The following is a 144,179-nucleotide window of genomic DNA, read 5'->3' as shown; positions in this document are numbered from 1 at the left end:
TCTGGCTCTTCCTGTTTTATACTCATTTATGCTCTATTCTGTCCCTTTCATTTCTCTGCTGCTCAAGACCGCAATTCACAAATAGTTCTGCAACATTACCATTTGCTTGCAAAATAATAATGGTTCCAACCTTTCCTCATAAACTCAGATGCAGCTCAGAATTCAATGAAGGTGTCATCAGATTAAGTAAAATCAAAATTGCTATGCATGGATCTTAAAAGCAATTATTGAAGTCCCTTCATCTGAAGGAAGTAATTTCTCTAAAGGTTATTTAGCAGTCATTGTCCAAATACAGGAACTCACAACATTTCTCATGCCTTTTATTACAATGGTTTATCCCCTGTCAAGGGGGATAAAATCTTAAGAACAAAATAGCACTATAGCATCTTATGATTTGATTTTTAACTCTGCTAGCATCTCTGTGTTTGCTTATGCATAAATAACAAAATTGTTCTCTGCAGTTTCATGTGGGAACCCCCGCTGGCACCTTATGTTTCTCAAGCTGTAGGAAAAAATTGTGACCTTCTTGTCCTCAACCATACAACCAAGGGAGCTGCAGCTAAGACCTTTATTGGTCTTAAAGAATCCTTAACGTTACAAAGCTAGGCAGTGTAGGTCCAGACCAAACAACCCTTTCAAAACCCAACAGATTTAAGTGTCAGAATAAAGTCACTTCAAGTTCCTGGTGATATTCAAAAATTTCCACAAGACTGGATGAAAACTACCCACTTCTCTGACATGCCCCAGTACTTGTAGTCATGTACAGTCCAGACCAGAGGCTTCTAGAAAAGATGAAAAGTCGAAACAATTTTCAATGTGGCTGGAGAAATTTATGTGGTTACCAGGCTGTTGGTAAGCCAAGTGCCAAGAAGCATGTCTGTGAGGAAATAAAACTCAGTGAACAACTCAGGGCACTACCTAATGGGCATCCTTTCCTCTTGATGGCTCAAGAATAGCATAGTGTTCGCAGTCTCTTTGGAGAAGAAAAGTACAAATGCTGACTCTTACTTGAGCTCCAGGAAACTAGACAGTATTATGAAGACTTCCAGAAAAACACCACTAGTGATGGTCCACTCTGGGATCAATACAATATCAAACCAAACTGCACAGATGGGAGAAAAAACTTGGCTCCATGTTTTCTGTCCCCAAGAGCAAGACAGCAACATGATAGAAATAATGGAGACACATGATTAGTCATATTAATAGAGTGAAACGGGTCTTCCCAGAGTCCCAACAGAAGGATTTTTTAAAAGACTGGATAAACAGTATTTCCTGTGTTGCAGCAGTAATTATTGGGAATGGAGGGAAGTGGAGCACTAAGGAAGGAGGTGGTTTAAAAATAGGAATATGTAAATGAGACAAATATAACACAGACATTACCTCAGCAAATCACAAACAAATTGACCTACAATGACAGAAAAAGTGCAAAGAAATAGCTTTCCAATTGATAGAAATTGCAGCAAGAAGCAAAAAGAATTGGAAATATTTATTTTAGAAAAAACACTTAATTGACATTGCAGAAAACTAGTGGAAGGAATTGCATGTCTAGAATGTTAAAAAAATTGCTTTTAACTTGGTTAAGAGAAATAAAACAGGTATAACACAAGTGGAACAATTACAGCATGTGCCACAGGAGCCATTGCTCACCTTAGACACTTTAAACTACAGTCCAGAGTGCGCGCACACACACACACACACACAATGACTGAACGTTAGTTATATCACCTATTAATTGGTTTGATTTTCTTTTTTAGCTATTTTTTCCATGTTTGACACATACAAGAAAATTGAATGCTGTAAACCAACAAGAAGAGTACCTATATAGACAATAAGGCTTGTTTTATGCTGCTATTCTGAAATTGGCATCTTCAATCTTAATGCTACCTGATGCTGCTGGATGCTGTCTGTTCTGTTCCTATCCCATCTGTTCATCCCTTCAGACTGCTAAATGGTATTTCCCTGGGTTTGTTTGGGTTTTGGTTTGGGGTTTTTTTGGTTTTGTTGTGTTTTTTGGGGGGGTTTTTTGGGGTTTTTTTGTTGTTTTTTTGGGTTTTTTGTTTTGTTTTGTTTTGTTTTGTTTTGTTTTTGGGGTTTTTTTTGTGGGGGGTGGTGGTGTTAAGATTTCTGTAAATGTTAACACACTTTATTTTGTGTTAAAAGGTAACTGAGAAAAAGTTGGGGTTTTCTCCCTAAAGTTTCATTGTATACATTCCCACTTGGAAATCTTCAAGGTCAAACAGTTTTAATTGTTCTAGCTCTTTCTGACTCCTAAGAGTCTTTGTGAAGGTTCAGGGATTAGTGACAGTGACAGTGATAAAAGGGAGACAGTTCTTCTATTGCATATGAGGATGGTTTTAGGCAGCTTCATTTGAGAGGACCAGTCAAAAGAGAAGGAACAAGAATGGGTATTGTCATTCTTTGAGAAAAGTTTTATATGGTCAAAAAGCTACAATTAGGGCAGAGAATTTCTTTTTTGGTCAAATAAATACAGACCAGATAGAAGTTCTGTATACAAAAAATAGACAAGAAGGAATAGGTACAATTAATATGTTGTCTAGCTCAGAGTATAGGAAGGTGTAATAAGGGAAGTTAATATGTTACATAAAAGTTTATGGCAGGCTTGGCAAAGAGCAAAATAACTTCCATTTAATGTTTTAAGAAAAAAAAAATGAAATCGAGATGGGCACCTGTTTAATGAATGCCTCTTTCTATTCCATTAGGAGCAATCTTTATAAAATAATTTGCTACTTTGTATCTGGAAAAAGGCAAGATGAGGTACTTGCAGTATTTTCCTGACAAAGATGAAAAGGCTGGCAGAAGAAGAAGCACACTAATCTTATAGCAGATACACACTTGAGACAACAAGGCCAAGTAACTTTTTCCCAAGTCATGAAGTGAATTTTCTGTGGAATGTTCTAGAGAGTTAATTTTATACAGAAAATAAGTTCTAGCAGAGGCCAGAGAAAATGTCTGATGCCTGGAAGATCTGCAACATTGTCCACACTTGAGTCGGAGCAAACAGAATGACAGATGGTGGCTTAATTTGATAGCAATCTCAGGCAAAATAGTGGAAAATCAAATAATCAATTGTAGGAGATTCAGCCGACAGAAAATGAGCCATCTTGCATCTACCATGGCAACACATCTGCCACTGCTGTTCTTTAATCTGCCTAAATGCTCAGTGAAGGTTTTTTGCTTTGCAGGCAAGGAGATACAGCTAATCTCAAAGGCTAAGGTCTTTGTGGTGTTACCCCCAGCTTGCTGTATTCTCCATGTTCCTTTCTCCCTTTCTTCCATTTTCCAGAGTCAATGCTCTTTAGATTTAGCTGGAGAAACAGCTTATCCATTGAACTTGGAAAACAAGTTTTGCCAGATGGTGGATTTAATTAGTGAGTGGCAGAAGGTAAACTTCAAGTCTTGAATGGTGGTGGTAAATTGTGCTTGGCTCTTCTTTGTAAAGTCACAAGTGAAAAATTAGTGTTCTAAGATATCTTCAAAGTGCTGGCTATGTGTTGGAATATTTCTTCTAAGATTATAGGAAAAATGTTACCTGACATCTAAAAAATCATCATCAGCTGCAGTTGCTAGAGCTCCAGTGCACAGCAGCTTGCTTGTAACCTAAGCAATGAGCTAAAACATGAAACAGACTCAAATACAGAGTAAGTTTGCATGAGAGCAGCAGAAGACTGTTAACAAGACACAGTGCATTTGAGAAATCAGCAGAAAGCAGAAATGCACAGCAGAATCCTCACTGAGGTAATCCCCAAGCTGTGAAAATTCAATCATAGAAGAAACACTCTTTTGACCTAACTACAAATTCAAATACATTCTGCACCAATCTTACAGTATGAGCTTTATGGCACCCAGGGATCCAGTTGAGTTTTGAAGACCAATCATTCTGATCACATAAAAGAAAGAACATCATGTTGTTAGTCAGAGGGGTGTGTGTATATGTGTGCACATGTGTGTGTGTATGTGTATGTACATGTTTATGTAAAAGACTGTTTGCAAGACCTGATGGAACATCTTGAGCTTCTTAGCTTTTGAGAAAGAAATGTTTCTTCAGGAAGTTTTGAGATACCAAAAGGTATGACATGAGTGTGTCACAGCATGAGTCAGACATTGAGTGGAAAATGGGCTAGCAAGGATTTTCGTACTATAAATTGGTTTAAAAAACAGAGTGAATAAGTAGAAAACGAATCTTACATGGATAGGACTGGAAGAGACTGCAAATAGTCATGGCACAGAGGTGTCCCTGTTCTCTTTTCTAAAGAGCTTGTGTAACCCAGTCTGGAAGAGATGATGATGCCCAGTGCAGCCATCTGCTCAAAACAGCAGCAGCAAGGAGGTCAGATCATGTGGCTTGGGTTTTTTCTCCAAACCAATCCTGAAAGCTCCAAGAACACAGACCCCACTGCCTCTCTTAGCAACCTGCTCTACTCTGGATTGTCCCTACAGGGAAAAGGGCTTCCCTTTGGATATAATGTGGACTCCTTCTGTTTCAGCTTAGACGCGCACTCTCTCATCCTGCTGCCTTGCACTGTTGCAGAAAGCACGGCTCCATCTACTCAGTGACCTGCCCAGAGGCAAAAGGGGCTCTCAGGTGCCCTCCCTTCTCCAGCGAGGAGCAGTCCTCTCTGTCAGGCTCCCCTTGCCAGGCTCACTCTACCTACTCAACTTCTTCTTCAGATTTTGTTATTCCATAAAAAGCCAAAAAGATTCTCCCATTAATTTCAGAGATTTATAATTTAAAATGGACTACTGTTGATCTGATGGTATTAGGAGAGAGATATTGTGTTCATTGCTTACACAAACCTGTAACAGCTCCATTGGTCAGACAATATCAGTAAGGAAATAATAATTTCCATTTCAGCATGCTGACAATTATTGGTCTTGGTATCTTGTAAAAAACCGTTTTATAATTAAAAAGATTGGGCTGCTACCAGCTGTGGATAGAGGCAGTTTTGGCTGGACAGGACATAAATTCATCAAAGTTTTTCAGAGTAATGAGTAAGATTTATTTTCTAATTTGGGAAGTTGATCAGTTAATCTAGGCCAAGTACTGCTGAGAAGAAGAAAACCTCAGTAAAACAAAACAAACAATCAAAAACAACCACCACCACTACCAGCCTATGTGTGATTATTCTAAGATTGTACAATAATTTCACCTGAACACAATGGGGTCTCATTGTATTCATAAATACAATATTTGTGAGTATTCTGTTCATCTACTCTGTTAATTTACTCTATTATTCATTCTTTTACTCTGTGGTCTAACAAGAAAAGCACTGAAGTTAAGGTGCTTGGAGATGCAAAACCCTTGGCCTGGCAACTTAGACTTAAATGCCATGCAAGACATGCATTATATTAAAACAACTCGAGAAAATTTCTTTTTAAGACTACCTACTCATCAAAGCAATTGTTTCAAACATACATTTAATAGTAAATAGGAATTTTATAGTAGATACTAAATCAAATAGATCTCCATTTCTGGACAATAGAAAGTGAAAATACATTGTTCTGAATATGTATAATTTTCTCCAAGACCCACATGCATATCTCTTACTCTGATATATCAATTTCCTCCTTCACCTCTCCTTTTTTATGCTCAAGCCAAAACACTGGTCCCAATGTAAGTTGCTTCTTAAAAATTTACTTCAGATTAAAGTAATTGATAATTGTAACCATCTTTTATTTTTGATGTGTTGGAAACAACAGAAACATCACAACAGAGATATTACGTTCCCAGAATACATCTTCTGAAATGAGAATCAGATTCACCCAGAATGAATACACCCATGATAGATGCAGTGCACATTGTGCTCAGAGAAAGCAGTTCTCTTCCACTGTGAAAGGGGCCTTATTAACTAATTACACAGTAATAACCAGAACATGCTGATCCCAGGGAGTAATGACCAGAAGGGTGTGATTTTGTCTCTGCACACCTTGACCCAGCAGGCCCTGAGTCATTCATCCTCAGGAAACTGCATTATTTTTATTGGCAAATTAAACTGCAGATGAGAGCAGAGCCTGCAGGTGTATGGGCAGCTTAATTTTATTGGCTACTGTGGAAATAGCTGTGTGTACAGCAAACGGAATGAATGCCCTGTATGTCAAATATTGTGTATGTCAAATGTTATGTATGTCAGATTAATTGAGAATAATCCCCAGACATTCTAGTTGCTTGATAATCACTACAGATTTTCCAGTAGTAACACAACTGATTTCATTTCACACCACTGTACTTATTACAGTCTTTTTTTTTTTTTTAATAACAGTGGTCTATATGAAACCTGAAATCTCTGGTGCTTACTGATTTCAAAATAGTAATTGCAGTCATTCACAAAATTAAAAAAACTTTGAAGAGAGAAAGAGCAAAAAAGGAAGTAGCTGAATTTTTTCTGCTGCCAGCAGGACTTGCTTTCACAGAGAGGAGTGTCTCCCATTAATTAACAGCAAATAGAACCATGATCCCAAAGTTCCTGGAGAGCTGTGGAATGGCAAGTCCTTGCAGTCAACAGCCTCTTTCCTGAGGGAAGAAAGCATTAGGGAAGGGCACAGCTGAATTCAGCTTTCCTGCTGAATATGTTTCTCCTTCAACATGATTTTCCACAACACAAAATATAATAGAACTGCTTTGTTAAATCTCAGCTAGACTAAGTAATTTCTTACAACATGGTCTTCCAAGACAAAATAAAAGGAGTTGAACATATTCCCAGACTTGAAATACATTGCTAGTGCTATTACATCTAAAACTAGAGCTAATGACTTGTTTTGTGACAAGTAGTTTTAGCGTGTGGTTTCTTCAGCTCTGCATTTTTCAGCAGCAGTTATTCCTGGAGGTTTAACCAAGACATAGACTGCTACAGGCAGCAATGGCTTGGTCACATTTGTCAGCACAGTGGGACACACACCATTGTGGTAACTTTTCAGACAAACACAAGTGGAACATATGCTCTGGACTTGTGCTGTTTTTGGAAACAATCATCTTATCATTTATAAAAGAAACAGTATCAAAGCATTGAACACGCCTACTTGAGAAAGGCAGAATGATAAAAATGGGAAAGCTGCTACTCCCTAATCTAGCATAGAAATATGAAAATGAACAATTCTATGGTGACGTTCAGCCAAGGTGCTCCAAGGGGTTTAATTAAATATATCTTGAAGTTTTTACTTGTCCAACATTTGTAATTTTAGAAAACAATCTTTTATATTCACACATTAAGTTTGATTTTATCTGAGTAGACTGTAGATTCAAAAGCTAGTAGTATTTTTCCCATCATTATGTTATCCCAGTCCCTAACAATCATTCATTGACATAATTTAATTTCCTGTGAATAAAAGACAAAAGCAATATTTCAAGCCATAATTTTACAAATGAGATAGCACGGTCCAGAAAGAATTAAAAAATGGACAAGAAGAGCCTGGGGACATCAACTTGATCACAGGATCTGCTTCCTGCTTGCCTGGCCTGTTTCCTTGCCTGCTGCAGGGTGTGAACGTACAAAGAAAGAGGCTTGGTGTCTTGGTTTTGGTTTCGGTTGTTTTTTTGTGTTTTGGGGGTTTTTTTGTTTTTTGGGGTTTTTTTTGTTTTTGGTTTGGTTTGGGTTTTTTGTTTTGGTTTGGTTTTTTTTTTTGTGGGTTTTTTTTGTATGTGCTATAACCACAGAATGGTTTGGGTTGGAAGCAGTCGTAGAAATGATGTAGTTCCAACCCATCTGGCGTGGTATTTGTTTTAATACCAATCCTTGGGCTTAAAGAAAAGTGTGCTATATTCTTCACAGTAAGGCTCATGTTCAGCCCACACCTCCCTCTTCTACAGGGGTACTCAAGTGAAAATTCCCTGTGTGCCTCAAGAACCTGTCCCAGAAGCATTATCTTGCCTGGAGCATGGAATTTTCTGGATGATAGAGAAGTCCCTCAAGCAGAAAGCCCATGATTACTCTGGCAGTGACTTTATCAATGAAGATGAAGATTTTTGAATTCTGATATGAAATTTAATTGCTCAACTTGTATGTCATTGTTTTTGAGACATGTTAGCTGCACAGGCTTCTCACAGCATTCATATTAAGACAGAGGAAAAAGGAGTTGTGAGAACCTATACTAGACATGACAGAAATAAGGATCAATAGAGATGTTCCTTTACTGGAAAAACAAAATAAAAACTTCCTGACCAAAACATGAACACAATGCTGTACTTACTTTGCTAGCCTGGTTTGAGCTGCTTAAAATACTGGTGAGACAAAAAAGATGAATTTCGATCCCTAAGTGTTTCCTAACACTGGTACAAAACTACTAATGTCTCCGTAGGTCTTGTCTAGGTAAAAGCTCCACCAGCTGGTCTCTGCCCATAGGTTTTGAATTTCCAAGATCTTTGGTTTCTGCCAAAAGGAAAGGATGGAAAACTACTTGTCATCTCTACAGAAGCATGGCATAAATGTCTTGCTTCCCATCCCTCAGGATGCACAGTGGGAGGGAGGGAACAAAGTGGGGAAAATAGAGCCTGGGTGACTCACTAGTATACAGACCTACATAAACAGAAGTGTCTGTCTAACCAGGATCAAGAAAGTTTTCCCTCTGTGCATGGAGACTTTTAAGTCCTCACTTATGGTCTGTTACACACCTTGGTATTACAGGGTGGCAGATGGCGGGTCAGGCACAGCACTCCAGAGAGATGCAGGTACTCTTTATCTCCCATGCTATGGACAGAGATTCAGCAGACCAAGAACAGTCTTCTGCATTTTTGTTGGGAGAGGGCAGATCTAAGTTTCAGTAAGGCCATTTCTTGAGTTTGTTGGGTCTACGCAAAAATCACTATAATTTTACCTTAGAAACAAGAGGAGAAACCTGACAGCATAACTGTCAGGCAGGACTAATCACTCTATGTGTGCCACACAGAGCTGTTAGAGTAGCTAGGATTTGCCTGATACAGTTGTGCCTGAGTAAGAGATTATTTATATACCTGTTGCAATGGCAACACAGAAAGACATAAAGCGTTATCAGCTGTGCTTATTTTGAGTCAGAATGAGTTTTCTTCAGGGATGCTGATCTGATGAAGAATTGTGGGGCCATTGAGGTGTAGTGGATTAACTGGGGCAGATGCCAGGCCCCCACCAAAGCTGCTCACTCACCCCCCTCTGCAGCTGGACATGGGAGAGAAAATTTAATGAAGGGTGCATGGGTTGGGATAATGACTGGGAGAGATCACTCACCAAATGCCATCAGAAGCAAAAGAGGCTCAGCTTAGAGTGTGAAGTCAAAATGAGAGCAGGATAGTGAGAAGTAAAATGAACGCTTAAAAACAGCTTCCCCACCCTATTCCCTCCTTCCCAGTTCTACCTCCTACCCCAGCAGTGCGAGAAGACAGGGAACAGGGGTTGTGGTCAGTTCATCACCTGGGGCCCCTCTCCCTGCTGAGGAAGGTGAGTCGTTCCCCTGCTGCACTCTAGGGTTCTCCATTAACTTCTCCAGTGTGAGTCTATCCCATGGGCAACAGCTCCCTGCAAACTACTGCAATGTGAGTCCATCCCACAGGCAGCACCTCCCTCAAACTGCTGCACTGGGTCATTCTTCCATAGGTGCAGTCCTTCAGGGACAGCCTGCTCCAAAATGGGAGCTGGGCTTGTCTCTCCACGGGTCTCCCACAGGCTCACAGCCTCCTCCAGGTATCCACCTGCTTGGTGTGGGTCTCCTCTAAGGCCGGCAGGTAGATGTCTGCATCCCCAGGACCCTGAACATCTCATCACCCAGACCAACACAGCTGGATCAGCACTGGAACCAGGATCAGCATCCCATCAGCTGGATCACCACTGGAACCAGGATCAGCATCCCATCAGCTTGATCAGTGCTGGAACCAGGATCAGCATCCCATCAGCTGGATCAATGCTGGAACCAGGATCAGCATCCCATCAGCTGGATCAGTGCTGGAACCAGGATAAACATCCCATCAGCAGGATTGGTGCTGGAACCAGGACTGGCAAAGACTTCCCCATGGATGGAGGAATGTGGAAGGGGATGACAGCTGGTCTGTAAGCCAGACAGAGTTAGTTGAAGAAGAGAGGCTGGTAAGAGCCACCTTTGCCCCTGAAAGGAGCTCTACCAAGGCCATCGACACAGAAACCAAGAGGAAGGAAAGATAAATGGGGGGATTGCAGTTGGATGTTGGTGGAAAACAGTGATGGAGACTCCCCTGCGCCAATGAACATTACGTTGATTTATTGGAGCCAATGAAAAGGTACAAACTTTGTGAGAAGGTATAAAAAGACAGCATGCTGTTAAAATAAACAGAAAGAACCCTTCTGAAATGCATGGTGTACTTCTGTGTGTTGTGACTGTCTCAACAGCAACAGAGGAGCTTGAAGAGTTCATCCAGGATCTGCTCCAAGTGCTGAGATCTGGTGGGGCTGAGGACCTGCTGGGCTGCAGCCTTGAGCACCTGGAGCAGATCAAAATATGGCAACTGGAGATACAGGAAAAGGCCCAGGGCATCATCAAGGGCCTGGATGAGGCCAAAGCCAAGGTGGATGGAGCTGTCAGAAACTGCAGGAAAGGTGGGAAGGGAATGAGGAGCACAAGGATGGCACCCATCCACCAGCATTTCACTGTGGCCCCAACATTTCACTACAGCCCCAAAATCACAGTGCTCTTGGACAGAGAACTTGCAGGTCTTTATCAGCAGCTTTCTCTGGAGTTCTTGTGGCCACAGAATGGGGACCCCAGGATCCCTGAAGACCACCATGGACCCCCCATCAGCATCAAACCCCTCCACTGCCTACAGAATGGTGACCCTGGTGATCTCCTGTATCCCCTCTGCACTACCAAAACCGGGCAAAGCTAATACATTCCACCCCTCGCCTCTGTGAGTTATTAAAACCCACAGTCATCACTTAAGCGTCACTTAAACAACAAAAACAATTAAACTAAACAAAAGGAAAAAATTCTTACGCCAAAACCAAAATAACATCACAACACAGAACAAAAAAATTAACTATTTACACAAAATCCATCCTTTGACCCTGTACCATAATAACAACAAAAATTCCACCATCATTTCACTCTATAACTCTATTCAGTACTTGTTCTGTCTGTTACTTCTCCCAGTTAGCACCCTTATCTTTAAATTCTCATGCTTGCCTGCATTCTCCACCAAGAAAACTGTCGTGGGTTGTTGGTTTTGCACGGCCTGCTTTTGTTAGAGGAAGGACCACAGAGGTGGCTCCTGTGAGAAGCTGCCAGAAGCTTCCACCATGTCTGGCAGGGCCAGTCCCTGGTGGCTCTGAGGATGGATGTGCCACAGGCCAGGGCTGGGCCAATTAGAGATGGTGGCTACACCTCTGTGATAACATATTTAAGAAGAAACCAAAACAAGTTTGTGGCACAGTTTTAATTCTAGAAGCCAGAGAAGAGGAGGAGGTGAGAACTTGTGAGGAGAACAACATGGAGACGCCAAAGTTAGTGGAGAAGTAGGGGGAGGAGGTGCTCCAGGCACTAGAGCCCAGATTCCTCTGGAGGCTGGCCATGACCAGGGTGAGCAGCTGAGCCCCTGCAGTCCTTGGAGGCTCTGGGATTGCAAAGATCCATGTGCAGCCCATGGAGGATGTGCCCCTACTGGAGGAGGCTGCGAGTGGAAGAAAAGCTTGGGTGACAAACTGATCAAAATCCCCACCCCTGTCTCCCTAAGCTGTTGGTAAGATGGAAGGAGGGTCTGGGGAGAAAAAGGTCATTTTTAAGGACTTATTTTACTTGTCATTATTCTGCTCTGATTTTGTTAGTAATAAATACACTTAATATCTCTTAAGTCATGCCTGTCTTGCCTTTGGAGTGTTTTCTCCCTTATCTCAGCATATGAACCCCTCATTAAACTTTCTTTGCTCTGCCCAGCTGTAACAGGAGAGGGTGAGTGAGCAGCTTTCATGGGTGCCTGGTGTTGGGCCAGTGTCAAATCATGGCACCTGGGCAGATGCCAGAACCCCACCAAAGACAATCTCTCATTCCCCACTGCAGATGGACAGGGAAAAGAAAATTTAACAAAGGGTTCATGAGTTAAGGACCAAGAGAGATCATTCATCAAATACCATCACAAAATAGGCTCAACTTAGAGATATGAAGTGAATTTTCCACAAATAAAATCAGAGCAGGATAACGAAAAGTAAAATAAACCCTTACAAACAGCTTCCCCACCCTACTCCCTCCTTCCCAGCTGTACCTCCTACCCCAGCAGTGCAAGAAGAGAGGGAATGGGAGTTGTGGTCAGTTCATCACCCAGGGCTTCTCTCACTGCTGAGGGAGAGGAATTACTCCCTGCTGCACCACGGGGTCCCTCCCATGAACTTCTCCAGTGTGAGTCCCTCCCATGGGCAACAGCAACCCTCAGACTGCTGGGTCACTATTCCATGGGGTGTGGTCCTTCAGGGACAGGCCGCTTCTCCTGGGAGCAGGGCCCTCACAGGCTCCTCTCAGGCACCCAGCTGCTCTGCTGAGGCTCCTCCAGGGGCTGCAGGGGCATCTCTGCATTCCTGTGCACCTCCCTGTGCTGCAGGAGCACAGCTGCCTCACCAGGGCTGCACCAGGGGCTGCAGGGGAATCTCTGCTCTGGGCCTGGAGCAGCTCCTGCCCCTCCTCCTTCACTGATCTTTGTGTCTGCAGGGCTTTTCTCCTCACATCTTCTCACCTCGCTCTGCTCTTGCTGAAATTAAAACTGTGCAACATTTTGGTTTGATTTCTTCTTAAATACATCTCACAGAATCATTACTGCTATACCACTCTTTGTGATTGGCCCAGCCTTGGTCAGTGGAATGTCCATCTTTGGACCCACCACGAGTTGGCTCTGCTGGACATGGTGGAAGCTTCTGGCAACTTTTCACAGAAGGCACCTCTCTGCTTCCCCCTTCCTCCCCATCCCCACTCCCCATCAAAACAAGGCTGTGCAAAACCAATACATGAAGAAATGCAGCTGGATTTGATCTGACATGGTCAGGTAAGGTAGTATTTCCTCAGTGTATCAACGTGTTAATCTCTCTGGTAGCCAATTTTCTTCTGTGTTATTTGAAAATTCTCAGATTATGTTTTTCCTGCAAAATGCTGTCTCAAGACTTGCAAGTAAAAGGCCAACTATCTGATTTGTCCTTTACTAGGTGATAGATCTGCTACTGGGGTTTAATTTTCAGCCAAAAATAAGGGGCAAACTTCTGATCACGGCTAGATTGTCTTAGCATAATATATTAATTATATAATTTTAAAATGGCTATGTATTTTTGGGCTAGATCAAACAATGTACGGTTTCACAGAAGTTTAGAGCTCAGAAGGTGCATAAGGGCTCCCTTTGCCACCTGCTGAAACCCAACCACCCGTGAAGGCAAGCCATCTCTGCCACAGACAGGAGTGGAACAAGAATGGTTGGCTGACATCTCCGCCTTACAGAGACAAGGACACCAAGTCTGGCAAGTGAGGATGCTGGCAGCTGGAACAAAGCACCAAAACACTGATGTTCAGCCATCGCTTTGCCTCGCTAAATCAAGACTGGTACTTTTCTGGAAGATAAATCATACAGAGATCAATGGATGGAGAAGCTTTATAACATGTGGCATATGGGTCAGACTAAGTAACTAAGGGTGTCTTCCAGCATTTATATTGATTAATCAGCTGACCAGAGGAGTGAATGACAGATCCTGCATTCAATGAGAGCCAGAAGCAGGAACCAAGGCCAGCAGGACATATGAACTCATCACCTTCTACTGTGCAAATCCCTGCCCCTTAAATAAATAAAACCATAACATATTGTACAGTAATGTACACAGGATCCTAATTTTGCCCCTGTGTGGTAGGGCTTTTTTCCTTAGGAAAGTCTCTGTTTCTCTCCATGCTTCTTGTTTGTTTATTTGTTTTATTATGAGACAAAGGATAGGAGCAGTACGCGACTTTCTTTTGTAGCTCATGATTTTATATCCTACATCTGAAAATGAAATGTAGCATGAAATTTCCTTTTTGTAGTAATGTGAAATTGGATCAAGTAAAAGCAATTTCTGTACTCTTAGCAGGGAGAGCCCCTTAAAAAAGGCTGAAAAGGCCTCCATCCAGTTTAAAAAAAAATAACCATCAGATTTGGATCATGTCTCACAGTGATTTTATTACCATCTGATATATGGCTGATATTGAATTACAGATGGATCACCATATCAAGCCACAAAACTATGATATTTTCCTTTTTGCTCTAATGTATTGTTCAAATTCTTTCTATCTCTGACTCAATAAAATGCATCAGACTCTACGCAGCTGCAGCTAAAAGAACTTCCACCATAAAACATTGGTTCTGTTTGCAACAGCTAGGACAATGGTTTTTATTTGTGTTCAGTGATTCATGTTAATAAAAAAGTTCTCAAGAACTACAGGCCTTCAATGCTTGGATTAATTTTTTTTATTAATTATTCTCCCATTTGATTATGATAGTACAGTTCAGGAATCTCTGGGAAAAGTGTCATATTATGGCAATTACTGTTATTCACCCTCAGGCTAGCAGAGCAGATCAGCTGCCTGGGAAGCTGCAGCAAAGTAAGGCAGAAATATCACAGCCTCTCACCCAGTGGCTTCCCCTTGCACTTGGTCCTGCTGTGTGAGCTGGGTGACAAAACAGGAGCTGTCACAGCACTGCCCAGCTCCCCCACACATCTGCCTGGCAGCACCATGCAGCAGCATATGTTCTGCCACAGCCCACAAGGTACAAAACAGCCCCGGGGTACAAGAAGAGAAGCTCTTGAAAGAGCTTCTGATAAGATGCTATTTACCAAACCCATCCAAAAAAAAAAAAAAAAACACAGCAAACCAGACCTCATCAAATAAAACAGCTCTGAGACTAAACTGATCCCTAGAAGTCCTCCAAAATACCCTCCTCACAGTGAATATTAAATAGCACTAATACACACAAGTTGGCAGAATAAGTGAAGTGTGGGTTCCGCCGTGCATCCGTAATGCTGGCAGCCTGTGCATGGGGAAAACAAGCCCACTCAGAGAGCTACTCTCTTCTTTGCATTTCACATTGCCATGCAGAGTACCTAGCAATTCTGCTGAGCCCCTGTGGTTTGAGTAAATAAACAGTTCCAGTTTGTAATTAGTATGAAGCAGAATGATAAAATATAATGAAAAATGAGACCTTCACCAGGCCATAAATAATTGTTTCTGACACAGCACCGAAGAGCGATTTGTCCGTGTGTAAGAACAATGCAGGACAAACAGCAAACTATGAGAGCTTTTATGCATGAATAAATTAAAATTATCTGGTTGGAAATTACACACACACTCATAGTATACACAGAGATTTCACTGACAAAATTGCTGTTCCTCTGAAGCCATAGTGGTGGAATCACCAAACTCAGAGAAGTACTCAGATGCTTGGCTTCAGCTGCTCAGGCAGCCTTACCACAGGAAAGGGATTTGCAACCAGTAGCAGCTTAAGCAGGTGCAGAATGAGCTCCCAGACAGCAAATCTGCTGTTAATTTTGAGGAAGTCTGTTTCCATGGTTTCTACAAAAATATTCCAGGTAACATCAAGCCACTTGCTCATCCTGTTTCAGTGATATTCCCTCTCCTGATGACAATGGAGCAACAAAAATCCTTGCCCTGGCATCCATGCCTTTCAACTGGAGATTGTCCATTCTGTGTCAGGGAGCCACAGGCTGAGCTCCTTGCACTCTGCCCCTTTGCGGAAGACGTGGGTGATGGTGCCCAGGTCACTATGGCTTGCCTGGTGTCCACAAGCTCCAGGAATGGCTCAAGGCATCACTGGAGCTCTAAAACTTCCCAGTCGCCACTCCAGGATGCAGATTCCCTCCTCACCTGCCGTGACAGCACTTTGTGTCCCTGCTGTCAGCTGTAAGGATCCTATGGACCCCAAGGGCCTGCCCAGATCCCCATAGCACCAGGAAACCTCCCCTAGAAGGGTGTGAGCACACAGCACCTGCCTGAGTGCCCAAGCCACCAGCTGTGGGCTCCCCTGGAACACTACTTTGTAAGGATAATGAAATACTCCTGAGGGTGGGGAGAAGGTGAACGTAGCCATGCTTAGAGGTGTGGTTGGAGCTCACATCTGCTCAGTAATGGTCTTACCTTTTCCAGGGCTTAACATTAAACAATATTATTACAAAAGAAAAACAAATTACAAATATTAATACAAATAGAAAAATAATCTGAATTTAACTTTTCTCTTTTCTTTTTTTCTTTTTTTTTGTTTTGTTTTGATTTGATTTGTTTACAATGAAAGCAATTTCTCCACAGTACAAATTAGTGTGGAATTAATGTGGATTACAGTAAGAACACATCAAAATGGGTGGCTGTGAGAGTGTGAAACACTCACACTCACACACCTGTGAGAGTGTGAAACATCCTGGAGCATTTAGCCATTGGAAACTATTGGCAAATGGCAGTGGAATGTTCTTTTGAAATATAGTATGGGTAAACTAAACAGAAAGAAGAATTTTTAAGGTGTGTGTTTGGCACCACAGCAAAAGGTGCAAACTGCCAGTGATAGTGTCAGGCTGGAAGTGGGAGGACAGGTGAAAGCCAAAAGAGTCTTTGGAGAAGTCCCTCAGCCTGGACAACAGGCAAGATGACATGCAGAAGTGGGCTTGGTAGGCATGTGAATAGGAAAACAAGAAGTGTCAGACAGGGATAGTGGGAGAGCACATTTGATAGCTCGAGAAGGTTTGATTTCTATTTGCGCATCTGCAGGCAGGCAGAGCTCCGTCTGAAGCTTGCTCTGTTTTTCATGGTGCTGGTGCTGGGTGGCATGAAAGAATGGTGCTTTTATCCTTCTTGTCTCTGCAAGAGGTTCATTCCCATCATCACATGTGATTCAGCCTCAGTTTCACAGCTTTTTATTAAGGCCACCAGAACTGTAGCCATTAATAGAACTCAAAACTCAAAATGGTTCAAGCCTAAATGAAGTAAAACGCTTTTCTGCAACTACATTTTTGTCTCTGACATACTACAGAATGATTGATACCTGGCTGAAGCACCATGGAAACCCTTCAAATACTACACTGATGGGGGTTCTGTAAAACCCCTTGTTCTGTATAAAATCTGTACCATTCTGTTTAGAAATGCATACATGGAAGTGAGAGGTTAATACTATGCATTAAAGCCTCTGCAGGGGCACACTGTGAATTGCTTTATGTAGTGCCTTCTGAAGTCTGTTCTTTGGTGTAAATCTAAATTTGGTGAAAAAAAAACCAATCTCTGTTCAGATCATATGGGAAGTATTGTTTAATGTCATTAATATTATAAAAGAATAATTTACAAGCCCACTGTTTCTTATACAAAGCAGTCCAACTCGGTAGACTCAAGGGCTTTTTGAAATATCCTTGCAACCAGATCACTGGAAGAGCCTGCTGGTGTCTCATAGCACTGTCCCCACAGCCTGCTTTGGCCCAGCACTGGGCACCACATGGATTTTGCTGCATTGGTGTCCACAAAGAATTGGGGTGTTCAGTGGGACCAGCAAAACCTGGGGCTTTGTAACAAGGCAGAAAGCTCAGCCATGGTCTCTAGGGCTTAAAAGCATCAGCAGCAGAGAGTATATGCATTCATGCATGACTAGTGCGTGAGAGACTAAACATCCATGAACAATGCATTATTTTGTAGAATAAACAAGTAACATTGGGTGCATTTTCTGCCTGGATAGTCAGGGAAGCCTTGGTTTTTCACTGTGAGTGATGGCCCTGATCGTGTTCCTCACCACCAGCATGACTGCTGCACGTTCTGAGTAGAAAGAGGGAATTACACCTTAGGAGTTCCAAGCATACACACCTTAGCTCCTGGGTAATGAAAGGCTGCCCTCAAGGACAAGGCAATTATTGCTCTCACAGGGCCTGAATGCACAGGATATCTGCAAACTGGAAAGAGTGACAAAAATGTTCCTAACAAATCAGACTGGTTTGATTTTGCTTATGGACAATGACAAAACTGTCCAGAAAACCTAATTTAACACACCAATTCCTGCTGTTTCAAGACACAAGAGTCCAACACACACATGGAAGTGTGGTGCATCCCTGCAGAAGATTCTGATATTACAGATCCACATGCTTCTCATTTAGGGAGGTGGCAGGTTGTGAAATGGGCAGCTCTTAATAATCCTTGGTCACAATTTCTATGCAGATTTTTGTAAAGGATCCCTAAACAATGTGTCATGGCTACCATTAGCGATGGTCCTGTGGACATCTGTGATTATAGATAATTATTTGCCATAGTTATGAACAATTTACTGACCTTTTGGATTTCTTTATTAAGTTAGCTATGATTATTTTACTAGCGTACCCATGGTAAAGTGCTTAAAACCAAAAATGTAATGCAAAGTAAATACATTTATTTCTGAACTGTGTTTTTCAAACAAAAACAAAAATTCCCTACTGAAAGATAAAAATGTCAGTAGGAAGTACTGTTCTAAAAAAAAGGACAACTGCTGCCACTGACACATCACATCTACCTGCCTGCATGTACACAGACATGTCTGTTCAGTTTCAGGCTTTGGAATTGCCCAGAGACTTGTCTCCTTGCTGGGCCATTGCTCTCACTTTCTGTCTGACCCTGCTGGCATTTCCAAAAGAAATCTCCCTGACAGATGAACTAGTTTGGTCTTTCATCTTCTATTAACCAAAACTGATCACTAGAATACCCTGCTGCAACAGAGGAAGAAAGAGCTAGGCAGTGAGGAGCTGGAGACCTACTGACTGACCTGAGATTCTGGTACTGAATCAAATGCTTTCACAATATTTTTCCTCACAGTTAAGCTTTTCTTTTCATCCTCCTACCATGGACAAAAGAAACCCAAAACAAACCAAAAAAACCAAACCAAAAAGCAGGGTTGCATGCTGCCAATGCCACATGGGAAACTTCACAGCTTTCCTGTGTCTGCTTTCCACGCAGAGCAAGCAAAGCATACACAGCAGCAGCATGAGTAGTAGGAAAATGAACATGCTGCCTCATTCACCTTCCTTCATAGTCCTGGAAGTTGTAGGCGCTGCACCCCAGTTGACATTTTGCTCTCAGTCTGTAGTGGGTTATTTATGAAGTTTTCAGAATACATTCAAACAGTTAGTGCAGAAGCAAACAAAAAGAACATGCTCTTTTGGAACAGACCATACTCTTAGGCATTGCTGCATCACATTCTCCCAGAAACCCTTAATTCTCAAAAAATCCAACATTGTTTCAGTGTGTACACCATTCTGTCAAAATTACCAATTTTTCTCTTTTTTTCAGCAAAATTGTTTATTCAGTGTCATTTGCCTACCCTTGAAGAATATAACAGAAGAAGATGGCTAAAACTAGTTTTTTGCTGTTCCCAAGGACTGAGCTCCCACAGTTAATGCTACACCCACTGCACCCAGCAGGTCCCATGATCTACTGTGGGAGAAGTCTAAAATCCAGAATTCTGTTCCAGGCAAAGGCAACACACTGCTGGACATCAGACAGACAGTTAAACAAAAAGCTTTTTTGCAAAAATTTCCCACTTGGTGGATGTTATATTTTGGGCTATCACAGGTACTGTTGATGAGAGTTAGCATGTTTGAAGAGAAAGTTTTTCTAAGCAAAAAAACTTAACTTAAATAGAACTTTGTGGTTTCAAGAAGGAAGGCTGGAAAAAAGTGCACAGCAGATGGATACAGGAGGGTAATTTCAGTAATGATAATTTTGTGAAGATTCAGCCTGGAATAAAAGCCTTACAAAGTAGCATCTCCTGCTTTTCAGGGGTATTGGCAGGGCAATGGACAGTGGTACTCAGTTCAGGCAGGAATGCCAAGCCAGGGGGACTGTCATGATGACCAAGTGCCAGGCAGCAAGTGTCAAATTTAGAGAGACCCCAGGACATCCACCTTCTGCCAAGTCACTCTCAGGCCATAAACTCAGCAAACTCAGAGCATATTATGATAAACCAAGATTCATCCATAGGAAGATAACAGGAGAGACTGGGGACATCAGGAGCTCTCCAGTAATTGCAAATTGATGTGCTATTGCAGCTGTTTCTATTTCCTGCTGCTGTCTAAACCACCACAGAGGTTCAAGCAGGGCAAGACAAGGACACATGCACTGAAACTCCTTTGAATGCTCCAGCAGCAGCAGTGCATGTTTACCACTGCCCTGGTTCACCAGTCACTGTCTTGGCTGAAGCCAAAGAGAAACCTCCTGCCAGAACCCCAGAGAGCTACAGCACAAGTAATGACAGTACAAAACCTGTGTCTGCAGAGGCACAAACCTCATCCTTTTTCTCTGAGAGTTCCTCCCTTCACTTGTTCTGCCCCTCACACAGGACTGTGATGCTCCACCTTAAAACAAACCCAAACCATCCACTTCTGTGACCGAACGAGCTCTTCACAACTTGCCTCTTCAGATGCCCATAAATTGTCTTCCATATGAAAGTATAAATTTATCCATAACCAACACATTTATCCTCAGCTAATAATATGTTTCAGCTCAAAAAGCTTTTCTCCTCTCCTCAGCATTTACCACCCAGCATATTTATTATGAGATATTATATCTCCCCTGACCTTTGTTTGACCTGGCTAAAGGAGCTAAGCTCATCAGAGGAAATGTTGTAATTATTTTAAAATACAATTACCAGTTCTGCTAACAAGAGAGACTAGAGAGACTACAAAGTCAGGGACTGCAGTTGTAACAATTAAAATGGGAAGGTGCCTTAGAGGTTTTAGCTGGAGACAATCATTAATTTCCCAAATACGTGTTTCCTCATGAGACACAGAAATGAACAAATCTTCTACTAAGGATAAAGATAATTGACTTTACACTTCACAATATGAAACGTGTCCAGTATCCAGCCAGCCTCCAGCTGGAACAGCTCTTTGCACATATTCTGGTCTTTGCCAGCGTGGATCTCAGGAGGCGCCTCCAGCCTGGCACAGGCATTGCATGCATGAGCTGTAACAAGAGGCAGAATGCTGGCTGTGCCAGCAAAAGGAGCACTTTTTCATAGGTCATTAGTGAATTTGTTTTCCACTGACACAGACCCACTTGGCTTTATGTCCAGCTGAGTCTCTTTACAATCTTTTTTGAGATAAAAAAACAACCCCCGGGTTCTTCTCTTTATGCAAGTTGTGATTTTAAGACACTTATGTTTGTACTTTAAAGTGTCAGAAGTTGTACGGCAGCTAAAACTTAAATGGGAAATCTGACCCCACCCTGGGGAAGGAGCCTGTCGTTAAACCAGCAGCAGTCCATATGCCAAACACTCAATTTCCAAGAAAGAACAGCAGAAAAAAGTTCCTGATTTAAACAACAGTCTCCTCCAAGAAGTCAGTGGCTCAACTAACTGGACATGAAGCTATGCCTGGGACATGGCACTGGTCACCAGCACCTGGGAGGAGGCGCCCTGGAAGGGCACCCTGGAGACATTTGCCTCCTTGTTCAAATTAGAGTCCTGCAGAGGTGATGGGCACATTGCTAACACAAACTCACTCCAGCAAGAAGAATTAATCAGCTGCTGAACCCTCTGCCCTCTCTTTCTTACCATGCTTAAATCATGGTGAGTCTTAGAACATCTCTTTGTGTCCAAGAAATGTGTCATATACAGATAGATAATATGTGTCTGTGTGAAATCCTGTGGTGGGTTAAGCCCACCTGGCAACTAAGCACCACACAGCCACTCCCTACGCTCCACACCCCAGCCCCTCCCTGGTGGAATGGGAAGGAGAATCAAAAGTAAAATTTGTAAGCTGAGATAACTGAAAAAGAGAAAAATATAACAATAATAAAATGAGATAAAACTGAAGAAGAAAGCCAGTGATGCACAATAAATTGTTTACCACCTGCTGACTGATGCCAAACCCTGTCTCCAATACCTGAATGACCCGTTTTCAGGTAATTCCCAGTGTTTGTGTGCTGGCCACATCAGTCTGTGTATGGCACATCCCTTTGGCCAGGTCGGGTCAGCTCTCCTGGCCATGCTCCCCCAGCCTCTGAGCAATGCAGAGCTCAGGACACTGAAATGTCCGTGACACAGGATAAGCATTAATTAGCAACAATCAAAACACCACATGCCTCCATCATGATTCTCATACTGAGTCCAAAACACAGCACTGTACCAACTATAAAGAAAAATTATCCCAGTCAAAGCCAGAACAAACTTTCTTCTATAAATGCTACAGAAACTGCTTCCATTTGCATAAAGGAAGAAAAATATCTTTGCCCTGCAGTCTGATAAAGCTTGTAAAAGCTGTAGGAGATTACTTCTCTTCCTCATCTGTAGTTAGTTTTTCCCAAGCTGTTACATTTTCATCCATGAGCAAACATGCTAATGGAATACCACAGCTATTTGATGGCAAACCAGAGTTTACATCCTCCACGTGGCCTCATGGGCCTCTGGCCCAGTCCTGCTGCATCTCAGGGAGGCTACAAGAGAGGACACAGCTTAAAGCTCCGGGCAGAAGCTGGATGTGAGTAAATGGCTCCAGATGACAATTAGGATGTCTGCAGGAGGAGCTGAGCCACTTGAATCACACAGGAGCCTAGGACATCACCACAGAGCTGCCTCATTGATTACCTGCCCCTCTGCCTGCCCAGGCTGCACTCCAGGAAAGGAAGATAGGAAAAAAATAAAATAAAGGCTTGTGTACTCATGGATACTGCCTGCATTCATCTGTGTGGTAAGTGCTTCTCCCATTCCTCAGGATGATTTAAGCCTGGTCTCTCCTAGCTTTCCAGAGAGCATGATTCTTTTGGTTTATGGTGGCTGATCTATGAAGGAGATGCATATGTGCTCAGGAATAGTGCCTGTTCCAGTGCTGGAGCTCTGGACACAGCCTTGATGCCAGCCAGGGCTGAAGACACGGATTGGTTCTGAACACATGAAGGAGCACTTTGGTGCATGCCAAGGCATTGTGCAGGGTTTGAGGCAGACTGCAGGGAGTGGTGCCCATCCCCATGGCATCAGCTGCCTCCTTCATTGAAACTGCAATAGAATCAGAAATTCAAGCAACTTCATTACTTTCCTACCTGCTGCAGCCATGTAGTGACAGCTTTAATTAGTGTAGGTAATGCCACAAGAATAAAATCCTGACATAATGCAATGTCTCTTGGTGGTATATAAATGTCAAGACAATCATGGAAGAGAAGTGTTGCAGCAAAACAAATGCAGTATTTTCATTTACTGAGTGATAGATGAAGATGCAAATGTCACCACATGGCTGAAGGGGGCTGTGCAGAGAAGTGGAGGTGGCTCACTGTAGCATGCTGCCCAAGCTGATGTGCAGAATGTCCCTGGGAAGGGGACAGCCCAGGAAATTTGTACTAGAGCTGCCCAGAAGGACATGTCAGGACCAAGCTTTGGTCACTCATCATACACTCAATGAATAGTTTGGTTCGTAGGAGGCCTTAAAGATTATCTACTTCCAACCCTCTTGCCATGGGCAGGGAACCTTCCACCTGATCAGGTTTGTCAGAGCCCCATCCAGCATCATTTTGACATTTAGAGGGATGGAGCACCCATAGCTCCTCTGGGCAACCTGTTCCAGTGACTCATCAACCTCACAGTGAAGGATTTCTTCCTAATATCGAATCTAAATTAAGCTCCTTTGAGCTTAAAGCCATTCCCTTGAGTCCTGTCACTGCATGCCCTTGTAAAAAGTCCCTCTCCAGCTTTCCTGTAGATGACCCCCACAGATACTGCAAGTGCTCTACCGTCTCACCAGAGCCTTTTCTTCTCCAGGCTGGAAACCCCCAACTCTTTCAGCCTCTTTGGCCTGCATGATGTGGGATACGTGCCTGCAGCTCTTTCCTTACTGGATTAATCCTGCCTTCAGCTGATGTGATGTCTGTCTCGCCCATAGATCCTGCATAGGCAAAAGGAAACACAGGTCCTTGAGGAAGAGATGGGGAGAGAGAGACATAGAGAACCTTTTTCCCAAAGTCCTTCACACAGCGAGGATTTGGACTCCAAGGCACCTTGACAGGATAAGCCATGAGTAGTAACAGGATATGACCTGGACACAGGACTTCAGTTTGAAGATGATATGATTTTAAATTAAATTAGCCTTTATGTTCTGTTCAAATCACAGTCTAAATTCACTGACATTTTCAGAAGTCTCCAACAATATACACAGCACAATTAATGCATTAAAAATTCAAATGGCAAGTCAGAGATAAGCTAATAAATGGAGAAAATAAATTGTTTTCTAAAAGGGAACAAACTCTTTCTTTCTTTTGCCTGATTTTTACTGTTGGCATTGAATTCTACTTTCCATTTCAGGATTTCCAAATGTGGACCCAGGTTTCATCAGCATGTGTAGCTCCAACCACTGAACAGCACCAGGTCCCCAGTCATGATCTCAGCTGTGTGCAGCCTCCCAGCACCTCATCACAACAGGAGCAGCCCAAGTCTGCCAGACACAGCACAAGAACACGTGCAAGAGTTTCACATGCACCATTCACTGTGTGGCTGAGGATGATTCTCATTCCCTTCACTCCTGCTCAAAAAGAACCTAACAGCAGTAGGAAACACCAACCAAGACCTTGCAGCTGGAGGAGCCTGTAATTTTATGCAGCTCCTGAATCCCTGAGGAAATATCCTGGAGTAGCAAAAAGATTATGTGCCTTTTTATTCAGCCACAAAGGGATCTTATCTAAGGGAGGTGCTACACCAGAGGAATTCCCTCATGTGATGATGCCAAGAAAAATTTTGATATATTATTTAGAGAAAACGGGCTAAAGCTCCATATTATTCAAAGTGGATTCCTGTTAAAAGCAGGGTTTTCATAAGCAGGCAGCTTAGGCAAAAAAAATCAATGATTAAAAATGTCAGTTGATGGTCGTCATCTAAAAAATGACAGAAATGACCAGAAAACATGGTAATTTAGACATGTTAAAACAGGCTCTAGAAAAAAATCAATCAAACTGTTTTCTCTGTACACATTAATGACATCCTTTCCTTCAGCAAAGAATTTTTCCAGCAGTGCCACACATTGTGGGGAAATTGCAATACATGAATTTATTTTCCAAATAGGTGATCTAAAATAATATTAAAGCAGGACAGAGCCAATTTGTTACATTTCTTTCCTCTGAAGGATTGAAGTTAATTTTCCCTACTGTCAATATTTTAGTCTTTAATGCATCTATTTTCTTAAGATTTTTGTTTTCTTTTTAAATCAGATAAGCCCTTAGATAAGATAGCCTGATTTTTGCAGCTAATGCTGCTCCAGAAGGCAGGTCTCCTTTGCCCCTTTCCCTGTTTTTTGTAGGTTTCCTGTCATGAGCACCCTCCTGCAGCACCTGCCCATGAACATACCTGCAAGCTGTGGGTGAGAGACAGAAAAGTGATTAATGGAAACAGCTTCCCTGCAGTCCATGTGTAAAGGCAGACACCCTGCCAGACAGGAATACTGCTGCAGTTTTGCCCATTTCCAAAAAGCTGAATTTATCTGCAGACAGTCCTGTCCTCAGTAGAAAAGATCTTGTCAAGCTGATCACATCCCATGGAAGGTGAGGGCAGGCCACATTTGGGATGTGGCCATCACTCAGGAGCACGAGAGGTTGTGGAAAACCAGCAAAGCCACCACAGAGTGAGCAGAGCCTTGGAAGGAAGGAGCAGACTGCAGGGTGCAGCAGGGACCAAAGGGATTTTGCTGGAGGTGTTGTTTGTTTGTTTTTTCTTTTAAACCCTCATTTCTGTTCTGTCTCACTTTTAGGTTTTTCATCAATCTCTCATTTTGCTGTTCAGCCCTGGGGTTCAAAGCCTTTTGGTGCCCTTGGCAACTGTGGCAAGGGAAGGGTGCTGCAGCTGCCCTCACAGCTGGCACTGGCTGGAGCCCATCAGGAAAGGAACATCTCACCTGAGACCATTCCATTTTCATTCAAACTCAATGTGAACGACCTTAAGAAATAGAAAGAATGCAAAAGATTCTAAAAGCTCATGATTTGTGATATTACAGGCTGTGTGACTTGGAAAGGCATCTCTGGAGGTCACCTTGTCTAAACCCCCTGCTCAAGCAGGTCATCCAGGGCAGGTTGCTCAGAGCAACATCCACTCGAGTGGATGAAACTGAACCTCCTCAGGGATGGAGACTGCACACCCTCTCTGGGCTGCCCAAGGCATGAGGAAGGAGCTGGCAGGCGTGCTATCACCATCACAAGTATTTCAGTTTCAGCTTTTCCAACATGTGGCAATGTAGAAAGTAGTCTCTCTCTCAGCTCAGTCTTAGCACAACTATAAAAGTTGGTTTCCACCAACTTCAGATGTGTCCAGTCAAATATATTTCCCACTAAACTAGTGAATCAGAGAAACATCTAGCTTGGAAAAGCTCTTTAGGATCATCAAGTACAACCATAAGAGGCATGGATGAAAGACTACAAAGAACTAGAAAGTGCCTGTTGCTGTGAGCAATCCACAATTCCTCTGGTGTGAAGACATTTTCAGCAGCATTTGACACCTGTGCCAGAGCCCAGAGCAAGAAGGGAAGGCTGCCTTTTTCTGTGCAGGCTCTGCAGTGCCTGAGCACCTCATCCCGACCAGCTCAGACTCTGGTTGTAGATTTATTAGCAGAATATACACACAACACCCTGTCTTTTTGTTCAAGCTTGCTCTTTCCAAATATTAATGCCCCTGTGAGTTATCTTACAATGAGACTTCAATGCCAGCAAACCCTTGCCATGATACCAAGCACAGAGAAGCAGCTAGCAAGCTGACCTGCACTGTAGGGTGCCTTTCCACACCAGGGGCCAGCAGGAGCACAGGCACTGCTCCATTCCATTGCCACTGCTGGCAGTATCCTTGGTGGCTGCAGCGTCATTGTCCTCCCCAGTGACCCTGTGCCAGCAGTGGAATGAAGCCTGTGAGCTTCCCCACAGCACCCCACTGTCCCTGGTGCCACACAGAGCGCCCCATGGCGAACCACTGGCTGAGATTGCAGAGTTTGCTGCAGCAGCATTCTCCCATATACTGGGAAAGGCATCTGCCACTGCTCCCAGCAGGGGCCTGCCATGGTGCCCCATTCCCACCAGTGAGCTCAGCCCTTGGGAGCAGCTGCTCGGATGGCGCAGTCCGGGAGGTTTGCAGCCTGGATGTGAGTGCACAGTCTGGGCATGGCCCTGGCAATGTGCGCTGTGCAGTAAAGGCAAGCGCCCCAGATGATGAGTTTAGGTTAGTCTTTACTTCACTTTCCTCGGCTTTTTCAACTGCAGAGGAATGTTTGCAGGAAATACAGCAGGGCTTGACCCGTTCATCTCTCACCTCTGCTGGGGCCGTTCCAAATCAGCCCTACTGCACCCACTCAGTGTCATCACTCCCCTTCGGGGTTCATTTATTTCACTAATAACACTGTCCAACCACCTGGGTGCACCTGTGAGCCCCTTTAGGAGAACACCAGGCAGCAGCACCATCTCCTTGCTGTTTCACCACTCCTGGATGTGCAGGAGTATGCAACTCCTGATTTGAATAATAAAGCTGATGAGGTTTAGGTCTAAGTTTAAAGAGGGATCTTTTTTCTGTGTGACACAGAAGACAGCAGATGTCTTCTGCAAGGGACCCCTGCAAGACCTGGAAATACCAATTTCCCTGGGGCAGCTTCTGCTGTTTTGGCTAGCCAAGCACTCCCTTCCAGGGACTGGGGGATAGAGACTGGTGGGGAGCAGTGAAATCTAAGGCACTTTGCCTCTCTTCACAGGCCACTGAGGCTGAGGCAAGGCAGCACCTCCATTAGACCCCAATTCAGCCTCCAGCTGATGCCTTAAACTTTCCTGTGGTTTTACTTGCTCCCCTGATGTACCAGGATTATTTTAATTCCTTACCAGATGGGATGAAGAGTAAAAGTGGCAGGGGACAACACACAAAGAGACAAGGGACAGAAAGAATTTATGTCTCTTAATCTGAACATACCAGAACAATGCCTGGTACCTGGCCCTCAAGTTACTAGTGTACCTCTCCTGTTTCCCTCAGGGATGTTCTGTGGTATCCCTTTGAAGAAGGCTATTTGGATGTATGAAATATATCTGGATGTATTAAATATTAAAATTAAGGAAGCATTTGCCCAGTCCCTCCTCTCTTACACATCCACTAATTACAGGCTGACATCCAGAGCTGGGCTTGAGATCCTCTAGTATCTAAAACTTACAGTTTCAGTTTCCACATTTGCAAACCTGTTTCCACAAGTCTGTGCAGTAACTCACCTTTGTGGACCTTTATGAGCCCATATTTCTATGAAGAAAAATAAGAAAAATTATTTTTCTTATTGCTGCAGATATGTAACACTGCAACGTTTGCTTGGTTCTCTTACAAACACTTCTGAGCACGTGAAGGGAGTGAAATCACAGATAACTCTTCCAACTACTGGCGTTTATGAACTGAAAACCAAGTAGTCAAAATCACCTATCACCCCAAAGACAAATGAGGACTGAGAATGTAAAGAAGAGGGGGTGAGCCTCCCTTAGCAAGTATTCAGAGAGAAGCAGCCAGTTACCTTCACCAGGTGCCTGGGATGTTGTGCCCTGGGGCCAGGATCACTGCCCAGCTGTGGAGTCAGTGAGAGAAGAGCAGGTGAAATTCAGCAGTGAGAACTGGAAAGGAGTGAAACCAACACTGCAAAATTAGCCCTGTGGTCAGGAGATCACTTCAAGGTAGAAGGGAGCAGCTAAGAAAGCCATGAATATTCCATAAAACTTTGATTGCTTCCATGAGTCATTGTTACAGTGGATGCCATCCCTTCACGTCACCAGATGATGTTTTTGGTGCTTTGTCTGTAACTTGCATTACTGCAGGACAGTGCCTACCGCTATGAGGTGCTGAACCCCATATCCCTTCTCATGAGTAATCAGGAGAACAGTGTTTCCAGAGTTTTACATCCCGTGGTGCCCATCAGCACCCACATCCCCCCCAAACTCCATGCTTCCCCAAGTCTTAAGCTGGGATACTTTGATCTTGTGAAAGTGCACTAAGCTTCATGGGGCAATCACAGCCCTGCTCATATTACGTCACTGATCCTGTGATAAAAAGGTTTCCTTTTACTCCAAACACCACCCACAAATGAGGTACTCACAGGCATCATTGTCTGCCCAGCTGTGGACAGGTCTGCTCTCCATCCTGGTGATGGTTTCCAACAAAACAAGTCACTCTGTTTCTGTAAGCAGAGAGGCTGGCTTGTGAGGCTGGTTAATATGTCAAGAGGTGGAAAAACATGAGTTTGGTGAAGAAACCAACACCTGTGCACTCCAATAGTCTCCTCATGCATTTGGGGTGGCAGTGAATTCCTGAGCTCTATTCCATTAGTGTCAGGTGCTGACGGTGCTCCCAGGAAGGAAAAACTCAAGATGGCATATCAAGTGTAGGAAAAAGGCAAAACCTGCCTTTGGGGTGTTGATGCTGACCCTTTGGGTGTCTAAACACTACCCAAGGTATTTAAACTGTTTCAGAGCGCTCAGCCAAGACCTCAAACCCCTGAACACGTCACTTTTGGAAATGTTGCACTGAGTAGGATGCACCCTTGAAGGAGAGTCCAGGCAAAGCAGGCAGGAGGGCAAGGGGCCAGCAGGGCCCAGGGAGTTTGTCTGTCCTACCGTCTCCTCCACTGTCCATCTGGAAAGCTCCTTTGTCCAAAACTAAGCTGCTCTTTAAGCTTCAAAACCTCAGCTACTGAATCATTACTTTCAAAAGCCAAAAGGCTGGCTCTTTGTTAATGTGGAAAGAAACTTTTGAAAAGTGTTTGTTCCCCTAACTTGTTGGAGTTGCTCAAAACCTTGCCAGCACTGGGGATGGACAACTTCAGCATTTTTTCTCAGTTATCTTCATCTTGAAAACTGTTGTCTGGACAGCCTTGAAAACAACTTCCCAGAGAACATGTAAAAGCTGCTTATTTTATTTTGCAAATACATTGAAAACAAATGCTTCTGTTGCACTAAGAAGGAATATTTTTGTCTTTTTCTTTTTTAAGTGGATTTTTATTCTGAACGGTTTTATTTTGCATTTCATGGAAACAAAATGTTCTAAATAGTGGATTTGGAGTTAATATTTATCTCATTCTGTAAAGGAAATTTCACGCTTTGGGCTTCCTTTTAATTTTGCTGTGAAAACAAATAGCAACAATCTGTGGCTTTCCCAGGAAAAGGAGCATTGAATTTCAACCAGATCTGGTCAAAAAATCTCAATTGTTATAGTAGCAAGCATATGAACTGTGAAGTTTTCTCAGTATCTTTACAAACAGTGATTTCTTTTCCCCCCATTTTTCCTGAAATTAACAAAGATTAGTGAGCTAGCACAGGAGGCTAGGGAAGAGTCTAATTTGTTGCTTCTTAATGGTACAGATGTAAAACATTATCTAGATCCCTATTTGCAGCTAATAGCAAGATAACATACCCGAGAGACAAATCATAGGCTCTGTAAAGTGCACGATAGCTCTGAAACACAGCACCCCACAGCATTCAGCGAATAACAAAGGCTTGCAAAGGCATTATTAAGTTTATTGTTAGAGAGTAATGATGATGTGAATGGACACAGGACTATAAATAATATAATTTCAAGAAAGGCTGCCAAGAGAAAAAATTGAGACCAGCACCATTGTGGCACGAGGGCGGAAGTGAGCAGGGGTGAAGCCCTGCTGAGGGTGATCGAGGAGGGTCCTGGACCAGCTGCTCTGAAAGCTGCTGGGAGGGTGCTCAGCTCCTCCAGTGACCCTTACTTAAAGGGAAAAAACCAGTCTAAAATCCCATTTGTTTGCCTTCAGTTCTTGTTCCCAGGCTTTTGCCAGTGTTGCAGTTTCCCTGAGGGGGAACATTTCTTTTGCTGAAGTGTTGGCTGGAGTGGCGTGAGATGCCAGGGTGGAGGGGCCCCAGGCAAGCTGAGGTGGGTGGGTACCCAAAACCAGGCAGCACAGCTTCAGCAGCAAACCTTTCAGCTTTGATAAAAGGAAAAAATTGTGATTTTTTTTTTTGCATTTCCTGCTGAGAGCAGTCTCGTTTGCCAGACTAAAGCACTTTCCTCTCATGTTATCTTGTGGCAGAGCAGGAAACCTGCTTTGCTGATAATTCAGGAACACGCGCCTCTCCGCGTGTTCCATGCAGCACTTCTCCCTGGCCCTGCAATACTGTACACACAGCATGACAAATCCCAAGAAACAGTCATGTAATACCCTCATCTTTTTCTAGGGTTACTTGAGGACTTCCATTGTGAGCAACCTGGGAAACTGCCTTGAACAGCAGGATCCTGTAAGTCCCTTTAGCCACAAACGTCAGAGGAACGACCCCGTTGTAGGGCGTGGGTGGAGGTTGCACTGTCCCTTGTGCCTGCTCTCTTGGAGCAGGTTCACCCTCATCAAAAGAATGTTTGCATTGCAATACACCATTATTTGCCAGACACTACCACCCTGTGAGAGTCGCTGTATAATTAATTATGAAAAGGGCATTTAATAGGGGGAGGTGCAGATGGCCAAACCTGCTTTTTACTCAGTAACAGCTGACATGAAGGTTAAGGGAAACGATGAGTTTCTAATGGTGCTGTCAGATGGCAGGAAAAATAGTAACTTTTCTGGTAAGAGGAAAACTATGACTATTGGCCAAAAGTTGCTGTTTAAAACAAGTTTTACAAGACTTTTTCCAGCCATGGGCATAGACAAGGAACAAAGTTGCTGTTCTCCTGTGCATGGGAGAACAGCAACTGCTCCTCTCCAAAACTTGTTAATTTTAAAATGAGCTGATTTTTCTAGATAGTCTTATCTTTTCTTTTGTCTTTCATTGCACCAAGATCCTCTGGGGACTATTCCAGGGCCTGATTAAAAGCCAGAGTCCAAATTGAGCACACTCAGAGCACCCTTATCCCAAGCCCTGGCCCCCAGCAGATCCTTCCTTGCCTGGAGCTGCCCCAAGGGCAGCAGTGCTCACATTAGAACCCTGGCTCTGGCATCACACACATTTCCCATTTTGTAATCAGAGATATTTGTTTCCACCTGTCCAAAAGCAATCCATGGGAAGTAATACACATCTCCACTACTAAGGAGATGATCTACTATAGATCTTGCTCTGCCAGCACTTCATGAGCTTTGTCAGTTCTAACACTGTCCAAAATACAAATTGGTAAACCTTATGCTCTTCAGTCGTCTAAAATGCTCTCAGACTCTGAAAGCTGAACTTTCACTTACTTGCTGTCTCACTCTTCCCTCATTTTAAGTGGCCACAGGATTTTCAGGCACTACAGCTTTTAATAAGATGCACAGTAGCTTTTCCAGGACACGCAACAAGATGGTGACTTGGCCGAAGAGGTTTTAAATTATCCTTAAATGATCCTGTGGCATTTCTAGTCCCATGCCACTTAATATCACTGTAACATGTTTGCCTACCATCTTCTCCCCCTTTATCTTACACTCATACTTATGTGCACATGTTGAGGATTCTGTTAGGATCATGTGGAAGAAGAGGTATTTTTAAAAACTCTTGTTATAAGAAAAAATTTAATTTCTTTTCCCCACACAGGGAAAAGGGTGGAAAATACTGTATTTGTACATGACTGGGGGGAAAGAAAAACAGTGGAGGGACAACGTTTGTGGGAGAGACAACCCTGCCTGTGCTTTCTGGAGATGGTTCTTAGCTGCAGGGATTTTTTGTTTACTAGGGTTAGCAAATACCTCTGCAATCTTACTGTGAACACTCAAATAGCAATTCAAAAGAGCTCTCTTTTTGAATAATATCTTAGCCACAGCTCCATGTCATGCTTAAGGACCTCTAATGTTTTGTGATGCCTTAAAAATTAGTAACAGCAACAAAGCTGGCAGAAGGTGCTGGTGGGGGCTGGCTGGCATCCTGCCACCCAAAGCCTCACAGCTGAAGCAGCAATCAAACCCTGGGGCTCACACCACCCCAGCAAATCACACTTTGCAGAGGAATTAATGCTTATGCTAGACCACCAGCTTAACTCACCTAAGAGAACAGAGCAGCTTTCCTTCTCTGCAGTCCTCTGCAGCTTAGTGCCAGAAAACAGTTAAGAATTGACCTTTCCTCCTGTCATTTCAGTGCATTTGGGTGTTATCCCTCTGTGGATGAGGGATTTTGTGAGTGCACCATTTCCAGCCGCAGCCCCACCACTCCCCGGGTAATTGCGCAGGACGCCGACCTCCTCCTGCTGTGACACACGTAACCACATTCCCCAGCAGGGGTGGCAGTGCTGATTTATTCAGCAAGCCCAGTTATCTTTTTTCATTTCCCACCTTAAAGATTCTGCGTAACTAGTGGGACTCCAGCTATATTCATTTTTATTACTGGAGGCTTCACCTGCAGATAGTGGTGGTAATATTAGCACTTGCTTCCTCTTCTCTGGCCCCAGTAATTATGAAGATGAATGTCTGCTGCTGGGTTTGATTTGACAAAGTTCCCTTAAACTGTTAACCACTGTGTGAATATACAAAATTTGGAGTGATGAGTGGCAAGAAATTCACAGGAAAGCCGTTCTCTTCCTACCCTCTTCATTCATTAGATTTTTACAGAACTTGTTACATTAAATCTAGTTGTATGTGTATTGTTGTTATTATTAGATTATTTCCGATTATATTATTATTAGATAATTTCTAGATTTTAGTGCAACCCTTCCTAATCACTTGAAAGCCAAGTACTTTAAATATTTACTGCGTACTCAAAGATGAAAGAATACACTGTGGATCAGTAATCCTGGGATCCTTAGGCCACATTCTCACTAAATTAATACACGTTTAATAGTTCATGTTTAAGTAGCTAAAATTGCTCTGGGCAACTTCCACTTCCCCACACTTTCCCCATGCACCTGCCCCAGCTAAAGCATCATGCTGTGTATATTGTCTTGTACTAAAAACTGGGCTCCCTTTGGGGTAAAATTGTCAGGTACTGCCAAAATTTGTTATGTCAAAAGTGCTATTCTGTACACAGAAAGCCTTCAGATGTGTCCCTCTAATCCAGGGCTCAGCATCTCTGGGAGAAGATGTGAAATCTCTGCAAAGCAGGCTGAAGAGTCTGCCCATGTCACACGGCTCTGCACGGCCTCGAGCAGACTCGGAGAAGGGAATGGCAGCGTGGAGAGACCTGCATTGCACTGCACTTGCCAGCCTTCCCCTCCCACCTTCCCTGGGACTGCAGTGTGTCCTGCCTCCCATCTGCTGCTGGGTCCTGCTGGCCACACCCTGCTGCAGCCAAAAAGCCCTCTCAGGCCATGATGCCTGTTCTCTGACTTCCTCTGACCCTCAACTCTGAGCTCATGCTCCTCGAGGTGTTCCTGGAGGCCCACAGGTGCACACTTAAATCTGATTAAATTTGAAGATATATTTAAACAACACATGCACTTGTAGAGATCACCCCAAGGAGGATCCCACCCAAAGCAAGAGCCAGGAAGCATGACCTTGGTGGGTGGGTTTGCTGCCCCAGAACCAGCAGTGCCATGATATGGTGGTGCTGCTCCCTGGTCTCTCTACCCCTTTCAGTTCCACTGTGAAAACAGTCTATTGCAAAGTTAAAATCCCCATGGAAAAAAGATCTCGCGTTGTTGCTTTCTCAGAGGGATTGTTTTGCAATAAGTCACACAGCTTGTTCTGAAGAGATATACTCAGGAGCAATTTGGATAATTAAGCCGTGACCTCTCCGCTTTTGAAGTGAAGTTATCAGTGATCATACCCCTTTCCCAGTTTCTCTGCGACAGGTTACCTCCAGGTTTTTGTCATTACAATTTGATGATGCTTTTCTCAGACTGGATGAGTTTTGCAACTCCACATCCTAAGTGGTCCGAGGCTTTCTCTGTAACTTTGTCCCACTGGTGTACCAGTGATGACTTTCCTGCACAACGGAGGAAAAGTACTTTGGAAACTATAAATTGGCTTTTGTGAAGCTGTGGTTTATTTTATATTGATCTGCAGCTTCTTCTTCTTCTTGCTGCAGCAGTTAATATGTCCTAAAAACGCTGAACTGCTCTAATGAGAATATGGATATGGTGTTGCAGAATAATTTCACCATCCTTCAGTTTTATAGCTAGCAGATTTATGCAGTTGGCTTTTTTTATTTTTCTCCTTTTCCAGACCAAAGGTTGCCTGAAGAAGACAGGAATCTGAAAATGTTGGTATTAATCAATACAGCAGCAGAAAAATCAGCAATACCAGCCTGTAATCCTGAAGAAGTATTAGCACTACGATGAGAAGCATCCTCTGGTGGAACTGAGAGTTCCCATAGTGGTTCCACCATGCAGGACAGAAACTGAGTTTGTGCCATTTCAGTCCCAGATCTCAGCTCCTGCCTTCAGTTCCAAAGAAGTCCTGAGCCTTTCTCAGCCCCGTCCCCCACTACTGTATATGCACAGCCCACAGGACAAGCATCTATGATCTGAGAAGAGCCATGTCCAAGCCTGATGTCTTCCTTCTTGCCCCAGTGGGCACTGCAGTCAGGAAAATGCCCAGAGCTTTTCCTGGCTCTGTCAGGAAAATGCCCAATTCATCACCTTCATTGGAGTTTATTATTTTAATTTTTCAAACAGAGCAGTCATGTGATCTCCAAGTTGAAATAAAACTAGAGACAGAGAGAAGAACGTACCGTGCATCTGTGTTTTTTTCAGACAGGAGATGTGTGAGAGGCAGTTTAGAAACTGGCCAGAACACCAGAGGTGCTGGTGCTCAGCAGTGGCTCGCTAACACCATTCCCCAGCACCATCTCTGCCCGTGATGTCTGCTCTGCTATTCTGGTCTCAGTTCCCCTGCTGGCATGGCTCAGCAGAACACAGGCACACACACTACTACCTCCTCTCCTCCTCCTAAGTACAAGTCCTGGCAAGCAGGAAAACTGATGAAATTTGAGCAGTCTTCCTTGAGCAGAGGGAGCTACTTGTTTAGGATTAGTAGGGTGCCAGAAAGAGGAAAGCATGGGTGATGGGTTTGATTGCAACAAATGCAAGATGGAACTAAACAAAAATGAGAGGCAAGCCAGAGTGATTGATTAAAGTTTGTATTTTTAGGAATATTATTTGACATGACAGCCTTGCCTGCTATAGCATCACATAGCTTGTCTTGTTCTTTGGACAACTCTGAGTGACAGTGTTAATTGCTCATACAGCCAAATTTTCAAAATGGGTGGGGGAAATCTGATTTTCCAGGATATAGGCATCGGATCCAATTCATAGTCTTTATGCACTCATTGCTTAAACAGATGAGATTGAATTTGTATTACATTAATGTATACTTTCTTAAGTGGTATGAATGTGTTGCTTCTGTGGCTTGCCTTTGCTTTTTGGGTGGTAACATGTAAGATTGCTTTTCATGTTGTTTTTTGTTCAGTTTTTGCAAATTAATTCTCCTCCTGGCTGCAGTTTTTGGTCTTCTTGAAACAGGTTTTCTCTGCATTTAGAGAAGTTTTCAGTTCCCTTTTCTACTAGTTTCCAGCTAGAGAACCAAAGGGAATATTAAGGAATTTATTCAAGTAATAAAAGTAATTAGCATGGGCATCTACAAACAAATTTGATTCATTTAGAGAAATCAAAAGGGAAAATCCCTCAGTGTACTGTACTAAGGTGCCATAGCAGTATATTGCTTGACCTGCCTGTTCTTTAAGAGACTTGCCAGTTTTGTTGCTTGCCCCGAATCACCTTGCAGGTAGGTGCCTACACATGGGACAGACAGAAAGGAGGGGCAGTGAGTTGCTTACACATTTGAAAGCACATGTTATTAAAAGAAGAGCCATCCTCTGAAGGACAGTTCAAGTCTTGCCACTGATGGGCAAATGCATATTGCATGAACATCTCCTGCTCCTTCTTGACTTCATTCACAGCCTTGTGGCTTTTGCCATCCTTTCTGCTAAAGACATTATTCCCTGGAGCAGCTCTCTCACCCAGCTCCCTGAGCAGCATGGCTGGTTAGGTGTTTTTCTGGGACAAGAAAGATGTACTTCGAATCCTACTTGTCAGGGTTAGAAGCTGAACCTTTGCAAAAACTCTCTCTGCAAAGTCAATACAGGGAAAGAAACATCATCACAATTTTTCAAAGGAGCTGGGGCTGTGCCAATTCTATGTTGAAAACAACATAAACCTACATTCAAGGTGAGACCCTTTAGCAGCCAGGTGGGTGGACAACGGCTTATAGCCCTCACACAGGCACAGGTTTGAGAGAAGCATGATGATCTGCACTGCACCAAGGGCAGCATTTCTCACCCATGTAACAGCCCCAGGGGCAATGCCCAAAAGCACTACAGCAGCTGCAGTCTAATAATCTATCCAAGACTGACACAAATTAAACAGTTTTTCTCTGGATTACATGCTCAGGGGACAGTTTTAAGAACATGGAAATAAAAGTTCTATTTTTAGACTCTACTGCTCCCACAAATAAGTCATGTTCTGCTTGCTTCTGCAAGCCATTACACCAGTAAAATACAATCAGTAGAAAGTATCATGGGAGGCAGATGGAGAATCCAATCACCTTAAAGGCAAGGATTTCTCCCCTGCCCTTACTTCTTCCAAATGTGTACAAAAACATGTGAACCAGACACAGCAAGTTTTCATAACACAAACACAATAGCTACTTTTATCTTTGCTGGAGCCTCAAAACCTGATGTTATGTAAATACCTTGAGAAAAGTAATTCCTTCCCCATCCTGTTGTTCTCTGAAATTCTTTTGTTTAAAGCTGCCAAACACACTGTGGAATGGGTATGTTAAGATCCCCAGTCTCCAGAAGCCGATGGCTATGTGCAAAAGGAGGGTTCTGCTCTCAGAAGAATACTGCTGTACAGCAAAGAAATTATGTCCTGGCCAAGTCCCCTCCCAATTCCTGGGATCCCCAGCCTCCTCACTGGTGGGGTGGGATAGGAGCTGAAAAGGCCTTGGCTCTGAGCAAGTACTGCTAAGGATAAGGGAGACATCCCTGAGTTACCAACCCTGTGTTCAGCACAAATGCAAAACCCAGCCCCATACCAGCTACTGTGAACAAAACTAACTCTACCCAAACCCAAACCAGCACAACAGGCAAAATGGAAGACATACAAGGTACCACAAAACTTCCCAGATACGCCTGTAACTTTCTCCTCTTGTCAGAGGAAAACATAACCTTCCACATTTGTGTGAGTGAATTTCAGAGCTGCAAGATTGCTGTATTATCTCTGGGGGTTTGCCACTTACCTTCTAGTCCCCTTCACAGGGATGCTGGATTTTGACCACGCACATAAATTACTGAAGAGTTTCATTTCAGAGAAAAACATCAGGGGTTTTTTTATGAGTCAAAACATTTTTCTTCACATTTATCAACCTGCTTTCTGATGATACCGAAGAGAAAACGATTCTATGATACATTTATGCATGACCTTATGGCAGGTATGGAAGGATGACCCCACTACACACAGACATTTTCATCCCTTTGCAATCATCTACTTTATCATTCAGTAGGTGGTTAATGGAATTTGTCTTCATGTGTCATCTAGTACAATTTTCAGAGTGCAGCCACACGCTAACATCGATGATTAACATCTCAAATATGACCAGTTCTACAGCAGTTTTAATCAAAAGGTAAAAAATCTCTTCTCTAAGGACTACATATGCAGTCCATTATTTAACTTGATTGAAAAACAAGTCATTTTGAAAATGAATGTGATAATTATGTTTGAGATTGACCCAACAGAGACACCAGTGAAAAGAGAGAACATGCAGAATCCAGCTGTTAACTGATTTTTGAGCTTCATTATTTCTGTTTATCAAACCCATCCACATTCAGACAACACCTTGAGGTTTTGCCATGGGCTGATGTGCAATATGCTGGTGTGAACACAAGCTAAACTTTTACTTCTCCCAAAAGCAGAACAGAACACCTCAAAAAATGGTAACAGACAAATTAATAAACAAAACCTGCAATTTTAAACCTTTATTATATTGATTGTTTTTGCACATAGGAAGGACTTTGATGTTTAGTTTGCAGAGTTTACAGCACAGCTATGTTTTCTACATTTTTTTCCTTTTTTCACGGACAAAAAAATCAATAAAATATAAAGTGGAGTCCAGTGTGATAACATAGTAGAATCATCATCTTCTTCAGGACAAAGAGTAACAACTGTCCTTGTTTGTGACATGCTGTCAAACAGGGAATGATTTCAGTCCAAATAAACCTCAATCCCTGCAATGCCAACTATTGCAACTACTGCTCAGAGTATACCTTACCTATGAACCACACTTGTGCCCACAGAGAGGGAAATACTTAGGAGAGCTTTAATTTTTATTTTGCTTAATAAATGAATTTTAAAAGTGGATTCAAAGCTTGTTGCAATTATCTTGTGCGAACTCATGACATTTTCATAACAATACCAATATTTTAATACAATCTTTTGTCCTCAAGATACAAAAATTCATGTGTGACATACATATCTTGACTCCTGTTGCTACAGCATCATTGCTGTATATGGAGAGAGCCTGTTCTCCTTTTATCCCCAATTTTCAGCACCATGTGCTTTTGCTCTCTTGCATTAACACTGACACAAATTAGACACAGAACTCAAATGTACAGCACGTATGACAGTCTTCAAGTACTCTTCCACACGATCAAGTGTGATCCCCAAGTTGAAGAGAAACAAATATCCTCTTGCACAGACCTTAGCTTCTTATTCCTCACAACATCCCTGTGAGGTAGGAAGAAAAACATCCCCTTTTCCAGCAACAGGAGACAAGGCAGAGAACACAGCTGCTCATTCCACAAGGCAGTTAGTGGAGAACCAGAAAAGCTGGAAATCAGGAGTTCTTGGGTCCTAGTTCTTTGATTCAGAAACCAAGGTGCTAAACTCCCAGACATTAACAGGTCATTAGTCTTTTTATAGCCATGTAAAAATGACAACAATAGCTTCTGTGCGTGTACCAGCAAAGCAAAGTTCTATGGCAGAAGCAGTGTACACTTGATCCTGCCCTCAGACACTTCTCCTGCACTTCATAGATGTGTAAATGTTCATTGGAATTAACTAATCAGTCCTACAACTAATGTAGCATAGGTAATTGCAATAGAACAACATTTTCATTTATAGATTCCTTTAAGACTTGCCCATCTATTTAAATGTTTGTGTTCTTTGGTCTTTTTGGTTTTGTGGGGTTATTTTCCTCTGGGTAAGTTAACAGTAAGTGCCCTCCCTGTACAATAGTTTTTTATAATTCTTACTTACCCTAAAACCATCATCCATTTTGGGTACTCTATACAAGAGCTTTGAGTGAGGATGAACAACACACCTTCAGGGACTACATCCATTCCCTAAGAGTAGCTCTTCAGAAGGCAAAGACAGGCACCTTTTGCTGTGCACACCACCACAAGGGTCAGAACTGTCACTGACCCTTCCCACATGGATTAGGGAAGAGGCCTGCGGGCTGCTCTATTCAAAAGTGAAACTGTTTACAGTGAGCTAAAATAGTCAGGTTTTATTATATACAGATTTGTAATCTTCAAAACCTCTGTGAGCAGAACTTGAGTCTACCTCCACAGAAGAAAAAATGGTCAAACTTAACTCGTATGGAATGAGTGAGTAACACAGGCAATACATCTAAATAGCCTAAACAGAGAAAACGTGAAAATTAACATCCTGTGTTAAGATATCTTGGAGCACTATGATAAATGTAGTTTTAAGTCTTTCATGAAAATTACCTATCAACCAAATCACTTGTATACATTAGTCATGAAATTAGCACAGGTCTTTGTACAACACACTTCTTTCCCACAGGCCCAGCATCAGGTCTTGCCTATAGATTCAGGCTACTCAATGGCCTACTACCCACCAGCAGCCACGAATTCAAGTCACAGTTTAGTATCATGGGAATACTTTTGTACTGGCATAATGGTGTTTACAAAGGCATTTTGTTCATTTCTTTCTGGGATGAAGCGTAGTTTGTTATGGTATTGACAAGAGATTATCAAAGAACTGTTTAGGGTAAGTGCAACTATACAATATAATACCTCCAATTGAAGCAGTTTTACTGCTGTAAAACCCATGTATGGATCAAGACCAATTTTGTAGCTGTTTCCATGAAAGAGAAGCAATTCATATTTTAGTATGGAAAAATGCTGTACGAAGGCTAGTACAAGAGCTAAATACTGCACAATTTAGCTTGCCCAAGAAATGTGTTACATTCCTTCCATTACACACATTGACTATGATGAATCCCTTATTCACTTAGTATTAGAATGCTTTTTTATGTCATGTGCTAAACATGCTTATTACATGCATGATAGGCATTATATAAACTTCTTGTGTATCTACATTTTGTTTTTCAGTCACTTAATATGCTGTACTCCTGATGTCACACGTTATGTCAGGAATTATTTTAACTGAAGTGTTTTACATGTTCCTATTTATATAAATGAGAGAAACCATTATATTGGAGAGAACATTGTATTTTAGTAAATGTTGATTTCCAGTCAATTCATGCTCTGTGTAACAAAGACATATTGTACTGATTTGGTATGTGAGATCCAAAGCTGTCATATTATCTGTTTGCAAAAGTAACAAAATATAAAAATGATTTTATAATTAACAGGGAAAATAAGGCCTTCATCAAAATGACTCTGAGATAATGTCTTTTCATTTTGATTGTCTCAAGACATGATGAAATCGGGTTCCAAACTCTTTAGATTTTTCTGGTGCCTTGAGTGACAAGTGGTGCATATTGCTTTTACCCTTAACCATCTGTATTCCCTTCAGAAGACTCATTGAAGTGTCCAAACCTTCTCTTCCCCTGTTTCTCTATGAGGCACTGGGAAGACAGACCTGACTGTAGAAACTATATTCAGTTGCCTTTGACTGGGAGGTGAGAAGCATTATATCTGGAGAACAAGAGCAGTTCATGGGGGATAATTGTGCAGCTACCAGATGCCTGCATGAGGACAGACACTTCTTCATCTTCCTCCTTGATACTAGTCCCATTCTAGTTTGTATGACTGAAATATGAAGGGTCACAGTTGGACTTTGGGAGGTGTAGACCTCTCAGTACCAACAGACACACACTGTGGAAACAGCAGATATATTTAGGTCCCAATTATTTCCACTGGTTTAAACAATTTTGTTACAGACTGATGAAAAGGTTCAGGAAAAGGAATGTCCACACTCCCAATATCTCTCTACAGATACATATATTTGTTATAGACCACTCCAGAAAAGAAAGACCCACACCCTTAGAGGAGAATGGACGTGGTAAGTGCTATAGCTCCAGAGCAACAGATATCATCAAACGAAGAGGCAATCATAAGTTTTGCATGTTTTTTTTTTCTAATTCTGTGTAAAAACACCCTAGCATTTGGCAGAGAGACTACAAGGCATTTTTTTTTCCTTTTTTACAACAATCATTAACATTTCACTATAATATGATTCAAAACTTAGAGAATATATTCACCATTCCATTAAAGCCAGTAATGTTATGAAAGCAGAATACAATTAAACATATAGTCAAGCCTGAGTTTAACTATCTGGAAACTACTTAGAGAGCCCTTAAAAAAAAAAGAAAAAGAAAAAGAAAAAAAAAGTAACATTGCAAGACGGTCATCGATTTATTCCATTTGGAAACAAGCCTTCTTGCGAATTTAGCCCAGTCTGTAATTCGCAGTTAAATCTGCCTCATTGGTATTAGTTTTGGTGAAACCTAGCAAAAAGAACGGGAAAAAAAACAACAAACGTTGTCATACAGGTAAGATCTAGCAGTACCCACCATTCACTTCCACCTACTATAGATACTACAGTGTAGTAGATACTACAGTGGTATCTACTATTACCACTGAAGACTCAAGGCACTGTACTTATTTAACCTGCCATATTTGCAGTATATTAGAGATAAACACCACCACGACTAAATTTTCTGATGCAAGAATACAAGATATGTGTGGTGCCAGTACCCAGACTCTCCGCTTCATTTATTTTGAGATAGGTTATTGTGTAAGAATGCAAGCATATTAAACTTGGGCAGATGAACCTGTACTTGCCCCCTGCAGAGTCTTCTGTGCAGTAATGTCCATCTTTTGGAAGATGCATGCGAGCAGGGGATATGCAATGAAAGGTACACATACACAATAAACACTCTGCAAATATTGTATATGGATACATTTGATGGGATTGTCTGATGATGATATAATACAATATCAAATTTATATTTCCTATTTTTAAATGTCATTCTTCCATTCACATTCAATTTTATTTGCTCGATGATTATATAGTTAATTAATTCCAATTCTGCTTTTTTTTTAAAAAAACTTTCATTTTCCCATTCACAATAATTTTTGTGTAGGGACACATTTATGTACTCCATTATTTTAATTCATTTACTCACAAAATTCAATTAGAGATATTCTAAGATGTACAGCAGGCCAAAAATAAAACACAGTAAGCCTAAACAGGAAGGTAGATGAGGAAAGAAGGTGTAAATAGTAACAATACTTTCTATAGCAGCAGTGGTTAACATTTGCTTGAACTTTCACTCAGGTCTACACAAAACCTCTGAGGAATAGGTCTCCACAGAAGGTCCAAGCCTCTTTAATTACCTCCTGTTCCCAGCCTGATGCCCCAGGATGAAGATCAGAAATAACTCATGTGATCTTACTTTTTCAGGATGAAAAACAGTTCCGTGGATAATCTGGCCCCTAGTTGATAAATGTGCCCCATGGAAGCATCACCTACAGCATCCTCCTGCCTCCTTAACCCATCTTTTTCAGCTAAAAGTACTCAAGAAACTAACTCATGAAAGAATAATAGACAAGTGCCTTTTCAAGCATTAATGCCTCTTTCTTTTAGAGGTACAGGGATGTATTTTCTGTACCACTTAGATTTCTACGTGATCTTTCCTCCAGCCACCGTGTATCATCATTTATAACCTTATGAGACTAGCCACTGAGGAAAACTTAAGTTCATGAAGAATGTGTTTACTGTATCAAATGCTAATGAAATGTTTTCAGTGGATAGCAACAATTCATTTTTTTTTCAAAGTTGTGTGTGAACTAGGATAATAAACAGATGTAATATGTACAATGCATCAGCATTCCTATATTAGTTCCAGAAATGCTTCAACATTTCAGAGTCCAAGTAACTATGTGCCCCGCTTTATTTGGGCCTACTTGTGCCACAGACAGGGACAGCTCCATTCAAGTAGAGCTAAACATTGGAGGATGAAGATAGAAGCATTAAAATCTGTATTCAGCAAACAACAGCAAAGGCAATTACTGTAGAGATTTCTATTTTTTCTGATGTTGTTGATTTCAGTACCATCAAAACATCAAGTGTTTTACATTTGATGAGCATATTCCATTAAATGTGGTGTCTGCACATCTGACGCTAACAGCTGTCATTTGTGCGCACCACTATCCACTTCAGACGGGTCTGATGTGCCATAATGTCTGCTCAGGATAAGGAAGGTGGCAAGAGCCCAGCACCACTCACAACTGGACCCAAACACAACTTTTGCTCTAACTAAAATGTGATTAAATAAGCAGAAAAATGCCAATGAAACAAAACAGATGGTTTGTGCTTGGAAAACAAGCAATCAAGTCTGAAATGTAGAAAGCATTTCAGGACTCCCTGAGTCCACCAGAGACGTCAATCCAGTATCACTGTGTGCTAGGAAGACAGCATTTAGTAAGGGCTGAAGGGGCTTAATGCAGACCATATTCACAGTGCATAGCTTCAGAATTGCTACTTTCTATGGTACCTCCTAAGCAACACAGTCTTAATATTCTTTCACTTAGAGGAAGAACACCTGATCTTGGAAGTTTCAAATGCTTTGCTAATATTGGACAGGTAGGTGTTCCAGGAGGAGTCTGCCTGTGCAGGCCAGTATGTGGCCCCTCAACTGGTAAGAAGACACATGGGCTCTGGGGCTTGTTGCAGTCCGAGCCTGTTAAATCTCTGATTTCCAATCCCAAAGTACCCTTTTCAGCTACACAAACAGCCCTATGCTTATTTCATTGAATTTCCATGAAGCAAGCACTCCTTCAGGTTCTGATTCTGAATAAGGCTGAATCCTGTTAAGTTCCAAGTTAGTGTTCAAAAATTTAAAACAAGCCCTTAAAAAACAAAAAGCAAAAAAAAAGAAGTGCCTATTTGTTAAATTAATAAAAGTTGCTTATCTCTTATTAACACCTATTTTTCATTTCAGAAAAATGCAAACCACAATTCTAACGTCAAATATATATGTGTATATATATGATACAAAAATCTCTTAATGGTTTTTGCAGCAGTGGTGATTGATCAGGAAAAAAAAACCCCACAGCTTCCATGTAATAATCAACTCAATCTTGCAAAAGCCTCAAAAGAAAATGTTACTCAAAGGAAAATGTACTTCCACAATATAAAATCTATATCCTGTATCATTTTTAACTCAGTGGTTGAACTTGGACAGACAATTCCTTTTTAAACATACGCTAGACGTGGCAGATGCTTTTTCTATACACCACGTTAGCTTTGAACATTTTGAAAAAACAAGCTTAAAGATTAAGGGAAAAAAAAAAAAGTTGTGATGGGGATTTGTGATTTATCCTGATTATTTTTATAATTAAATATATCTGCAAAAGTATGTTCTGTCATGGTCTCATCAATGGTAAAAGGTAGTACAAGCCCAAATAGACTGCCTGCCAAGGTGGTCTATATGCTGGGCTACAGCAGATCTTATTTAAGCATGCAAGATAAGCCAACATTTTGTCTTCACAGCACAGTAAAATTGAGAGCGATTTGTTTATTTTTTACATGATGCCAGTCTATAATGAAGATTGTTGACTCTAAATCATGTTTCCTTTGACATTTTGTTTTGCAAATGTTCTGTAGGACATATTTTTCCAAGTAAGCAAGCAGGCTGTGAAATGGAACTATGTAGTCAAATGTGTCTTGAATAGGGCCATATAGACTATGAATTTCTCCTCTCCAAACAGGAGTAGTCTACATGGGCTAAGACAGTTACATATAAAGATATACCCATCTCTTAAAATCTCATTTCTGGAGAACTCAGGGAGACATTTGTTTTAGTTCAGATCATACATGGCATCTACTGAAAAAAAAGCTACTAGAAAAAGGGGTCAGTTCCTCATTTTCCCCTGATTAGCTCTGTTTCAAACTAGTAAAATATATGATCCTGCTTTTACTGTGGCAATACAGTATCACTAAAGCTCCTGTTACCGATATAAATAAACCCAAGACGTCTCTTTCAGTGAACATAAATAATCACAAGCACAACCATTACTCTTGCAAGAAAGCCTGAGGCAGAGTTTTGAAATGTGAAAAAAAAAAAGGACCAAGGAGGCTGCATTCTGAGTAACTGCCAAACACTATCCTCAAATTCCTATTTTCTGAAATTCAAAACTAAGCAAAGAACCTGTAGCTGTTTGCTATATATGTAATTCAGGCCATCAAGGGTCCAGTATTACACAACAGCAACCCAGTCTTGCTGTCAAAGATTTCCAGAGAAGATTTAGTAAGGATTTCATTGACAGCAGGACTGGGACACTGTGACCTGGAAACGTTCTTTACAGGATGTGGGGGCAGGGGAAAGGAAAGAAAGGGCTAGGGCACTTCCATGCCACAGGTTAATAAACAAATAATTGAGGTTCATGTCATGCGTTCAATCTGCAGTGCTGTAGGGACTGTGGGCACTTTTGTAAGGAGCCATAAGTAAATCACACCAACACCTGCACGTGCTCTGGCAGAGATACACACTTTGCAAACAAGCATTGCTTTGCAAGCATTTATGCAAGCTACTGCTTTCAAGGTAAGTACATGCAAATGTATAAACCAAGAAGCATCTACATTTTTCATGCCCACAGCTCGTGATTTCATGCATGACTGCAGCAGCCGAACAAAGCAGACTGTGCTGGAGTTTGCTTTCTGGAGAACCAGGAAATGATGCCTGTGAATTGTCCCTTCCTGACCTTAGAGAGACATCCCAGGGAGCCAGACAGTGAATTGTTCCAATACCTCTCATCAACTCCTAACTTCAGGCTACACTAAAGAGTTTAAGTTTTTATCACTTGTTTGAAACATTTCCAGGAAAGCACCAAAGAACGGTGGGTGGTGTTAATCTTTTCTTTGGACCTAATTGCCTTGCCCTGTCATACCTGCTGCAAAGCTTAATCTCATGGCCCAACAGTTTAATCTTATCACTTCTTTCTCTGAATTTTTTGCTTGCTTCTGCTTTCACTGCCTTGAGCACAGGCAGCTAGCCTTTACTTTGGGAAACACCCCTTAATTGAATAGATATCTCCGGGTCATCTCAACCAAAAAAAACCCAGGTCTTTTCAAACAAGCAGGTCTGGAACAAGTAAGGAGTGTTTCCAGTGACTTCTGCAAACAGAAGTCCTTTGCTGTAGTTCACATCTATTTAAATGCTTACTAAAACTTGCACTTTCAAATTCATCATGAAGTTACTCCCCAAATTAAATCCAAAAGAACAAAGCAAAGTGACTGACTGTGATAGATAAAAACATATAAAGATCATTTTTATATTTTACTTCTGGATGCTAGCAGCTTGACAGATCAGGCCAAGAAAAAGTAGTCCTGGCATTATCAAAGTTTTAAAAAATTTTCTACTAGATAATTTTTCTACTAGATAATAATTTTCTACTAGAACAAAGTCAGAAGCTGATTGAATCATTTCATTTCCACACAGAACTGCTGTATATGTGTCCTGGGGTGACATTATGATGCTTGTATCCCCATCCATATGTTCTGTGCCTTTAAGACTGTCTCTGAAGACTGAAAGTTTTGTTTGGGTTTCTCTTATCAGGGACACAGAGACAGGCAGTACATAGGGCTGTTTTCGCTCTTTTTGATTTTGGCTTTCTGCTTTGCTCGCTCTCTCTCTGCTCTCGCTTCTGCTTGCTTTTGCTTCTGCTTATTAGCTAGTTCTAGCTAAACAGTCCAAATACCTTCCTGGACTGTTTCTCCTTTCCTTCAACCATCTAGAACCTGCTCTGGACTGGGACCTGGGAGCACCGAGGATTTGCACCTTGTGGCTGCAGCAGCTGCCCAGCGCCGGAGGAACTGAGAACAGAGCGACCACCTCTGAGAGAGACTTTCTGATTTTGTCACCTTTTTCAGAGTGGTGTCACCCGGTATTGTTCATGTTGTGCGCTGGAAAGTGCTTTGCCTGTTAAATAAACAGGTTCTTTGCACTTATCTCCGAGGAATCCTTCCCGAACCAGTTGGGGGCAGGGGTCGTGTGGGTTTGCTTTCTGGAGGGGCCCTCCTTTGGAGATTCTCTACCAAATTTGCCCTAAACCAGGACAAAATATTGATGCCCATACTGGTGGCTTGCGAGAGTGGAAAAACCCTGTTTTGACTGCATTTTGGTTGCTATTACTCTGTGTTTGTTTAAAGCAGCTAATAGCCATGTTTTTTGAATTCATAATGTCTATTGGGGTGAAGGTTTGCATGCATTTCTTGTCCTTAGGGTTTTTTGAGATTTTAATACCTCTATGGTCCCTAGGTTTATTTTCTTATCCAGAAATAGCTTTGGTGTTGTCCCTAATACATAGTTTTTATATCAGAGGGGCAGTGACCAGAATAGCTATCCTGCTGAGCTTGGTGGCAATGATATGTAAAAAGTTTATAAACATGCTGGGGTCTGCTCCAGGTATGAATGTTTCATGGCTATGGTTATGCGTCCAGTTTGTTAGAGGAGGAGCAGCAGGGAATGAGGTTTTTCAGCCTCTGCTTTCCTTCTATGAATCGTTTGCATCACTAGTGAAGGATGTTCAGTTTCCCTTCAACGTTAAAGAAACCATCTTTCTGGTATTCAATCTGGTAACCTTCCTCTATACAGCCAGGTTGCTTCCACTTTAAATTAAGAAATAATAATGACTTCCCTAAAATATGACATGGAAAGCTAGGAACCTAGCATCGTTATGTTCAACAAAGTAATTCTGTAGCACCTTCCTGCACTCTGCAGTTGCCAGCTACGAGTCTTTAATCCAGCATCTTTTTCTCAGATAATTAAAGGTATTTTCAGCAGCTAACAGACCTTTATTTAAAATACCTAAGGAGAAACACACACAATCATATTTAGTTATCAGAAATACTCTCTTATGAACACAGGAAATAAATGAAATTTCACAGGTTCTTTGCTCAGGAAGTTTCCTTACTACCAAGAATATGCTCAAAATCTTAATAAAAAACCCTCGCACATACTAAATGCTCTGCAGTCTATCAATTAGGTGCCACAGCCATGCAATGAAACTCTGCAAAAAGGAGTATTTTGCTTCAAATACTCCTGAACTGTTTTTACAGCACAATTTTTACACTGTCATACTTGCTGCCCCTGCCAAAGGAGGGTTGAATTTCCCCAAAAGACTTCACAACACAGATAAAAAGATGCTGTATTTTGAAAATTTGAAATGCTGATGTAGGGACAGGCCAAGAAGAAACTATATTATCAAGCACACATGCATTCAGTTACACTCTAGAGTGCTACAGCTTTCCATGAATTATGTAGTTTTGTGTTTTCATTAAGAAAAACTTAAGAATTAATGTGAATGTCAAAAGGCAGGGGTTTTCTGGATTAATGCAGAGCATAAGTTCAATTTGTACAAGGCAGTCTTAGAGCAGTTCTTTGATTGCCACTACTAAAACAGAGGGGAAAACTGTAGTCACTCCTGTCAAGAACACTCACAACTCCACCTAAAGATAGCATGGAAAGTCAGCTACAGAGAGTTAGGTAAACTAGCTTATAGAGTGAAAAAATAAATATTTATCCATCTTTTAGAGATGAATCAATTCCCATCTTCAAAGCATAGAAATTTCCTTTCCACTTGTCTTTTTACTCTAATTTAAACTTTATCTAACTTTTTAAACTTTAATTTAACTTGATTTCTCCATCTCTCCTGGTTTTCCTAGCTTCTGATGCTTCCGACATCATCACACTATATTAGCTCCAAATTATCTTTTATTGTAAATCCCACACGTAATGTATTCAGTCCTCACGTATAAAGAAGAAACTTATTTCAACTACAAGCCTTCATGTGATAAGTATTTGTGGAGAATATTTGTTCTGACTCCAAACTGTACCGGTTTGTAAAATTACTTACTGCGAAGTCACAGCCAGTGCTTTTCTTGATATCGTCTACTGTCAGTCCTTCCCAGATTTCAATGAGGGTCAATCCCTTCTTCTTGTCCACATCAAACACTGCCTATTAAGTTTAAAAAGCACATAATTTTATTATTATTATTATTAAAAGAGAAAATGAGGATGTAAATGGAGTAACACTGAACTAAATGGTGTGCTGAAGTAGACAGTATTCCTTCAGTAACATAAAATGTTACTTTTCACTTTCATAACTGACTAATACAGGTTTCTGCTACATTTATTTGTACTGAGAAAGAGAATCTAGAATGTGTTAGAATATCTAGAATCTAGTATGTATTCTAGATATTCCAGAAAAAGTGGGGGAAAAGTGCAACTGTACATCACTGCAGAAAATGTGGACCATGTCTGCTGCTCCAATTTGAGAATGGGAGGTTCAAAGGAAAGGGCTGAGATGTTCTTTGCTGTAAGAATATGTCCACCAAGACACCACAAAAGAAACAGGGAAGAGAATGTTTTCCCAGTGTTTTATTTAATTTCATGGCCAGTAGAGAGATCATCTTTGGCTGACTATAAGTTTCTCCAACAGCTACTGCATACCCAATGCAAGTGCTAGAATTTTTAGAAGCTAGCAATGAAAGAAAAGATGCCCTGCAGAATTTTTAAAAGAAAAGTCTGAGAGGAACAGGCTGAAGGAGCAAAGGCTGTTCTGTCTGATGTCTTTATAAGATATGCACTCCACCTCTGAGAGTTCCAAGTGCATCAAATAAAAATACCTGTAAAACAATGTGCACTTTAATAGTGCCTACCAGAGGGACATGCACAGGTTGCAATCTAGTTGCCAGGGAAACCATAAGGTCTAAAGTAATTTTCCTTAAAAATAAAAGTTTAGTAGCAAACGACCAGCAAAGCTTCAACTTGAAATGAAAGTGAAGTCATACGCTTGTCACAGAAGTGTCCTGAAGCCTAGTGGTCCTTTGGGAACCACTAACCTTCATGGGACTGGAAAAAGACAGCTTCTTTAAGTTCTAAAAGAAACGCAGGGCATAAGGAACACTCCAGGATGCCAGTGTGGAAACGGAATTTGCAACACTATCCAAATGTTGTTGCACATTTATATTATTTCCTAAAAAAGCCACAAGATCTAGTAATTGATAAATATTAGAGACATTTCTACTTGTTTATTTTCTATTAGTCCTTTTTCCCTCTCATTTTCTTTGTACCTTACATTTGTACATGGCCAGTTGGTAGAAAAATAATTGAAAAAAAAGAAAACTTCCATATTTTAATAAATTTTCCTTTACTTCGTGAGGAAAAATCCTTTAGATGTAGCAATATCCCACCATGAGAAAGCAAATTCTTCATCAGCACCTTAGATGCATTGTACTTGACATGACAGATGGCTCACAGAGGGACTACTCTAAGTCCTTAAAAATGTAAACACCAAAAATAAAAGGAGAATGATTACAGCTAAAACCTTAAGTCACTTATCCTTTGCTGAAAAGATCCACTAATGTACTCTGAGCAGCAGCAGTATGAGATGCTCATATGTACTTCCACTTATACTTTCCAGAATAAACTGCTTCACAAATGGAATCAAGTAAGGACAAAAGAACTAAAGCTCTGCTACAGCCACAGGTTTCTCTCAAACAGTATGCAGTATACATGAAAGAAGTTGCAAATTGTCCAACCTGTGTGTGCTCCGCTGAAAAAAAAAAAAAAACAACAAACAAAACAAAAGGACAAAAACAAACTAAACAAAAACCTAACAAAAGCAAACAACAATGCACCTTTGCCTCCCAAGCTGTGATTACAGCTGTATTAGAAAACTGGCATGTCACAGCAAATTTTCAGAAATACTTTAGGGGAAAACAAGGAGATGAACACTTTTCATGCCTGTCACATGTGGCATCTTTGTTCTGAAGGCATCTTAGGGTACAGTTCAGTATGCCAGATGTCAAAACTTTAAAAGGAAAAATATGAGCCCCAAGACCTCTGTATCGGAACCCCAAGGCCATCTTTTCACTTAGGTGGCAACAGATACAGAATATATTCTTCAGTTTTGCTAAGCTTTGCTACTGTTACTAGGGATAGAGGAGGAAATTTTAAACAAGGAGTCAAGAAAAGTACTTTACCTTTTCTGTAATGATGCGGTCAACACATTGCTTCCCAGTAAGTGGTAAACTGCATTTTTCCAGGATTTTATGGACATTTCCCTGTGTTTAACAATACACATATACCAGTTTTTTAAAAAACTCAAATATGTTCATGAAAATCACAGCTGTCGCCATTCAGTGCTATTTAAATACTCAATGTGCTCAGAACACTCTTCAAATTCACTTCAATGGCTGACTAGTAAGAATCTTACTGTACCACTGAGTGGACTCCTGAGTTTAGAAGTCCTGCACACTGCTGCTTAATAATCTGCCCTTGCTGCTAAAATGAGATATATGGAACAAGAGATATATGGAACCTCATTATGTGAGGACAAAAATTGGGGAACAACACTATGGGCAACATATTTCCCTGTCTTATCCTTTATCACAAATGGTATGTGCAGGATCAGCCACACACAGAGGAACTTCAGATCCCCAGAGTTCAAGTGAAGAGTCATGCTGTCAAAACAGTAAATCCAGTTTACTTATCCATATTGTCTCTGGGAAAGTCCTTGGGTTTTTTTCCATTCTTCTTCTTCATTAAAAAAAAAATAGTTTAAAAAATGTCTCTTGATCATACTAAGTTAATGTAGGCTGCAAGAGCCATGAATGGATACAAGGTAGAAGGATCATTACTTTTCTGGTCAGTATTTGTAAGTGCTTTTCAGAAGTAGTAGCATTAAGTGCACACTTCTCTTATTACCCCATGCTTTTATCTTTTTGTCTAATTATCAATTTTCAGTTACGCACTTCAAAAGTCTCAGAGAATAACATGTCTCATTTAACCATTTAGAATCATCAGTTTACCTTAAGGCTTAATCAGGGGCCATCTCACAGCCAGTCTGACTCCTGGGTGATAACACAATGAGCAATCCATGTGCTTTTGAATTTATCTTTCTCTGTGAGGAACTGTTTCGTCATTCCAGTTACTTTCAATTGATCTACTTTTATATCCTGTCCATCTTGGGAATGTCCTTGTGGAATGTGCCTAAGAGCCAAGATGAATCTGTGCTATTTGTAATATCTTCATCAATATATCAGATACACTTTTCAGCCATGTGAAATGAAGTGTCTCTTCGTGGTAGCTGAGATTGAAAGGCATGGACTTATGGAGGTGAAAGCCTGAATGGCTCCTGTGGCCCCGAGAACTGATACATTTGAGCTTCTCAACACTTGAGCTGAACATTGTTGTATCACCAGCTAGCCTTAAAGATGAAATGCATTTCCTGATCTTTTCAAAGGTTAGACTCAATGATCTTGTAGACCTTTTTCAACCTAAATGATTCTGTGACTTTTGGAATACATCCATCAGGGCACTGTAAGAAGAGCAAATTAAATGGAACTGCATGATTTTTACCATCTGAATTTATTCAGATTTATTCAAGATTTGTTCAGATAAAGGAAAAGACTATTGTGTAGATACATAAAAGCTTAGGTGTTCCAGTCTGCTTTAAATAAAAAATTCTGTTGTTGAAGAACAAAAATGTCCTTAGTCTTCCACAACACGTTAAAATCAGAACTTTTCACAGAAAGGAATTTTCAATTCAGTGTTCTACATTTCAGTCATGCCCAAATCAAGTGCTTAAAACCAGTCTCCAATCTGTTTTTCTGAACAGTGTAGGCAACTCATTTCACAACATGGAACAATTACCAGCCCCTACATTACTGTGTTTTGCAAAACATGTCAATGATGGTATGGGGGTAAGGACTTGACTTCTAATTCTCTCAGGCAGCATTTAGCAAATTAGACATAAATGCATAGGGACTGTTTTGGCATTAACTAACAAGATTATATTATATTATTCTTTTCTTCATGGCTATGAAAGAAGAGGTAATTTACAAAAAAAATGCATTAAGAAAAACTAATGAATTTGACAAAAGGCCCATTTGCCAAGTGTCTCTCACTGGCCTAAGCATATAGAGCAAAAATTGAAATATCCTTCTGCAAATATGCCCTCTTGGTTCCTGATAATGCTGTAATGCACAGATTTTCTGAGGCAGAGACTATTTCCAGGCAGTGGTATTTAATTGCCATTGATGAACTCAACCTCATAAAATAGTTTAATCCTTTCTATATAGACTTAATTCCTTGAGATTTTTGCATCATTCTGCTATCATCCACAACTTTATTAGCTGGCTGTGGAAAGTGTTTCTTCTTGTTTAAACTAATTTCAGTCAGTTATCCCTACATTGTTTATGAGGCAGTGGCAATTCTGCATCCATCTACTCCATTCCTTCATCATTTTGTGTACTTGTCTGTTACCCATCCTCAACAGCAGTTCTTAAGCTGATGATTCTTCCACAATGCTTACTTCATGTTGTCTCATCTATCTTCTGTACATTTTAGTTTTCATCACATGTAATTTAAAATGTAATTAACTTGGGACTGAGCATATTTGTTTTTACTTGTAACATACTTCATATCAGAGTTTTAAAAGAGCAAAATTCCTTGAGTATTTATTTGAGTGGTTAAACAGTTACTAGTTCCACCATCATAATTTAATGTAAATTATATTCTGCCTGTGCTGCAAGGACTCAGCCTATTTCTATGTTTAAAAACTGCAACAGGTCTACTGAAAGGAAAAGAGCTATTAAACTCTTTAAAAACTTACTTTAATGTTTAACAAGTCATCATACTATCTAAAGAAAACAAACAACTAAACTTGGAAAGGATTAGAAGGTCCTTGACAAGATCATAAATCAGACAAAACTAGCACAAGAACTACCTCTTGCAGCACCTCTTGCACATGTCCAGTGAAGGCACTGCCCATAACCCATATCTTCCACCATATTTCCATTCATCAAATCTTGACTGCTGTTGATTTACAGGAAATTTTAATGACTGATGGTAGAGTTCTTATTTATTTGGAGAAAAAAATTACAGAAACGTCCCTTTACTAAAGAGCTAGCAGACACAAGAGACTGTCTCAGTACTTGCAAACTGTTCTTTCACTCAGTAGCACACTGGGCTTTGAGCAGGATGAAGGATTGTTCCTCTGATGTAGACATTCACGTGTAGTAAGTCTGATAAAATATTGGGTGTAAAGAATTGAAAAGCCATGTGTAGAAAATCAGCTCTGGAAGATGGAGTCACCCTCAACAAAAGGTTTCTGACTTTCAGAACTGGCTTCATGGGTGCTATATTTATTTGACCATTAAAAAAAAAGGGGGGGAAAAAAAAGGAAGAACACCTGAAAACTCTAACAGCAGTTTTGATCTCTAAACACTAGATTTCTATAGGACACAATCCTCACACTTGAGCAAGCAAGAAGCATCAATATGAAGACCCCAGAAAGAGGCTAGGTAATAGGAAAAAGTGCCATTTTAAAATAAGAATAAAATAAAAATATTGCATGTTGTTAATTTGGCAGTGCCTTAGCACAAAAGGCGAAGAAATGATTTATGAAAATCTGTAACTGCAGAAGTGCACGCCAGGCACACCATGCACAAAAGTGGACAAAGTAGGTATACATACACCAAAATAAATAATTCTATGCCTGACCTGCTCATAACAGTGAACCTATCTCTGTTTTCCGTCTTTTCCTGTTTCAGTACTCCTACAGACAAAACAAAAACAACCCAGCAAATAATTTCTAAACACTGTTTTGGAAAAATATTTTAGCAATAGTACTTTTAGGAGAAAAACAGGTTTGATTATACTGAGTGTGGATTCTAAGCCTTAACTAAATTCCACAGTAAGTAGACATATAGCATAAATATTTATTCAGATCACATGAATACCTAAAGTGTGTGTCTGAGCAAATGGATAACTCTCTATGTCACTACAGTTTTTGGGAGGCTGTGTGATAGTGATGCAAGCCATGAAGATGAATTCATTTAATATTTTCATTTACTCATATATGCATATGAACATGACAACTATCAGGTTAAACTCAGCCCTGTTACTCAAAATGTGCTCCTTGAGATTACAATTTAGTATAAATTGTGAAATTACAATATTTTTCAATATATATTTGTGTTTATTTTTAAGTGAAAATTATTTTTTAAAATCTCATTTAAAAAATACAAAACAGATCACACATTTACTCTCATATTTACATATTTACTACAGTTTACCATGCAAATTCTGACAAGAGATATTACTTTGGAAAATACAAAATTAATTCTTGTTGCAGACATATAATAACTTTGGAATAATAGAAACACAATAATTTAAAAAAAAAAGTAAAGATTTTTCTCTTTCAGTATATTTTTCTCCTGTGTTAGAAGTTTCAAATGCAAAGGTTCCTATGATATTTTGGAGGGACTTCCATCTATTGCATATACCTATATCAATGCCCTCACAAAGAAGTCTCTAGATTAACCTCTTACAAATGATGTAAGGTAGCCTGCATCTCATCATGCCAAAAAAATATATTCTATTAAGCTGTCAGCACCAATTTGACTGGCAACTTCAAAGGTAAATATCTTTCCATCATAACCATGGGAAATCTCATTTTTCAAACTATTCTGAGGTAAAGAGTAGAGTAGCAGCTACTATAGCTTTGGCAATGGCTATCCCCTTTAAATTTGCATGAAGTAGCTAAAAAAAAAAATGTGTGCAGCTTTTAAACTTGAAGTTAATATTTCATTTTTTCTCCCATGGTGAATGATTCACTTACTAGAGGAAAGGACCCATATTAACCTAGCCTCCAGTTGCATCACCATAATAACAGCAAAACTGTCAAATCCTCCCAAAGTAGCAGAATGGATATGTCCTTTTTTTCCTGTTTATTTTTTTGTCTTTTGTGCAGCACAAAACACTAATTTAGAAAGTGCCAGAGCCTTACCTTGGCTGAATGTTCCATGGTGACAACCACTTTGGTCTGCGCACTGGATACCAGGTCCATTGCACCCCCCATTCCTTTCACCATCTTACCCTAAAATGAAATTTTTAAAGGAAATGTAATATTATTGTTGGTTTTGGCTTTTTTTTTAAAGATAATATTGTGCCTGCAAGTGACAGCACAAGACAGTCAACATTTCCTGCATTGAAAGCCCACCTATTTCACAACCACAGTATTCAAACACCAACAGAGGGAAATGAGCTGTCTCATTCTTGGCTCTGTTTGATGCAAATAGGAGAAGAGTGATGAGCAGAATAAGGAGAGCTACTGCCATGGCTCTTTCCATGGGGTGTAACCAAAATCTGAGCAGTATCCTTGGCTTAGTGAATGAAAGCACTGACACTGAGGAGCAATGAATTTAGTTCCAATGGTTTTGTCCCATGAAAGCAAAGAGTTCATCTATCTGTTGATGGAAATGCTACTGCTTCCTCAAAAGAAATCTCCACTTATGAAATGCAGCAACAAGAACATCTGCACACTGCATATCCACCTCACAGTTTAGAAAGTCTCTTGCCACTTCAGAAACCCATGCTTTGTATCACTATATCAGCAGAAACCAATTGGGTTTGGTCTATTCCAGATGTCTGTAGAGGTAATTTCAGAGTATGGGTAAATACATAAATGTGGGTCAGTATTCACTTCTGTTTGTCCCGCAACATATGGAATGCTTTCAGCCTCTGGACTCATTCTTCTCTTAAAGTGGGATACAACTGCACATGCTATCCCAGCAGGTGTTTTGTGGTGTGGTGTTCAGCTATCTCTATTTTTACTTCCTGTAATGCTATTGCATTCAATCCTGCCTACTTCCATTACCTTAAACTGGATGCATCTGATCTTGGAAGGTAAAGAGGTCCAGACCTGACACACTACTGACAGGAGATGATCAGAAGTACAAAGCTCTGTGAGTATGAGCAGAGCAATCACTTTTGAACAAGCTCTAGACCCCAATAACTAAAGATGGCAACAACCTCACATGCCAACCCAGAGCTGCCAAGGAGGAAAGAAAGGGGACTGCAAGAGGGGCTAGTAGGAAACATGACGTAAGGAGGGCAACAAGGATGGTGAAGGGGCTTGAGAGGAAGCCATATGACGAATGGCTGAGATCAGGTCAGTCTGGAGAATAGGACGGGACACCACATTGCACTTACAACTGTCTTTATAGAGGAAGAGGAGGAGCAGGCACTGATCTCTTCTCTGTGGTGACCTGTGAAAGCATGTGAGGGAATGGCCTGAAGCTGCGTCAGGGGAGGATTAGGTTGGAGATCAGAAAAGGGCTTTCCACCTAGAGGGCAGTTTTCACCCAGGGCACTGGAGCAGACTCCCAAGGAAGTGGTCCCAGCACCAAGCCTGGCAGGATTGAAGAAGTGTTTGGGCAATGCTCTCAGGCATATGGTGTGACTCCTGGGGAGGGTGCTGTGCAGGGCCAGGAGTTGGACTTTGATGATCCTCGTGGATCCCTTCGAACTCATAATACTCTTATTCTGTGATTCTGTCAATTTTACAGATGAAAATTAATTAATTTCTGCCTCAAATGGTTTGCATTTTCTTTTGAGTGGTTAGATGGACAGTAATATAACATTTACTGTTACAGATATAAAACCTAAAAGTTTATGATTAAATGCCTGGAAAACTTCCTAGTGCAAAGCTCTTCTCTTGTGCTTCCTTTTATCAGCTATGTGATCCAACACCTTACAAGTATCAGCACCTAAGGTCCGTGATAAAAAACATATGGAAGAGACTTGTCTCAATAAACTCCCAGGCCAGCTACTTGTTAGTCTCTAGATCATTATGGTCTCTTATGTAATGAAGGCAGTTGTATTGGTTTGGCACAGCCTGGTTTTTGGTAGCAGGGAGTCCACAAAGACAGTTCCTTGCGAGAAGCTGCTGGAAGTTTCCACCATGTCCAGCAGAGCCAAGCCCTGATGGCTCTGAAGCTGGCCAAAACTGGGCCAATGGGAGAGGTTGGTAACACCTCTATGATTACATATTTAAGAAGAAAATCAAAACAAAGTCATAAGGTTTCAGCTTCTAGTCAGAGAAGAGAAGGAGGTAAGAACACATGAGGGAAACAACTTGGAAAAGACCAAGGTCTTTGAAGAAGGAGGAGGTGCCAAGATTCCTCTGCAGGCCGTGATGAGACCATGGCAAAGCGGCTGTGCCTCTGCAGCCTGTGGGGATCCACAAGGGACACAGAGATCCACCTCCAGCCCATGGGGATCCATAAGGGATGCAGAGATCCACCCCCAGCCCATGGAGATCCATAAGGGATGCAGAAATCCACCCCCAGCCCATGGGGATCCGTAAGGGACACAGAGATCCACCCAAGGCCAATGGAGATCCATAAGGGACGCAGAGATCCACCCTCAGCCCATGGAGATCCATAAGGGATGCAGAGACCCAGCTGCGGCCTGTGGGGATCCATGGGGGATGCAGAGATCCACCCGCAGCCCATGCGGATCCATAAGGGACGCAGAGATCCAGCTGCAGCCTGTGGGGATCCATAAGGGACGCAGAGATCCACCCACAGCCCGTGGGGATCTATGGGGGATGCAGAGATCCACCCCTAGCCCTTGGGGGAGGTGCCCATGCAGGAGCAGGTGGATGCCTGGAGGAGGCTGTGATCCAATGGGAGATCCAGCAGAGAGAAAGGCTCCAGCTTCCAGGCTGGAGCAGCCTGTCCTTGGAGGACAGCACCCCCTGGAAGAGTGACCCATGCCACAGCAGTTTTGGGACGAGTTTCTGCCCATGGGAGGGACTCACAGTGCAGCAGGTGTGGTTTGGCTGCTGTTTGTGGGAGTGAGCCCACGCTGGAGAAGTTTACAGAGAACTGCTCCCATGGGAGGGACTCCATGGCCTCACAGCGGAAGGATTCCTCTCCCAGAGCAGAGGAAGGAAGTCTTGGTGATGAACTGACCAAAATTCCCCTGCCCTGTATCCCTGCCAGTGGGAGGGAGGAAGGGGCTAGGGGAAAAGGTGTTTTAAGGGTTTATTTTGCTTCTCATTATCCTCCCCTGATTCTGTTAGTAATAAATTTCACTTTGCAACTAAAGTTGAGCCTGTTTTATCCTTGAAATATTTCTCCCAGTCCTTGTTTCACTCATGAAGCCTGTGATCATTTTTTTCCCTTTTCCCTCCTTTGCCTAGCTGTAGCAGGGGAAGGTGAACAAGCAGCTCTTGTGGGTGCCTGGTGCTGGGCCAGTGTCAAACCACAACAGCACTGTTTACACATACACACACAAATATTCCCATTTCCCTGCTGTTGGCATAGTGAAGAACAAATCACATCTCCCTAAATCTATAAACAAGCCCTTTGGCACTGTTCAGTCAGACTAATATATTTATCACATAAATTATCATTGCTACTAAATAGTTCTTTGCAAATAGAAATCTGGAAAGGATTTATCTCTATCCTTAACTTCCTGACACTGTTCAGATCATTTTCCATCCTGCCTGGAAAAACACAGCTCTCACAGAGACTGGAGTGACCTCCAACCTGCCTGCCAGAAACTCCATGACAAGATAATGCAGGATATTTGAAGATTACATATTATCTCCACAGTAACTCAGAATATGCTTGCATTGAGGATCAGACTATCAATACATCTATCCTGACAATGCCATTAGCTCATTTTCCAGGTCTTTTCGTTCTATTAACTACAAAAGACCTACAGTGACAAGTAAATACCTGAGGAACTAAGTGCTGATGAAGGTCAACAACAAATGTACTGCTGAAGAAACCGTCATACAGAACTGAGAGAAGAGACATTATCCCTTTGTGTGTGAAGAAAGAGGAAAATGCAAGCTGAAGAAAAGGACTTCAGGGTTTTAAATTGCTTCATCTGCTCCTCCTCTTTAGGAAAACAAATTCACCACTACAGGGTGGTGCCTAGTAAAGCAAATCGATTCAGCATTCAGCATTAAATGCAACTAACCAAGTAATTACATGCTTTTATTCTGAGGAAGATCCAAAGCAGAAGAGACTTACATTGCTCTCAGTGCACCTACCAAACCATCTGTCCTACATTACAGTCTGTCTTCAAGAACTGCTGAAACCAGGATGGGCATTGTATTTTTCCTTATCTCCTGTTAATGGACCCATCAATGCCTTTCTGCATGACTCAGAGATAACTCCCTCTGGGAGCCATTTCTGTTTAGTGGACCTACCACATGACTCATAGAATGATACCAGCCCATCGTGAGATGCTCTGCCCAGGGGGGAGGAGCGAAGCATCCCCACCTGGATATAATCTGGGGTTTGGGACACAACAAGCAGTCTTTCCACTGGATTTTCAGAGGAAGACTACATCCTTCTACAGGATCACTGCTCCAGCAGAACCACATTTGCCACTCCAGGAGGACTGCAGCCACCAATCCAACTGGACTGGTGGCTGGTACAACACCCTGACCAAGAGAGTGTCAGGTTGTATTCTGACTCTATCACTAGTTTTGCTTTTGTATTATTGCATGTATTTTGGTTTTGATTTCTTTTCCTTTTCCTAATAAATTGTATTTCTGACTTTCACTGCCTCTCACTGGTTTTGCTTTCAAACCAGAACACTACCATAATTTGCATTTCCCCCCATTTCTCCCCCACCACACTGGAAAAGGGGATACCCACACGCTAAATTTGAATTAAAATATTCGAGGCTAAAAAGTGGTTCCAAAGAGACAATTCATTCATTTTTGCCCTATCCTGCTCCCTCAATTAATTTATTTAAGATGATTTTTGTTAGTTTTTAATTACAATGGTGTTGCTAGCTTAAGAAACCATTCAGAAGGAAAGAATGCTGTCATACAGCACTGGTAATGTGAAGCACTTTTATAAAACCCATTTCATCAGACAGAGCTTGAAGTAACAATAAAATATTTTTGCATTAGCCATGCACTTCTGAGAGGTCTAGTGTTGGCAGTTATTTATACAGAGAGTTGGGTAGAGAACAGACACAAGCTGACAATTTCCTTGCAACTTCTCTGTTACAATACAAGTTGGGAATTCTCCTTTTCCCATTGTGCTTTCATCAGCAGTTTCCTCTAAGTCTCAGTCCAAATAACACCAGAGTGCAAGACATGGAAATTTTGGAGCTGATACTTTGGGTTTTAACTGACATCATCGGTTGTCCTGCCTTCTTTGTGTAGACCTACATAAATGTACACAGTATTGGTGAAATTTCTTATAATGACTACTTATTGCAAAATGAACTGTTTTGTTATTGTGGTAATGGGGCATTTTTAAGAAAAAGAGAGAAAGGTATGTATTTTCTCATCTATTGCATTTACATCTGAACATTATTTGAGTGGTCAAAATACAACATGAAAGAGTCTGAGGAATTAATTTAGCCTAATAGTAATTCCTAAACAGGAACCTTTGTGTTTGTTTCGTCACCTATGCCACCCAAGACAACCTGGCATTCCAGTAGAAACTTGTGAGTACTCCAATGTGGGCCAGACAATGAAGATATTTTTCAAGAGAATGTGAAATTTTGCCTGAATGGTATTTCAATCAAGTTAGAAAGGTGCTACAACAAGCAGGAAACAATTAATAAGAAAATTCAAGCAGATAAACAGCTGAAGAAGAGCTAGATGAGAAAAAAAGAGAAAAATTCAGGAGCCTTCTAATAGTCTTAAGGTCTTGAATCCACACTGGTGCCTTAAAACCTTCCTCTGCATTCCTGGGGGAAGGACTTTTCTTCTGTAACTGAATTTTATAACTGCTCCCAACATTATATGAAAATATACACTTGAACTATTTGCTGAAGTTAAAATAATGTGATCTTTTGAGATAAACAGGTATTCCATCAACAGTACAGCAGAGCAGATGCTAATGATGAGTTCAAGAAACAATGAAAACTTGTTAAATGCCTCTTGAATAATTCCATTCAAAACTGAACATCAAAGCACAGGCAAGGTAAAAATGTACCCTTGCTTGGAAAGGAATCAAGCCACTTCCCTCCTAAGAGTCCTTGCCCATGTTTCCAACTGACCTAATACTGTATTAACAAATAACATTCAGTCTGAAATTTCTCTTTCCTTCCATTAGATAAAAGAGTACACATACTTCACACTATGCTCAAAATTAATGAAACTGCTGTTTCAAGAAGTCTTACAGAAGATAACTAGTGCTTCTAGTTTAAACTGCAAGCTTCCTATTTAACCTCAATTTTCAGGCATCCCCCTGAAGACTGAACAAGATGCATAGGAGGAGAAAGCAAAGATGTCAGCATTGTCTCTCCTGGCCACAGACACAGACGAGGTGTCAGATATTAAAGGAAAAAAGCTATGGAAGGTGTCCTTATCAAAGGAAATTATTGTATCATGTCAGGGACAGACACTAAAATTCAGAGCAACTGGAACAGTACAAGATTCACAGAGAAAAGCAAAAGCTAAGGTAATGTAGTGGCTACATGGTACTGCCATCAAGGATAAACTGAAGGCCCCTTCAAAGATCTCTGCTCTGCCCCTCTCTGCAGTACTGCTGACACAAATCAGTCACACAGGTCTCCCTGTCTGCACCGACACTGTCTGCCAGCACTGATGTGTCAGCATCAAACAGCACAGCAAAGGAGGTCATCAGATCCATACCTAACGATCTCATCAGTTGTGGGGTTACACCTGGCTGGTTTGGGAAAGCACATATTAGCTCAAAATTTTGTTTTAGGAAAAAAAACCACAAAACAATCAGAAGGTAATATTTAAAAAATACAGACGCATAAATCTACTCTAGCTTCATAAAAATGTAGATGTCTCCTTTGCCCCTTGGTAACAGTCCTGTCCTGTATTTAACGGGCAAGTATATTTGGAGTTGATTCTAAAATGAAAGTCACAACTCTTCCAGATATCACTTTCCATTTTTCCAGTGAAAAAGACTGGATGAATATTGTATGAAAAAAAGATGGATAAAGCTCAAGCATTCTGAACTATATTTCCTTGTTCTATTTTACACTGATTTTATGTCCTTACATATGTCCCTCTTACAGAATTATTGTAATTATACTGTCAACTAGGACAGCTAGATTAGATCTTACTCTGAGGAAAAAAAAAAACAGTGGGAAGTCACTAACAGGACTTTTCATTCAGAAGAGTGGGTAATGCAACAACACAACAATAAGTTGATACTGGCAGAATACAACAAAACGAAGCACACTCTACATGCACAACAGGGTAAATGTATTTTTTAAAAGATACTAAAAAAACCCTAGTTGTATGGTTTCACCATACAAGAAATAGACTGGTTTTGAAGAATGTTAATCAGGTATCTCCTGGCACACACACAAACACATAGTGAAAATTAAAATCAAAAAGTAAGTCCAATTTCTGAAAGAATGGAGTATAAGTTCTTGAATGACTTCTTTTTCTTGGCAAAATGTAATAATAACTCTACCCTAAAATTTAACATACACAAATACGTGCACTAATTATATTTTTATTTTCCATTATCAGAAAATTAGGGCTGCATGAAACACATGCAAAGAAAGTTGGGCAAATTTAATTCCTTTATTCTCCCCTAAACCCAATTTGGGTTTAGGAGAGAATAAAGGAATTCTTATTTCAACCATTGGTAACAGATTTGAATGACAGAGTAAAATTCAAATGAATACACTGAGAAGCCGCATCTCAGGAGCAATGCAAAACAGTCTGTGACACGCTTCATTGAAATGGATTTGCTTTACAGTGATGAATGTTATTTCAGAGTAATGGGACAATTAAGCTGTCCATAGCACACACAGCATAGCATGCAATAATTAAATTTTACTGCCAACATAATACTAGTCTCACTTGAAAGTGATGGCTCCATATCATAGTAACAGTTCTCACCACTAACCCACAGATCAGAAGTCCTTTGACATATGCTTGTATTTTTGAGACAGGCAGAATTTCTTCAGCTGCTCTCATTATCCAGAAGGCAGAGCTGCCACTTCCCACACTGAAAATTTAGGAGTATGAATAAAATACCAATAGGGAGCTCCTACATTCCTTCTATGCAGTCTGAAGAGATAAGCATGAAGAAAATTGATAGAAAAAGCCATCAAAAATGTGGAAGAAGTAGAGCCAACATAATACACTCTGTTTCTCCTCTTTGGCTGCAAGCTTTTGCAATAGTGATAATTTTGTGTTGCAAAGGCTCTGCAGGGCTTTCAGGCACATGTTTGTTGGGAGATAAGCAGTAAACTGGTACATTACTGTAGGTGTAATTTCAAGATGTGTGTCTGTAAAAACCTAATACATCTTGATACTAAACCCATTTCAATGACCTATTGAAAAGCAGATTTCCAAGAAGTCTCTGGCTAACTTAAAGTCCCATCCTTCTCCTCTGTTGAAATACTGATGTAGCCCTACTCATGTCCTAGACATCAGACAACTTAATAGTATTACTGAGAAAAACTTGGTATTAATACTAAAAGAAAACAGTCATTAAGCATATTTAATCTGCATATTTTCTATTCATACAGATTTTAGCCCATTTTTAGTACTTCACACATTTCATGGTTAATAGGTAAAATACTTGCAATGCTGTACATCTTGAAACAAAACACTGAGTTTAATGCATTCAATGCCACAGATATACCAGGACAACTAGGAGAGTAACTAGACAATGTGTTAGGATTCAAAATGAAAATATGCCCTATGCAAGGCATTCCTACCCAAGCCAAGTGATGAACAGGCTGCAGTAGGGCTTCTCAGAGAAGACCTACAGTGCTCTCAGGCAGTCAGGGACGCAATCAGGGACAGGTGTTCTTTCTTCCAGCATTAAAAATGATAATTTTGTATAAGAAAAACTCTTGGTGTGGAGACCTGCATTTCCAGTTTTGGCACTACAAATAGCTAAAGGGAAAAACAAAACCAAAAAACCCTCATGCAGACACAGAGTTGCCCGTTTACCTTTACATTAAAAAACGTCTTTGCTAATGAGGTCTGAGTGTCCAAAACTGTGCAAAATATGTACTTTGAAGTTCCGTAGAAAAGCTACCAATAACATATAAAATCATATTCCTAATGTCTTAGGTTATACTAACCTCTACAGACTGTACATTAAAGGATTTATTATTGAATTTGAATGGGTTTCCTCATTTCTTCTTTTCAGATAATCTTCGATAAAGCTTAGAATTTTTTCTAATTTTATTTAATTCTTAATGTTTTAATCCTTTAGGTTTGGTTACTCCAAATTAGAGCATTAAAATCTCAGGCTGATGAATCTAAAATTTAAGGATTTTTTTCTTAAAGAATGGTACAGATTTATGTATCCAAACTTCACCCCCTGCACAAACTACATCACTCTCTTCTTCTCTTAGTGTTAGCTAACTGCACTACCTTAGCAATATAAAAATTAATTTTGAATTTTCCAGTTGAAGACTATATAAAGCTAAAGTTTATTTTCCTGATTTGTATTGTTTATAGAGAATAGGGATGCTAAATAGTGTCAGGTCCTGTATCATCTCTGAGGCTGCCTGTTAATTTCTGGACACTAGGCTTTGAGCCTGCTGTCTTAGGGAAAGGCCAGCTTCTTCTGCACCTTTGGACGTATTCTGTCTGCCCTTGTGAATTTACACAAGTCCAGTCTATTAACCACTCCTCATTCCTCTTTGATGGTGGGTACTAAGTGCTATATCTACACATCTTCCAAATACCTCCAGGGATGCTGACTCCACCACTTCCCTGGACAATCTGGTCCAATGCTTGACAACCTTTTTGGTGAGGAAAGCATTCCTAATATTCACTCTAAACCTGCCCTGAAAAACCTTGAGGCTGTTTTGTCTTGTATTATCAGTTGCTGGGAGAAGGGGCTGACCCTACCTAGCTATAACCTCCTTTCAGGGAATTGTAGAGAGCAGTAAGATGTTCCCTGAGCCTCTTTTTCTCCAGGCTAAACACTCCCAGCTCCCTCAGCTACCCATCACAAGCCTTGTGCTCCAGACCTTTTACCAGCTTTGTTGCCCTTTTGTGGACATGCTCCAGCAAAGTCCTTCCAGAACTGGGCAGCTTTCCAGCCACTCTGTCCCAGCCTGTGGCACTGCCTGGGGTTGTTGCGACCCAAGGGCAGGACCCAGCACTTGGCCTTGTTGAACCCCACACCATTGGCTTCAGTCCATCAACGCAGCCTGTCCAGATCCCTCTGTAGGGCCTTCCTGGCCTCTAGCAGATCAACACTCTCACTCTATTTGGTGTCACCTGCAAACTGACTAAGGGTGCACTCAATGCCCTCATCCAGATCATCAATAAAGATATTAATCAGGGCTGGCCCCTACACTGAGCCTTGAGGAACTCTAGCAGTGACCAGCCCCAGATGGACATAACTCCTTTCAGCACCACACTCTTGGCCCAGCCACCCACAGTTCTTTACCCAGCCAAGTGTCCCTCCATCCAAGCCCTGAGCAGCCAGTTTGTCCAGAATTATGTTGCCAGATATTATGACAAAAGCTTTACTGAAGTCCAGGTAGACAACATACACAGCCTTTCCAACATTCACTAAGCTGGACACCCTGTCATGAAAGAAGATCAGGTTCTCAAGCAGGAACTGCCTTTCCCAAACCCATCTGCCTGATGCCCTGGTAGTCCTGTATGCCCTGCATGATGGCAGTCAGGATGATCTATTCCATAACCTTCCCTAACACTGACAGGGAAGGCCAGTGTTGCTAACCTTTGCTGACAGACCTGCAATTCCCTGGATCCTCCTTCTGGCCCTTCTGTAGAAGGGCCTACAAACCTCCAGTCACCTGGCACCTCCCAGGTTAACCAGGACTGCTGGAAAATGATGGAAAGTCTCAGCGAGCACATTCACCAGTTCCCTAAGTACCTTGGGATGGCTCCCATCTGGTCCCATAGAATTGTGTGTATCCAAGTAGTGTGGCAGGTCTGTGACCAGCTCCCCCAAAGTGTGGAGGTTTTATACTGCTCCATGTCCTTTGTTTTCCACCTCAGAGTGCTCAGTACCTGGGTAACAACTGCTCTGACCATAAAAGACTAAGGTAAAGAAGATATTAGGTACTTCAGCCTTTTCCATGTCTTTTGTCACTATGTTTCCCCCTGCCTCCAAAGAAAGATGGACAACTTCCTTAGCCCAACTTTTGTTATCAATGTATTTATAGAAGCACTGTTTACTGTCTTCTATGGCAGTAGCCAAATTAAGTTGGACTTTGGCTTTTCTGATACTCTCCCTACATAACCTCATGAGATCCTTGTAGTCCTGCTGAGTGTGCTACGTTCTCATTAATTATTTACTGCATAGTTAGCTTTTTCCCCTGCAAGAAGTTTCTGCCTAGTGAAATATGATGTCATGGACATTTAATCAATTTTGTGCCTTCAGATTCATCAACTTCCAGCTGCAGGAACCCTCCACTATTGCTTCAATACTTTTTCTACTGCTACAGTGTGTCAGCTGTATCAGTAGTCATATTAGGGTTGTTTAATGTTATGGGTTGTTCAGAAACGCATATTAAAAAGACAGAAGCCTTGGTGCCACAAGGGAACACGGCAGAAGTTCTGGTGTTTTGTTTTGACCTATTCTTAGCCTCTGATAACATGTCACAACAATAATCATAGTTACTTGTGTTCTCTTAGGAAGGATGGGGAAAACAAAGCACTACTCTGTGCAAGCTGCCGCTGTAGTACTTTGTAGTAAACTTGGCCCTTGCAGAAGGGCAGCAGAAACTGTTTCATGAATGCTTCTGTTCTTAGGGTTTCAAGAAGACACTAGTTGAATGGAACAGAAATGAAGCAAGTACATGCAGGGATATGTGCAGTCAATCCCACAGCTTTTAAAACCACATGTGAGATGTGCGGCGGCACAATGCTGCTGCTCTGTAAATGCTGGGAAGCAGCCCTGCTGGCAGCAATTTCCAATATTAACTGAGACACACAGATAGGCTACCCGTGTCCTGCACTTGTGTAATGAAAGGTGGCTCCATCCAGTAACAACCAGCAGCCATGGGTTATCTGCTGTGGCCTGACATACTCCACGATCGTGACCTCTGTGTTTCTCTTCAAACTCTCTTGGCCAACTTCTCACAGACTCATTCTGCTCCCAGGGGACTCACAGAAATTTGCCTCCTTCTCCTTTCCCTCCTCAGAAACCCTCTTGTAAGTTGGAGAAATACCAAAGTGAGGAAGACGAAAAGCCATTAACTAGTAGTGCTTAATGGAATAAAATTACCAATAAATGCCAGTATTTAGGAAGTACCTTCTGCCTAAGCAAACAGCATTGCTTACTGCATGTGCTTAAAATATTCACACCCTCTTCCTTTACTCAGGGGATTTTTCTCTCCATTAAAAGTCAGCAGATAAGAGCAAAAAAAAAGCTATAATTACTGCAATGAGACTTCCTCAGCTCAGTTCCTAATAGTAAGTGCATGTACACACACATGCACACACTAGGCCTCAAGTGTTATCAAGCTCTTATGGGACAGAAAGGTCTGCTTCATAATGGTACTTGTTCAAAACATACAGAGCTATTACCTGCCTCTGAAAAAATGGCAAATATCATCAATACAAGAATCCAAAACTATGGTGTATAAGAAGTATTTAACCAAAACAAAATGAAAAATGAAAAATGTTAGAACAAAATAAAGCTTGAAGTTTCCTTACACTATGAGTTTTCAGCAAAGTCAATCTTTGTATCATCCACACACAAATTTTGTGACTAAAAAAGGAACACATCTTGCCCATAATTTAATGTAATTGACTATAATATATCATCTTATTTACAGGAAAAGCAGGGAGACCTGTTTATCGATGGGCTGGTTAATCCCATTTTTAAAATCTGTACTGTAGAATAGCAGTAACACATCAATAAGTAGATTAAGAATCATCCATCCAACAGATCTCCATAAAAGTAACCAAAGAGAAATTACTGCTGCTTGGAAAGGCTCCTGGTTGGGTTTATGAAGTGTCATTGGCATATTTACTCTCAAGTAAATACAGCTCACTGCAGAGTAAATTTCCAAACAGCCAAAGATCAGCAAGAGTGGAAAATGACAACAGCAAAAGTCACGAGGATTCATCTGATGTATGCTGTAGTATGTAATAACAAGGTACATCTCAAAGGTAACAAAAAGTCAAACAGTCTTGAAAGTTGCACTTTATACTTTCCCATTTTGAAAACATACCTGTTATTCATAAATTTGAGGTTGCACAGAACTGAGAGGCAACTTCATAGGTAAGATAAGCAATACCAGAAATAAAAAATAATCTTTTTGATATATATAAATGCAAAACTAAAATCACTATCTTTTAGATAGTGATTTCAGGGACGAACATGTAAATCTGCACCATTTTGAGAAGGGTCACAATCAATCTTAGCTTCAATGTTTCAAAAAATGCACGTGTAAATGAATCTTGTTATCAGTACAAAATACTGTCTTCATCTTTTGATAGTTCAGATTTTGAAGGGCCCATTTCAGCCTAGCCATAACCCTTCTCATTCCCCACAATTACTCACACAGATACCTGGATTAGCCCTTCACATAACCCTTTCTCCCACATCTGCTTGTATGGCTCCCATGTCAGACACCATCCCCTCTCAATAAAAGCACTTTGTGCCCCAGCCACTGCTCCATGACTTCCATGCTCAAAGGTCTGCTCACAGACTTCTGGGTTCAACTAATGCTTCTCCAAGAGACAAAGACATTCATTTGGGTTTTTGTCCACCTTTAATCATCTTTCAGTTTCCCAAGGCCCTTAACACTGCTCAGGCAGATAGAAATATGTTTCATTCCTTAAAACAAGGCTAATAAGGAAGTTTGCCTCTAGACATCTCTGATACATACCATATCTGAAAGTACCATATTGAAAGCTATTGAAAATATCAAACTTGTCAACAGTATGGAAGTCAGTAATGTTTAATGCTAGAACATAAAGTTCAAAGAATGGCTTAATGTTATCCACTGCTTAAATAATGCTGGAATTAGCTTATATTTCTATCATTGAAACCTGAAGGTCTGTTTGGCTAAATACAGTATTATTGCTTTTTCCTTAATGTATTTGAAAAGGCAATGCTACAATCTTTTGACAGAAATACAGAAAAATAATGCAGGCTCTTTTTATAATTTTATAACGAACTACATCCTGGTTTACACTTTCCTCCAACTTACTGCTCCAGGAACAACCATACAAGAGTCATCACTCTCAAGAGAAGGCATCAGTCCTCAGCCAAAAAAAAGAGACATTTGAAAGGCATGGACATAAAAGGCAGAAAAAAGACTTGCATAAATAATGTTTTGCTTTTCACAATGCTCAAGTATAATTTTAGAAGGCTTACTTCTGATAATGGATTGCATGGTGCCAGCAGTATGCAGGAAAAATACACATATCCTCTATTTTACTACTTTTAGCTTAACAACTCCCATTCTATTTCTGCCCTTTTCTCCTTTGCCTGGTTCTCAGCTACATTTTTGTTATACTAAACAGAGTACACTGCCAGTAGTTCAAAAACCTACTTACAGGAATCATCCAGTTGGCCAGGTCACCGTACTTAGACACCTGCATAGCTCCAAGCATTGTCAAATCAACATGGCCTCTGTTAACAGAAAGCGTGTAATTAGCATATCATGTTCAAGTAACAGCCCACAAATCTTAACAAGCTTTTGTTCATGCTCATTACATCAATTTTAAAATGGTGGCATATGACAAATGTAGCAACTGTTTGTCACACACGTAGCTGGGGTTTTTTTCCCCCCCTAGATGTATCACTGATGCAAATGTCTCTCTTTATGCTGACTGAGCCTTAGAAATGTTCCTACTTTTGTCTGGTTTGGTTAATTGCATGTGCAGTCAATCATCTCTGAACTCATACTTTTTAGTGCACTCCTTAACGTATTTACATGTACCCATTATCTTTTCAGAGCCATTAGGATTTAGTGTTTGTTTGCGTCCAAACTCCTTTCCAAAAAACAAACAAAAAACAGGTGTGGACGTTGAATTTCCATTAAGGAGGTGGAATGAGGATCACAATTGCAAGCTGAGCAAAGAAAATATACTGAGTGCAAGTACAGATTAGATACTTGGAAATGACCAAAAAATAGTTGTTAAAATGTCACTACAAATGTGTTTATAGATGGCCAGGTGGTAGTAGGCACAAACATCACCATGGTATCTATTAGTGCAGTGGTTTTTTATTTCCAATAGCTAGATTTAACCCTCTGTAAACCATAACTGATTAAGTCCATGATAATTTTACAGGTTGTTAAATGCTAACCACATTTGGAAGAAATACTTCTGAGTTCTGCCATTGATGCAGTTTATTCTTTTCCTGTTTCAAAAAGATCAGAGTTTGTGTTGTTACATACCCTCTTATCATTGCAAATGATTCATCACTAGAGAAATAGGAAGAACCTGGAAGAACAGTGACTGTCTCCTTACCTGTAAAAGAAACAAGATACAGTATGCATTTTGTTTCTTTGACAAATGAAGTCACAGCTATTTACCAAGAAATAAGAGTTTTTTACAAAATTCCTTTGGATTCAGTACAGCTACAGCCTGATTACACTTACAACAGCCCATGTAAACCTAATCAATCCTATTGAATTGTGAAGCAGTTTGTTAGAGTTTCTAATGATAGGCTTGCCTGCTGTTTGACCACCAGCAGGCCCAGGCAAGCACCAGGAACATCAGAATGTAGGAAATATCTATGGATTTTAGCTTTCTGCTCCATTTACAGAAAAAGTAAGAAGTAACTGTCTTTTGAAACAGAGGAAGATAAAGCCTTCAGGACCCAGAGAGGCTGCAAAGAAAAGCAAGCAAATCAGATTGAACAGTTGCTAATGATGAAAAATACAAAAAAATAAATGACAGGTCTAGTCCATTCTTGCTTTTTTAAAGGGCACAAGAAAATGTGCTTCTCTGTTCTGTACTGTGCTCTGAACAATGCTTGATGCAAGCAATGGAGCACACCTGGAAGAGTCTTTATTTTGACTCTGTTCAGGGCCCATTTCTTCCTCTTCTGCCTGCTCTTTGAATCAGTCTAAGCAACAAACATTTACAGAGGGTGCCTCTGATAAGGCAGAAGAAACACAGATGAAGATGAAATTATAAAATAAGCACGGTAAATTTGAGAGAGGAAAAAAATATACAAACCAAAATATTTTAGCAAGATGTGACATACTGTAACAACAAAGGGGAAGGAGAATGATACATCATTAAACAGTTTCCAGAAAACAGAAGAAAAAAGAAAATGAGATTAACTAAGAGAATGGGAAAAGGGAAAAAAATTGTGCATAAAACTTAAATAAGAGATCTAAGATATGTGCTTTACCTATTGAACTCATCTGAGGCATATTTTATGCCATTTGTATGGAAGTTAAATAGAATAGTATAGAATTAAGGTCATACAAGTGGTCTTTCACACTTCTCAAGAATTCACCATGCTAACACTCAGACCTGGTGAGACAGCTTGAATTATCTTTCCCTACAGGACACGCACCCAAAGCAGTGACAGAGAAAACAGGGTTTCCAAGCAGCAACATGGAGAGAGAAGCCCAGGATAAAGTGACAAGGTAATGATGAGAAGAACGACACACAGGCTTAGGACCACAGAATAATGTAAAAAGAGCACCACATTACCCACTTCTTAAAATGCTCTCAGGAGGTCAATACTTTAAAATATTTCTGCTGTAATACAGTAGTATACCTTTCAGGTGCAGTCAAGATATCCTTCATGTGAGACATTAAAAAAATGAAACAAACAGAAAAACCCACAGTTTTTTCATCCAGTTAATGAATGAGAACAAGATTAATTTCTATTTCTCTGCCATTCAGCTTCTGTTTTCTTCACATGGTAGACTGGTGGTAGGTCTGATGCTTGTCTATCCCATGTCCTGTTTACTGCAGCTTCAGAGGGACATGTGAAGCTGCTTAACATCGAATTAACAATAGTACAATAATCTAATTTTCTTGTTGCATTCTGACCTGTTATGTTAGCTTCATGTCTTCCAGACTGACTCTTAAAAAATATTTATCAACTATAAATAACAATTCAAGACCATCTCAATTTCCATGTTAAAGCACAATTTTTTTCAGATAATTTATTAAGTTCTTGGATATTTTTTTCATTGTCACTCTGTTAATATGTTCATTTTTCATACACACCCATATTAAAACTTAAGTTCTAAAATGCATGCGTATAATTTCACTCATAGTATTTTTTTCTTATAAATATTTTTATTCTTCCAGTGAATCCTCTGTCATATTCCTTCCTGTAGTTCTTGAAACAATTACATATGTACTGGTGAAATGCTGGACTCAATTTCTTAAATGATTTTTTATTTCAAACCAGACAATGGCCTCAAATAACTCCACATTTAAAATATAGTAACAGAGGCAATTACCTAGTGCTATGATAAGCATCATTTAGCTGAGCCAAGCAGCAAATGTTTCACGTCAGTGAACAATTGCTGGACTAATATTAAATTAAAACCATTTTATGTCAGTGCTTTATCTCCTTTTGACTTTTCAGAGTTTAATTGTACTTGCTAACAGCCACTGAGAAAAGTACTCTCTGTATAAATACATATGTAGACACCCATACATGTATTTGTATGTATGCATGTGTATATTTGAATAAAAAAATGAAATGTGTATCTTTTCCATATGAAAAAACAAGTCTAAAATGTCAGGTCTATAATCAATACCATTAATATCAATGACAAAGTCACAAGGCCTATTTCTGTTTGTCACAATGCAATATTTAAGTGTATTTTTACATGAAGACAGAAAATGTACATAAGCACAACTTTTCCATGAAAAAAACAGAAATCAGACGGGTGCACTAAATCATAAGAAACTTACATTTTTATATTGAATAGCATCTTCTGAGGTGAAATGCCCTAAAGCAGCTGGGCAACGACAGTATGTGAGAATTGCCATTCCCGGCTAAAAGTGGCAAAAGCAGCTGCCCACAGCAGTGCCCTTGGTGTGCCAGATGCCAGCTGCGCAGCTCTTTCCCACTGCCTTGGCTACCACTCCCTCTCTGAATGCAAATGAGTTATATTCCTGGCTGGGAATAAACCAAGCCATTATACACAGGATGTTTTAATACATGTCCCAAACATAAATCATTGAAAACCATTTTCTAGAAGACTCAAGGAAAAGCAGCAGGAAAACAAACCCATATTCCTTTACAGGCTGCTCAAAACAATCTCACTTCTGAAAAGGATGATTTAACCATTTACTGATGGGCCTGGAAGACAGTCTCTCCCCAAAGAAGATTATCACTTAAAAGAAGACAAATGCATTAATATTTATTATCAAATAAAACAGGTCTCTAGGTTCAAATACTGTATCAAAAGAAAAAAATTAAATTAACATGGTTATTCTTTTTCCATTAATTAAATTTAATTAAAGTATTTACCTGCATTAATCAGATCTGGATCTACTTCATTTTCAAGTGGATAAGGACCCTGACAACAATACAGATGTATGTCAAGCATTATAATAAAATATCTCTAAAATACAATTAATAATTGCCATATTATTTCCAATGCTTATTACCAAAACCAGATCATGGCAGACATGCATTTTTTAATCTTATTAAATCAGAATTCTATTTTTTTAGCTGGAAAACATCCTGACATTACAAGCCACAGTTTATATCAAGTAACATATCAGGTCTTTAGGACTTATTGTTCAAGGATGTTAGAATTACAAAACAATCATGAAGTGAAAGGTTTGTTTGATTTGAGTTTCTTTTTGTTCTTAATCTAAGTGACACACATTTTTCAATAAAAGGTCATAACTGCAACTTCATAAAGTTATATGACAGTAAAAATAATATACACTTTAAGCTTTATTTAAAAATATGTTTGCTAAGGTTTACAATGCTTAGTCTTGCAAATTCCTGATGGTTTGAGTCCAGAAACTTAAGGACATCCTTAGCAAAGTAGCACCATAAGCATAAAATGAGCATTTCCTAGAAAACGTCTCTGCAGCAGAGTGAGAATTATATAATGATATAATATAGCATATATATTTTTAGCAATATCATAATCAAGTTGGAGGCGCACAGGAAATAAAACCCAGCCACAGCAAAATAAAAACACTATAATAACTGACCAAGATATATCCTTACCAAACCCAGGACTCCATTTTCACTCTGTAAGTGAACAGTTATGTCTGGACTGATGAAGTTACTGGCCAACAGTGGGATACCAATACCCAGATTAGCTGAAAAAAGGCGGTTAAGGCAGAAACACTTATTGCAAACTAGTAAATTTTAAAAAATTACTTCTATACTATGAGTAGATTAGAACTGTTCCACTCACAAGCACTTTTGTTTTTACTTAAATACCTCATATTTGTGATTAATTATTTTGCCATTTGGACTGCCTAATTGCATTCTGTCAAATCCTATATATGATAAAAATATCAATGTGCAACTTCTACTTCAATTGGGTATTAATAAAAGGAGAGCACCTCAGAGTCCGGTAAAGACAATGAGCACATTAATCAACCTGTTCTAAACAAACCAGATGGGTTTTTTATTCTAGTCAGCAATCACTTCAACCTATAGCACATCTATAGTGTGTGGATGAGGATACCATACATGCCATCCTCAAACTCCAATGCAGCCCGTTTGATGATCCTCTCCCTCACATTGTCTCCTTTTTTTTGCTTGGCTGCTGAGTCTTCAGGCTTTCGGATTGATAAGCGCTGCAAAGTAAGAAGTAATCGTAAGTAAAGATTAGAATCCAGATTCTTGCTTCTCAAGACACAAAAGCTTGATTTGTGATTGCACTGAGATACTTGGTCTAAGAATAAAGTTATTTACTCATCTTCTAAAAAAAAAAACTGACCTTTTATTTTATGCATTCAAGCTTAGCTAAGCCAATGGAGTCATCAAAAATTGCCAGCGACTGCCTTAGAGCAAAATATTATTTCTTTCTCTGTATTGCCAAGCCTGATACATAGAGAAGTGGTGAAGAAGGCACCAAGCACTAGTGCAAATACTAGCAAGTCTCAGATTCATTACCCCAGAGATACCTAAATAGATTCGTAAAAAGTCAGCCAAAAATACAAATACTGCCCTCTTTCTGCATTCATTCAATTCAATGAGCTGTTCTAGATTTATAAGGATGAAACAGACAAATGCCATTCATCTGAAGATTCTGGGGAGCTAAGAATCAAAATTTTCAAACATAACTCTCTATAATCTTGCACACCCCATGAACTTGTTTCCTGGTATTTTCTCATCTTAAGTTAATGTTTTGTAAATCACATGCAGGTGAAAATGCCATGACATTTTAAGAAGTTTGTAACATCTTTCTTTTAAATTATTGTCTACATAGATTATGTTCTTTGCACATCTCTCCTATGCATGTAAAATTCATCTCGGAAACATCATGTCCTGCACCCCCATATGTCTTCCTATCTTCTCCTACTTCAGGCTACAATTAACACATCAGAAAAAAAATTATCCTGTTACCTTTCATCACCACAAAAGAATTTTTGCAGAGTCACTTTCTCCTTAGGCAGTCAGAAACAGTCTATATAAATCCTTTTGAATTTCCCATCACCTTCCTTTTTATGCCTTGGTTATTTTCCCTAGAATTGCTTAGCTTGTGGATTGATATAGTAGGAACAATTACAGAGGGTTTCTATACAGCAAAGAGAAGGCTGGATAGAAATTATAGCTGGTGCTAGAGAAACCACTTCTAAGCTATATTAGGCAGGAACTGCTATTTAAAGCCAGTAAGAATTATGACAGACTAGCTTCTCTTTATTTCTTACATTCTTACATTCTTCATCTTCTCTCACCACTTACCATACCCACTGCTTTTCTACGTACAGCCAGTCGATTTATTTACTCTTCTGTTAAATTTTATAAATCTGCCATTTCCTTCCTATAAAAGCAAGAGCTGCCACTGCCAGAATTACAAAATTGCATAATCAAAATTAATCTCTGTTACAATTTTGCTTGGCAGTTTATAGTAGCTTTCTCCCTCACCCCTGCCCCCTTTTTTTCCTGAAGCATATAGGGAAGGGGGCAGATGATGAGGTAGGTATTCACCAGGTATTCAGTAGGTATTGACTAAATAGATGTTCACTTACGCAGCCAAGATGCAGCAGAAGCAAAGTTTAATAAATGAAAAATTATTTCTGTCATAAAAGGTAAAAAGCTTTTCTGGGCGATAATGCAGCCATTCAGAAGAAGAAAACAGGCCATTAATTGCAATCTGACCCAACACAACCAGAAGGAAAAAAAAGGTTTGACACATCTGTTTGCAGTCAATTACTCAACAACATGCAAGACGTTTTTGCAGAATGAACAGACGAAATTAAAAAAAGAGCTTCTTAACCTTAGTATTCACAAAAGAGAATGCTCAGAGAAAAGGCCTTGTACGACTTCCTGGGACTTGTGCTTTGATTTTAATAACAGAAGTTTAATTATTAAAATCCATTTCTGCACTTTTTTCCCACAGATTTTTTCTCCTTGTGTCATATATCTTCCCTTCTACCAGCTTATCTGATGAACAATTCCCACCTCCAGACTACAGAGACACAGAAGAAATACAGAATTTTCAGCTGCACATTAAAAGCATTGTCACATCACCAAAATGAATATAGGGACATAGCCTGAGTGTGACAAAGTCATAGAAACAACAAAGAACAATTACATAATCATAATTTTATTGGGTGTTTTCAGTGGTGGAGTATTATTGCAGCAATTTTAATAGCTATTGACATCTTTTATTCAGACCAGAAAGGCCACCAGTTAGAAAAGTCCCTTATAAAAGAAAAGGGAACAAAGGTTTGCAAGACCTTTGCAACATAACACAATTCAATGTACAGCACAAAAGGGACTGAGGCTGGCCCTACATGCCCACATCAAAAGCTGTCCAGTGGAAAAGAAAGTCAGATCCTTGTCTAGGTGTTCCCCTTGTCATATCTACAGCAGGTGAACTGAGAGGGAAGGAGAATTTAGTAGCATTTTCCACTAGATTTTCAACTGCAGTAAAGTCATCCAGGGCTACAGGCAGCTGCCCTAAATTATTCAGGAACTGAACCAGAGAGTATGTAGTGAAAGAAAGAAGGCTCAATCCTCAGGCCCCCACCTAACTACTTAAGAACCTATCTAAGCTCCAGTTTTTAGCAAAACTTTATGGGTCTTTCTCACACTATTTTCTCAGCGTTAAGACTTGGTGGCTAGACTAAACACCACGTAAATTTTAAATACACTCCAAGCTGAAATATGTTGTGACTGAGAAGCTGAGCTACTTACTTCAATTCTCTTCTCAAACTTCTCTCCTTGTAACAGACGATCAACATAGATTTTGGGAACATGAATGTCTTCTGGGGCAAATGCTCCTATATCAACAATTTCTTCCACCTACAGAGTAAAAAAGAAAAGGGAAAAGATTTAGAAAAAATTATTCAATGAGAGGTTTTAATACCAATGAAGTTTTGAAATGAAACATTAAATGTACAGCAAATGATGTCAAGAAAACTAATGAATGGGACAAAACATATAGTCTTTAAAACAGATTAACTTTTGTGCTTATCTGCTCTTTTCTTTCAAAGTATACTTCTTTACAAAAAATTGAAAGTAATTTATAATTTTACCGGCCCATTTGTATGGCCAACTTGAAGAAATAATACTGCGTATATCAGTTACATCAGAGTTGTTTGTAACTACAAAAAATTTCTGCCCAAACAGAGAAGAACAATATGCTACTAACAAAATACATAAATATAAGGCAGAAGTAATAATTTAGAGGATATAAACACAGAAGATGAAACAAAAGTTTTCCATAGTGTACTCAAAACTAAAATAGAAAACATTTGAACTGTAATAATGGGTTGCAAGAAAGAAGACAAAAGATGAAGATCTAGAAGTCTTTATAGTTAGTGAAACAGAGATTCAGCACAAAATGACACTCATCACCTGTAGTAGATTTGAAATGTCACCTATCAGGAGCAGCCCAGATAATAGGGGTTTTCCTTCCTTCTAGGCCTGAATTGGGGGTGATCTAGTTAGAGACGCTGCTATGGACAGATACCTGCAGCTAAGACTCTCAGCCATGGCTGGTGCTTTCCCTAACAAGTCTGAGGTACACAGAGCACACTTCACTCTGCCACACAACAGACTCTAATGTTAGTGTTGTTTGCAGTTGCATCCAGCCACAGAGAAAACATGTAATGTTAGAGCAACAGTCAAAGATAACATACAACAATCTACTACAAAGGACATAACAACGTACTCAAAGATCAAAAGACAATTTCCAAACTGCTGTATCACCAGAGATTCATTAAACTCTCAGGAATGCCCAAAGCTTAATAACTCCAAAACAAGACCTGGGACATGGTAAGGGTAAATCTCTGAACAGCTGTCACCAGTGAAGCAACATTAAAGAGTTTAAAACTCAGTTTGACAACCTACTGGACAATATGATCAATACTAAAATCTATAGTACATCTGATAGAAAATTACCTTCCTACTGTGCCTTGAAATGTGACAATAAACAAACAAAGAAACCAAACAACCCACCCTAAAAGCAGGAGAGGGAAAAGAAAAATTAAAAACTAATGATCACAAAATCAGGTTCAGATGATCCCCCAAAAAACCCCTGGTTAAAGAGACAGAAAGGATGTGCTGTGAAATCTGCAAGGCAAACATTCTAAGCAAAAGGCAACAACAGCTACAGCAACACAGGCCTCAGTGCTCAAGGAGAATAGAGCCCACATCCAGAAAGCCATTACCCGCAAGATAAGGAGAGCCAATCAAATCAGTATCTTGAAAATTCTGATTTAGGTATTCATGAAAAAATGCTAAAGTTTCATCCATCTCACTTGACGTTTCTAATTTTATACACTCATTTTAAGATTAATATGGAGACCATGTCAAACACAGGGTAAAATTAAAAAATCCTGAAGCACACAGCTGAAGCACATTGCACTTTTAGTGTAGTGACTACTGTCAGATCATCCTCAGAAGACAGGAGAAGCAGGAAACAAGACTTTCCAATGAAGCAATAGGCAAGCAGATGATCTGCTACCAGCAGAATTCCCAAATTCACCGTTTCTAATTATATTTATCTTCACTTATCAGATGGAAAACTAGGCCTAGGGAATACTAATCGCTCTGATTTTAACTTTCTCACAGAATAACTACATTTATTTGCTGCAGCAGCTGAGATTAAAAAACCAAAATCTTGGCACAATTCAACTAACTCAAACAGAATTATACTGTCAGAAAACTTGACACACTGAATTTCTCCCCCCATAGAATACACCGAATAAATTATTCATCCAACAATAAATTATTGGATTTTGTTATCAGTCACACCATTCTGCTAATTGGTTTGTATTTTGTCTCTTGGAACACAGCAGTCAGCCTGATACCTTTTCCTCTATTATTTCCAAACATTACCCTAAATGAACACAACACTGCAAACTGTATTTTGTCCTAGGGATTTCAGGTAAGCCTAAGGATCCCTGACAACTGGAACACCTTTCCATGTTCTACCACTATGTGGAATAAGCATCAAATGTAACTAAAATTAAATATGTTCAAATACCCCCACAGCAGTAAAGAGGAATTTTGAAAAGGGATTAAGAATTTGCATGTGATATATGAAAAATTAACTGTCTTCCAGTTCTGCAAGTGAAATAATCAGCACGTTACACGGAAAAGGGAGAATTCAAGCAGAGGAAGTACAAACGCCATCTGAGTGCTCCAGCTCTCTCTCCCAGGGAACCGAATGATGAGGCATCATACATGGGCTGCCTGCCATCAGCACAGCCAGAGATGAAGCTGAGCCAGCTGAAGTGACACCAGGATATCTGATGGCTGTGGGAATCAGCACCCTAGTGCCTCTGGCCACTGCAAGGCATTGCCCCAGTAACTTCCTAGAGAAGAATGATACTGCAAATTCAATAGGAAGGACCATCACTGGGTGTATTCACTTCTCTTTCAGGTTTTGTGTTCCTTTATGAGTCGGCTCTGTAACACCTCTGTAGATGAAGCCTCGAAGAGAAAGGCACGAGCACATCCATATTAATAATTCAAAGGATGCGTGTGAGTTTTTCTCCTGCTCTGCTCTCATCATACATATGCTTCTGTTCTTTCTTCTCTGTACTCACCCTGCCTCAGGCTTTATTTTGTAACATACAGAAGAATCTTTGTAAACATCAAAAATCATTATGTGTCCTCCCACCCAAGAGACACCAACTCTGGCAAAGCACAGAGGGAACTAATCAGGGCAGACCACCTCCTGTACTCTTTGTAATTAGAAAATCAAAATCCTCTGGTACCTTTTAGATGGCCTTGATCACATGTGTTCATTTTAAATCTTCCCTTCATCAATGAACAAAAAGACAAAAAATGCTTACATCTTTGTAAACATTTTGTAAAAAGGAACTACGAGAGACCATGAGGTCTGACTTCCCTCTTCTGGGAAGGCTCTGATGCCTGATTCAGAAATCATTTCATTGCTTCAAGAGTTTCACAGTACTGGAGATTTCTTCCTGGGGATAGTGTTCTTGCAAATCTTCTCTGATTGCTGACAGTGGAAGGAGGATGAATGAATTCAGTCCTTCCTAAACACTGGTTTATCTGTAAGTACACCCAGAACATAAAAGCTGTTTTCCACTATGATTCACAAGAGCCTTCTGCCTTCCTTTTTGTATCAGCATTCAGAGGCAGTGGTCCTTTGCTTCACAATATCACTTTCTGTAATTTACATCTACTTTTCTCTTGTAAAGCAATTTTAATTCCTTTTCCTTACAGAAATTCAGCTATTCTTCTAGCTTTATTCCAGAATTTCTGAAGGCTCACAGAAAGAAAAAGAGAACCTTGATATATATGGAAGTAAGAAAAGTAAATAAAGTAAGAAAAATAAAATCTATGGTTCCTTACCAAAAGATAATGAAACAACAATGACAAACTATTATGCCAAAACACTCAAAAATAAAAAAAGCCTTTGTTTCTAGTATGTTCCTTTTATCTATTTTTGCAGCCCAATTATGTACTTTATGATATGTTAAATATTTTCAGCTGGCTTATTTTTAAATCTGTTTTCCTAAAACTAAGCTATAACCAAAAACTGCAATTTAATTCCTTATTACAGAAAAAAAATCAAAAACATGTGCGCATGAAAGAAAAAAAGAGATGGGGAGAGAATCACAGACTAACAAATCTATGCATTTTTAAGTAGCTTATTTTTATACTAACTTTATTAAATCTCTCTATCACTACCCTAATTATCCTAGTTCATTTCAGTTCTTCAAACTGAAATAATAATCATTCCTAGCAGAACATTAGTAAAACAAAACATTACAGTTGGTTAAATGTCCAAAATAACAAGAGGAATGAAATAAAATTTAGCCACTTAGATGCTCAAGACAAACTCATCAGTACACATCATCAGTTCACTACTGGAAGAGTCAAGATGTCAAAAATTCTTTGTAACATTTATAAAATCTTAAAATTAAAAAAAAAAAATACATAATAAGAGCTATAAGAATAAATTTTATGTGTCTGCATTCAAGATCACTGAAACTGCGATCAACCAACCATTCATTATGGTTAATGACAAACAATAGGGGAAAAAGTTAATATTAATTGTTTAGACTGAATTTCACAAATAGCTTTGATATTTTAAAACTGTGAAATATACTCTGAAGACAGCCCACTCGAAATTAAGAACACACTATACAAACTTTCTTAACTACAGAAAAAAGCAAAGCAGGTTACTACTGAGTTCTGCAAGCAGGCAGATGAAACAGATGATCTTCTGAGTCAAATTCTTTCCTTTTGCAAGATCAGACAGACCGTGAAATTTCTACTGTCAAAATCCTACAGTAATGGAATGCTAGCCAGTCAATATCCATACTGAAAAAGAGACTTTTATAACTTTAAAATCAAGCAACTACCAAATAGTTGATCAACATTTTGATCAACAGTTACCACATTATGGTCATATTAGACTTCAAACAGACGTTTTCATAAGCTTACTGAAGGGCAGGGAACAGTAAAAACCTGTAAAGTTCATATTTGTCAGAGAATCTTTCACACAATGAGCCTGGTCTGGGTCTCACTGAAGATGCACACTGAAGGTCCGCTTAGCCAAATAGCCCTTCTTCTTAGCAACAGGATCTTAAAAGGCAGCGTGGTACTTGTGGTTATATTCTCCCAGCTGCCAGCAATGTGTCAACCGCAGGATGTCCTCAGCCAGAGGCTGGACATAAATCACCTTCTTCATAGCTTCTGATGAGCCAGGAACTAATTGTTTTCATTAAACCCAAGAGACTCTATTGATGCATTTCTTAAATTTAACTATTATGTAAAACATTTCTTATTACCTATTGTAATTTCACTGTGTGCTCCCTTCTCTGTGCCATACAGAAATAGCACACAGCAGTTGTTTATTTGCCTGTTTCATGTTGTTGAAGATCTTATGTACCTTTATGTTTTCCTGCTTTCTAGTAGACTGTTATCCTCTGTAAACACCACAGAGAAAAACAGTGAGATCTGTAGCCAATATGTTGTATCTGATGATTAGGAAAGCAAAACCGACAAATCTCCTACATTTGTCTTCTGGTTTTTTGTCATGTGGCTACAGATCCTCCTAAATCAGGAGCCCCTGCAAGAATATACTCAATTCGCATTTGTTTTCTCTGCTCTAAATCTCCTCAATTACCACCTATACTTGTAGTTGCCTCAGGCTTAAGCTCCTCTCACACTTCTCTGCACCTGCTCCCTGTTTTCTTACACGGCCCCTTCCCACTGCATGCATTTGACATCTTCCTCCATGCTGTACTGCTGACAGCAGAGAAGAAAACAGACAGCAGGAAGTAACCAGCTCTAGATCCTCACACACAGCAACTCCAGGATATATACCACAAAGAAAAGAGGAAGCATACTTGATTATCTGCAAAGGCTATGTATTTGTAAAGCTGTGTGCATGCATGGAAGAATATGAAAATTTAGCCACAAGTCTCTGAAGAGGGTCTCCCACACACATAGCACTACACTTCAGAAATTTCTGAGCTAGTCACATATTAGCACAAAAAGGATACACAATAGTCTTAACTTTCAAGAACATGTTCAAAGTCTGAAGAAACTGACATTTCTCAAAAAAATTCTTCCATTAAATTGATGGGCTTGTTTGTTTGATGACTTGCACTAATATGTCTATATAATTCTGACTCCACTAAAAAGTCAAAATGAAGATAGCTGTTTTCTTACCTCCTTAAATTCACTCATTTGCATTTTAGTCTATTATTTTATGGTAAAATTACCTGAATTGAAAGCATGAGAGATTACTTTAAGATCCAGCAGTCCAGCAGGCCCAGCATTACCAATCAAACCAGGCTCCTACAGCAGGTACACCTAGGGAATGATTCTTTCCGAAACCCTGTGGTTGCTCTGATATAAGTCATCAGTAACCTCCTGCTGGCTGTGATCACATTTTGTGACTTTTCCTTTCTTGATGAAATGAGGTGATAAAGCACCCAATTTGTATTCAATACCTAGGTTCTTAACACAAAATAAAACATAACCATCCATGTGGAATATATACAAAATCATCTCACATCTGGAGATAGAAATTTTGGAAAACTGTTTTTTTAGATTATGTATTATGTAATTATTTTTCAATCACAGAATTAAATAACGGGAGAAGAGCCAGAAGACAACAAACAAAACTCCCACGATCTGTGAATATGGTCTTCATTTGCTAAGGGCCAATCAATAGCAGAAGAACCTATTTAAGCCATACTCAGCTGAATAAGGGGACTGACCTCATCCCAAATACTTCCACTCCAGAACACAAAAGCTGCTAACAACAGTAACTGTACTGGAATATAATTTGCTATTTTTGCAAACAAAACATATGTTGCTTTAAATACATTATTGCTGTACTTTCTTACTTATTTTCAAATTGCTTTAGATTGACAGCCTTTGAACTTATTAAAAGGCAAAAATAAATAAATTACTTTTTTATTAAAATTAATCACATTTTACCTGTAATAATTGAACTCCCAAAAAATCCCAACCATAATCACAACAAAAGATTTTCTTACTCACATCTGAGAATTGCAAATGAAAAGAGACAAGAAGAGCTCTCATATCCTACACATTCCAAGAAATGTAACTTAAAGGTCAGGAGATAGATTTCAGCTTTACTTTCAAAAGTAAACTAAGTGGAATTTAAATACTGAAGTGAGAAGTAGAAAAGCATAATAAAATTAAGAAAAAACCCAGAGATTTCATTGCACTATCAAAGGTGGGGTTTGTACTTAAAAATCTATTTAAGCGCAATCAAACCCCACTCAGATTCAAGGAATATCTCTAAGGATCAGACCAGAGCATGCTCAGCAGGAGATACACAGCAACGTAACACCAACATAAAACAATGCATTAGCAGCCGATTTGTAGCTAATTCTGTTGCTGCTTCTCTCTGGTAAGAAAAAGAAGCCCTGCAGGTATTTCAGTAAAAGTAACAAAAAGGTATCTTCATCCAAAAAGGGCATGTTCTATGCAGGCATCTATAAGTTGTTCTTCTTTCAGATGTTCATTAGAGACAATGGTGATTTTCAAAGAGTTCTGGAAGCTACTTGACATGCTACTGCTTTGTTTCTCAACAAGGAATTAGTGTGGTCAATTCCACCTTCAGAATGACAGCAGATATCCCAACCTCCCAAAATATTGAAGATAAACTTCTCCATAGTTTTGAGGAAGAAGTTAGTCAGGGTACCTTTCAAGGGAAAAGTCTGAAAGAAAGAAAACAATTGATGTGGCTTAGACACTTTCAACAGACCACAGAAATATGGATATAAAGAGCATGTCAGTAACATATTCTAAGAAGAATTAAAGTTTTCTTGCACTTAATTGTTATCTTTCCTAAAAGGTGCCTGGAAAAGAGAGCAATAGACACATATGGAAATTTAAAAAGCCCTAAGAATAAAGTATTTATAAAAGCACTTTTTTATTATTTGAAGCTGGCAGAAACATTTAAATCAGTCCTTTAAACTATAAAAATGGAATTTTTTGCTTATCATAGCCTTACAAGAAAATTCAAATTTCACTAGAAATGGTGAAAAATTGTCTTGAGCACAAGTGCCCCTTATCCCACTGCTTATAGAGCCAATTGGATACATACCTTCCCCATTCTAATTGGGATTATTTCACAGAATCACCTGAGTCAGAAGGGACCCACAGGAATCATGGAATGAAACTCTTAAGTGAATGGCCCATATGGAGATCAAATCCACAACTCTTTGCCTTTCTCCACTTCTTTCAGCAATAAGAAGACTGATAAAGTACACTTGACTTATTTCAAAGGTTAACGAAAAGGAGGAGTGTGCTTGTTTCTCTGTAATGAAATCCAGGAACACACCTGTTCAAACATGGAGTTGCTTTAAGATTTGTTTAGTTATTGCTCACTCCAGATGAATCAGAAGTTGCAAACAAAGGATCTTAGTTTATATTCATGGGAATATAAATGGGAGTGCATTTCTACACACCAAACACCTTGAATGCAAGTTCTCTATGACAGAACTTAATAATATTTTGGGGAGGAAACTAAAAAGAAAAAACAGGAAGACTAGGAAACTGTTTAGGACACAGAAAAGGAAAACTACTCTGTTGTCCTTGTTCATTCGTTTACCATCGCATGCAGTCATTATTTTACCATTGTCATGCAGAAAAATCAGTATGATTTAAGTCAAGCCAGTCTTCATATCGCAACCCATTACTTCTCTTTAAATATTCACTTTTTCACTGAGTAATTCCATAGCATTTGCAGGGGATGGATTCTTCAAGAGCTAAAAGGATGCTGCTAACATCTGATCTACTGATTCAATTATTCAAAAATTTTCACTCCAGCAATAGTTACGAGGCTGCAGCTTTTCAAATCTCCTATGTTGATCACCTGAAAAGATACATTTGCTTCATGTCAGAATGCAATTTTTTGGAAGATTTTCAGTTTGGATGTTAAATCTTTCTCATTCTACGCTAGAAATCTTCATCAGAGATATTAATAGCACAGAAAATAAATTAATGCTGTAAGACACCAGGATAGATGCCAGTAAATTCCTTGAATCATGCGTAGAACTCTCCCGCATTTTCAGTCCTATAATAGCACATGATTTTAAATGCAATGACAGTTAAGTCATTGATTGATTCACACATCTTATACACAAAGCAGAGCTGAAAATTTAGAGCATTTTAAATTTAATTTTCAAATTCTCATGATAGAAGATGCGAGTACTGTTAGTGAAATATACTTCAAATGCACAGTCTATGAGGCTTTCTATAAAATGTTATGAAAAACCCTCTAAATTTAGCTTTAGAAGCAAACAGGCTTTCCATCAGTTTCTCCAGCACACTTACTTCCTGGCAATCTGCAGTATCTACTGATCAACTGCAAGCTTCCTTTTTCTTGTTATTATTGAATGTCATATTTGTTCTTAACATATGTGACAAGGATAAAAGGATTTTTTTTCATTGAAGAATACATTCACATCTGCAATGAACTTATGAAGCTGAATGCTGAGAAAACTCATGATACACATTCAAAAAAGTATAATTTAGAAAGGAATAAAATATAAGAGACAGATGAAAGAAAAAAAACAAATTCAAATCTTCCAGCAATGTATTGTAAGGAGGTAAAATTACCTGAACAGCAGTCAGCAACAATTTGATCTGCTATGAATTTTAACTACTTAATATTCACTACCTGAGCAACAAAGTGCCAAATCTGAAGCCATTTAATTAGATGTTATATATAAAAGAAAAGCAATTGTAGGAAAAAAAAAACCAACAACCAGGAAATAAAAGAACAACAGCTAAAAAACCAACATAAAACTCCATCCAAACAAAAAACATCCACAAACCCCACATTGCAAAATTAAATATCAAAGGAGTTTATTCCCATGAAATCATAGAACAGTCACAGAATACAATATGCTGTGTTGGAAAGCACCCATTAGGATCATCAAGTCAAACTCCTGGCCTGGCAGAAGACACTCCAATAATCACATCATGAATCAGAAACATGTTAGCTAAATGTGACAAGAACTACCATATGAACTACCTTCTAGCCCAGTACTACTTATATTCCAGTACTTTTCTAATAATTCAAAAAGGGTCTGTGCCACAGCTGTACAAATGTTTTGTTGTTCTGTTCTGTTTTTAATAAGCACATGCACACACAGAAGCAAGGAACAAAATGCACTGAAGAGAAATAAAAGCAACAGAAGAGTACTCAAGTCTGGGAGCAGGATTCTTTTTGGGAAACTGAAATTGTTGGGGCAATGTTGTGTAAATGTTTCTAGGAGCTGATTTTCCAAAACAATACTGGTGGTCCCTGAATTTCAACTCCAATCCTTTTCTGATTTGCTCTTTAACTTTCCATGACTGGCATCATTATGGCTGCCAAACTGGTTGTTAACATTGCTCAGAACGGTAGGAGAAACGGCATTAAGCTCTTCAGCCTTCATTGTAACCTGCACAGATAATTTTAGTCCCTTCATTGAATGGTGAATGAAGTATTCTTGGTCTCCCAGTCAACTATGTATGTATTCTTAAAAAGATTTCTTGCTACTTTCAAGTATTCTTTATTTTGTATTGGGCTGGATATTTCTTAGAAGCTTAAGCTTTTTGGTTTGCTTTGGCTTTGTAATGCTTAGTCTCAGACATCTGAGCTTGGATCTCACTTTCTATATGTTTCTTTTCTGTGTTTGAGATTACAATGATTGTGATCAAGGTCAAACTCCTACTGCTCTTCCAATACTTCCTCGACATTGGAAAATTTTATTCTCAAACTCATTAACACAGTCTTTCCCTAACTTCATTTCTTCTTTGATATACCTCCCAGAAGGTTTCATCAATCCAAGTCTATGAAATCAGTCTTCCCAAGAGACATTCCTGATATTTTGCTATTTTCCCTTCTACACTTTAGAAGAATCATGAGCTTGTATTTCAAAGTTGCTCTCCCACAAATGTCCACTCAAATCTTTCAACTAAGATTCCTCTGGGAAAGGTTATTGTAATGTCTATACATTATATTTGGGTTATCTAAATTTAGACCCACAGGCATCCCTGACTCAGGATTAGCCAAGGCCTAGGCATGTAAATACACTTACGCAGTCAAAAGCCCTGACTACCTACCTACATATTCAAGATAAAAAGCTTTATATATTTATTTTATATACACACATAGACATATATATGCATGCACACACATATATATAATGTATTATAGGAGCATATTATGGCAACTAGAATTCTACGGTCACTAAAAGCAGCTGGTAATGTGGCAGGACTAAGAAGTTCAGCGTCCATCCTGTGACAAATGGGATTCTCAAAAAAAGCCTCTCTCCCACTGCACATCCAAGAGACCCTCCCTCACAACCATTGCCTAAACACACACAGGCTCATCATTGAGCAGTTAAATAGTATCAACAAAAGCTATAGCAATACAAAAGCTCAGTGGCTACAGCATTTGAACAGAACTTTAATTCTACATCTGTGTCTATTTATTTCTATTTCATTCTATTCTATGTCTATTCTGAACTGTGGTTTCACAGAAACACACACTAGTGTGTGAGGGCACTCTGTGCCCGTCCCAAAGCCGTCCTCTACCAGGCTTCACTTTTGAGTTCCATGGCTAGAGCATCCAGGTAACAAAAAGTTTCTATTAGATTACTGTTTCACTTTAAAGTGGTACTTACAGATTTTTCATAGTAAACTGTCACTGCGCAAAAATCTTGAAGAGTTTTTCAGAAAAGAGCTGTGCATGTGAGGAAAGTTTTGCCATTGTTACAAGCATTTGGAGGTATAGACATACACACAAAATAAGGTTCATTTCAAGTTTCCTCAATAAAACCAAGTGCCATGATTTAGCACAGATAACATGATACAAATAGCTTATTTCAGTCTGATTCTGTCCCTTAGTGCCATGCAGTTCATTGTACCTGAGAAAATGGTGCTCACTGATGTGGCTGTGTGGTTACTAGGCAACCAGAGATAAAATGCAGGGCCTAATGATTTTTATTTAATGCATTTTTATGAGAAAGTACACTCTCTTTTTTTCCCTCCCTTGATATTATTTGAGGTGTAAATGTTATTTACCCAAGGAGATATATTTAGCCATCTTCTGTGATCTGAACAAGAAAATTATTCAAACTGGATATTCAAACAGTCAGTCAATAAATATTTCTAAACATATTGACCATTACCACTACCAAACACTTTCATGGTGGCAGTGGCTGAGCTCTCAAACCACTTCACCAGTGAAAAATATTCAGTACGTATCACAGCAGAGAATAAAAAGAAAACAGATAGAGCTTGGGGTCATTTGGGACAGTTACAGACATTTATGTACTCTTTTCTGTGGCAGAAAGCAGGAGCCCAAGCCTGTATCACCCTTTCCCATGTTATCATGACACCACATCTGGCAAGGTCACACCGTGCTTTCTACTGTGACTTGGGTAGCCCCAATTCCCTAAAAAAAGAGGTGTCATTACCAAAGTCCCAGTGGGGTTCTGGTCAGAGGTGTCTCTACAGGGAGATACACATGTTAAGAAGCATTCTGTTATCACAGCCCTAACCCTAGGAGTCTAGGCACACATTCAAGAGGCCTTCCTGCAACTCCAAGCTGCCTCACAGTTCATTTCCCATCACAAAATTCTATGGCTCTGTTGAGGGTCCTGACAGCAGTGACACCTCCTCAATTCAGTTTCACCTTCATTCAACAGGGTTGGAAGTGCTACCACATCTTAAATATCACACAAGCTCTCAAGTTTTTTCACAGGCCATGCTCTTCATTTCAGTCTTTACAAGGGCTGGTGGCTTGTATGTAACTTCTGACCATTGAGTTTCTTTTGTATTGGCCAATTTCTCAACCCTCCCATCTTTGTTACAGGAGCAGGAAAGTGTTTATAGCTCTGAAAAAAACAACCTGAAAGCCTCAGGTTGAGCATGTGTGTGAGAGCTCAGGTTCAAACAAAGCTACAGGTCTAGCTGCATGCTTAACTTCTGCAAGTTCTGCAAGCTGAAGTGAGAAGCAATTAACTCCCTGTATCATTTCACTTTTTATATATAAAGCCAAAATAACTGATGCTACCAACATTATTTAGCATTTGTCTCTGCAAAGGTTAACTTCCAAGTAACAGGAATCATGCAATACAGTGGAATTTTTTTTTGACCTTTAATAATGGGTCACCTTCAAATTAAAGTAGAAATTCCACTGGACTTGGCACAGTTAGATTTTTATAGACAGTTATCTGTTCCTCATATACCCCATCCTTATTTTCTTGACAGCAGATTCTACTCCCTCTCACTTAGATAAACAAAAGAGATGCATGCAACAGTTAAAAAAATTTGTGCAGATCAGTAAGCACTTGTTGCATTTAATTAGAAGCTTACAATCAATGTACTTCTGATCCCAAAATGAGTACTGATTGGCTACTTCTGACCATTTCCCTATTCAAAATAAACAAGGCTGAAAGTTTAATCTGCCATTTTAAAAATCAGTAATTCTTCACTGCATGTCCCAAATATAACAGGTAACAGTCTGACTTCCTCCTTCTTCAGACACCATTATGTGCAGCCAATCTTGCTTCTCACAATACAGGAGAATTTTTAAGCAAACAATAGCTATCAGTCTGTGAGTCGGAGAAGTGGGGGGTTTTTATTTCTTATCTCCTTTTCTTTTATCCTTCACATCGAGAGAATTTGTCTGCCTCTGAATTGTTACAATTATTAAGTGTCTGTCTGTACTTCAGATAAGAGCATATAAAACACCACACAGACTAAAACTAGAGAAAAACAGCATTAAGTAAAGAAAAAAAAAGTCCTTCACTGTGTATGCATGTCAGATTTCACATCTCCCCAGGTTAACTTTGCAGGACATGTTAACAAATGTTATTTCCAGTTAACTTTCTGTTTTCAACAAGTTCATAGATACACTGAGATTGGATTTCCAGCAGTTTATATTTCATGAGTATCTTACTATGCCAAATGCCATTCCATATTTGTATCAACGATCAGAAACTAAAGTAAATCTCAGCAAGTGGGAAACAATCCTGAAAACCCCAGTTAATCACTTTATCTTTGAAGACAAGCCTGACCTGCAGCTATTTTGATGAAAAGGAGCAGAGTTGGCTTCAAGTCTCTACTCCTAGGTACTAGAACTGTCTGCTTAAATTCAGTTAAATGTTCAGTCAGTTACAGAAACAGAGCTGGGAACAAGCACCAGAATCTGGAAATCCCTCCTGCCAAGACAGTATCTGAATTACTACTCCACACAAACCTTTTTCTTCTCCCTGTAAATGAGTTTGAGAATTTCAATCTTCAGCCTTGACCAACTTTAACTAAAATTTTTAGTTGCCTCAGTTCCCTATTGATGAGCTAAGACAACTTAAACTGCTCAATGCTGAGGATGTACTAGACACCAGAGATATTTCCTTTTCATTCCTTGGGTTTTAACTCTTACACCCAAACACAACATTCTGAATTCCACTTTGAAAGGGTGACATTTAGAAGTTAAGTCAAGGATGGTTCAAAATATTTGTCCTAAATCTGTGGTTTTGTATCTTCATCTAATTTGTCCATAAAAAGCAGAATTGCAAAGTAATATTAATAATGCATCTTGCAAAAAGATTGACAGTTTTTTAAATGGTATTGAAAATGCAGTAAGACTCACAGTGGACACAGTTCACCGCAGATCTACTAACAACTGATAAATGGAATTACAGCAAGAACGATGTCACATCAGCTGCTCACTGACAAGAAAATTCTACCCTATCATACATGGATAGAAGAGCAGAAAGAGAGAAAGAGATGGAATGTAGGTGGAAGGCTTCGATCTACTTAAATTCTTTAAATGCCAGACTGAGCAAGGTATAAAGGACAAGTGTCTAGAAGAAAAGATTCTTTATTTAATTTTTAGATAGAAAAATACTTGAAACCTTTCTTAAAAACAAAATATGAGAATGTTTTGCTGTATTGGCACTGTAAGTCGTGGCAAATATCATGGTATTTTTTGTGATAGTTCCGTAAGGCACAAAGAAATAACTAAAGTTCCCAAATGTATTATCCAGAGATGCTTATATAACAAATATATTTTCCAAATAACATCTTACAAACAAACAAACAACAAACAGACAAAAACCCAGCCAACTCCCAAACAAAACAAACAAAAAACCCTGAAGAAATAACAGCCTCTTCCATAAACCATTTTCTAGAAATAGTCCAGAAGAGTTTGCCTTGATCTTACTGCCAAACTGCATTTAGCTTTTATTAGGCATATAAAAAAACTTAACAGAGAGTGAAGAAAAAGCTAAGCGAGCAGTCTATCTTTTACATACTGCTATGCCTTAGCAACTCTCCAGGCACCAATATTTTTTCAGAATAGGCTGCTACATGTTTTTAAATATTCTCATTTCAGACAAAGAAAAAGGGCAAAAAGAATGGAAGAAACTTCTAGATCAGCTAGTTCATCCTCATTCTCAAGACACAGCCAAATGTCTGTATCTCATTATGGACTGAAATTTATGCAATTTATTACATTTTAGAGACCACAACTGTGATAGCTCTGTGGTTTGCCTAATCTATGTTGTTATGTACTTGATTTTATTTTCAAGAAGTTTTGCATAAAGTCATACATGAATCTTCTCAAACAGAGCCTAAGCCTACTCTTTTCCTCTTTCATCCATGAATTACTTTATTTAACAAATTTGAAGGCTCTCCTTTGTTTCCCTTTCAAAGGCTGATCACAGCAAACACAAAGTCCTGCTCAGCATCAGTTGTACAGCAACAAAGAATTACTCACCAAAGCAGAGCACAGTGTCAGGAGAAGGGAATCCAAGGAGAGAGGTTAGACCAATGACCCTGATTTGAAATCCCCCAGCCTGTCTCCAGAATACCATATAAGGTAAAGGGGTATATTGACCATACCAGTACAGGGCTTACTATGTTTCAATTCCCTACCTCCACTACAGTGGTTTTTGCAGCTTTGCACATAGGTTGGTTGAAGTTTCTTGCAGTTTTCCTGAAAAACAAAACAAAACAAAAAAAGAAAATTAATAAATATTTAAGGCCATAATAGCACAATGAAAGACTTTTCAGAGATAAGCTACTAGAGGAATGTCTGTATTTCAAGCATCACAAAGCTTTTTGCCAAATAGATGAAAAACTAATAAAAAAAAGTATAAGGGAGAAAAAAGTATTGAGGAATTTTGTAAGATGCATCTGAAATGGAATCATATCTTTCTACATTAGGAAGTATTTATTACAGCTCTTTTGACTTTTAATCAGCACACTGTTTAATTGACATTGGGTATGTCAACTGATATCTTTATTTATTGGATCCAAAAGCAGCAGCAAGCTGGACTTTGTACAATGCCATTTTTTCACTGCACAAGGAATGAAATTAATCTCCACAGGGGACCAGTACCAGGCCTAACGATCTCTCAAGCAAGCTTTCCTAACTCAGACTAGGATTTCAGATAGCACTTTACCCAGTAGTAAATGTAATCCAATTTTCTTAATTAAAAACCAACAAACAAACAAAAAAACCACCCAAAACCCACAAAAAAACCCCCAATCAAACAAAGAAAAACACCAAAAAACCCAACAAGATAAAAAAACCCAAATCTCTGTCAGTTTTGGCACTCACTCTAAGACTCTGGCATTCACCCTAAGTACTCCCACAGAGCATTTCTGTATAAAGGAAAAAGAACCTCTAGAGAATAAAAGCAATACTTAACATGTATACCTGTGCAACTGTACCAAGATCCTAGGAGTACAAGGGAAACAAGTGATCTGTGTCAGCCACGCCATGTGTTTTCAGAAAACAAACAAAGCAGCGTGGCACATTTAATAATTAAGAAATACTATAAAGGCTTTAATGGTGTTCCACTGATAGCTTCACAGCATTTTTCTCTGTTAAAAAGCAGAATTTCTGAAAATTTTTCCTCAAAATCCATGAAACCAGGTTTCAAAACAAGACAAAACCTCCTTTCCCCACATCGTTTTTCCACAGAAACATTTTTTTCCCCCTGACCATTCCTGTTTCACAGACTCACAGAATCATTTAAGCTGGGTAAAAGCCCTTAAGACGAAGGAGTCCAGCCTGCAGGGGCTCTCCCCCTGCCTCCCCCGGGGCCAGCGCCGTGCCCAGCGCCGCAGCCGCTCCGAGCCTCAGGGCGCTGCTGCCACCGCCTGGCTCGGGGGCAGCGCCGAGAGACGCGGCCAAGGCCCGGCACCGCCGGCATCCCAGCGCACATACCGACACCATCACAGCTATACCCGAAGACACCTATCTTGGGCAAACCCCGTTTTATTGGCAATATATAGCAGCTGTGAAGCCTCTAACAAAGGGTCAACCCTGTCCTGGGGGCATCAGGCACAGCATCGCCAGCTGGGCAAGGGAGGGGATTGGCCCGCTCTGCGCTGCGGCAGCCTCAGCCTGAGTGATGGGGGCAGTTTTGGGTGCCGCAGTAAAAAAGATACTAAACTATTAGAGACTGTGCAAAGAGGGGTCACAAGGATGATGAAGGGCCTGGTCTGTTCAGCCTGGGGGGGACTGAGGGGGCACCTCACTGCAGCCACGTCTTCCTTGTTAGGGGACAAGGAGGGGCCGGCACTGATCTCTGCTCTGTGGTGACAGTGACAGGGCTGAGGGAATGGCCTGAAGCTGAGTTAGGGAAGGTTTAAATTGGACATCTGAAAAAAGTTTTTCGCCCAGAGAGCAGTGGTCACAGCACCAGCCTGACAGAGCTCAAGAAGCGTTTGGACACCACTCCCAGGCACAGGATGTGACTCCTGGGGATGGTGCTGTGGAGGGCCAGGGGCTGGACTTTGATGATCCTTGTGAGTCCCTTCCAACTCAAGATTCTGTGATTCTATGAATATCTTCTGCCTATGGGTCTTTTTGGTGGCTATACACACCCAAAAGAAGTATGTAACAATAAGAAACAAAAGGAAAAAATCCCACAATGTGAATTTATACTCTCCTCTGAGAGACGAAAACAGTACTAGTTAGTAGTGATTCAGGAAAAACTCCCCTAAACTAGGCAGAGTAGCAAATGAGAAGAAAAACAGAGATAGAAAACCTGAATTAAAATAGCTAAGAAATGGATACAGATGGGGGAAAGGAAGATGACAAAACAATTCAGTATTTCATCCCAGGTAACTACTTTTCTGAGCCAAAGACTTTCTCTAGATTGTAGGGGCTACTCTTGCCAGTAAAAGAAACTGATATAAAATTATTTTTACATAGGGAGAAAACTACAAGAAAACATTTCATAATGTTAATTTGACATTAAGAAGAGCTAATGGTCTCTAATCTGATGTAATTTATAAAAGCTTCTGCCATTTAAACTGTTCTTGAGTTAGGTAAAGTTGTTTCAGAAGCAGCAATCTTTTACAGGATCAAGGGCTTTATTTCTAAAGAACACACCATCCAGAAGTTTTATGGGATCAAAGGCTCTTATATAAAGAGCACAGCATCCAGAAGAAAAAAAAAAACAAAACAGAAGCACTACACTACACTACACTTATTTTCCAACACAGAATAATGTTAACGAGTTAGCAGTAGGAAATTCAAAAACTAGCTAGACAAATTTGCATTTTTATTTTAAGAAAAATTTCTGGACATCTAGATTCAGCAACGTCTACAAAGTTCCATTGTTCCACTGGATTTCTAAGCTCACCCAAAAGCATGACATCTTTTCTCCCAGAGGCAAAAGATAGCAAACTAGCTCATAGCAGACTAAACCAACTACATCCACTACATACCCAGCGATATGAAGATGCAGAGACACCTCAGGTATGAGCTGAATTTAGGTATTGCAGAACCAGTTGAAGCATGAAGAGATGACCTGACATGACTCTCACAGAAGAGGCTCTGACTCAGGTCATCCCTTCAACATTTCCACTTCTTTGTCAATAGTCTATTTTCATCACCAATAAGCCACATATTAGCTTGTAAAGCCGAGGTACATGGGGCCAGAACAACTAGCAGAATGGGACCAGGTGAAAAGGGAGGGGAGCCAAAGGAGACAGACAAATCACTCTCCATGATATTTGAAAAGTCATGGCAGTTAGGTGAAGTACCAGGTGACTGGAAAGAGGGAAAGATGATTCCCATCTTTAAAAATTATATAAAGGAGGACCCCAGGAACTACTGACCTTTCAGCCTCACCTCTGTGCCCGGGAAGATCATGGTGGATACTCCTAGAAGGGGTGCTAAGTAGCAGGGAGGACAGGGAGATGATTTAGGAGAGCCAGCAAAACTTCACTTCTGTTAGCCAAGTCCTGCCTAACCAATATAGTGGTCCTGTATGATGGAGTGACTACATCAGTGAATGGGAAGTGGTTATAGATGTAATTTATCTACACTTCTGTAAAGCCTTTGACATGGCTTTAGAGCCCCACATCATCATTGTACCTAATCTGGAGAAAGATGGATTCGACTGCACAGACTGTTTGGTAGATGAGGAATGGGTTTAACAGTCACACCCAGAGGTTAATGATCAATGGCTCAGAGACCCAGTGGACATCTGTGACAAGTGGTGTCCCTCAGGGGTTTCTACTGGGACCAGTGTTATTTGATACCTTCAATAATGACACAGACAAAGGAATCTAGTGCATCCTCAGCAAATTAGCAGAAGACACCAAGCTGAGTGGTGCTGGTGACACTTCTGAAGAATGAGATACCATCTAGAGGCACCTGGACAAGCTGGAGAAGTGGCCCTTGGGAATCTGATGAGGTTTAACAAGGCCAAGTGCTGGTGCTGGGTAGTGCTGCACCTGGGTAGGAACAACCTCACTATCAGCCCAGGCTGGGCATGAGCAGCCCCAGAGCAGCCGTGCCCAGAAGGGCTTGGGGGTGCTGTGGGTGAGAGGCTGCACATGGCCCAGCCATGGCACTCCCAGCCCAGAGAGCCAAACGTGTCCTGGCCTGCACCCAGAGCCCCGTGGGCAGCAGGGCAGGGAGGGGATTCTGCCCCTCTGCTCTGCTCTGCTGAGACCCACCTGGAGCCCTGCATCCAGAGCTGGGGGCCTCTGAACAGGAGGGACAGGGACCGGCTGGAGCCAGTCCAGAGGCCACCAAGATGACCATAGGTCTCACACAAGGAAAGGCTGAGAGAATTTGAATTGTTAAGCCTGGAAAAGAGAAGGCTTCAGGGTGACCAAATTACAGCCTTTCAGTACCTGAAGGGAGTATTCAACATAGATGGACTTTTCACAAGGGCATGTAGTGACAAAACAGGGAAAATGGCTTCAAGGTGAAAGAGTGCAGCTTTAGTTTTGATATGAGAGAGAAATTCTTTACTGAGGGTGGTGAGAAAATGAAAGAGGTTGCCCAGAGAAGTTGTGGATGCCCCATCCCTAGAAGTGTTCAAAGCCAGGCTGGATGGACCTCTAAGCAACCCAACTCAGTGAACTGTCTTCCTGCTCACAGCTGGAGGCTGGAACTGGATGCTATTTAAGATCCCTTCCAAACCAGGCCATTCTGGGATTCTCTGACTATCCACAGAAGTACTCCCTGATGCTGTCCCTAATGAGCAAAGCCTCAAGAGAGGTTAAGACCTTTCTTAGACAAAAGCTAACCATTGTTCAGTGGTGCAGAATAGTTCACTCAGCATGAAGATGCCTGAAATGAAATCCACCACAACAAGCTGTATGGGACAAAAGATCTACAACCCATGAAGTAGAACTTTGAAAAAAACCAAACAGTTTTAAAAGCAGCTTTCTAAAAAGTTGGTGCCATTCTGAATTCCAGGACAACAGCATAGCTTAATGTATGAGAATAGGAAAAAAATTAATGCCAGTCTGTGGTCCAAGTAAGTGTACCTTAAGTACACTTACACTTACATCCTCTAAATTTATAAAAGCTCTTAGCTTGACAGCGATTAACAGTTTGGCAGACACACCATGCTACTGGCTTCACACTGTCACAGGAAACAACTATGAAAGTACCACACTGCTGTGAAAGTGGTAGCAAACAGCAAGTTATAAGATGACCCTATGTTTCTCTGTTCTGTGTTATCAGATAATCTTGTCTTATCCAGAAACAGAATAGGTCACTGCTTATCATAAACACATTCCTTTGAGCTAACAATATTCTGTATGGAATAGGACACCAGATGATGATCAGTTTCCATCTTCAGTTTGTTACAGTGGAAGGGAGGAGTCAAGATTTTTAGGTCTTCATTCCAGATGGAAGTAGTATCTGTTATCAGCTGTATTGTGTGAATGTGAAAGACAACGAAGACTTCTGAAAGGAAAAGCAAGAAGGAAAGAGAGAGAGAACAAGAGACCATAAAGAAGAGGGGGAAAGGAGAACACAACCAGTCTTTCCATGGAGAATGAAAGAACTTTTGAGAGGTATCTACTATGCATCAGTATGCACCAGTAGAAAGATAGAGGATAAAAGCACACAGAGTAGTGGCTCATGATCAAAGACAAGGCCAAGGGGGGAGAGAGTTTCCTGTATACAATGTACCAGGCCCTACAGAGAGCAGTTTAGCAGCCATCAAATTCATCTGTACACATACAAGAAAGTTCAGCTTTCAATCAGAAACCGTATTATCTTGCCAATGGGCAAGTCAAGATGCCAAGTGTTGGGCAAAATAAAAACTTAATTATAAGTTTTCAAGTATTTTAATTTAGTATTAATTATGTGGCTATATAAATATATATGTATAGATATACACATAAAGAAAAGCATTACTTTATGGGTGTTATTTTGTTCACATATTTTTCAGTTGTTTTTCCAACTCCTTGTTTGTTCCATACAGACTCTCAATCAGCATGTGCTTGTAATAATCTGCACACGGTAACTACAACACTCACCTTTTCATCTGATAGCCATAAGACAAACAAATAAAAACCAGGCATTAAACATAAGCAAACCTCTCCCCTGCTTCAGTCCAGGCCAAACCACAACACAAACAGAGCAACGCATATAAAAGATTTTCCCAGTAGTGCAACATCAAACTGTTCATTGCAAAGATGTTTAAATTTATATGATGCCTTTCCCTACACCACTGGTGATGATGAAATAAACTTTAAACACAGCTTTCTTTAGACAGAATCAGGTTTCCCATCACTGACTGGCCAGTAAATTGACTCAGTTTCCTTCTCTTCTGTTGTGCATGAACCTGTACTTCTTGGGTAAGCCTTTAATTGCTCAAGAAAAAGGACCCAAACTAGCATGAATATTGAAAGAAAGAGAATGTCACTAAGTTTCTCAACAATCAAACAATCATCATAATGACTTTGGTCTGCTGTGCCTCATTTTTAACTATGAATGCTTTACTTCACAGCTATGTTTGAATTCTCAAAAGTCATTAGAAAAAGCAATTACATTTTGCTGTTTTATAGCAGTGTAATTTGACAGTAGGGAAAGACAATATGAAAGAATATGAAATCAGTAAAACATTATTTTCCCATAACACAGGAGACAGGATTCTCCTTCTCATTCATTACCTAAACTGTAAAATAATCTTTTCCCACCAGTAAACAAGTCATACCTGAAAATTATGTTTCCTGCACGATCAGCCTTCCATGCCTTCACAAGAGCAAAATCTCCTGTAATAGATTTCTCTAGAATAAAGTGACGGCCATCAAACTCCCTCACCTATAAAGAAAAGTCCAAAATTGAGATGTAGGTTTCTTCCAACAGATACCACATGTAATACTTATTTTAGGGGTTAATTTTGCAGACTATTATATTTCAGCTTCTTTTTGTACTCTGTACAGTTTTTACTGAAAAGCTGTATGATAACAGAGAGGCATGGAAACCCCAATTTTATCACAGGTATAAACCCCAGTTTTATCATAGTGTCTCTAGGGAAACATCATGAGAATCCATATTCCTCCTGCTCCATCTACTGGAATTAGACATGCTTTGTCCTGCACATCTACCAGCTAATCAAAAACTGAAATGCTAAAGCAGAATTACTGAAAAAGACCAAAAGCACTGCCCACCACCAAATCCAAAATTAAGTCAATTCAAGAAAGACCTCTCAAATCATGTCATTTAACAGGCTGAGTTTCATTTGGTTTTCCCTGTATTAATGATCAATATTTGGAACGAATGACACTATGCCTGAAGCCAAAATATGGAAGAGGGACAGAGCTAGTCTTTCAGTCCTTTATAGAGAGGTGAACAACCACCTCTCTTAACAATGTAGAAGGTAAGAAAAGAATATACACAAATATTACTTGAGAGCTTTTTAAAGTTGCTGAAAGGGGAAGTATGAGGAAAGTGTATCAGATGTCAGTTTGCCAATACCATAAAAGGCAAGCTGAGCCTTTATAAAATGATACTTCTGTGCAAAATGGATGTGGAGAATGGAATCAACAAATCACACTAGTCATGTTTTTAGCACTCCATCATTATTAGACTGAGTAAGGGAGATTTTCCCACAAATGTCAAAAGCAAAACAAAATAAGAAAATTTTATTAAAATTATAAGCTGTTTATTGAACAAAACATTCTTTCAAGTGGTGAAACATCATAATGATGTATGCAGTAAAAAAGTTAAGGGAATATAAAATATTAAGACAACGTATAGATACTGCAAATAGTCATGTATAAAATACATGAAAGCCACAGGTTAGAGTGGAATTACCTTTACCCCAGAAAAACTCTCGAGGTGAAATTTAATGTTGTATGCAGCCTAATTGGAACACACAATATTAGCCCCACCCATTTCTTCAAGAAACATTATAGCACTGAGACATCCCTTCTCCAAATTCTACATCCAACTTCAAATGAAACCCTTGCTTCTACCTTGAAAGCCACAGCCTTTTTACTTCTTTGCAATTTTAAAAACTGAGACTAAATTGAATTTCAAATGTTGGGAAATGAATTTCCTGAAATTTGTGTCAACTGAGCTCTTGCCATTTAACATGAGAATGCCCCATTTCTTCTAAGGCTGAAGCTCCATGTGCAGTTGCAGGGCTGCTTACTGCATAGTGCAGTATTTAAGGAGCACCTGCCCCATGAACAGGTTTTACTTTGAACTTACTTTGAATACACAGCAAACCTGGTCAAAGAACAGTCACATGAAGAGTAACTCAGCAAGGCAGACTTCCACTTGGACCAGGTCTTGATGCTAAATCCCTCTAGAACTGTAAAAACTTCTTTAACACATCACAGAGGACAGCAGTAAGCAATGGAAGCAAAGCTGATGTCTCTGGTACCACAGACATGCAGTTAAATGAATACAGTAAAGTTAAACTTAACTCCTTCTTAAACACCTGTTTATCTTGTAAATATGTTAGAAATTATTTTTTCAATGGTGAAGGCTTCCTAATGGTGATCAGACCCCTTACCTCTCTTGGCTGGCTGGCAATGGCAATGGTGCCATCTGTGTTGTACTTGATGGGTGCACCCCCTTCCTGCACCAGCGTCCCATAACCAGTACTGGTGTAAAATGCTGGGATTCCTGCTCCTCCTGCTCTAATACGTTCAGCAAGTGTACCCTATGGGAAAACACATTTAAGAAATCATCATTTGGGAACAACAAATCAAACTTTGATGAATGGCTTGCATTAACTTTATTTTATATCCTGTTCATTCCTTCTGCACACAGTAGACAGGTGTGATCATCTATTTCTTCCTCACATTTTAGCTTTCCCATGTGGGACTAGTACTGGATATGGAAAGAAATGCTTGACACACAGTCATGAACTGCTCAAGATGACACTGTCATAAAACCACCTCCCAAATGCCAGGGCCCAGCACTTGGCTATGTCTCCTCTCCTTCACTTTGTTTACCAACCAGTTATTATTTGTTTCCAGACCAATTATTCTTGAGAATAGTACAGAGTTATTTTTCTCTTTCTCACCCAGCTACATATCCTAGAAGGTTTTTCTTCTCTAACAGATGTACATTTTTCAACATTCTAAGAAAAACGTCAGAGCCCGCTCCTAGTCAAAACAGCCAAACATGGCAGATTGAGAAAGAAAGAGGGAGTCCAGTAATTTGGGTTGCCCGTGCCAAGAATACCAAAAAGCTAACAGAGCAGTTTTTATACTCTCTTTAACCACCCTGCCTGCACTCTTCTCTATGTCCAGCTATAGTACAGAATGCTAACAGCAAAAACTCCTCATTTGCCTTAATTATGAACTTATGGCCAAAGATGTGTATTTGCAGTTCATTAATGTCACTTCCCAGATTTTTTTTTTGTATTCTCTTGGATTCAAAGCAAGACAAAAACATCATGATCAATTACCCAGTTTAACAGCCTCTACAGGCTGTTAATAAATAATAGTAAATAAATAGAAATAAGTAGATTTTATTTTCCCCAGTAATCCTGCAAGAAGCACAGTGGCCTCTGGTTAGCTTTCAAAATGGTGGCAAGAGGCATATGCAAACCATGCAATGATAGAGTCCTGTGTTCTAAGAAGCCTTATCATTTCATGATCTCACCATGATGTCTTCCTTACTGTGCAAGAATAATACAAAAATCTCCCATTTTGCCTAAGACTATACCATACTATTTTAAGAAAGACTATTTTTCTTGACACAATTGACACAAATATTTCAAATCCCCACATCTCCTAGCAAGCAATTAATTCTGCTTACTGTTTCCCCTTATATACTGTAGACCCATTAATTCCATGCTGGATCTACATAACTTATCTGTAGCCACAGAGCCAGCTGCATGTCTAAGGAGTTCATGGTCACCTAGGTAAAAGTGCTGAACATTAAATAGGAAGGAAAAAATGCCTTGTGAGATTTGTGACGTTTGAAACATCAGACATGACAAGTGTCTGTTTTCAGGTCTGCTGACTGGATATAAAAGGAACTGTTCCACTCATGTCTGTAATTCTAAGAAACATTCTCTCACAACATCCTCATAGGCAAGCTCAGGTAGAGTGGACTAGATGAGAGGGCAGTGAGGTGAATTGAGAACTGGCTGAATGGCAATCCCAGAACATTAATCAGTGGCACAGGATATAGTTGGAGGCCTGTTACTGGTGGTGCCCCCAGGGGTCAATACAGGGCCCAGTATCGTTTAACATTTCATCAATGGCTTGGAGGAAGGGCAGATGCCTCCTCAGCACGTTTGCTGATGACACAAAGCTGGGAGGGGTGGCCAATACCCCGGAGAGCTCTGCAGCCCTTCAGAGGGACCTTGGCAGGCTGGAGAGATGGGCAGAGAAAAACGATCTGAAATTCAGTACAGGAAAATCCAGGGTCCTGCACCTGAGGGGGAATGATCCCAGGGGCTGGCCTGCTGGGAAGCATCTCAGAGAAGAAGGACCTGGGAGTCCTGGTGTCCATGAGCCAGCAGTGTGTCCTTGGGGCCAAGGCCAGTGGTGTACTGAGGTGCATCAGGAAAAGCATCTTCAACAGGAGATGGGAGCTTCATTGTGGGAGCTCACTCTGCCCCTCTACTGAGCCCTGGTGAGGCCGTGTCTGGACTGCTGTGTCCAGTTCTGGGCTCCTCAGGACAAGAGAGAAATGAACTCCTGGAGATGATCCTGGAGTGAAGAGTAACAAAGATGCTTAAGGGAATGGAGCATCTCTCTTATGAGAAAAGGCTGAGGGAGTTGGGTCTGCTCAGCCTTGGGCAGAGGTGACTGAGAAGGGACCTTATCAATGCCTGTAAGTATCTGAAGAAGGGAGGAGGGACCAGGCTCTGTTCAGGGGTCCTGAGCAACAGGATAAGAGACAAAGGACAAAAGAACATGCATGGGAAGTTCCATCTAAACATGAGGAAGAAATTCTTTACTGTGACATTGGCCACACACTGGAACAGGTTGCCCAGAGAGGTCATGTAGTCTCCTTCACTGGAGATATTCAAGCAGCACCATCTGAACACAATCTTGTGCCACGTGCTCTGAGATGACCCTACTTGGGCAAGGAGGTTGGACCAGATGATCTGCTGTGGGTCCTTCCAACCTGACCCATTCTGTGATTCACAAGAGAGGGAGCTCAAGATACCAATCTTAATGAAAATTTAACACAGTTGTTTTCCTCATACATTTATATAAACAGATGTTTAAAGCCCAAATTTTATGTGTCACCTCTGAAAATGCCACACAGTAACATGCTGTAGTCTTTGAAGTTAGAACACCAACTTCACAGAAGTTGATCTCAATAGAACTGACATCAATGACTTTAGGATCTCATTGCATTCATGCTATTTGGGTAGCTTGGCAGTGTTAAAATAATTAAAAATACGGTGCTAAAATGTAAAGTTTTAAATTTGCTTATAACAGTACACAAAGAATAATTTCACTAAGAGTTAATGAACAAGCCAAAAAGGGTTTTATCTCACAATGAATGAAATCTCCGAATTTGATTCCTGCCCACTAGATGGCAGGCATTGCACAGGCAACATCCCCAAAACCCGCCACCAAGATGGGAACAGAGCAGCTTCTTAACTTCCTTCCTTTATACGGGGCCAGAGTACTGAGCATAGTTTATGCCTTTTTCTACCATCTCCATATGTGTGTGTATATATTTATACATATTTATATATATATATTTAAAGCTTCAGATGAATATAATCTAATAATAATTAATTCATTCCATTAAAGGAATCCACACAAATAACACACAGTCAGCTCTTAACAGATGCATGACCCTAAGATGGTGTATTGGCTTTGCAAGGTTTTGGTAGCCAGAGGGGTGGTTTCTGTGAGACTATGCCAGAAGTTTCTCCCAGTGTCCAAGAAGCAGTGTCAGCTGGTTTCAAGACTAAGCCCTTCAGCAGCAGTGGTAGTGCCTCTGGGACAGCATATTGAAGAAGGAGATCTTCTTGCACTGATGTAAGTGCATCCAGAGCACAGAGGAGTGTGAATATGTGAGAGGAACATATTCTGCAGGCATCAAGGTGAGTGAAGGAAGAGGGTCAGGAGCTGCTCCAGGTGACAGAAAAGAGATTCCCCTGCAGCCTGTGGCAAGACCATAGTGAGGCAGCTGTGCCCCTGCAGCCCATGGTGGGCGACAAAATCCACCTGCAGCTCCTGAAGGATCCCACACCATTTCAGGTAAATGCCTGAAAAAAGGCTGTGACCCCTGGGAAGCCCATGCTGGAGCAGGCTCCTGGCAGGACCTGTGGCCCCTAGGAAAGAGGAGCTCACGCTGGAGCAGGTATGTTGGTAAGACTTGTGACTCCACAGGGAATCCACAGTGGAGCAGGAAGAAGGTAGGTGTAAAGTGTATGTAGGGGAAGGGGGTGTTAAGATTTGGTTTTACTTCTCTTAGCCCTCTCTGATTTGACTGATATTAAGCTGAGTTCCCAAAGATGAGTCTATGGTGCCCACGATCCTAACTGGTGAGTGATCTCTCTCTTATTTCAACCGATGAGTCTGTTGTTATATTTTCTCCTCTCTGTCCAGCTGAGAGGAGTTAAGAGTGAGGCTTTGGTGAGCACCTGGAATCCAGTCAGGGTCAGCCCGCCACAGATGGCAAGTGTCTTCTGCATACAAGGAAAGCATTTCGATTGAAAAAGAATTTTTAAAGAGCACTTAAGCATTATTCTACTCAATATTTTAGATTAAAAGAAACCACACTCTTAGAGACACCCCTTACCTGTGGTGTAAGCTCAACTTCAAGCTCACCAGATAAATATTGGCGTTCAAACTCAGCGTTCTCTCCAACATACGATGACACCATGCGTTTTATCTGCTTTGTCTGAAGCAGAAGACCAAGTCCAAAATTGTCAACACTGTGTAGAAAATGCAAAAAAACAGACAAAACAGTTTTATTGTAAAAAAAACACTTGAAAAGCTGTAATGACTTAACAAAAAAGGACAGAGTTATCTCCCCCACACATAACGAATTGAAGACAAGAAACAAATTCCAGCCTTTAGAGGGTAAAGCATCAAAGCTACAATTAAAATTTAATATTTCAGTTTTCAGACCTCATCTCTTCCAAGGCACAGAATACATCCAAAGAGTTCCAGTTAAATTCATTTCACATGTTAGCAGCTAAAAAATACCCGCCTGACAAGTGGTGTTGTTTTACATATCTGATCCTTCAAAAAGCCTTACCAAATTAATAAAAAGTCAGACATGGCTTTGTGTGAACAAAGACATATTTTTGTTTACACTCCTGCTCACTGTGAAAAAGACAAGTGATTGCTTAGCAGCCCAAGAAGAAAGGCATATTGATATTTATAATGCTAGTTTCTATATGAGGTAAGAGAATTTTTGTATTTAAATTTTCTTATAATAGTAAAAATTAAATCTCTTACTAAATAATCGCCTACTCCAACAAAGGATTTTGTCACTACAAACAAGATCTTCTTGTCTATGTCAACTGAAACTGAACGCCAGAGATGCTATATAACATTTTTCTTGTGCCAGTGCTTCTAAAATTCTGATATCATTATGTTTGTATGCTATACTGTGTACTTCTGGATTAGAAACATTTTTCAGGAGTTCCTGCAACCAAGGTTTCTCTGTAAAAAATGCTACTTCAATTCAAGGAAATACGAGGAAAACATATAAATATGGAAATAAACATAGATGATATTATAAAGACATGTTTCTTTCACTTTTCCAGTCCATTATGCAGGATGCCAGCAGACTGGTACATGTGTGTGAAGCTCCTCCACATTTATATTGGTCTCTGAATGATACAAGCAGAGAATTCAGACTTTCCAGTCCCTCTACAAAAAAGATGCCATAATGCAGAATTACCTCACAAAAAATATGCATCTGCCATGAGTTGGCTCAATTCAATATGACTTAATTATCCACACAATGGCTTGACATTTCAGGATAAGAAATACAGAAAAATATTAAAATAATCTTTTAAGTTATCAATCATTAGCACTTTGTAATTAACACATATGTGCTTACAATATATGAATCCCATTGAAAACACCCTTCCTAAAGAAGAGCTGTAAACTAAGACCAGATTAAAAAACTTTACTATTATTCTTTTTAAATATAAACATGGAAATGCTTGCCAGCCCCAGCACAGACTGCAGTGCTGCAGGTGAAGGGAGAGGGGCTGAGTGAGCAAGACCAGCACCAGCTCTTCCTCTCCCTCCACAATACTCTGAGGGCTGCATGGACAGACATGCAGTCCCAGTGCCTTCGCAACTGCATGCATCATGAGCACTATTTTAAGGTTAGGACTATTTTAGGAGGTGGCCCACTTCAGTGCATACTCAAGCACTTTGGAAACTGGATGAGAGGAAGTGAAACAAGCTTCTCTGACCTGGTTCTCTGAATTTATTCCATGTTCTCTAGATACAAAAGAATGTGATTTATTATAAAAGCTTGCTCCACTCTCCAACTCTGACCGATTAAAAAAAATTTAAAAATCTAACCATGATGCAACTTCCAAAATGTTCTGGTGCCAAAGCCCTGGGACTAAAATGTGCGTTGCTTAGAAACAACCCGTGTTTCTAACCCACCACAAGAAAAAAATCCTCCAGCTTGAAACTAGAAGAGCTAAGAATAGAGAAGAAAGAGGAGTCTTGTGGGCAAAAGAGATTACAAAAAAAAAAAAAAAAAAAAAAAAAAAATTAAAAGCCAGAATTTCCTGTATAGATTAATTCAAAGCAGGATAATTCCTCTCACATGAAAACTATCTAACCCTGACATCTCATTGTAAAAGGTAGTAAACAAATGTAAAAGACCAGTCAACATCTGTGTGAAGCTCCTCACATTTATTTTGGTCTCTGAATTATATAAGCAGAGAACTCAGTTGAACAGGTTGGTGTAATTATGGCACTGTGTGGCAAAAGTGCAGAAATGAAACAAAACTGTACAGTGCTTTTAGTGCAAGAACAACAGGAAGCTTCCTGAACAGCTTGCAAGCCAGAGTTTGCAATCTCTGTGTATCACTCAGGTGGTTAACACTGCTCTTATCATTACAAAACTTGGAAGTTACAAAATAGAAAAAACAAATTCTGCATTAGACAATGAAATACTGTGTGCATTGGTGTAAGAAAGGATGGCAAGAGAGGGCCAGATTTGTAATGGTTAAAGAAATTTCTCCTTCATTTCACTAAGATACATAATCCTTGCTCCTACATTCTCAGAAGCAGCTACTGAAACCATATTGTCCTTAATAGGATTTTGCATATCATCCTGCAGGATTCCATGTGGATACACTTGATTTCCTGATCTACTACTGCGTGGTATCTTCTATCAAATGAAACTGTAGTTATGAAGAAATGAAGCAGAAAGTCGCACAAAGGTTATCCTGTCACACTCATGCCAAGTTGTTCTTCACTTCTTAAGTCACTCTTTCTTCTCCTCAAATGTAGCAAATTTGTTCAAAAACAAAATTGCTGTGAGGATCTGTTATTAAGCATACAACAAGGTCATATTTCCCTAGCACAATGAGAACAGGAATTTCACCTTTCAAAAGTCATGCACCAGGAGGTTCTGCCTGCCTGGTAACACAAAATTACTTCAACTCCCACATGCATTTAATCTTCAGAGCAACAGCACAAAATCCTGTTGCCATTACTCATATAGGGTTTTTTTAGATGTACATTTCTTGAAAGAAAATACACTGCCATCCATCTCCTTTGAGGATGCATTCTGTATTTTGGTTTCCAGCTAAAATAACCCTCTTGCTTTCATGTGCATCAGTTTCCATGTCCCTTCAAAAACCCATCTTGAACACTTCAGCGTATTTCATATTTCCTGTTTTTCTCTTACATGTCAATGTCCCAAGAAACACACATTTCACACAGAAACACTGTTCTCACTCTTATTTTCCCTACCCTTTGATTTTCATGTGACATCTCTATCCAAGATTACAACTTTCAAAAACCTCTGGTTTATGGATACTTCTTTCAATGTAACAGTTCTATGGCAATTTTAAGTTATTAGTTCTTCCTTGCTGCCTTTTGCTGCTTTCTTGATCATGTTGTTTTAAGCAAAGAGCTTTTTGAACTTTTCAGCTTTGATTATGTTTACCCTCAAAATGTTACCTATAAAGATGTGCCTTGCAGGCTACACTCCACCTATCAAACAGCAACCATAGAAAGAAAAAAAAAAAGAATCTTTACTGAGTGCATGAAAATAATATATCCCATACACCTATTTCAAAAGCTGGATTCAGTCCTTTACAAATTAAAACAAAGGTAAATGCAATAAAAATATGCTGCCCTAGATAGGAAGGAAGAAGGTGTGGTAGAAGTTGACATAGTTGTTATGAGTGCAGTCAGAAAAGGGAAAGTACACATTAGTGCTAGACACTGAATGCATTTTTACCTTCAGATATGTTTGGATTTCTAGAAGTTTGCCCATTTTGTATTAAGATGAAAAGTGAATCAATAAAATACATGAAGTGCATATAGGAAAAGAAAACTAGGCATTAATTAAGGATACCAGTGACCCAAGTTACCCCAAACTATTGATATAGACAAGAAAAATTAAGGATCTCTGATTGTCTAGCAACACGTTCATTCTAGTTGTTTTGTCCCTGTCAGACCTACAAAAACTTCCTGACAAAAACGATGTCTGCCTTTTCTAATCTAAAAAATTCACCAAATATGACTCCCAGACAGATCTAGCCCACACATCTCCAGTGTACTGGAAGTAGTCAAAGACAACATGTCGGTATTTTACTGCAGATAAACAATAATCTGCTGCTCTCAGCCCTTCTTCTTTGGTGCCTCAAGCATAACACATTTTACAGCATCACAGGAAGAACAGATTACCTAACTTTCCAAACTGATAAAAAGCCTCACACACCAACAAGCCCTACACAGCCTGATGAAGCAGGAAATAAAAATTTGCATTCTTAAGCAGAGAAAAAATGGCTACTTGGAATGTCACACACTCTGGCACAAAACACACAATGGCTTATTGTTGGGGGGGCTGTGTAAAAGGAAACATCACAAGACAATTACAACTCTCCCCTCTCTCTGCCTTTCTAAAACATGTGTGTGTGGTCAGAACAGGCCAGCTGCCTTTACTGGAGGAAAGCAGCATCAATTAGAATGAGGGTCTCCTTCTAGACTTCTTAAAGAGATAGCTTCCTCTACTAATTGTTCAAAGATTCTCCAGAAGCTGATATTCCTGGGAGATTACACATGACCAGAAATTGTTAGTTATGAAATATTAAAATGAATACATTGAGTTTTGGAGAATTAAAATATGTTGATCAAGGAGCTAACATGATGCACCCCCTGATCTTCCTTCTCTCATAATCTGGGAACTGGAAGGATAGGAGGGTAAAACTACACCACCCCTGAAGACTACAGATGGAGAAGGAAAAGCATGCAATGAGAATCCTGTGGCAAGGCTCCACCTCAGACAGAAACTAAAGTTTCTGCAACTAGCTGTTGCTGCCAAAAAATGCACATAAATGGTTGGTTCTACTCCAGGAAAACATTTTATATAAAGATACCAGTCAGCTTCTGGAGATAGACAGGCAGACTTTTTAGGTATTCATCAGCTCCAAGTGTTACATAATGAAGCATGAAACTTGATAACAGACGGACCTGTTCCAGAGCTAGAAATTTTTTTGGCAATAGGCTAGGGGTGAGGAAAGGAACCAATTTCCTCTGACATTCTCCATGAAGAAGATGAGAGGCTGATTTTATTTGCAACTTCAGCTTTTCAGTCTTCAAAAGGATTTGCTCCAAGTTACATGCAATTGTGCCTTCTGATAGGTCCACAATTCTTAAGGAAGACCAGATATGCTTCCCAAGTAAAAGGAATGCATCAATCACTGCCTGCGTGGCATTTCTTAGCAACAGTCTTAAGCTTTCAGGCGTACAGGGGTGCCTGACTATAGTATGAAACTTTACCAACATGAAAGTTATGTGGTTGAAGGTACCACCTGAGTTCTCAGGGACACAGATTCTTAGGTCCACAAAAATAAAGTATAACCCTGGCTGCACCAGAAAGATCCTTAACGGCCTTTGTGCAGAAAATTAATAAATGCCTACTAGATGGTGTTTCTTGGAAGACACTGAACAAAAGTGCAGGCACACCCAGGGCAAAATTAATGCAGACAATCATATAATAGTTCATTATACCTTATCTTCCTCAATCATATAGCTGGCTCATAACAATGACACTATGTCCCACCATAATTTTCCCATCTGTACGGCTACTAAAGAGCCAGCTCAGATGACACTGTGTTTCTCCTTCTCTGTCCCTCACTTCCCAAAGGGTACCAAAAATGATAACAAGATGAGGAATAGGAGTTAACAGACACAGAAAAACAGATTCAGCTCACAGAAAGGTAAATTATTCAGAGATATAATGCCTATTTGCCTTGTTGTTTCTTGACTTTAGCCAAATGCCTTGACACTGTCTTCAGGCACCTTCTTTTCCTAGGACATTTTCCCGTGTGTCTGATTGCAAATTGCTAAATGGAAAGCAAAAAAACAGAGGATGAAGCTCTTTGAAGAAAAAAGAAGCTTTCTGTAGACTGAAAAGAGAGGTGGAAGAGGGAATTATGGCTTCTGCCATATGCTACGGTGGTCCTGCTCAGGAGACAATGACAAGGAGGGGAGGGGAGGGGAGGGGAGGGGAGGGGAGGGGAGGGGAGGGGAGGGGAGGGGAGGGGAGGGGAGGGGAGGGGAGGGGAGGGGAGGGGAGGGGAGGGGAGGGGAGGGGAGGGGAGGGGAGGGGAGGGGAGGGGAGGGGAGGGGAGGGGAGGGAAGGGAAGGGAAGGGAAGGGAAGGGAAGGGAAGGGAAGGGAAGGGAAGGGAAGGGAAGGGAAGGGAAGGGAAGGGAAGGGAAGGGAAGGGAAGGGAAGGGAAGGGAAGGGAAGGGAAGGGAAGGGAAGGGAAGGGAAGGGAAGGGAAGGGAAGGGAAGGGAAGGGAAGGGAAGGGAAGGGAAGGGAAGGGAAGGGAAGGGAAGGGAAGGGAAGGGAAGGGAAGGGAAGGGAAGGGAAGGGAAGGGAAGGGAAGGGAAGGGAAGGGAAGGGAAGGGAAGGGAAGGGAAGGGAAGGTTCAGGGAAGGGAAGGTTCAGGGAAGGTTCAGGGAAGGTTCAGGGAAGGTTCAGGGAAGGTTCAGGGAAGGTTCAGGGAAGGTTCAGGGAAGGGAAGGGAAGGGAAGGTTCAGGGAAGGGAAGGGAAGGGAAGGTTCAGGGAAGGGAAGGTTCAGGGAAGGGAAGGGAAGGGAAGGGAAGGGAAGGGAAGGGAAGGGAAGGGAAGGGAAGGGAAGGGAAGGGAAGGTTCAGGGAAGGGAAGGGAAGGGAAGGGAAGGGAAGGGAAGGTTCAGGGAAGGGAAGGTTCAGGGAAGGGAAGGGAAGGGAAGGGAAGGTTCAGGGAAGGGAAGGGAAGGTTCAGGGAAGGGAAGGGAAGGGAAGGTTCAGGGAAGGGAAGGTTCAGGGAAGGGAAGGGAAGGGAAGGTTCAGGGAAGGGAAGGGAAGGGAAGGTTCAGGGAAGGTTCAGGGAAGGTTCAGGGAAGGGAAGGGAAGGGAAGGGAAGGGAAGGGAAGGGAAGGGAAGGGAAGGGAAGGGAAGGGAAGGGAAGGGAAGGGAAGGGAAGGGAAGGGAAGGGAAGGGAAGGGAAGGGAAGGGAAGGGAAGGGAAGGGAAGGGAAGGGAAGGGAAGGGAAGGGAAGGGAAGGGAAGGGAAGGGAAGGGAAGGGAAGGGAAGGGAAGGGAAGGGAAGGGAAGGGAAGGGAAGGGAAGGGAAGGGAAGGGAAGGGAAGGGAAGGGAAGGGAAGGGAAGGGAAGGGAAGGGAAGGGAAGGGAAGGTTCAGGGAAGGGAAGGGAAGGGAAGGTTCAGGGAAGGGAAGGGAAGGGAAGGTTCAGGGAAGGTTCAGGGAAGGGAAGGGAAGGGAAGGGAAGGGAAGGGAAGGGAAGGGAAGGGAAGGGAAGGTTCAGGGAAGGGAAGGGAAGGGAAGGGAAGGGAAGGTTCAGGGAAGGGAAGGTTCAGGGAAGGGAAGGGAAGGGAAGGGAAGGGAAGGGAAGGGAAGGGAAGGGAAGGGAAGGGAAGGGAAGGGAAGGGAAGGGAAGGGAAGGGAAGGGAAGGGAAGGGAAGGGAAGGGAAGGGAAGGGAAGGGAAGGGAAGGGAAGGGAAGGGAAGGGAAGGGAAGGGAAGGGAAGGGAAGGGAAGGGAAGGGAAGGGAAGGGAAGGGAAGGGAAGGGAAGGGAAGGGAAGGGAAGGGAAGGGAAGGGAAGGGAAGGGAAGGGAAGGGAAGGGAAGGGAAGGGAAGGGAAGGGAAGGGAAGGGAAGGGAAGGGAAGGGAAGGGAAGGGAAGGGAAGGGAAGGGAAGGGAAGGGAAGGGAAGGGAAGGGAAGGGAAGGGAAGGGAAGGGAAGGGAAGGGAAGGGAAGGGAAGGGAAGGGAAGGGAAGGGAAGGGAAGGGAAGGGAAGGGAAGGGAAGGGAAGGGAAGGGAAGGGAAGGGAAGGGAAGGGAAGGGAAGGGAAGGGAAGGGAAGGGAAGGGAAGGGAAGGGAAGGGAAGGGAAGGGAAGGGAAGGGAAGGGAAGGGAAGGGAAGGGAAGGGAAGGGAAGGGAAGGGAAGGGAAGGGAAGGGAAGGGAAGGGAAGGGAAGGGAAGGGAAGGGAAGGGAAGGGAAGGGAAGGGAAGGGAAGGGAAGGGAAGGGAAGGGAAGGGAAGGGAAGGGAAGGGAAGGGAAGGGAAGGCTGTGGAAGATCACAAAGCCTTGTGTACAAACTGGCATTCCTGAGCCTTACTCTCCCTCTACTCCTTCTCTGCAGTGTCTGCATTGGACCCTTGTCTTTTCTGCTACTGCAGTATTCTCATGGGAACTCTGTCCTCTCTGCTCTCATAACTTCTTTTTGAGTCTCACAGCAAAATGGCAGTATTGTTCCTCCACCATCTTCCTCCAAAAATGATGCTCTTCTGCTGTCACAGTGATGGGTGCAGGCATATAGGCCAAGTCCATACAAGGCAGATAATTTCTCAAGAGGAGAAATACCACAGATTGCGTGGTTACATCAGCAGCAGTCTCCCCTCTCCGCCTTCCTTTCTGGTATGAAATGGTGTACTGTGTTTTTATAATAGCAAGTCAAACAACTCTATTCAGAATGTCTAAAATGTACCATATTTTTCCTTCACAGAGAAGGTATATCGTATAGAACTAATCTGATAAATATTTAAATTTCATCATGAATGCATCGCACTTCAAAAGTCACCAAGCCGAAAGGTAGATTTAACTTTCTCATTTCTACAACCAATCTGTCAACCATTGTTGAGTTCATTTGTCATCACAACCAGAAAGTTATCTCCACAGCTGATTTCGCAATAGTTCCACGTAGTACAAAGTTAGAACAACCTGCCCTGCCAAAATCCTAAATCACCTCCACACTAAAATTAGCTAGATGACCTAGGCAAATTTTCAGGGATTTGCAGTTCAAACAGTGTCAGCAATTTAACAGCTCTTAATAAAGCACCTGATTAGATTTTTTTAAAGAATGCAGACAATTTAGAAAAAAATCAAATTCAAATAATCAAATTCACTGAAAATATATAGTCTCCTGATTTTGGCAATTTGCTATGTGCAGGATTTTACATAATTCCACTCTTCTCTCTCTACCAAGAGAGGTAAGAATCACAGGTGGCCTTCTTTTTAATTTCTGAAAATATATCGAATTTGGGATATTTGAAGAATTTCTTATAAATATACAAAAATGACACACACAATGTAAGACACTCTGAGCATCACCTTGATCCCATCTCTGTGTACATACAAGCCTCTTTGCCTGTTCCATAGACATTTTCAGTTACATTTTAACTTTCTGAACCAAGAGATTATCTAATTTGTACCACTAAAACGACTCAATACTTAATACTATATGGAAAAAACTTCACAACCTTCTGTGAATTTAAAATGCAATTTCCACGTGATAGTCTTTTTTTACATACGCATTTACATTTGAGTATGTTTTTAGTAAGCATAAGTAATATTAGGACAGACAGACATATAGATATATAGATATTTTAGTAACAGTAACAGTGGAATTAAGCCATATGAGTTACATGCAAGAAAAACCAGGTAATCCACAGCAAAGATGGCAGACACATTCTGGTTTTAACAGAAATGTACCATTCAAAGCAACAACTGAAAAATGAGATAACCTTAAACTTTACCTTACAGAACATTTATCAAACCTGTCTTAAATCCAAATTATTTAATTGTGAAGAATATAAAGATACATTTTGTGCTTTAGAATATGGGGTGCAGTAAGTTTACCACTGCATCTGATCCCACAGATACTGTCTTTTGGGGATCTGGGAACCACAAACAGCCCAACCCATTAGGAAAACAAGAGTATTTTTCTTAACAGAGCTAGGTAATGGCATTCAGGCATCATGCTCAAAAGTGCAAATGCTTATCTCAAAGTCATCTTTTCCTTCCTAATGCATAATATTGTAACATTAAAAGAACTCCAAAAAGAATACAGAGACCAAAGGTTCAAAAAGCTGATAATGCCTTATAAGAACACAGTCTGAACCAGTGATAATCTGACAGATGCTGTCAGTCTTCTTTTAGATGATCACCCAGGTGATAAGCAATTATGATCTTAACCGTGACTTCTCTACTTTTAGTTTAAGTGAAAACCTTTTATTCAAAACTACTGCACTCAAAAAGGATGCATTTTTAAGTCTCAAAACGAGACAAAACCAAAATTTGATAAAACAATCAGACCACACACACAGTTATCACAAATAATGGGCTTCATTTCCAGTCTGCAAAATTCAGATGGTAGATACAATGCTAATTTCAATATGTGATTATAGCCAAAATTATTTATCTGTTTTATTAAGCACAATTAATTTAAAAAAAAAATCATGCACTTTTTTTAAACTTTCATTTAAAATATTTGGCTATGTTTATAGTTTTTGTTGCAACACAGGCCCTGAAACAACAGGTAGCCTGCATTAGAACGTCTTAGTTGAGCCAAAGCTGAGCCTAATTTTAGCTGAGCCAAAACATCCAAGTCCCAAGTTCCAAGCAACCTCCAATCAGAATGCAACAAGATACCATGAAGTTACATGGAGATGAGAAAACAACCAAAAAGGTATGGTATACTAATCACAGCTATTTTGGGAATTTACTGAACCAATGTTTAAAATGAGATTTTAAAATTTTATTTATTCATCAATTAATTTACTTTCATTTATTTACTATTTTGAAATATTTTTATTAATTTTAATACTGGGAAATCTGGAATTAATCAAATTAAAACAAGAATGAAGAAAATCCATAATAAAATGGATTTTGATAGGCTACTGAGACGGAATACTCTCTATTTAAAGGGCTTACAAAAACACAGTGTAAATAAAGCATTTACAGTATGAACAACATAAGCAAAACAAGTTATAGGAGAAGGTGTGAGAGGATGTATTTTGAAGCATACCTATCTGTCGCAGTTATCTTGCACTATTGCCCTGGTTCACAAGCTTCAGTTTCCCCTGCAACAAGTTGTGTAAATACCAGAGGTACTGAATATTTGAACTGCTTCACTTTCAAACACTTTGCCTTGTTTGGCTTGGCAAAAGAGTAACTGCTCTTAAACGTGCTGTTTTGCTGGCCAGCACACAGCATGAGCACGGGCATAATGCGCAGTAGCAGACAGTAAGCTGAGCACCCCATCACACTACTGTACAACTTGTCATTGAAAAGCCTTAAAGAGGCCAAAACCAAGACTTCACTTGCCAGCAATTACATGATTTGAAAAAGTTTTTGCAGGAGGAATCTCCTCCCAATTACACTGCAGTACAGAACAGTAAGTAGAATGTGAACTTGTGAACATCCTACTCCTTTGAAGTTGTTTCCAGACATTGCCAAGCATTTCTAGGCTCTGCTGAACCTTGTTTCCAGCTAGAAAAGTTGGCAAGAACACTTCAAGACTTCCTAATTACTGCTCTCCCTTAGATGTAAGTGAATCGCTGTCTCCACTGCTGCTATTTTAGCTATAAACAGACAGCCCTGTAACATTCCATGGTTCTCACATATTGAAAGGCATGTGACTTAATCCATGCAGCTGCACTGCTCTCCAGAATAGGCTGTCTGTCCGTGCACTTGGCTCCTTCCCTGCTCCAATTACAAGCTGCCTGCTAACCCCTGCAGGACAAGAAAACCTGACCACAACCAATTACCTCCTATTTGCTGGAAGAGCTGGGGAGAAGAAAACAGCTGCAGTCAAGAAACTGAAACACAGCCAGGCATCAACTGCAACACAAGGTCACCAAAGAAAAGCACACTAAACCATATGGCAATTTGAAAGTGGCAAATTACTCATTCCACAAAGTGCCTGACACCTCAACATTACAGGAACAATTGACCCTTGGAATACAACTGCTGTAGGGTATATGGTTGCTGTCCTCCTTCATTTCTAAAAGCATTTATTGGTGTTCCAATATTTGATAATACCACTAAACTTTTGGATATGGTATTAGAAGATGCTAAGAAGACACATGGTATTAGAAAAGCATGCTTTTTTATAGGCTATTAGAAGATTAGAAATTGTAACAATTGCTGTTATGTGAATTCTGACTTTATTTCTGACAACAGTTGTGTTTTAACCTGGTTCCCAAACACTACCATACTATAACAGGCTAAATTCCACATAGTAGTAATACATAGTAGTAAATAAATACAAAGATAGATTAAACAGTTATTTTATTATTATTTAAATTTCAAAATAAATTATACTGTCCAACAGAAGAGTAAAACTTGTATTTTTACAAACTAGACTTTTAGAAATAACTCTAGATGCCCTTGAGCATTTTCAAATTGTTACACTGTTCTGTGAGGAACTCTCCAGGCTTTCATGAATGTTATGCAAAACTAGTTTCAAGAAATAGGAATTAAATTTTGCTTTCCTGCCAGCAGCCAGTGGAAATTTTTACAGAAATCACTTCCACCTCAAAATCCTAAGAATTTTCAGGAAAGTTAACATTATTCCAACATAAATTAATTCTAACCTATAACACCAGAAACTATATTCAGAATACAATACAAAATGTCTTCCTTTTCATCCTATTCCACAGTACTCCTCTTTCTGCCTTTACTCATATTCAGACTTTCACCTCCCCTTCAGGAACATCTGTTCAACCTCTCTATCTGCAAATATATGTGTGTTATTCAAAAATAAGACTATGAGGGAAGTTAATGATCTCTATTCTAGGGCTTGACCTTTCCATGCAAAATTATTTCTTTCTTTCTTTCTTCTTTTTATCATCCACCAGAAATTGTTTCCCACAAGATTCTAAGGAGCTTAAGTTTGACTGTGTATGTACCAAATACCAAAAAAAAATCTGTTATCCAATAAATGTGCAATTAATATTTTACATATTAATATTTTTATTTAGTTTGATTTATATTTTCATCAATGCACTTCAACAGAAGTGGCTGTAGTTATGTATATGGGGATCATTAGATATTGTGGAGCTTATATATATCTATATTGTGGAGGTATAAGGTATTAGGTATTGTGGAGCTTATTATGTAACTATAATGAACAGTTTGTGTAAAAATTAACCTGAATGAGAAGATGAGAAATTAAACATGAAAGAAGTATTCTCAATTTCAACCCCACATGAATTTAAGGGGCAAATATTTTAAAACATAAATCAAAAATCTGAAGACTCATTAAAGAGACTCTCCATTCATTCATCATAGGTATTCTCTACTGGTTTTGTGTTGCTTGGAATTTTTTTTAAAGTAACAAATACAGCAAGAGGGTCAGAAAGCACCAAACTGAGTTTAAAAATATATACCCATTTGGAACTTCACAAAAAACCATACACACAAAATCACTGATACTAGATTTAAAGCCTCTGGGTTAGACTTTCCAGTTATAGTCAACCAGTTAAATACACAAAAATTTAAATAAAAATATTATAGTAATATAACTGCAACTCTACACCATGACAATTGGTCCTTGACAAAGTCGAGTATACACATAGTACTGAGCTTCCTGGGCTCCTTCCAAAAATAACACTTTCAAACCAAGCTGTCTGGTTAATATAAAATTATGATGTTGAAAAGAAAGATATTTTTAATATATATCAGCCTTTTCACATAATTGGAATTTTTAGTCTGTACTTATTAAACCACAGACATATGAATACCTACCCTGCATTGTTACTGACTGCTGTTATTCCCTTTACCCCAGTCTTCAGTAAACCCCCAATGAGGTTTTCAGGAATCCCACACAATCCAAAACCTACAAAAAATTAAAAAAAAATTATTTTGTGACAAGTGTTTGAAAGAACATAGAATGTTTAGAAGTAAGGGAATTAAAAATATGTTCTGAGAAACTCCTTAGTCAATTAAATAAATCAACATTTCCAGAAAGACTTGCTCTGGGAGTGCTGGAATCTCCCACTCACCCGACACTTCCCAGTTTGGAGAAGGCTCTTCACCCATCAGAGTGGGCTTTTAGGGAAGTGTTCCCAGGCCATGGCTCTCCACATGTATGTCCTCAACCCTGTAAACATTATTCCTCCTTCTCTTTCTACCCATTCAACCTTCCTATCTCTGCTGCACATCCCATTGCTTAGCCTGTGTAATTAGGTGATAAAAGTCTGGGAGTCTGAACACCCTTGGGAGTATATCTGCCTGGAATCACAAAAATCTGGATCTCCACCAAGGCACAAGAGCCTCACACTGCCAATTGAGAGACTCCAGCACCTCTAAAATGAAATGCCATGTCACACTACAAGGACTACCTTTTCACAGAATCACGGAAACAATTAGGTTCTAAAAGACCCCTCAGATTTTCAAGGCCAACCTATCTTGGCCTCAAATCTTCTTTTCTTCATGAATTAGCAACAACAACAAAAACAAACATAATTCCTGCAGAAGGAATTTTGCCTTATTATATATCTCCATTGAAGTGTTTTGCAATCTTACGTTCATTCCTTCTGCAATATCGAAACAACTTAAGAAATAGTTAAATCACTTTTTTTTAAATGCAGATGGAACAGCGTGAAATTGTGGAAAGCATCTACAATATCTAAAAGCTCAAGTCACAGTGAAAGTTAGTATGATGCAACTTCTTGACTCTACTGGAAATGCCACACATAAGCATTAAGTGCAACATAGATAAGTATTATCTTCACTTCCTAACACAGAAACAGGTTAGGCAGTTTGTTGAAGGTCACAGAGACCAGAGACTGTGCAGGATACAGAGAATGCAAACATAAAATAATCAAACCATGTGAAATGACAATGCCATCCTGAAAACTCCCAAGGTCATTTTCTGGATTCAACCAAATGGAGTCCAGTTTTTGATTTTTGCTAGTCAGGAAAAAACCCTGTTTTTCTGAAGTTTTTCCCCTTCCCTATGACACAACCTGGATTTTCTCACTGAAAGAGTATGCCCTTCATGAACAGAAGGGCATTTTTAAAAAATCATGCAATTCCATGGATTCTCAAATTAGTTAATAGTAAAAGAAACAAGGTAAATGAGTAAAAAGTATCTCATTAACATAACATGCTTGCAACCCTAAAGAATTTCAGTATTTACCACCAACAAGTACAGTTGCTCCATTGGGTATATCTTTTACAGCTTCAACAGGATCAGTGTAAAATTTGGTGTTGCGATGACAGCTGGTAGAAAAATAGCACCCACAGATCTGCAACAACAATAAAAGAAACAAGTGAGTGAACAAAAGGCATTGGCTTTATAATGAAGACTGTGCCTCTGTCTAGATAAGGGGGAAATAGATACAAAAAGATATTGCTGCTGTAAATACTAGACCGGGGTGGGGAGGGGAAGGGAGAGCAGGGGTGAGAAGGAAGGAAAGTAAAGTGCAGGCGCCAAAAACAAGAGAATTCCATCCTGAATTACTGACAAATTGTGCCTTTCTGAGAACAGATTTACAAATGCAATTCCTCAGCCCAAGTTGGAGCCATCCACAGACTCCTTAAACCTATATATTGCTACATTAGCTTCAAAAGCATCCAGGCACTAAACATAATCAGAAACTGCTGAAAGAAAGACAAAACCACCACAAAACTTGAGTGGAAGCCACAGAACGATAGGAAGGACAGCATTGTACCAGCAGTATGGTAAGCAGGGACACCCTTCCACAGAGTGAACCTTCCCCCAGTTTCCTTGTGCAGTCTTAGAACTTTCTAACGTGGTCTTAGAGATCCTCATGTTGTTGAATAACAGTCCATAATCAAGGAGACTCCAAGAAGTGCATGAAATATGGAGAGCAAGATGGGAAATCAACATAAATCCCACCCCCAAACCTGGACCTCACAGGGCAAAGCCATTACACAGCAGTCATCATAACTTGTGTATATACTGTTATGTACTAAGACCACACTTACCTTTTTTTTTTTCTTTAATATTTACCACTAATACCATGCATTAATACTACTCAAGTATTTGTTCAGGCACCAGAAGGAAAACTGACACCTAAGTCACTATGTTGAAACAGTCTCAATAAATTCAGAAAATCTGGAAGCTAAAGTACTACCTACTGGTGTTTCAAATTCTAGCTTGATAGCAGGAGTGAAAAAAATTATATTGTGAGAGAAAAATTAATAAATAAACAAGGTAAGTTACACACTTTGAAGACAATAGTCCAGTTCTTCCCTGAAGAGCTCTTACTTTAAGAGTTACCTACAGTTATAACGAGGGCAACAAATTTTGGCTCAGTTTCAATATTACACAAGCTGTTCTCTTTTTATAATTAAAGCTGCAAGAATTTATACTGAATATTAAGAAAACCCATCTGAATGGAAGCTTACCTCCTTCCCAGTGGATACCCTGATGTTCCTCTGCTTTGATGGGCTCAATAAAAAAAATCAGTATGTGGGTCATAAGAAACAATGTCATGTGAGAATAACTGCAAGAGCCTTCTGCATGCCAAATTAAACCATGAATGTTTCTCCACTGATCCATGGTACTTGAAAAGTCACAGAGTCAGGTGCAGTCCCTTGAGACTTCCCTGAGGGAAACATTGTGCCCACCTTTACAAAGGGTAAAAAAAGGAGGACACCAGGAACTACCAACCTGTCAACTTCACCTCTGTGCCTGGGAGGGCCATGGCACAGATCCTCGTGGAAGCTGTGCTAAGGCACAGGAGGACAGGGACATGATTCAGCACAGCAAGCATAACTCCACTGAGGGCAAGTCCTGCCTGATCATACTAGTTACCTTCTGTGATGGAGTGACCACATCAGTGGACAAGGGAAGGACTATGGATTCATCCACACTTCTGTAAAGCCTTTGACACAGTCCCACACAACATCCTTGTCTCTAATTTAGAGCGAGATGGATTTGATTGCATGGACTTGGGGGATGAGGAATTGGGTGATAGCAACATCCAGAGGGGAGTGGCAAAAGGCTTAGATGGATACTGGTGGTCCTCAGGGGTTCATGCTGGGACCAAGACTGCTTAATATCTTCATCAATGACAAAGAGAGATCAACTACACATTCCGCCAGTTTTGCAAACCAAGTTAACCAGCACAGCTGATAACCCTGAGGGATATGATGCCATCCAGAGAGACCTGGACAAGCCAGATGCTGGTGCTGCACCTGCATCAGAGAAACCCCAGGCCTGAGTACAGACTGGGAGAGGAACTCATTGACTAATTGGTGCTGGTGGTGGGTGAGAGGCTGCACATGGCCCAGCCATGGCACTCCCAGCCCAGAGAATCAAACGTGTCCTGGGCTGCACCCAGAGCCCCGTGGGCAGCAGGGCAGGGAGGGGATTCTGTCCCTCTGCTCTGCTCTGCTGAGACCCACCTGGAGCACTGCATCCAGAGCTGGGGGCCTCTGAACAGGAAGGATAGAGACCTGTCAGAGCAGGTCCAAAGGAGTATTAAGTGCTGGCAGCTTTAGGAATCACAGTACAACAGGACTGCAAGAGGGCTTGAGTGCCAGGGCTGGAGGGAAGCTAGGCCTCTGCTGTGTCCCTGTACCCATGCATAGGAAAGTATTTCAGAGGCCACGTGGTACCTTTTCTTTAATCTTCCCGACTGTGTGCAACAGTGGTGAACAGAGAAGCATGCATTACACAAGTGTGCATTCGCAGGCTGGACGTCTCCAATGAGTGTATCTGCTCTTCTATCCTAAATATGTTCTTCTCCTCGTCCCTTTCCTACCCACCCGGTGTCTGAGAGCAATGGGCTTTCAGGGACTTGAGGCACCAGCAATCACCTTTGCTTCCCTGCACACCGAGGCAGCAGGCTAAAACCTCAGGAACTGGCAACAATTCTGGCAGGTTTAAGGAATTAACATAGGGACTGATGAGCTCCTTCCTAGAATAATCAGATTTTAATTATCTGGAAAAGCAAAAATATGACATAGTAAAACAAAACCTGAAAGTGCTAAGATTTGTCCATTAGGACATCAGAAGTAGTAAACAAAGGCATGAGAAGGTGAGCTTTTTAAAATAAAATAAATTAAGAAAGGCCACAGAGTCAGTCCTGGCTGAAGAAACAAAAAAAATAACTTTGCTATGGTGACATGTGGGTTGGAAACCATTAAATCTGCGAGATTTGGCAGAAGCTTCCCATAGGAAGGGAGCTGCACGGCTGCACAGCACACATTTCTGGATAGCAGTAGATGGCGGGGCTGCCAGCGAGCTGTGCACACCTGCTGCCCACCTCCGGGAGAGGAGGCGGTGAGAGCAACACGGCAATACACAGCAACACACTGTAACTGTGCTGCCTTTTAAAATTATGGGGATCTAAATTAATAAATATAAATTAAATGCAAAAACGAGACCAAAAAAACCTTAAGCCAACTCTCCTTGCCAGCGTCTCAAGGTCACCGCATCCCCGCCCGCCGCCGGGCCCGGGCCTGCGGCGGGGCCGCGCTCTGCCCTCCCGCCTGTTCCCGCCGCCCGCGGGGCGGCCGCGGGACAAGCCCCTCACGAACAAAGCCATTGCTGCCCCGCGGGGCGGGAAGCGCCTCCCCCGGCCCGCAGGGCGGCCGCTCACCCGCGGCTCGGCTACCCCTGCCACACACGCCGGCCCCAGCGCGGGCAGCTGCGAGCGCGGTGTCGGCCAAGGTCACCCGGCAGGCTGGGCGAGGCGGAGGTGCTCGGACCCGCCTTCCCCGCCGCCCCCCGCCCTTACCTCAGCCCTCCGTGCGGCGGGGAGGAGGATGCGGCGGCCGAGGGGCGGCAGGACGAATTTGAACGCCGCCATCTTCGCGCTGCGCGGCTGTCGGGGAGCGGAGCGGGGTCGGGAGCCGGGCCGAGTTGGGGCGGCGGCTGCGGGAGCCCAAGGCGGGACGCGGGGAGTAGGAGCGGCGGGACAGCGGAACCCGCGGCGGAGGGAGGGCGAGGGGCTCGGCCCTGACGTGCGCTGACGTCGCTGCGCCCGAGGCGGGGCCGCCGAGCGAGGAGGGCAGGAGGGTGGGTTGGGTGGCTGCGGTGTCCCCTCAGCCGCCGGCTCCGGCGGGGCCCGGAGAGCTGTCCGGCCGCCCCGCGTCTGCCGAGCACAGGCAGCCCCACCCGGGCGCTGTCCCACGGGAGGGAGCAGCCCCTACTCCTGTAGCTCCACTGATACCTCCGATCCATCGTCAGCGGGTTTGTTCATCAAAACCATCAGAACCCGCGCAAAACACAAGTGGGCAAACTCTATCAACCAGCGGCACACCAGTGTTACAATGCTATAATCACTTCAGCAAACAAGAGCTTTTCCTGGTTTTCTTTTCCTTTTCCTGTTTTCCTTTCCACAATTACTACAGATGGATAACTCAGATGTGCCATCTCAGCCCTTTCCCCCATAAAGTTAAGGTGGCTTAAATTTCTGTGTTGTCATTTGTGACCAAGGACTAGAAGCACATGAATTAAGCAAAGGGCAGAGCCTAAATGGTTAAGTTTCCTGAGCACAGTGTCAGGGTGACCCAGACTCCAAAAAGCACATGGTCTCACAGAGACCAGGACGCTATGTTTGGGTGGGAAAATGTTACTAGAATAGATGTATACTTGTTTAAGCGACAGCCACGTGATGGGTCCTGATGGCCCTTTTGCTGCTGCGAGATAGTTCAAAATATGCCTCTGCTATTATTTACACTTCCTAAAAATACCCCTAATCATCAGTGCATGCCCTAAAGATGCCCAATGCAACAGAAGGATTCACAGAAAAAATATGAGAATTGGTTTATAGGCAGGAAAAGAGAAATTCTCCTCATGCACATGACGGGAGGTCACACTTCTGGCAGGTCATGCTGACCCTTGTCTTGTTTCCAGGCAGTTTCCAATGCAGCTGCCAGCCTCACTGTAATTTGCCATTGTGGCAATCAGCATGCGGAAGGGTAAGCGACAAGGAAAACAAGGCCTTCAGAGTGTGCTGCTGGTCTACAAAATGTTCCTGCAGAACCTGGTCATTTTATTCAGAACACTGATCCCCCCTTGCTGCTGGTGGCCTGTGGCCTGCCACTCTCTTATATAAGCATTTTGAAAATTGCTGGTTCCTGTACTTACAGTTCACATAACAGGCAAACCTTGCAGATACCACTGAAATGTGGTGGGGACACCTTCACTATTGTGAAGGTTTTCAGTAGTTTTCTAGTTATTCACCATATTTAGCTAGTCAGTTAAGTTTGGGATGGTGCCATGTGAAAAAAGCTACAAATTACAGGGACATAATAAACTAAAACCAAAATAACAGCACAGCTTGTATTCTTATGGGACGAAGCATTAGTATAACAGTTTCACTGGATTTCTGAACATTGGTTCTACCTAAATCTTGTATAAACAAGTAAATTCCTTAAGTCATGTTTCCTTTCATGACAAAATTTCCCTAAGCATGGAAAAACTTGTCTAAGAAAGTTTATTCTTTTCAGTTCAGTAAACTATCTTCCTTTAAATCAACAGAGTGCAGTCTAGAATTTATCAAAGTGTTCAGCACTGAGTATTTGTTATATACCCAATCAGCATTTATTTTGCATGGGGTTTGCACTGTTTGGGATTCCAACTGTGCTTCTCCTTGCAGATTGAAGGAAAGAGGCTAACAGCATGCAGTAGGTATCATGATGAGTATTAATACCTCCTTGGAACACTCTTATGCAAAACTTCTTGCTCTACTTACATAAATTAGTTTATTAACTAAATTTTCCTTATCAGATGACACAGATTATGTTAACCCACTTTTTTAAAAAATTGCAAAGTTCACATGCTTTGGACTGCAAGAATTATATTTTGGCTTAGAAAAAGTCCAAACATTAGTGTAAGAGTAGATAAAATATTTTTAGATCAACCTTTACTTCAGATGTCTTGAAAGCTGTCCATACAATGAGAACTACAACTAAGCAGACAGTGTGAAACCAGTCTCTAAAAGGATCAAGAATTTTTCAATATATTATTTTTGTTTAGTGAAGTAAATCACATGACAGCAGTAAATGAGAGTCAAAACACTTTCCAAATTCAACAGCATTTACAAATGAGGAGAGTTTTGAAACCTTGGTGCCCAAAACAAGTTAGCAGGTAGACATTCTGGAGCTACCACAGGTTAATCATTATATACACTGTATAACACCAGCTTACTTATACTACTACCAAGCATAAGATGTCAAAGTCAGCACACCAATACAGTGAAATAATATTGTCCAAAGAAGCCATCAAAGAGTGAACAGGTAGTTCAGAGGTTTGATTTACCCGCACAGGGGGAAGAACTGGAATTCTGAGGTAAGAACTTTGTTTCTCAATGATTTTTTTTTTTCCTTTAATTAATTTATACTTGACCCAGGCTTTAGCTAATTAAAATTTAGCAATTTACCTTTCTTTCAGACCGACTGGAACTTGACAGAAAAATTCAGTTAGTGAGGTATGTAAGCCATATATGGAGCCAAAGAGAAGGGAAAGCTCATTTAACTATGCAGCAACTAGTTCACACAGGCAACACCTAAACTTATCTTCAACATGTTAATAGGTTCCAGTTCTGAAACAAGACTTTGGTTTTTCAGTACTTTTGATTGTTACTCAAAATACTAAAGTATTATTTATATTATTCATTTAAGAGCACTTGGAACTCATCTTTGAGTCATTTGATTCCCTTGACTTGGGATGGCAGGTCAACAAAAGTTGAAACATTACTTCATGGCATCCTCACATTCCTGTGAGAATGGAGTGCTACAGGGAAAACAAACAAAGAGAAGATAAAAAACTCATTATATTGACCTAAAAGCATTAAATAATAACAAATACGATGAGAACAGGAAAATACTTATGAGCTCTGTGTAATATGTTCAACAATTTTAAGATCAACTCATAGCACTTACAGAATATATGACTAGGGGAAGACAAACGGGCTGCTACCTGCATGACTAATGATCACGCTAGGAAGCCTGAGAACTTAAATATTCAACTTATTAACAAGATTTCAGTGAAAAGAAGATCATTACAAAAAAAAAATTACTAGTCTAATTAAAACTATATATGTTAAAAGTCAGCAGGGATTAAACAAATGTAACTTCAAACAGAATTAAATATAAATAGAAAAGACAAAATTAAACTGGGAAACAAAATAATAACAAAACCTTCCAAACCCTAAAAGCCATTTTCTAGAGGGTTGTGGAAATGTAAAGCAAATGAGAGAAGCAGAGAGCCAAGGATTTTGTAAGGAACAACACTTGAACCTCTGAGGAATCTCTTTGCTAACTTTCCTTTTATAGTCCTAAACTTAAGGTAGAGAGGGATACCAAATAATGAAAGGATAGTGAAGCTACATAATAAGGAAGAAACAACACCCCTTTGATTTCTTGAGCAGATAATAGTAAGTCCTCAAATATTTTTGTCCAGTGAATATTGCAGTAGAATACTAGAGCTCATTTCATTAATATTATTTTTTTTAATTTAAAAAATCTAAACTAAAGCTAAAAAAAATCCAAACCAAACAAACAGAAAATCCCACTAATTGTATGAGGAGTTCCATACAATGAAAAACAATCTTAGGGGTTTTGGTTTTTTTTTTGTTGTTGGTTTCATATTTGTCCAGATATTCTTATACCAGACTCATATTTTGGGTAGAAATTTGCCCTACTTTCATCTAAATGATACAGAAGCTTCTATGTTTTGTCAGACTATCATATCGTTATTACAAGCTAAGATAAGCAATTATGCAGAACTTTTTAGAAGTCACTGAATACTTTATACTCAGCAAAATTTGAGAATTAAGCTACCACAGCAAATTATTTACCTTGACAGCACTTGAGAAGTAGCCACTAAAATATCAGCAGTTAAATCAACAATTAAGTAGTTACCGCAATTTGGTAGTCTTAAAAAAATGGCAGAACTTCAAACTTTCTCCCCACTGCAAATGCTGCATCTCAATTCAAAACCACAGAACTTAACAAGGTCTAATTATACAGCACTTAAAATTAAGGTATCATTTTTCTTTAAACCGAACTACAGAGTCTGTTACTCAGCATGATCCTTGGCACTTCTATTCACAATTATATATTGCTCATTTAGTAACTGGTGTTAATATTGTCTAAATAAGTTAAGTGCAATAACCTTTAACAGTGACAGTCAGTATGTCTAACAGTTCTGGAGAAAGGATAAGTGACTTATCATTCCTTTACAGTAGGAGTGATGAAACCTCAAAATGTCTATTCAGCAGACACTTGCAAACGTCAGCTGCACAAGTTCTGTATGTTTGTGTATTTGATATTTATGGAGGATTGTATAAATGCCTATTCAGAAAATGCTACTACCCTCTGACTCTTCACATTTGCCAGGAATTTTCTGGTGCAACAGAATCAGAAAGTCTTTTCCTCCACACCCTCTGATCAAACTGAAACATGGGGTTTTTTACACTCCATACCAATGGTGCTGTAAGGGTAAACACAGCAAAAGTAGCTGCAGAAACAACAAACTGTAAACAGGAATCCTGAGCAGCTCTCACATGACAAGTCAGTTCATGTTTGTTAGCACTACTGTAACAGGCTTTTCTGGATTTTGCAATGCAACGTTACATTAATAAGCTGCAAAGCATTCTTTCAAATAAACCTCAAGAGCAACGGAATGTACCATAAAAACAGAACTGAGACAGACTTTGTAAAACTGCTAGTAAACCAATTTATTCCTTCCATTTGATACACAACATAGAAAATGAATACAGAGCCTTAATAAGATTATGCAGGTATTCTTTTGCAGAGGTTATACACAGTCAACAGATCACATGCACACACCCAATCCCACACCTCACTCGTGCTATACAATAAGACCACAAGGCCAAGCTGCCAGGGCTGTAAATTAAGAAAGGCAACACCTGCCTGTTTTGCCGGTTTTGCCTGCAACGGTGGTTTCCTCTTTGAAACTTGGACCTTGACATCTATTTCATGGATGTGGAGCTAAATTAGAAAGCACCATTTCTTGTCTACAAGAATCTAGCATGCAAACTCATGCATGTAGTCTAAGCCCTTGTAATTACTTTATCATCTATTGACAAGGGAGACAATTCAATGCATGCACTGAAAAAACCAAGTGCCAATCCATCTTCCAACTGGTATGGATGCTAATTGTTTTTCCTAATTCTTCTAGTCCATCCAAGTGCAGAAGAGCAGCTGTCTGGGGGTCAGAACAGCTTCCTCCTTAGAGTGGGCAGCTTATCAATGGCTTGGTTCATATTCTCAACAGTCCAAAACTTGCATGTCTAAAAACAGAGAGCCCTTTACAGTGACATCCCATTTCTCAGTCACAAGCAAATTAACAGAATTAGTAAGGAAAATAATAACTTGCACACAAGATAAATGGAAAAATATGAAACTTTTTACTGTTAATTTTTTTGGAAGGTGAATTAAAATGAACTCCTACAATTCACTTCTCTATCTTTTTAGAAGGCCTCTTAGACTCCTTGAGTCTTAGAGAACCATGTTTTCCTTCAGCCACCCCTTGTTTTTGGTAAAGTAAATCTGTCTGATTTTAAAACTAGTTCTACAAGTACACACTCAGAAGGAACTCTGAAGGCTGCTAAGCCTAAGCAGAAGATTCCCTGCATTTAAAAGCACACAGTTGCTTGTTGCAAAGCTCTTGGGCTTCTTGCTCTCAATTTCAGCATATCCGACCATCTCATCAGAGATACTTTCTTTCTGGGGCCAGTTTGTTTCTTTGATGAAGACTTCCATGCTCTGGTTTTTGAGTTTTGTAGTTTCAGTAAACACAATCATTTCACATTGCCATCAATTCCATGAGATGTCCTGGTTAAAAGCTGGACTGTACTGAGCGCGTTGGTGACACCCCGTGGCATCCTGCTGAACTCTCTGACACAAATGGCTTCAAGGTCTTTGACATTTGTTTCTCAGTACCAATGCCCGTTCTCACTTAAGACTAGCAGTAGCAGACACCAATGAAACACTACTTCTGTAGCAAATTTGGCATAGAGAACATTAAGTAGCAATGGTAACCAGTAAGATTGGATTGAAACTAATTGCAATGGGAATGGCAAAAAGGTCTCAAGACTCACACATAATTTTAGAATGCATAATCACATGACTAGATTATTTATCCAAGTGATAAACATGATAGTTTAGCAAATTTATATTGTAGCACAATTATAGCACATTTGTATTATTAATAAGTTCAAGCAATCACTTGAAGAATTTCATTTAGCTTGCCAGTTATACACAACAGGAATCAGAAAATTTGTCAGCAATCTTGAATTTTTTTGTTTACTTCACAGCATAAAACCTTGACTATCATTATCATAGTTTGCCACTTCAACAGTTGCACACTGTAACAGAGGAATTACCTTTGACAAGATTAGGTCATCAAATTCAGTATGTTTGTATTTATTTTCTTATGACTTTGGAAGATGAGGTATTTAGTTGAGCTTAGGCTCAAGAGGGTACTCACTGCACTCACAGGTAGCAGATTTCCAGCAAACCAACCAGGATGCCACAGACCCCTCATGTCCTCCTCTGCAACACACGTACAACAAACACAGACTTCTGGCTCAAGCAAGGGCAGTGCATCGATTTGCATAGCTGAACATACAACTGTAGTACTGGAAGAGGGGTCAGGAGGCTTTTAACATGGATGAGCCTTCCAACCACATTAATCTGAAAGATGCAATCATGTAAGCACAATTTAAAAGTCAGTGTCATAGAGAGTGGGAAGACATGTCAAAAGACCCAAGTAGCTGATCAAACTAATTTTCTTCCAAGAGTAATGCTTGCCAGACTAAGGCATGACACCTGTCTCATGTACATTTATTCGTATCCACTGCATGATCCTTTCAGGAATGTTGATTGGTTGGTTTGGGCTTTTGCCCTCAAGACAAACCCCAGAAGAAAAGGAAAGCTTTAAGGGCTAAGTGTTACGTAGATTAATAAAACACCCCAATTAGTGGATTTAATTTTGCTATGATCCAAGGGAATTAACTGTATAAAACCTCTTACAAAGGCAAAAAAAAACTTCAGTAAATGCCAAATAGGTTCTCTCTGTGGATGCTACACATAACAGTTTCAGAATGAAGCTACAGTCTCATTTGCAAGACATTCAGATCAGCTTGATGATTCAGCTGCACACTAGGTCTGTGCAAGAAATGGGCAGCAATCAGTCAAACAAGAGAGTGGAGGCTCTGAACCAAACCATCACACTAGAATTAATACACTTAAAGATGAGAACATGTAGTAACTGACAAGAGTCTGTTTGACCAAAGAACATTACTTCTGTGTTTGCTGTAAGTCGACTGTGAAATAATACCATAAATTACAAACATAGTGATCTGTAACATTTGAGACTGGGACAAAGACTGATGTAAGCAACTTCTCCCAGACCAGCACTGACAGACAGAAGGTAATAAACGAGATGTGGCAGGCACACCATTCCTCTGGATGAAGGCCTACAGTGTACATACCATTCTTTGTTCATTAACCATGTAATAGACAAACCCAGGTTTCCCTGACTGTTGAAAATAAACCATTTCATTACTTATAGATCTTATTGTACTGAAGATTTATGATTCCTTTTTAAAAAGAAATTTCTTCAGATCTCATTCAAACAGCAAGAAGTTCCTATATGTCAGTCTTTAATGCTCCCCTCTTCTAGGAAGGTCACTTAAAAAGACAACAGTTCAAACATCAAAGTTCAGTGCATGCCACTCTAACAACCAGATATCAAACTGATAAATTACCTTCTATGTTCAGAACCTATTTCACATCCAGTACCACATTGTTCGAGTAACAGGCTGTAAGAAAGCAGCTGGTTCATATTTTGTCAGGGCACCACCTAAACTATAAATAAAATAGAAAGCAGGTAGGACAAAGAACAGCCATATAAGATCAGGTAAACAGAAATATGACACACCTGCAATTTCTAATCATTGGCATTCATATGCCTGTCCAAAATAAATATATTTCTTATCTATTGACACAAAGGTAAAATTCCATTATAGATCACCCTTATTCTCTGATTTTATGTTTGGCATGGACAATATGAATATCAAATGCTCTCACCTGGATATATTTCAGACTACACAGCCTAATTTTAAGAGGGATGAATGAATTTGATACTGCCCTTTATAATGTCATGAATAATGACATTATGAATAATCTCATGGTATTATTCCATATGACTCTAGATTCTGGAAATCATTTCATAATCCTTAATCCCACAAACAAAAAGGGAATATTTGGTAATGATTTTCCACTTCCTTAGGATTATTCTGAATAAATTCCAGTTTTACTCCCTTTCCCTGGTAATTTCAAAGCCATGAAGAAAAAGTTCCTTTTTTGAAAAGGAAAAAAGTTCCTTTTTTGAACTTGAAGAGTGTCTGAAAGGCGATTATCATACTATTGACCATCAGATATTATTAGAGATATTATTATTTACAACAAACACACGAAGCTAACATACAGTAATAAAGACCTCTGTTTCGTATTTTCAGGGCATAAGTACAAATATTTATTTTTCTTGTATTCAGTAAGAGAAATATTTACTTCAAATAATACAGTGAGGAAAGACAAGTGGAGGACAAAATATTCTGCAACACATTTTAAAAAATTTAGCTTTACTCAAGTATTTTTCTAACCAAATCTTCTTGTACTCCTCAACTAATTATTCATACTTGCAAAATAAGGGAAAGTATTTATTTCTGAAATAACAGTAATTCCGTGCCATTCTAAGATGCTGTACCCTCTTATAGCTTCTGCCATTTTCTACAGGACTTGAAGCATGCTATGCTGCTTTATTTGCTACAAACTCAAACTAACCAAATACATCTGTATTAACACCCATGATACTCTCCTTGTAGTTTAAAACACAAATTTTGACCACAGACTCTAAAACTGTTAGGCATCTGGTAGTTAAGGAATAAATCTAACAACTTTTGAGTCTTGTACGATCAGGTCTGATCTAATCTTTTTATCTTTCTAATTCCACTATTTTTTTTCCATGACTTATTACTTCCATCTCCACACAATCTTTTTTTTCCCTTCTTTTTTTTTTTTTCCTTAACATTAGGAGTCTGTGGTGGTACCAGTTGTTGGTTTCTCTGGGTCTGGATTGAAGGCACTTGAGACAGTAATTCGTGTTCAGACTCAAGTGTTTATTATTTCTTATCAGTAAAACAGTCTCACTACTGTGGTTTCGGCAGCTTTTCATTAGGAGGCACAAAATGGCCAAAAATCTCTTGTTACAAGATCTTTTAAGACTAAACTATCCAATTAAGAATTGACACCTAGATTGTTTTCCCTTTTCTGCCCAATTACAAAATGCCACCCAAACCCAAGAAGAAGAAGAAGGAAGAAGCATGAAGAAGAAACCCAGGATGACACCCTGTGCCGTCCATCTTGCTTCCATCCACAACATACTAAAAATCCCAAAACCAAGTGATACACCTACACTACTCTCTATAATCTACTTCACGCTTTTGTGGATTCTAATCTATCTTGAAGTCTAGGAAACTTTCTCCATGAATGAGGGTCAAAGTCAGTGCTCCCCTGGGGTCAGGGCACCCCAGAGCAGACTGAGAAATATTCCTGGTGCCCTGGGTTTCCACAGGTCAATTCATAACCATAGCAAGCAGTAAGGAATCCAGTGATCCTCAGGCTTTGTATCCTCTGGTCAGAGGACTAGCTTGCTGGAAACAAGTTAGCTTTTTTTCCAGAGAGCAAAACAGTCAGCAGTCAGAAGGGGACTCACAGGAATCTGCTCCCTCCTAACCAGGGAGGGGAAGGTGCTGATCTCCTCTCTCTGGTGACCTGCATCAGGGCATGAGGAAATGGAATGAAGCTGCACCACGGGAAGTTCAGGTTGGACATTAGGGAGCTGGACTTGCTGATTGTTATGGGTTCCTTCCAAGCTTAGGTTATTATAAATATTACCTATTTTAAGGGTCACAGTTTAAGAAAATTTGCACAATTCAAAAGATCTTTAAACTGCTAATAATGATAAAAATTTATCAATTACTGCTTTACTTATTAAAGCTAAAGACATTTCCCTAGTTTAAATAACATTAAATACACAAAGGAACAACTCTCTTGTGTTTAAGCACTGTTTCTTTAACTTGCAATATAAATAATATATGTCCTAGAGCTACTGAAGCAGAGCAACTATGTATATCCAATACATGACTTATCCTAGTATGTTCCAAGTTTTCAGGTATTTGGAGATGTCAGGCTAGCCCAGTTTACATCAGGGCAGTTAGCAATTGTTGATGGAATGCCACGGGACAAAAATAATTCCCAAGCGTATCATTACAACCAGCCTGTTCTCTAGTACCATACACATTACATTTACGCACACACACCAGAAGGACAAGAGCATGTGGTTTGGAAGGAAAGAAGCTACAGAATCCTATGTAGCAATCTACAGAATCTACTTTAATTTGCACCATGTATACCTATATGCACATATACATAAAGATTAATTTATACACAAACCCAAAATATCAGAACTATAGCGGCAATTGTCCCTGAAGGACAAAATCATGCCAGCTTTCCCTCTTCCATCAACCACACTGTTGACACACGAGAACAGTGTGTCTTCCTGTTGTTCTTCCATCAATTTAGGAACATTTGCTAAACAGCAAACACCTTACCCCATCCATATTGATAACAGTACCCTTAAAAACAAGTAGTGCTAGGCACTGAAAGAGCGCAAATCCCACCTGAAACCCCTCACCAGAGATCATTTTATCTTAACTGTTCCCTAGAGTATGAAGTGAACAATTTTTCTGCTTCAACGTAATTTATGGTGTCATTCAGAGTTTCTTTTTAAACATAGAAATATTCAGAAAAATATTTGATGCCCCTTCATGTGAGGCTCTAGAAATTTGAATGCTACATTTCCCAGGCTCTGAGAAAAATGGTGAGAGGTAGCAAATCCTGAACCAGTCCACTCTCCTTGAAATAGCTGACAGAAAGGGATTTCATTCAAACAGTTTCTAAGCAAAAGTAAAAAATAAGGCAAATGAGATCACCATTCCCTCAAATAATCAGACATCTTGTCTTTCACCTTCAGAAAGGTGCACTTTGCATGGTGTGAGGAAAAGGCTGGCACAGCAGCTCCATAAACTACAAAGCAGAGCCTGGGGGTTTAGTGCCCAAGGGAATACAGCTTGGGGAAGGGATGGGCACAAGGCTGTTTCAGAGCCCAGTCCAGGCAGGAGAGAGGCAGAGGCTGCCTGGAGCGAGGGCTTGCCAGCTGCAGTGAGGAGGCAGCACCCCATGCTGGTTCAGCCCCCCAACCCTTTTCCAGGCTCTGTAGTCTCTCAGTTACTTGCCCAGAAGTCCTGTCCTCTCTGTTCCTCACAAACCAGCTCCCAGTGGGAGTGTGTGGGGTATGAGAGAAACAAATGTTAAGAAAATTGCCTCTAGAGATGTCTTCCACATATCATGATAAAAATCAGGTTGGGGGAAATAAAAAACCAAACACTACAAATATCCCAAGAGAATTGTGTGTCACCACCTTTTTTAATCTTTGCAGCAGCTTTTATTTTACCAGCTTGGTATTAACAGAAACACACCTCTTTCATCTCAGCAAATGATAAGGTCAAAACCAATTTCACTGGATATTTACACAAAGAGTGGATAACAATTTCTGGGAAAAAACAGTCACTGCACATACACACAGCTTTTAAAACGGATACAACAAAATTAAGCTGCAGCACTGTGTGAAGCAGGAAGAAAAAATGCCACTTCCTTTATCAGATGAGTCAACATACAACCATTTAGTGTTTTGTTCTGGCTTAGGTTGTTTGGGGCTCTTTATTCTTTTTTTTTTTTTTTTACAGGAGACATCTTGAAGGCTGGGTGACATCTCCTTCCTTATTAAGGACGGATGCACCTTTCCACTTGACTAGGTATGAAAAAAAGAAACAAATCATAGCTGGGGATTGAAGAGGAGAGGTAAGGACCAAGCAAGCAAAGGATCTGAAGATGAGGATGTCTCAATCTCACAAGCCTTTTTAAGTCCCAAAGCTGACAACATGGAAAGTGCTGTATTTCACTTAAGCCATGAAGCACCCTCTCCTCCACTCACAGGTTAGCTACCAGAATACTTTTGGTATTCATAACATGGCTGTTCCTTTAGTGAAAAATTGCATCTGAGTATCAGCTATGCAGGAGTGAACTATACATATCCAATCAAAACACTGATTTCTTCTATAAATCAAACCATTTTGGGAAGAAAACACAATTTTTCTTTCTAGGTTCTACTTTTTTGTTATATTTATTCTGTTTGGAAACTCTTTCATAAGACATAAGACAGATAACAGCAAAAATAACTCTGCCTGTAAGTAGACAGCTTTTCACTTCCAAAGTACTCTAGAAAGTGACACTTTATTTTTGGAGGATGCAGGAAGAGGAAGGCTTAGTAAGTTTCTGCTTGCTTGCTTGCTTGCTTGCTTGGCTGGCTGGCTGGCTGGCTGGTTGGTTGGTTGGGGTTTTTTAGGTACTTTGGGGGAACATAGGCAATGACAGAATGAACAGCATATGACCTCAAAACGGGAAAATGTCCTTGGTCAATTATTCTTTTAAAATATTCAAGTTGACAAAATTCTCAATATTGTGTGAATTTGTTTTACATTACTAGAATAGACAGCATTAGCTTTTTCCAGGCAGGTTAAGATATGGAGAAGGCTAGGGAAACAATATCATAAAATGTAGCACTTTTATAATTAGACAATACCAAGTATCTGATGATTGACCCTCAGATAGTAGGAAGATGTTGATAAAAATAAAAGGAAAGCTTTTCGTTTTCCCCTCATATATGCAAACTCTATTATTTGTGAAGTTCATTAAGAGTTTTATTAAAAGCTGAACAAAATGTTGGAGCAAGTGCTTCATTTATCTAATCAAAGATATTTAGTTTCAGGATTATTTAATGTATTTTCATGGCTGTATTTCTGCATTTTAAGTAAATAAGTGCTAAAATGTAGTTTAAAAGAAAAAACAAAACCGTTTATTGAAAAGTAAGTGTGGGCTTGATCTTTGCTGCCTTTGTTTCAGTTTGTTTTATGGACAACACCTGTTTTGCAGTGAGGCTGGAAAGCATTCATTGCTAGGGGGAAAACTCCAGTCAAATTTTTGCGGTGGAAAAGGACCTGGGGGTGCTGGTGACAGCAGCTGAACATGAGCCAGGCTGTGCCCAGGTGGCCAAGAAGGCCAATGGCATCCTGGCCTGGATCAGCAATGGTGCGGCCAGCAGGGCCAGACAGGGACTGTCCCCCTGTGCTGGGCACTGGTGAGGCCACACCTCAAATCCTGCTCTTGGCCCTGCAATTCAAGGAAAGATATCGAGGTGCTGGAACAAGTCCAGAGAAGGACAACAGAGCTAGGGCAGGGTCTGGAGCACAAGTCCTGTGAGGAGCAGCTGAGGGAGCTGGGGGTGTTTATCCTGGAGAAAAGGGGGCTCAGGGTGACCTTATCCCTCTCTGCAGCTGCCTGACAGGAGGCTGTGGCCAGGCGAGGGTCAGCTCCTTCTCCAGGCAACCAGCGACAGGAAGAGAGGAAATCGTTTCAATTTGTGCCATGGGGGGTCTATGTTGGACATAGTACGGTTTCACGAAGTATTTCACAAAACACATCACAAAACGTTGTTCCAAATTGCTTCACGGAAAGGGTGATTAGAGCTTCGAATGGGCTGTCAGGGAGGTGGTGGAGTCATCGTCCCTGGAACTGGTCGACATGGTGATATTCGGTCACCGGTTGGAACCAGAGGTCTTTTCTGAGCTGTAAATTGGTTCCATAAATTCTGTAAACACAGGGTCTCTCCCCGGGGGACGGACAGGGCACTGCGGACGCCACATCCGTCTGTTATGAAAGACCTTTCACATCCACACAAGCCCAGAACTGCAATCCCAGCCAACAATGCGCGAAGGGCGGGCGGGCGGGCCGGCGGTGTCCCAGCGGGATCGGGAGCCGGGTGTCCCGGGCCGGGTGTCCCGGCGCGGTCGGGCGGCAGCGACAGCTCCAAGCCCCGCGCTCCCGGAGCCGCGGCCGGAGCCGCTCCCCCGCCCGCGGCCCGCGCTGCTGCGCCTGCGCGGAGGAGCCGCGCGCGGGCCCGCCATGGCGGCGGCGGCGCTGCGGCCGCGAGTGGCGGCGTTGGGCCGGCGGCTCGGCCCGTCCGGGGCCCGCGGTGAGCGGGGATCGGGGACAGGGACGGGGACGGGGACGGGGAAGGAGGCGGCGCGGGCGGCCCCGAGGGCACGGGCGGCCCCGAGGGCGTCTTCGCAAACGGTGTGTGCGCTTGGGAGCATCAGAGCCTGGCCGCGGATGGCCTTAATTTGATCATGAAAGGTGCGGTCTGACAGGATGACTGGCCTGCTTAAGTGCTGTAGCATTATTATTCAGCCGCTCTTGAAGATGCCCCAAGGATGGATAGGAAAGCCATGTGGAAAAGGAGAGTGAATAAGGCTAAGGTGCTAAGGGAGCTTTGTGTTCTTCCCTCAGATACCTTCTTAGCGAAAGGCTCTGCTAATCTGGACAAGCTGAAGGACCTATGCAACGAAGGGAAAGAAAATCCTTCCGCGCTTTTTCAGCTCTATACCCAGGTACATTGTTACGGACATCAAACTGTCTTTCGAGAAAATGCGTGTAGGGTGTGGGAGACGGTTTGGTGTAAAAAAGGAGGGTGGGGCAGAAAGGCGGCTCAGTTACTTGGGGATGTGTGGTGAGCGTCTCTGAAGCACTGAACCGCTTCTGACTTGGATAACTTGGAGTCCTGCGTGCTGTTACTTTAGGGACAGAAGGGGGTTTGGCTTGACAGTCACCATCACCAGTCCTTCAATACTTCCAACTTGCACCTTTTGTAAACTGAATGTTAAAAAATGCCTTGGAATTGTAGTCTTTTATAAACTAACAAGTTTTCTGTGTCACAACACACATCCACTTGATTATTTTGACAGTAGCATTTCTGCCTTGTATATGTTCTTGTTTTCATAGGCTGTCTTAGACATCACATATTTTGAGGAAAACCAGCTTGTGGATGAAGATTTTCCAGAAGAATCTGCCTTGCCAAAACTTAAAGAACTTATTTCTGTTCTTTCAGAACCAGAAGACCTAGTGAGGGAATGCAGCATAAAAGAAGTGAGTAGCCAGAAGGCGAATTATTTCATTGTTTAAAAACAAAAAATCTGAAATGGGACATAGTATTTGTATTTTTGATGGGCAGAATTTAAAGTATTTTGAAGCATTTTGAAGTCTTTTTGGTATTTAAATAGGGATTCCTGAAAATATCGTTTCAAATGCCTTGTTGTGTGCTCAGAATTTCTCTTGCTATCATTTCATGATTCCACAGACAGTTAACTCCTATTTGACCTACAGTAATAGGTTAGGCTGGCCTTGTCTCTCTGAGTGCTGCTGTCAAATACAGCCCCTGAAATAAGAGATTTACACAGCGTTTGCATGGGTGCCACTGCATATAAGTAGTTCAGGTGGTTTATTTTTGTGTTGGACCAGTTTGTTGGATTTTATTTCAGCCCCTCAACATCCTTGGTGCAGAGTTGTTAGAATGTCTTTACTGGAGAAAAGGAGCCCTGCTTTACATGTATTGCCACACAGCAAAAGAAAGGAGTGAATGGGTACAAGAAAACATTGCCACGTTTAAAAAGGTACAGGAGATGAAAATGTTCTGTGGGCTTTAAAGTTTGACTCTTCACTTTTAAAATATGGCTGGGTTTTTTGTTCTGTTTTTTTTTTTTTTTTCTTCTTTAATTAGGATTTTGGGGCTTCATAGGAAGAAGTATTTCTGCGTATCGTTAATTTAACGAGAACTTATCTTTTCCTCATTTTTAACTGTACTCAGTGTCTTCATGATGGAGTTCAGTACTTGATGAAGATGCTTAGCTTTAGATGCCCTCTTCAGCTAGATGAAGATATCTCACTTCAGGATAAAGACACAGCTAGATTACTCAGTGAAGGTAAAAAAAACCCCAAAAAATAACTCAACGAAACCTTTTAACCCACTCCTCTTAATAACTGCTTCACTTCATGAAATGCTTTTTTGCATGTGTTTATTGTCTGACCTAATTTATGTTCAAGACTTGACACTTTTTAGAACAAGAAGATAATAAATGAGGCAAATAAGCAGGCAAGAGTGTCCCCCCCCCTTTCTTTTTAAACTCATGGATTTTAGGAGGTGTCAGTTCTCGTTTTCCTGGTGTTTTATGAGTGCACTGGAGAGAGATGAACTGAGGCAATGAGGGTTTGATGCACAGTAGTGTTTTATGCTGGCAGTGTTTATGCACAGTATTTTATTGTGAACCATCCAGTTCACCATTGTCAGATGTTTAGGGCACAAATATGACTGCAGAGGGTGGCAGACGTTCACATATTGATCTTCCCTTTTAGCTCTAGGAGAGTAGGGGTACAAACACAATTACAGATTTCATACAGGTGTAAAAACTGGATGCAGAATTGGTTAAATTTGGCAAATGTTCTTTGTCACCACTTTCTGTAGCTTTATGTAAGTTTCATTCCTGTTGAGCTTTTCTAGGAGGATCTGAGGCTGCATTAGTGTGATGCAGGTGGGGTGATTCCAGCTCTACTCTGACTGTAGCAGGATATGCAGCACCTTCTTGTTTAATTTCATCTGAAAGTGGCATTGCTGCTATATAGCTCCATAATGTAAAGTCAAGTTGTGGATTTATTTAGCAGGATTTTTTTTTTTTTTTTTTTTTTGGTGAAAGACACACGCGTGCCTTTGAATTCAAACACTAATAAAGCTGCTCTGGTTAACCTGAGTTAAGATGACCTCAGACAGTATCTCTTAGGCTTAAACTGTGGGAGGCACAGAAATACTGCAGAGTAAATAGATACAGTCATGCCTGTGCCAAAGAGGCTGTAAAGAAATACTGAAATTCTATGAGATAATTAGGCAAACAAAACTATAGAAATAATATTTATATGGCAATCTTAAAAGATTTTAACATTATGGAGGGCCAAACTGGACAGAGAAATGAGCACGGTCTTGATCCATTATTTTCTTCTGGGCATTATATATTTATATAATTATATACTTATGCTGTCTTTTTGGAATTTTCTTCCCCATTGTTACTGAAAAAGAATTAACAAGCTGTGTACTTTCCTGTAGCAGAACGATAAAGTACTTGATCTAAATTATTTTTGCAGGTATATTTAGTGACACGCACTTACTGGCAATGATGTACAGTGGAGAAATGTGCTACTGGGGACTGAAACACTGTGGAGAAGGGGAGCAGGAAAGCCTTGAGTCAATAGATCCTGTGTCTAACAGTGACCCGGGCAGCAGATCACAGAGCATATCGCTGGATTTCCAAGAAACGGGAAGAAACATGTTAACAAAGTATGTGGCCGTATGTGAGGGACCCTTAAAAGGTCAAGGGTGGAACACAACAACTGCAAAACAAATGCTGCATTACTTTGTGAAATTTCACAACTAAGATCCACTGCGTCGTCTGTGCTAGAAGAAAACTCGTGACATAAGAGCAGTCTTCGTCACTGACTTATTTTCTTTTTTCTTTTTTTTTTTTTCCCAACCGAAATGTATACTTCCGTTGCATTAAAAACTCGCATTCCAAGGACTCCCGGACCGCGGTCCAAAGTGCAGTGCGGTGCTGGGGCGTGGGTGCGGCAGCCGCCGCGGGCAGCGCCGGGGCGCGGTGCCGGAGCGGGGCGCGGTGCCGGCAGTCCCGGAGCGGGGCGCGGTGCCGGAGCGGGGCGCGGTGCCGGAGCGGGGCGCGGTGCCGGAGCGGGGCGCGGTGCCGGAGCGGGGCGCGGCGCTGCGCGGGGGCGGTGCCATGGCGGCGGCGGCGGAGGAGCAGGAGCCGCGCGGCGCCGGCCTGGAGGCCGCGGTGCGGAGCGGGCTGCGCCTCCTCCGGGAGCGCTGGATGCGGGGCACCGCGCCCGCCCCGCCGGCGGCGGCCCCGGACGGCGCGGGGGGAGAGAGCGCCCTGCAGAAGCTGCCGGTGAGGGGGGCCCGGTGCGGCGGGGAA

The 144,179-nt window shown here is 40.5% G+C and overlaps 3 protein-coding genes across 4 annotated transcripts in view; 2 read left to right on the top strand and 1 right to left on the bottom strand.

Moving 5' to 3' along the window:
* Window positions 1-38,785: 38,785 nt before the first annotated feature.
* Window positions 38,786-126,337, bottom strand: OXCT1 (3-oxoacid CoA-transferase 1). Its single transcript, XM_058044627.1, is given in 18 exon segments — window positions 38,786-42,551; window positions 49,966-50,067; window positions 52,097-52,177; window positions 56,908-56,997; window positions 71,395-71,470; window positions 72,240-72,312; window positions 75,299-75,347; window positions 76,016-76,110; window positions 76,485-76,596; window positions 79,166-79,273; window positions 94,883-94,943; window positions 101,437-101,543; window positions 103,246-103,395; window positions 107,463-107,598; window positions 120,922-121,012; window positions 122,318-122,426; window positions 125,892-126,226; window positions 126,229-126,337. Coding segments are annotated over 18 exon segments (1,920 nt in total). The 3' UTR covers window positions 38,786-42,515.
* Window positions 126,338-140,274: 13,937 nt separating this feature from the next.
* Window positions 140,275-143,765, top strand: RIMOC1 (RAB7A interacting MON1-CCZ1 complex subunit 1). The gene is made up of 6 exons (XM_058044170.1): window positions 140,275-140,344; window positions 140,659-140,759; window positions 141,151-141,294; window positions 141,687-141,818; window positions 142,013-142,127; window positions 143,338-143,765. The coding sequence occupies exons 1-6, from the start codon at window positions 140,275-140,277 to the stop codon at window positions 143,625-143,627; spliced, it is 852 nt and encodes a 283-aa protein (XP_057900153.1). The 3' UTR covers window positions 143,628-143,765.
* FBXO4 (F-box protein 4) overlaps window positions 143,446-144,179 on the top strand; it is a 10,313-nt gene continuing 9,579 nt past the window's right edge. Inside the window, exon 1 of one of the 2 annotated variants that reach the window (XM_058044169.1) lies at window positions 143,446-143,530. Coding sequence is in view for 1 of the 2 variants with exons in the window: in XM_058044168.1 (XP_057900151.1) it covers window positions 143,985-144,152 (168 nt within the window). In the remaining variant the exon portion in view is untranslated. Of the gene's footprint in view, window positions 143,531-143,984; window positions 144,153-144,179 lie in introns of those variants that run through there. The other variant, XM_058044168.1, reaches the window with a different exon arrangement.

This window comes from Melospiza georgiana, chromosome Z, assembly GCF_028018845.1.
Source record: "Melospiza georgiana isolate bMelGeo1 chromosome Z, bMelGeo1.pri, whole genome shotgun sequence".
Taxonomy (NCBI): Eukaryota; Metazoa; Chordata; class Aves; order Passeriformes; family Passerellidae; genus Melospiza; species Melospiza georgiana.
Note: the sequence above shows the minus strand (reverse complement) of the source record. Positions and strands in the feature narration are given on the sequence as shown.

Bases quoted from the DNA above. Each gene is read 5' to 3' on its own strand.
- RIMOC1 (XM_058044170.1), top strand. From the start codon at position 140,275: ATGGCGGCGGCGGCGCTGCGGCCGCGAGTGGCGGCGTTGGGCCGGCGG. The intron at 141,295-141,686 runs GTGAGTAGCCAG...ATTTTATTTCAG, and splicing joins GGGAATGCAGCATAAAAGAA to CCCCTCAACATCCTTGGTGC. The intron at 142,128-143,337 runs GTAAAAAAAACC...TTATTTTTGCAG, and splicing joins AGCTAGATTACTCAGTGAAG to GTATATTTAGTGACACGCAC.